General features: G+C 38.8%; 12 protein-coding genes, 2 long non-coding RNA genes and 1 pseudogene across 19 annotated transcripts; 11 read left to right on the plus strand and 4 right to left on the minus strand.

Annotated features, from left to right (window-relative positions):
* Positions 1 to 24,163: 24,163 nt before the first annotated feature.
* On the plus strand, positions 24,164 to 25,975 carry LOC311276191 (uncharacterized protein). The gene is made up of 4 exons (XM_084385734.1): positions 24,164 to 24,245; positions 24,393 to 24,447; positions 24,765 to 24,915; positions 25,010 to 25,975. The coding sequence occupies exons 2-4, from the start codon at positions 24,408 to 24,410 to the stop codon at positions 25,584 to 25,586; spliced, it is 768 nt and encodes a 255-aa protein (XP_084241860.1). The 5' UTR covers positions 24,164 to 24,245; positions 24,393 to 24,407; the 3' UTR covers positions 25,587 to 25,975.
* Positions 25,976 to 30,871: 4,896 nt separating this feature from the next.
* Positions 30,872 to 32,320, plus strand: LOC311276192 (uncharacterized protein). Its single transcript, XM_084385735.1, has 4 exons — positions 30,872 to 30,920; positions 31,027 to 31,082; positions 31,189 to 31,339; positions 31,432 to 32,320. The coding sequence occupies exons 2-4, from the start codon at positions 31,043 to 31,045 to the stop codon at positions 32,006 to 32,008; spliced, it is 768 nt and encodes a 255-aa protein (XP_084241861.1). The 5' UTR covers positions 30,872 to 30,920; positions 31,027 to 31,042; the 3' UTR covers positions 32,009 to 32,320.
* A 4,450-nt stretch (positions 32,321 to 36,770) lies between these two features.
* On the minus strand, positions 36,771 to 37,489 carry LOC311276253. The gene is made up of 3 exons (XR_014625048.1): positions 37,459 to 37,489; positions 37,300 to 37,356; positions 36,771 to 36,904 (listed from the first exon to the last, which is right to left on the minus strand). It is a non-coding gene; the product is annotated as an uncharacterized lncRNA (long non-coding RNA).
* Positions 37,490 to 37,959: 470 nt separating this feature from the next.
* On the minus strand, positions 37,960 to 39,766 carry LOC311275576 (annotated as a pseudogene). Its single transcript, XR_014630332.1, has 4 exons — positions 39,611 to 39,766; positions 39,446 to 39,501; positions 39,188 to 39,338; positions 37,960 to 39,095 (listed from the first exon to the last, which is right to left on the minus strand). The product of XR_014630332.1 is annotated as an uncharacterized misc_RNA (transcript).
* A 1,960-nt stretch (positions 39,767 to 41,726) lies between these two features.
* On the minus strand, positions 41,727 to 43,359 carry LOC311275577 (uncharacterized protein). The gene is made up of 4 exons (XM_084384700.1): positions 43,316 to 43,359; positions 43,152 to 43,207; positions 42,892 to 43,042; positions 41,727 to 42,799 (listed from the first exon to the last, which is right to left on the minus strand). The coding sequence occupies exons 2-4, from the start codon at positions 43,189 to 43,191 to the stop codon at positions 42,223 to 42,225; spliced, it is 768 nt and encodes a 255-aa protein (XP_084240826.1). The 5' UTR covers positions 43,192 to 43,207; positions 43,316 to 43,359; the 3' UTR covers positions 41,727 to 42,222.
* Positions 43,360 to 50,496: 7,137 nt separating this feature from the next.
* Positions 50,497 to 52,092, plus strand: LOC311276530 (uncharacterized protein; the record flags this gene model as incomplete). Of its 2 annotated transcripts, none has more annotated exons than XM_084386231.1 (4): positions 50,497 to 50,628; positions 50,735 to 50,813; positions 50,921 to 51,071; positions 51,181 to 52,092. In XM_084386231.1, 4 exons carry the CDS (start codon positions 50,497 to 50,499, stop codon positions 51,755 to 51,757), a joined length of 939 nt encoding a protein of 312 aa, XP_084242357.1. In that variant the 3' UTR covers positions 51,758 to 52,092. The 2 variants fall into 2 exon arrangements, with proteins under 2 accessions (XP_084242357.1, XP_084242356.1); XM_084386230.1 differs by having other exon boundaries at positions 50,613 to 50,652; positions 50,758 to 50,813.
* A 695-nt stretch (positions 52,093 to 52,787) lies between these two features.
* On the plus strand, positions 52,788 to 54,286 carry LOC311275852 (uncharacterized protein). Its single transcript, XM_084385118.1, has 4 exons — positions 52,788 to 52,818; positions 52,921 to 52,977; positions 53,373 to 53,523; positions 53,624 to 54,286. Exons 2-4 carry the CDS (start codon positions 52,938 to 52,940, stop codon positions 53,988 to 53,990), a joined length of 558 nt encoding a protein of 185 aa, XP_084241244.1. The 5' UTR covers positions 52,788 to 52,818; positions 52,921 to 52,937; the 3' UTR covers positions 53,991 to 54,286.
* Positions 54,287 to 57,509: 3,223 nt separating this feature from the next.
* On the plus strand, positions 57,510 to 58,904 carry LOC311275851 (uncharacterized protein). The gene is made up of 4 exons (XM_084385117.1): positions 57,510 to 57,553; positions 57,664 to 57,719; positions 57,828 to 57,978; positions 58,071 to 58,904. The coding sequence occupies exons 2-4, from the start codon at positions 57,680 to 57,682 to the stop codon at positions 58,645 to 58,647; spliced, it is 768 nt and encodes a 255-aa protein (XP_084241243.1). The 5' UTR covers positions 57,510 to 57,553; positions 57,664 to 57,679; the 3' UTR covers positions 58,648 to 58,904.
* Positions 58,905 to 63,194: 4,290 nt separating this feature from the next.
* LOC311306809 (uncharacterized protein) lies at positions 63,195 to 64,615 on the plus strand. Its single transcript, XM_084435391.1, has 4 exons — positions 63,195 to 63,258; positions 63,369 to 63,424; positions 63,532 to 63,682; positions 63,775 to 64,615. Exons 2-4 carry the CDS (start codon positions 63,385 to 63,387, stop codon positions 64,349 to 64,351), a joined length of 768 nt encoding a protein of 255 aa, XP_084291517.1. The 5' UTR covers positions 63,195 to 63,258; positions 63,369 to 63,384; the 3' UTR covers positions 64,352 to 64,615.
* Positions 64,616 to 70,806: 6,191 nt separating this feature from the next.
* On the plus strand, positions 70,807 to 73,392 carry apoeb (apolipoprotein Eb). Its single transcript, XM_084385119.1, has 5 exons — positions 70,807 to 71,184; positions 71,594 to 71,663; positions 71,889 to 72,042; positions 72,173 to 72,460; positions 72,561 to 73,392. Exons 2-5 carry the CDS (start codon positions 71,621 to 71,623, stop codon positions 72,919 to 72,921), a joined length of 846 nt encoding a protein of 281 aa, XP_084241245.1. The 5' UTR covers positions 70,807 to 71,184; positions 71,594 to 71,620; the 3' UTR covers positions 72,922 to 73,392.
* Positions 73,393 to 78,687: 5,295 nt separating this feature from the next.
* On the plus strand, positions 78,688 to 80,257 carry apoc1 (apolipoprotein C-I). The gene is made up of 4 exons (XM_084385120.1): positions 78,688 to 78,813; positions 79,431 to 79,499; positions 79,640 to 79,778; positions 79,954 to 80,257. Exons 2-4 carry the CDS (start codon positions 79,445 to 79,447, stop codon positions 80,012 to 80,014), a joined length of 255 nt encoding a protein of 84 aa, XP_084241246.1. The 5' UTR covers positions 78,688 to 78,813; positions 79,431 to 79,444; the 3' UTR covers positions 80,015 to 80,257.
* Positions 80,258 to 81,997: 1,740 nt separating this feature from the next.
* Positions 81,998 to 83,404, plus strand: apoc4 (apolipoprotein C-IV). Its single transcript, XM_084385620.1, has 4 exons — positions 81,998 to 82,195; positions 82,316 to 82,358; positions 82,494 to 82,575; positions 82,669 to 83,404. Exons 2-4 carry the CDS (start codon positions 82,316 to 82,318, stop codon positions 82,850 to 82,852), a joined length of 309 nt encoding a protein of 102 aa, XP_084241746.1. The 5' UTR covers positions 81,998 to 82,195; the 3' UTR covers positions 82,853 to 83,404.
* Positions 83,405 to 84,638: 1,234 nt separating this feature from the next.
* On the plus strand, positions 84,639 to 86,402 carry apoa2 (apolipoprotein A-II). 2 transcript variants are annotated; one of them, XM_084385999.1, is made up of 4 exons: positions 84,639 to 84,889; positions 85,190 to 85,226; positions 85,647 to 85,875; positions 85,960 to 86,402. In XM_084385999.1, the coding sequence occupies exons 2-4, from the start codon at positions 85,190 to 85,192 to the stop codon at positions 86,117 to 86,119; spliced, it is 426 nt and encodes a 141-aa protein (XP_084242125.1). In that variant the 5' UTR covers positions 84,639 to 84,889; the 3' UTR covers positions 86,120 to 86,402. The 2 variants fall into 2 exon arrangements, with proteins under 2 accessions (XP_084242125.1, XP_084242126.1); XM_084386000.1 differs by having other exon boundaries at positions 84,825 to 84,894.
* A 5,307-nt stretch (positions 86,403 to 91,709) lies between these two features.
* apoc2 (apolipoprotein C-II) lies at positions 91,710 to 93,208 on the plus strand. 2 transcript variants are annotated; one of them, XM_084435310.1, is made up of 4 exons: positions 91,710 to 91,838; positions 92,227 to 92,289; positions 92,387 to 92,546; positions 92,723 to 93,208. In XM_084435310.1, exons 2-4 carry the CDS (start codon positions 92,241 to 92,243, stop codon positions 92,817 to 92,819), a joined length of 306 nt encoding a protein of 101 aa, XP_084291436.1. In that variant the 5' UTR covers positions 91,710 to 91,838; positions 92,227 to 92,240; the 3' UTR covers positions 92,820 to 93,208. The 2 variants fall into 2 exon arrangements, with proteins under 2 accessions (XP_084291436.1, XP_084291437.1); XM_084435311.1 differs by having other exon boundaries at positions 91,803 to 91,838; positions 92,207 to 92,289.
* Positions 93,209 to 118,062: 24,854 nt separating this feature from the next.
* Positions 118,063 to 122,561, minus strand: LOC311276465. Of its 2 annotated transcripts, XR_014625066.1 has the most exons (5): positions 122,076 to 122,561; positions 121,712 to 121,796; positions 120,632 to 120,699; positions 119,469 to 119,596; positions 118,063 to 118,660 (listed from the first exon to the last, which is right to left on the minus strand). It is a non-coding gene; the product is annotated as an uncharacterized lncRNA (long non-coding RNA). The 2 variants fall into 2 exon arrangements; XR_014625067.1 differs by lacking the exon at positions 122,076 to 122,561 and having other exon boundaries at positions 121,712 to 121,997.
* Between the last annotated feature and the right edge of the window lie 1,578 nt (positions 122,562 to 124,139).

Genomic DNA, 124,139 nt, shown 5'->3' on the forward strand with positions numbered 1-124,139 from the left:
TGCCCTCGAGTCCCGAGTCAAGTCGAGTCAAAGATGAGGCAAGTCCCGAGTCGAGTCAAAAGTCAAAGCCAACAAGTCTCAAGTCGAGTCCAAAGTCCTACCATTTTAGTTTCGAGTCATTTCAAGTCCTCTTACCACAGAAATAAAATTTATACAAATCATGTACGTCTGTAAGATTTGTATTTATTTAAACCTCTTTTTATACTTTGATTTATAATCAAATACAGTAAAAAACAGAAAATTTTATTTTCACAAAAAATGCTTGTATTTCAACAGCATATTGCACTAGAACAATGCACAGCATGCAGCTTCAGTCCTGTATTGTATTAACCCCTTCCCAGTCACCCCCAATTTTGGCAAGTGCTGCATACATGAAATGCCCAAAATAAAAAGGTTACTGCTCATAAGTAATTCTGAACATAACACACATACATTTAGAAAGCCAACACTTGAGAGTTTATAGTTCAAGACTCAAAATTAACCAGACTGTTATTAATATTGAGATATATAAGCTCAAACATATTTTGAACTAAAATAATCTGGGATCACCAGTGATCCCTGACTGGTAACCTCATATTGCAAAACAGTTTAACTTTCAAATAGACATGGGTCGTTTTAGCCTAAACCTTTTTAAACATGTCATCAATAAAATCCTCACTCCTCAAAATTATCACTTCTGAAAAACTGGACCAACCTGATAATATAATTGGAATGTGTGTTGCAGTGCGTATGCGGTGCAAGACCAGCACGCGCAATAGTGCTTTCACATATGCTTCGTTTGCAGTGCGTGATCCGCGGCTGTACCACAAATACATACTCACTATTTGTATTTCAAATCCAGAAGTTATTAGCATCTTTTATTTAATAAAAAAAATTTGTCAGCATTGCGATTCTCTTTGTACACACGTATGCACTCTTTAAAAGACGTATTCACGTTTAAATACAATTTAAACAACGTATTATTTAATGCATTACTCTTATATAATTATATATTAAGTTGCTCAAACAAGTGGTAAAATATTTAACCATGTACTTATATTAAAATCGCATAGCCTACATTTTAAATTAAAACTTAAAATTGACAAAAACAGCAGACTCATACTCTTTCTTTTGCATAATTTAAATCTTTATACAATAAATCTCGCATGTCACAAAGAACTTGTTTTTCCACCTCCACGAATGAGACGAGTGTTATGTTGCCTTGTTGAAATATGTATTTTCCCTTGATTTAGGCTACCCCGGTCTTACTTCTCAGCATTGCGATTCTCTTTGTACACATATACACTCTTTAATAGACGTATGCACGTTTAAACACAATTTAAACAACGTAGGCCTATTATTCAATGCATTACTTCTACTTATATTAAGTTCCTAAAGCAATTGGTCAAATATTTAACCATGTAGCCTAGGCTACTTATATAAAAAAACAGCCGACTCTCATGCCTTTTATTTTATATTTAAATTAATACAATAAATCTTGCATGTCACAAGGAACATGTTTTTCCACCTCCACGAATGAGACGAGATTTGTTCATTATGTCGCCTTGTTGAGGTAAATTGTAGTTCCCTTTCAAGGCGGTAACTTCGACATTACGTCAACTGTGACGTATATGGGAACTCCTCCCTTTTCCATTTTGCTGAAATCTTATGGGCTAACGCCAGCTGGGGACAGCTGGCCAATTGACGCGAAGCATGCAAATACTGACAGGCTGCGGGCAGTATAAATGCATGGGTTCGTGGCAATAACGTCAGAATCTCTCTTTTCACGCTAAGAAATCATTTGTCATCGTGAAGTTGCATTAGAGGACTAATAGTAATTTTTCTTCGACGCATCCGATGGCTACTACATGCCAGTTATGTGCGGGCCCCTTAGACCCGCCCGACACTCACCCGTTCTGTGTCGCTTGCCTGGGCCTCGCCCACGCTGAAGCGGCACTAACGGACGACACGTGCGCCCACTGCGCCGAGCTGCCAGTGCGCGCCCTCAGAGCCAGAAGGGAAGTGGCTCGATCAGCAGCGGGGATGAGGCCCACTGCCGCCAGCGAGCCGCTGGTGGGCCCTCCCCCACCCGACGACGAGGTCTTCGATGCCGTCAGCTTCGCGGACGCGAGCTTTCGCCCCCCCCACGCCGTCGCGAGCTTCGTCTCCTTTGGGGCTGGTGGGGAAGACGACTCCATGTCACTCTCGGCGTCGGAAAAGGATTGGGCGTCTCTATCCGAACGCCCCGACCAAGAGGGCCCTGCAGACCTCCAGGATGAGCTCGTCAGGGTCCTCGGCAAGGCCGTCTCTGAGCTGGACCTCAAGTGGAGTGCTCCGGACGAGCCAGCCAAGAGCAAGTTGGACACTTGGTTTCTCCAGTCGAGCCGTCGTAAGACTGCATCGAGGAGAAGTACCCCGTTCTTCCCAGACGTTCACGAGCACGTGGTGAGGGCGTGGGCTGCACCCCAATCGGCGCGCACCCACTCGAACACGCAGGCCATGTTCGCGCACGTGGACGGGGCGGAAGCCCACGGATATGTGCGCATGCCCCCCGTCGAGGAGACCGTTGCCGCGCACCTGTGCCCGTCTTCATCTGCACTGGGGTCGGACCGCAGCCTGCCATCCAAGCCGTGCAGGTTCACCGCCCACCAGGCGGATAAGGCCTACGCATCTGCGGGGGAAGCAGCTTCAGCTCTACACGCCATGGCGATACTACAGGTGTTCCAGGCGAAGCTACTTCAATCCCTAGACGACGGCTCAGTGGATGCTGACGTCATCAGGGATCTGCGCGCGGCAACGGACCTCGCGCTGATGGCTACCAAGCGATCTGCTCAAGCCATCGGCCGCTCCATGGGATTCATGGTCGTCCTCAACAGGCACCTATGGCTAACCCTAGCTGACCTGAAGGACACTGACCGCAAGACGCTCCTGAACGCTCCAATCACTCCCTCCGGCCTCTTTGGTGACGCCGTGGAGTCAGTCACGGAGCGTTTTTCTGAGACGCAAAAACGCGCGAAGGCGATGAGCCACGTGATGCCCCGTCGCTCACTCCAGCCATCGGCGAGATCCCGCTCGTCTTCGGCTCCTCGCCAGGCTCAAGGACAGGCTAGACAGCCCGCCGTGGTGCCCCGCCCCGAACCGGACGCCCGTTTCGCCCGCGGCCGGAACAGGCAGTGGACGGGACCTGGGAAAAAACGCCAGGGTCAGAGTCAGAGGAGGAGCCCGCGCCGTGAGAGAACCAGCGCGCCATCCCCGGCTACCAAGCCATCCACCTGACAGAGCGGTCAAGAGGAAGAGAGAGCGTGCGGGGGGGCCCTCCCCCAAACGCCGTGTTCTAAAGCACCATGTCCCCCATGTTACCCCGGGCGACAAGTGCATTGTGTGTGCAAATGTTGTTTCTGCTTGTGTGAGTTCCACAATAAAAACATGTACCCCTGCACAAAAAGAGCTTTTTCTTCCTCTTACACCAAACACTGTGTCACTCGCCCTGCCCCAGAGCAGCGCAGAGTCACAGCCCATAACTATAATGGCCTCTCGAGGGCACGAGAGTGTCAACATTACACCAAGCCCATCGCGAGCCGCCCTCCCGCCAGTGTTTTTAGACTCGCGGGGGCGGGGCTCCAGTCAAAACACATCGTCGCTAAAAAAAGCTACGGCGGCAATAAAGCTAACGCGTCCGCTGTGTCACTTCACGGACGCGTGGGAGGCTATTCCGGGCGTTTCACCGTGGGTACTGGGAATAATTCGGCACGGATATTCTCTCCAGTTCAGACGCAGGCCACCCCGCTTCAACGGCGTGGTCCCGTCACTGACCTCGCCCCAAAACGTTCCCGTTCTGAGACAGGAAGTTCTCAGTCTGCTCGAGAAAGGAGCGATAGAGCGGGTCCCTCCGAGCGAGCAAGAGAGCGGGTTCTACAGCCGTTATTTCGTGGTGCCAAAAAAGGATGGAGGACTCCGTCCGATTCTGGACCTGAGACCCATCAACCGAGCACTTCACAAGCGCGCGTTCAGAATGACAACACTGAAACAGATCCTGGCACAAATTCGTCCCGGGGACTGGTTCGCTTCAGTGGACTTAAAGGACGCCTACTTTCATATTCAAATAGCGACGCGCCACAGGCGTTTCCTGAGGTTTGCTTTCGAAGGAACGGCTTATCAGTATTCGGTGCTACCGTTCGGACTAGCCCTGGCTCCCCGAACATTTTCAAAGTGTGTGGACACAGCGCTCTCCCCCCTCAGATCGAGCGGGATGCGTATCCTGAATTATCTGGACGATTGGCTGATATTAGCCCACTCAAGAGATGTGCTAATCAGTCACGTGGAAACGCTGCTTCGCCACCTGGATACGCTGGGACTGCGTGTGAATATGCAGAAAAGCGTGTTTATTCCGAGTCAGACTATAACTTATCTGGGAGTATGTTTGGACTCGGTGGCGATGCGAGCCCACCTCTCTCAAGAGCGCATAGAGACAATCTCTTCGACCCTGCGCCGTTTCAGACCGGGCAGGTCTGTTTCATTAAGAGAATTTCAGAGGCTCCTGGGACTGATGGCGGCGGCTTCTTCAGTGTGCCATCTGGGTCTGCTGCATATGCGGCCGCTGCAGTTCTGGCTGAGAACCCGAGTTCCGCCGAGGGCGTGGTCTTCAGGCCACAAGCGCATTACGGTCACTCACAGTTGTGTCAACACTCTGAGACCGTGGAGCAACCCGGACATATTCAGCCCAGGAGTTCCTTTGGGTATAGTGACACAACGCACCGTGGTCTCGACGGATGCATCAACCTCGGGCTGGGGAGCAGTGTGCTTAGGCGTGCCTGCCTCAGGCCTGTGGTCGGAGTCACAGAGAGAGTGGCACATAAACCGTTTGGAGTTGGAGGCGGTGTCCTTAGCCCTGGAAGCATTTCGGTCAAAATTGGAGCAGCAACATGTACTGATCCGAACCGACAACACGTCCGTGGTCTCGTACATAAATCGTCAGGGCGGCGTGCGCTCCAGAGCTCTGTTCAAACAGGCAGAGAGTCTCCTGTTGTGGGCGGACCGTCACCTTCTCTCCATAAGAGCGGCGCACATCCCCGGTCTCCTGAACCGTGGAGCAGATATGCTGTCGAGGAACGGGATTCCTCAAGGAGAGTGGAGGCTTCACCCTGGGTCAGCCCAAATGATTTGGGATCGATTCGGGAGGGCGGACGTGGATCTGTTTGCCACAAGCGAGAACACGCACTGTCGGACGTTCTTCTCGCTATCTCACTCCCCACTGTTGGGAGATGCTCTGACATCGCGCTGGCCGGAAGCCAGGCTTTACGCGTTTCCTCCAGTGAAGATTCTGCCTATGGTGTTGTGCAAAATCAGAGAGGAGAGAGCGTCAGTGATCCTCGTGGCCCCGAACTGGCCGAATCAGCCCTGGTTTGCGGACCTGAGAGAGTTAATGGTGGCTCCCCCATGGCGAATCCCCCTCAGGAAGGACCTGCTGTCTCAGGCGAATGGCACGATATGGCACCCCAGCCCCGAGCTGTGGAACCTTCATGTGTGGCCGCTGCGGGGACTTTAGTGGAGCGAAACACTCTGCATTCTCGAGTGCTGAGCACACTCGCGGAGGCGCGCGCGCCTTCAACCAGACGCCTCTACGCTCTGAAATGGGGAGTTTTTACTAAGTGGTGCCAGGACATCGAAATTGACCCGGTGACTAGTTCAGTGTCGGATGTTTTGCGCTTTCTGCAGCACAGAATGGATAGCGGCAGTTTGCCATCAACACTGAAGGTGTATGTAGCTGCTATTGCTGCTTTTCGTTCCCCGGTCGACGGGCAATCGATTGGTAAGCACGCTATGGTGACCAGGTTTCTCAGGGGAGCGAGGAGATTGTGTCCATCACAGCCGCCCTCTGTGCCGCCGTGGGACCTAGCTCTAGTTTTGAGAGCCCTATCTCTACCACCGTTCGAGCCCCTAGCTTCGATTGCGGTCAAGGAGCTCTCTTTAAAGACGGCATTACTCCTGGCTCTTGCCTCAGCGAAGCGCATCGGGGACTTGCACGCGTTCTCGGTGAACGACGACTGCATCTGTTTCGGACCGGGCGATTGCAGCGTCACTCTCCGGCCGAGACCGGGATACGTTCCGAAGTCACTCAATACACCGTTCAGGGCACAAGTTGTTTCCCTGCCCGCCTTATCTGCTGAACCGTCAGCCTCGGATGACGCTGACGCCCAGACCGCTGTGTGCCCGGTCAGGGCTTTGCGGATGTATATGGATCGCTCGGCCGCCTTTCGTCAGTCGGACCAGCTATTCGTGTGCTTTGGTGGATGTAATAAGGGACATGCTGTTTCAAAACAGAGGCTTTCTCACTGGATTGTGGACGCAATTGCTTTGGCTTATAAATGCCAGGGGAAGGATTGTCCCCTTAACATCAGAGCTCATTCTACGAGGGCGGTTGCCTCCTCGTGGGCCTGGTCTAAAGGGATGTCTATCCAGGATTTATGTCTTGCTGCTGGCTGGTCTTCTCAGAACACATTCGCCAGGTTTTACAAGCTGGATGTACGGTCCGTAGCGTCTCAAGTGCTTTCGGTAAGTTGAGTTTACTCATGTACCGTGAAACTGTGATCCAGTGCAGTAGCTACCTTTAGCTAACCTGTTATGGTTATTAGGTTCATACAAGTTGTCACCGCGGAGCCGTCGACACTGTGTTTTCTCTCATGCTTTGAGTGCTTAATGTGTTGTGCCTGCCCTGTCACTGTCAGTGCAGACCTCACGTTAAAATTCTTGGGATATGCAAATTTTGATAGGGTTGAAGCTGCCGTCTCATTGGCCTACCTCGGCCTATCAGATGTGTGTATTCCTAAGCGGTGCGGCTATTGGCTAGGAACTGTTGTATACGCTTATGTGACAAGGGGTTCCCCGTCTGGGCTTATCTTCTCTGCTCTCACGGCGTGATTTTATACAGTTCCCATATACGTCACAGTTGACGTAATGTCGAAGTTACCGCCTTGAAAGGGAACGTCTCCGGTTACTATCGTAACCTCGGTTCCCTGAGAGGCGGGAACGAGACATTACGTTAACCGCCGTGTCGCTGTTTGATCAGCTGTGCCAGCGTTCAGTCGTGATTCTGACGTTATTGCCACGAACCCATGCATTTATACTGCCCGCAGCCTGTCAGTATTTGCATGCTTCGCGTCAATTGGCCAGCTGTCCCCAGCTGGCGTTAGCCCATAAGATTTCAGCAAAATGGAAAAGGGAGGAGTTCCCATATACGTCACAGTTGACGTAATGTCTCGTTCCCGCCTCTCAGGGAACCGAGGTTACGATAGTAACCGGAGACGTTTTCCTTGCTTTACCCTGGTCTTAAAGTGAAAATAGTATTTAATTAAATACATTTATGGTGAGATTACTACATTTTATTTAATTAATCGCATTTATGGTGAAATTACTAAATTTTTTGGTCAATCTGCGTTCATGTTGACCACGAAACCGGCGCTGTCACTTTAATTCAGCGCGTGCAGCACATGTGCAGCACAGCAGAAATAGCATAGACAGAGAAATAGACTCGGTGCGGAAACGATCGCGGCACTGATACGCACCGCACCTGGAACGGATCGACGGACTGCAACCGCGTGCAGTGTGAAAGCTCTAACCTGTTAACATGGGTACGGAAAAAAATACGCACCCGCTGGCGCATACGCACTGCAAACGGAGTATGTGTGAATGTGAAACGGGCGTTAGATGCTGTCGAATCAAAACAACGTGGGACTACAGTGATTGGATGTCGTGCAGGCAGCGCGCGCGCTCGCTGCATGCATACAGGTGGTGCACATTTTTTTCACAGATGCAGATAAACTGAGAGCGGCGCGGCCATGTGGACATTTTTTCCCCCAGTTTTCATGGGAAGTAGCAAGTCTTCTCGAGTCAAAAGGCGCAAGTCCAAGTGAAGTCACGAGTCATTGATGTTAAAGTCCAAGTCGAGTTGCAAGTCTTTGTACATTTTGTCGAGTCGAGTCTGAAGTCATCAAATTCATGACTCGAGTCTGACTCGAGTCCAAGTCACATGACTCGAGTCCACACCTCTGGCAAATGTACATAAAATAAATCAATGTTATATAGCTCAACATGATGAAATGTTAGAATATTTGATCAGTATGTTATTCTAATGTTTGGTCTAGCTTACTCCTTGTCTCATATAGCCAACAAATTAACACATAGAATAACATTATAACTTTCAACACTCAAATGCAGTTTAGTATGATAGTGTAGACCAAGTGAAACAGCGCTGCATTACCTCACAAGTTTAATTAATCAAATAAACTGACCTGTGTGAGTAGTAATTCAGCACTTGCGGGTAGTTCAGTAGAATGAAATGTCCTTTGTTGAAATGTTGAAAAAGTCGTGCAGTATAATACGATTTTGCCATTATTTACGAATTATTGAGAGAACTTTCAATACCTCCAATTATAGAAGCAAAATGGGTTGAGAATTCAATTTTATATTGACTTTGAGAAGATTTTTCTCCCAACATGGGTGAACAAAATTAACTTTTAAGTTCTTATTCTGAATCTGAAATGGAAGCATAATTTCAGTGTTTTCACATTAAAGGAGAACTCGGCAACTCTAGCGAACTCTAGTCACTTCTTCGCTGATTTTCCCTTTTGTTGTCGCATGTTTTCCCCACGAGCTCCCCCTACAGCTGTGGGGCGCATATTTCACAACACGGTCGTAAAAAACTCCCTTGCGGCGGCCTCCTCCCCCTCTCTACCGCTGCTCATGTGTGTTTGTTTTGATCGGAGCAAGCCAACTGTATCATGTGGAGCTATGTCTACCGAGATGGGTAATCTGGTAATACATCATACATGCCTGTGTGTTTATGTCGAATTGCCGTAAAGCAATTCGTGTTTCGCGCTCGTTCTCGTTCTTGTTCTCGCTTCTCACGATACTTTCAATTTCTATCTTGCTGGGACGGTAGTCCCCAAGTTGCAAGGTTGGTTTTCTGCTTGGGAATGCTGGGGGGAGCGGGGAAAGTCACCAATATCACCAGAACAGGTTGTTTAACCATCCAAATGATTTCTAGACAGTTTTATTAAGTTAAAAAAGTTACCAAGTTCTGCTTTAACTTACAACAACTCAAATTATTGAGGTTCAACAGTGAGCCACACAGATCCCTATACACAGCAGAATGTGCAATTATGTTGTAATACAGAAATGTTACAAATTTGAACAGGCACATCTTTTAAAATCTTCATCATAACATTTATAGCAGCAACTCGTAATGAAATTATATTGCAAGAACAGCAAAAGTGGTGAATGACGCACGTTGTCACAGTAACCAGGTGAAGGTAATGAGGAAATTAAATTATTATGAGACACAATTGCCCTGCTCCCTCCAAAATGGACAAAAATGCATATTCTAAAAGGGGGTAACCTACACAATCAAAAAAAATCTACTACGATTGTCACTTTTGAAGTGAAATGTGAAAAAATAAATAAAAGTGTTGCGCCATTACAGTAACAGATGCTCACGTGGCATGCAAAATTACTTTTTATTATGTGTTGTTTTTTTGTTTTTTTTTTATGACACAATGAAGCTGATGAATTCAGTATTAAAATTCATCTTTGCAATGCTGAGGAAATACAGCATCTGGAATACAGCATCTGGAATAGCATTGTTTAATGCAGCTCACATGGGGTTAATAATAATAGCTAATTAGTAAAATACGTTAATAATGATTTGTTTTAAACATAAGTCTGAATATTTATTTTTTTAATTATTACAAATTTATTTAAACTATACTAATGTCCACGAGTTTCTGGCCACACCTCAGATCCGAGATGAGAACCTTAATAATTAATTATAATAATAATAATTCGTTACATTTATATAGCGCTTTTTCTGAGACCTCAAAGCGCTTTACATAGATGGGGGAATCTCCTCAACCACCACCAATGTGCAGCATCCACTTGGATGATGCGACGGCAGCCATATTGCGCCAGAACGCCCACCACACACCAGCTTACTGGTGGAGAGGAGACAGTGATGAAGCCAATCAGTATATGGGGATGATTAGGAGGCCATGATGGACAGAGGCCAAGGGGCAAATTAGGCCAGGATGCCGGGGTTACACCCCTACTCTTTTTCGAAGGACATCCTGGGATTTTTAATGACCACAGAGAGTCAGGACCTCGGTTTAACGTCTCATCCGAAGGACCTTCATTACATTGCATCACAACAGGCAAGTAAACCATTGTTACTGTTCTGCAGGTAATTTTAGAGGGTAATGTACATGATGTAAACAAGGGCTTTTGTTTCCTATTTTGTGAAAGGAGGATGTTGGTGTTAATACTAGTATGTGCTGCACAGTTGGACATGACAAATTATTGAGGTAACTTTGATTTAAATATGTCTGTAAAAATAGAGTACAAAATCTTTTATAGTTTTTAGAACATGTAGAAAGACAATAAAGAATGATCTCAAATGAAAAAATGAAAGAAAAAAAAGACTAAATTCAAAAAATTACCACTACTTGTCACACAACAGAAGGGAACAGACAGGTAGTGATGGCAAAATGAGGCTAAAGGTTCATTACTTGAAGCTTCATTCAGCATTGCTCACTAGTGACACCTAGCTACTGTGCAAAGAAATAGCAGACAAATGAATTAATTCTGAACCAGTGTTGAATGGTGAACCAGTGCTGAACCAATTCTGAATTGAATTATTTTGTTTACAATAAAACAAAATATGTTATTAAACACCATACATACATATTTTAAATATATAAAATAAAATGACAAAAACCTTTTTGTTAAATGTCAGTTTTAATAACCAATAATAATACTTATAAAAGTATAAGTAGCCTAAAAGGTATAAGAAGCTATACAATAAGAAATAAAGCTCTCTAGGCTACAACGTTAAAGTTAAATAGCCTAAATATATAAAGTTATGAAACTTCACTTTGCCCTCAGCCAAAAGATTTGCAAGGGAACAAATTATAGATTAAAGAGACCAAAGATCACCTGTTAGATATACACAAGAACGAATTATATCTCGAGACTAGACTACAAGTTATTGAGACGATGGACTAGAGACATCAGAGCCAGCGGCAAACGTCAGAAGGACTAGCCGAGGAAGGGCTGTTCCAGGCGGGGTACATGAGCACTGAGCGCCCGGTGATCACCTGGATCTCACAAAATTAAAAATAGGCGCTATCTTTATAAATAAACCACATATTTGAGCTTTAAATCAACTACATTCCCGCCTGAAAAACTCTTAAAACTACATTTCGTGACACAATAACAGCAGTATTTTTAAATGACGTGGGGTTTCTCCTCTGCTATTGATGCTTGCTGGTTGGTGCGAGATGCATTCTGGGATACCTGGCTGTCTCAAGTCCGCACAAGTCACCTCTCGATGCATCCTTGATAAAAAGGGCGGATCAAGAACACATCCAGTGATTTGAACTGGACTTGGCTAGATGTGAACTTTGAATTGGAACAGTACTTGGGCAGCGACTGATGATGTTTCACAAGTCCACAAGTACAGACAAGAATGCATATTGAGAAACGGCCTAAGTGCTGGTGGGGACCAGGAGGGATGCTGGGAAATGTAGTGCTGACAGGTGCTGAGCTGGTGACTGGTGACACAACTACTAAAATGTAAACAATTTGAACTACTAAATTATTACTATTAAAATTTAAACAATCTGAAGTACTGTTAAATGTAACAAATGGAACGAATAAACAAAAAATGAATAAACTAACTTAACTACACTATTCCATTTTTTTAATTCTTCGTAAACAAAGCTAATATCAAGTACACGTCTATGCTTGATTTCCAGGTTGGTGGGTAGTTATCCCATCCACGCTTTCATGGTACATGGTGGCCGGTACGGTGTACTCATCGATGTCGCTACACAGAAGAGTTAGGGTTCCGTGCTGTTCAGACACTCCAACAACTTCTATCTGTTGAGTCACTACCTCCCTCTCGGCAATCTGGATTTGAACAAAAATACAATATACACTTAGGTTTACATCCCCTAAAAAGCACAGTGAATGTATGAGCTTGTAGATATCTGTGACACTGCACGCTATTAATTACACAAAAAAAATTAATATTGCTATAGCAGAATTATTAATATTATATCAACTTGTGTAACCATATGTGGTTAATGCTACAAATGTAATAATTTGGTGCTTCTAACTACATGTAACTGAATAACCTTCTTACTTATTAGGGGTGTAACGAGTAGGGCTGGGTATCGAGTTCGATACTTTCTAGGTACAGACCGAATTGCCTTGATACTATTGAGTATCTACACAAGTCTTGTCGTTATCAAAATTCGATACCTAAGGGGTTTGTCTCGTCAAAGTCAGCCAATAAACATGCAGCATGATTGGCTGTGGCGGAAAAGCACTAGTTTACGCGGTTGCCCAAAGAGATGTGGCTCGCACATGAGGCTATGTAGTGTGTAAGCGTCCCAAACCACATAGATGCAAAATACATGGTTTAATTATGAACAATTATCTTACAGTATTATACATGTTTGGTATCATTTGAAATGTCTCAGTGTGACTGGTAAAAAGGTCTCATTCCCACAGAAGTAAACCAAAAAAGGTAATAAGGTGTGGACTGTTTGGTAATTGTTCATATTGAACCATATTGATTTTTGGGTGAATTCAGGTAATAATGATAATAATAATTTGTTACATTTATATAGCACTTTTCAGGGTCCTCAATGCGCGTCACATATGGAGGGGGGTGAATGATGCAACAGCAGCCATATTGCGCCAGAACGCCCACCACACACCAACTTACTGGTGGAGGGGAGACATTGATGAAGCGAATCAGTATATGGGGATGATTAGGAGGCCATGATGGACAGGGGCCAATGGCCAAATTTGCACCCCTACGCTTTTCGAAGGACATCCTGGGATTTTTAATGACCACAGAGAGTCAGGACCTCGGTTTAACGTCTCATCCTACACTGGGGCGTTAGGACCCACACAGACCACAGGGTGAGCACCCCCTGCTGGCCTCACTAACACCTCTTCCAGCAGCAACCTGTTTTTTCTCAGGAGGTCTCCCATCCATGTACTAACCAGGCTCAGCCCTGCTTAGCTTCAGTGGGCAACCAGTCTTGGGCTACAGGGTGATATGGTTGCAATGGGTAGGGGTGGGTGAAGGGAATGATGTGTAAATTGGGAGGTGATCAACTCAAGTGTGATCGTGTCTCGATTGGGGATGGTAATATAGCAAGAGAGTTCAAATGTTAATTTCCTTTGTTTTCTCAGAGAGTAGCCCTCTCTTACAGTTCTTACAGTTTCTCCAGTCTTACAACTGATAAAGTATTTAAATTATTGACATCAGCCAGATATAGAAAATTACGCTGATATGCCATGCTGACATGTAGAACAGGTGGCTGCAATAACTCCTGTCTCTACACAGTACGTCATAGTATGATGTGTGCTGAAGAGCGCTTGGTCTGGAAAATATCTGCTGTATAAAAACATCTGGTAAACGTCTAAACTTCATCTGGTAAATGAAAAAGCAATTTTACATGCATGTTGAATCATAAACCTCTGAAAGACATTTTCAAGATGTCTATTTACCACGAGACAGAATGGGCCCTATTTTAACGATCTGAAACGCAAGTATCAAACGCGAAACGCAAGGAACTTTGTGGGCGGATCTCGGGGTAAATCTAAAATGGGTTGATCTGAAGTAGCTACATTACTCATAGGTGTGGTTTGGGTGTAACGTGCAATATACCAATCAGAGCATCATCTCACATTCCCTTTAAAAGCAGGCGCGCTTGTTCCATGGCGGTTTGCTATTATAATGGCGGATTTGCCAGGCGCACGCCAGGAGCGGTTCACAGCCGAGGAGACAGACGTTCTTGCCAGGGCCGTAATAGACACTTTGTCAGGTGTCCTTATATACCTGTGTCTTGCCACTATTGGTCAAACAGGTTTGATCCGTCATTACTACAATTAGCTTGAATAAAATGCAGACAATAGGCGTCTTTGTAATGTACGTGTACCATCAGGGATTTTACTTAATCGTGTGAAGATGGGGCTGCACGATTATGAGAGAAATCATAATTGTCGATTATTCCCTTAAAAATCATAATTGTCGATTTTTCCGTTAAAATTGTAATTGCGATTATTAATTATGATTATCACAATTTACATTGTTTTTGGGCACCATTGACTTCCATAGTAGCCTGGAAGTTTCTAGTTTGCCAAGTAAGAACTTGCTTAGCTGGTTCAGGTGTATTCAATTGGGGTTGGAGCTAAAGTTTGTAGGACAGTGGCCCTCAAGGAGCAGAATTGGACACCACTGGACTAGGTTGTTTTTCAACAAAACTGACTGAATAATTTAATAAAATAATTAGTGAGCTACATGCACTTTTTTTTCTGACACTGGCGTGATTCGGAGGTGCACGACCTGTAATCTGCACGTTTCCACCCACGGCGCCGCCATTTGGTTTCGCAAGCGACAACAGTGTAACCAGTTCTAACGCAATGGCAAAAGTTGGAGCAAAGCATGCAAACTGTTCTGTCGTTGCTGCACAGACGAGCACAGAACACTGTTTGACACTGTTTGACCAAAAATGTCACAGAGCTGTGACATTTTTGGTCAAACAGTGTTCTGTGCTCGTTCCCTGAGGGTTTTATAAGACAGCTCTGTCTTATAAAGACCTCAGGGAACTGTCAACTTGTGTTAACTGATAATGATTTTTATTTATTGTTATGGTTCATGTTATGGTATTATGGTGTTTTTAACTTTTTAACTTATAATACATTTTATGGCATTGTATTTTTAACTTGTAATGAATTTTGATGAATATTAACTGAATTAATTTTATTATTGCACGATGTAATGGTATTATAATATGGTGATTTATAACTTAGGCCTATAATAAAATTTATGACAATATATTTTTTTTACTTTTATTGAATTGTATTATTGTTGTACCTTATTTTTTTAAGTTATTCATTTTATTTATTTCACGTTTTATATTAAATTGAGTTTTTGCTGGTGAATAAATTAATTGTGATTTATTTACTCGTTGTTGTTGTTATTTACTCGTTGTTGTTGCTATAACTTAGGCCTATAATAAAATTTATGACAATATATTTTTTTACTTTTATTGAATTGTATTATTGTTGTACCTTATTTTTTTAAGTTATTCATTTTATTTATTTCACGTTTTATATTAAATTGAGTTTTTGCTGGTGAATAAATTAATTGTGATTTATTTACTCGTTGTTGTTGTTAATTATTTTATTATTGTGGGGGTATTATATTTTAGTAGAGGCAATATAACGGCTGGCCAATGAGAAATTAGAATTATGCATTACTAATAAGCTGTCATTCTGGTGTCTTCCGGTCTGTAGTCGATTGCTTCATATGAGTACGGAAAGATTTCTGAGGTAATTATTCGATTAAATATTATCAAAAATGTGTATGTTAACAGATTTACGCAATTAAACATATTTGTAAGCAATAAGGTACGAGGCACTGCTGTATAGTGAATAAGTCACGGATGAAGGGCGTGTTAGGCACGACGTGAAGCGGAGTAGCCCTTATATTGCCATTAGATGGCGACAAAGACTGTCTTTATGCGGGAGTCTGTCAGTAGAGAAGACTTTTATATCGAAAGGACTGAAACCTGTGAACATGGAGAAGCAAACAACTGACAAATGACTTGAGGGCACAGGAAAACCCCTAAACTATTGAACTGACAAGTGCAGGAGAGATTCAAACGGAACTTCACTTCTTGTCTTTGCAAACTAAGTACACTTGAATTAATGCCAAATTTTAGTCGTCACCAATCTGACGCAAAACTTGCGGTAACATACAAATCCGTTTAATCTACTTGGGAAAACAATTTCAGAGTCAGTCAGAATAAATCAAATGTAACAATTTATTATGTCAGGTAAATGTATCATGCCAATTTCATAATCAGTTCAAAGATAATCTGTTATGTCTAGGTCCAGGTAATCATGAAGACAAGAAAGTTTCTCATTTCTTCAAGGTTTATTCAAACCCCCAAGCAGTATAACAGTGCCAGCCATTTACACAATTAGGCAGCAGGTGCACACACCTCCATTCTTACTCTACACCTTTTATAGGTATCAACATGTGAACTACAGCGCCATCTCCTGACAAGTACATAAACACAACATAATCAATACAATAACATCAAATGCTCAGAGATAAAGAGTAAGAGATGTAGGTTAAACCCGACATTTTGAAAAATACATAATGCTGAAGTCTTTGAGATCCTTCAACATTATGGGCTGATCTGAATTACAGAATCGCCCTGAGCCTTCTTCAGCATCTCCCTAAATACTCAGACCAAGGCAGAAACCTCTTGAGTTCACAAGGGAAATTTGCATCAATCACCGTCCCACACTTACTGGGGACAGGATTTGATTTACATGGGGGCACAACCACAGCAGTTAACAAGATATCTCTAAACTCTCCACACCTTATTACTTTTTTGGTTTACTTCTGTGGGAATGAGAACTTTTTACCAGTCGCACTGAGACATTTCAAATTATACCAAACATGTATAATACTGTATGAGAATTTTTCATATTAAACCATATAGATTTTTTGATCAGTTCAAAAAGTATTCTGTGTGTGCCACACTCTGCAGCTTGCTGTAAGTCATGCTTCCAATGTCACCATCACCCATAGTGTGGAGTACTTGGTACGAGAGACTTATAACTGGTTTTCAGTGCCTCCAAAGCGCATGGAGGCCAACGCTATCGCACGACCAATTCGTACGAATTCGTATGAGTGAGTAAAAGGTGGCTAATTCGTACGAATTCGTACGATTTGTCTAAACCCATGTGATGGGAAGGTTTAGGGGTGGGGTCAGGTGTAGGTCATTCGAGCAAATTCATATGAATTGGGCAACTCGTAAAATATGTACGATTTAGCAAAAAAAAAGGTCTTATGAATTTGTACGAATTAGCCACCTCATAAAGTTTGTACGAATTGCTGTGAGATCGGGTTGGGGAGGCCTACAAGGCCATATATGAGACCATCAACTTAAAAGAGAAACCTTAACAGAAAACCATGGTGTGTGTGTGTGACGGTCACGGATTGACTGCACATTTAAGATGGACTTGAGTTAATAAATGCACTCACACACACACACAGAGACTGTTTACTGACATAAGAGTTTATTATGATTATCGATCGAAATGAGTGAATGAAATACCAGTTGACTTTATGCAGCATTGTTTTTCCCATCATTTTAGAGATCCGACGGGGAAACGGTGGCAGGAATCTTTGGTTCCGCTAAGGATTGGAATCTACCACTTATTAATTGAGCATGGGTGTTTCAGGGACAACGTGGCCAAGTTGCTTCTGTTACTTCCTGTTCAATGTATTGTGAATTATATCAGTTGTTGCATAAGAGAGTAGATTAGCCTATCTATTTTGAACAGTATGACAAAATGTTTCTTCTAGACTCTATATTTATGGTGATAATGTAAAGTGTTGAATGTGAGTTTGTCCATCCCCATGGGGTAATGGTGCTGGCCGTCCAGTATAAGTGTGCTCTGTGTTTAATGGCGTTATTCTGTGTTGGTTGCTGCAGTGGAGAGTGTGGCCTGAGTGCTGCAGGTATTTTGTACTTTGTCCAACGATCATTGGATAATGTTTTGATGAACTTAATACGAATCAAGTTGTAAGTTACTGTACAATCGCTTCAGGCAGAATGCTGTGTAATATGTGCTGCTAAATCTAGGGAATGGATTCTTAATTTGTGGCCACGATATATCCTAGGTCTAGTTCTATATCAAGTGAAGTCAAGTTAATTTTATTCTTATAGCATTCAATTCACATTGTTTCAAAGCAGCTTTACGCAGAAAGACCATAACAAGCAGAGAAAGTTCCTGCGGTGGAAACACAGCTAAAGACTGAAAGCAAGGGTGCATCTTAAATAGCAAACAGTAACAAGATAATTAATCAGACACAGCTGGGACAAACTAACTCATAATGATAGTAACCATGAGACAAAGGAGTGACGGGAAACAGAACAAATGAACACAGGAACTGATCAAAAATGATGTTTTATTAACAAGGTTCGGGAGGAGCACGTTCAGATAATTAACACAGGTGGAGAGCACTCAGCAATCAATGGTAAGAGGTGTATATATACTCAGCAGTCTCACCTCATTTCATTGACAGTTTTTGCAGCATCCCTCCACCACCCCTTCTAGTCCTAAACACTTACATACGGGGGGAGTACTCTGGGTTCGGGCCGAACTCCGAGCTCGGAGCCCTCCCTCCGGACAGCACGCCAAATACGCATTAAACTTTACCCCTTCAAATTATATGTAAGTGTGAACTCGTTAAATACAAACAAAAAGTCCATACACAAACTGAAACGTGACAGCCACAGACGTTTTTTGTGGAGTAAGTGGAATTTTCACACAGTCCCTTGTGTATGGTAGGCATAATGGGACATCTTAGTTTGAGGCATAATTCTGCAGCTACACCAAAAGATGATTGTTTTAGAGAGCAGCCTAAATGTTTCATTCTAGTTGTATAGTTGTATGCGAATGTTGTCTTTGTAAGACTGTAGCTCTAATCTCGTATTACTAAGACTTTATTCTAGTAATTTTAACCTTATTCTCAAAATACTACGACTTTATTCTCGTAATTTTGACTTGATTCTCAAAATATTATGACTTTAATCTCGTATTGCTATGACTTTATTCTCGCAATCTTAGATTTTTTTATTTCTATTTTTTACGCTGTGGTTTAGGGCTTCCATAGTAATTTCCTGAATCCAGATTGAAAAGTTTCATAAATATGATTTGTAATAAGAAAGGCCTGTAATTAAAATAACACCACTTTCTCCAAAATTTTGGACATAAAAGGTAGGTTAGAGATTTGTCTAATATAGGCTAAGATAGATGTATCTGAATTTGGGGTCTTTAATATTGGAGTAATTGTTGAATGTTTAAGGCTATCAGGGACCATTCCAGTACTCAGACTCAAGTTTATAAAAAATAGCACGTCTCGTCTGCACCAACAGTATTTACAACTTGCTTTAAAAAGTGAGCAGGCATGACATCATTAGGACATGCAGTGGTTCTTAAAATTAAATTTTTGCAAGTAGGAGAAGTAATAGCATCAAAGGAGGAACAAGTACCAGAGCTCCATGGTGTCTTTTGGATGTCAGAATCAGAATGGAAATTATGGGGTCTCAGCCTAACCACTTTCTCAACAAAGAATGTTCCAAAAAAAAATTCACATCAGACACATCAGTAAAAACATTAACCACTGGATTTAGAACAGAATCAACAATGTTCTGGGACTTACTATCGATAATCTCTGACAAATATTTAGATTTTGCTGACTTGACCTCATTCTGAAATACTGAGAGAGAGTCCCTCATAAGATCATAGGAAACCTGCAACCTATCCTTAAGCCATTTGCGTTCATATCTCCTACAAGTTTGTCTGATTAAGCGAATTGAGTCATTTAACCATGGTTGAGGTTTTTTCCTCGGCTGCTTGGCCTTCATGAAGCAATGGAATTTAAGATGTTCAGTACTGTTAAAAGAACAGAGGTACTCATCAGCATTTTGTATCCTGGCATCATATAGCTGATGTCTCTCGTTATTGCCATGGCTCTTGCACTTGACGGTGGAAGTTGAGATGCAAAGGCATTTAGCATGGTTTGCCCTTTCAGTGTTCTCTTCACAGCTGGCGCGTCTGGTTTTAGCAGATAGCTGTGGTTGTTCTGCATGTGTCTTTGCATAGTGCTCGTGTTAGCCGAGGTGTACGGCACTGTTTTCTTTCAGTGTTTACATATTGTTTGTGTCTTGTCTGTTACTCTTTCGCCGTTTCTTTTATCTACTGGAAAACCAAACTGTTTCCACACAAATTATTTAAAAGTGGAGGTGGGATCTTCAATACTAATTTTACCCTCACACTCCATCATGCTCATTTCACAAGACAACTTTTCACCACGACGAGAAATCTTGGCACGTTTTAATTTCGCGAGATCTCGTGGCACGAGATCTTGTCACACCCCAAGTAGGTTATTACTTAACGTATAGCAGTCGAGAAAGACAATGCATGTTTATCAGTTATTTGGTTCTGTTTTTTTCTTAAAGTGACAGCCTAACATATACTGTCTTTGTTTTTAATGTTAATCATTGGTAATCAAACGACAAAAGACAAGGAGGAAATCACTGCTCTTGACTGAATAGCTTTATGTAACTTTAATATTGATACATTTTTATTTAATTTATACAGTGAATATTTAATGCAATGTATTCAATTATTTTACATTTGATTACTTTCTTCAAATTCTGGACCTGAATTCTTCTGTTAGATAACCTGAAAAGCACTGTTTATTTTATTTGTATCTTTGCTCTATTGTATTTATTTTCCTAACCCTACACCGTGACCATAAAACCATGATTAAAAACGAACCGTGAGTAATTTGAACCATTACACCCCTAATATTTAGAAAAGTATGAGTTGTCTGGATAGAGATAGTGTATTTATATATGAGTACATGTCCATGGATAGAATGTGAAGACAGACATATATACATAGAAACAAATACAGTACAGCATGACAAAAATCTCCGTATGGAATAGGATCCATGGTGTTTAAAGGGCAGTTTTTAGCTAATTATTATGGTTTTACAGCACCAGGTTTGGTGCTTTCGATAAGTTGCACTTGCCCTTTTAGGGTAGAGCAGGATGAATGAAACTGGGGCAACTCATAAACTCCCTATGTTTCCATTATCCCCTTTCTAACTACTATTGGGTCTTGAAGCAGGGATATTGTTCCCCTTTGGATGGTTGCTCGAATCAAACACAGCGTGGTAACTCAGACTGGACAGCTGGTTGAAGAAAACTCAAGGACGATCTCCGAGCTGCTTGGAAGCACAGACGAAATGCAGGAATGACTCAGCTTGGAATTCAGATACAGGAACTAGGTGAGAGAACAAAACAAGAATGATGAACCGACACCAAGCATATCTCACTCTAGCTAGCTGACTAGCTGCAGCTGAATGACTGATTGAGTGATCAGCTGGTTACTAGGCAACAAACAAGCTACCACACACAAAGACCCAACACCTACAAACACCAGACAGATACGCAAAATGAACACACAGATCTATGAACCGTGACAGGCCTGGGTTTGACAGTACTAATAAGTACAGGAACTTAGCCTGTGGGCATCCCTCCTTGTTATCGATCACCTAATATCATAAAAAAGCGCTAGCTTTAACGGGCCTTATGGTAAGTGCCTTAGTGGCCATATTGGAGTCTTGAAGAAGAACCTAAGATCCCCTGCGGTTCCCTGTGGGTTTTAGAATCTGGTTGATATGAGTAGTGGGCACACTGCATTGTGCCCTGTTCTCATTTCACCTCCTTTTCTGAGTAGAAACAAGGATTTTAGGCTTTCTCTGGATGGGCAGCAATAGTGAAGGTTGTAACCTGAAAGGCTAAATACGGATTTAGCACTTTGCATGCTCCTTTTTTAGCTACTCTGAAGATACCCTTTAGAGTAGAGCAGGGAATTGTGTGACGTACTTTCCCTTACTTTCCCTTAGTTTCGTTTGTCCGCTTCCCAACTATGGTTAGATCTTGAAGTAGGGTTGTATGTGGTTGGGTATTGTGCAAAGCAAGTAGAGGCAGTTTGTCTGGTGGAGTCGCTCCACTAAGGAATGTGCTGCATTTGCGCCCTGGGGATTGACACGCTCTGACTCCAAAGTAATCTGTAGAGTCAATTTATGATTGTCCCACTATGCTTGTGCATACTCACAACTTAGTGATGCAGGCATCCCCTCAGCCTTGTCGACGCAGTGTTGAAGTTCCACTTTGAAAGTTAGCGTCTCAGGTTACGTATGTAACCCTGATTACCTGAGAAGGGGAATGAGACGCTGTGTCTCGTTGCCATGCATCCAGTTTGCCTGCACGTCTCCTTCAGACAAAAGAGTGGATGACATCTAGTCATTTGGCAGTGCAAGACACAGATTATTTAAGTCAAACTGCTTGTGTATTTGACAAATGAATGGTACTCAGATCAGATCTTTGACCTTACCCCCAATATTGTGAGACAAAAACATGTAAAACAGGTAAATATTTCTTTCAATTCCTTGTAATGTGTTCTATTTGCATGCATTTGTGGGTCATACTGTAATAAAGTCTGGTTTAAATTAAGATGTTTTACTTTTTAGTTCTTCGTGGACAATCAAACATAGGCTACATGAAACCTCATGAAAATAGGTTTACACTATGTTTACAAAAAATAGCACACTCTCATAAGAGAGTGACACAGATTGCATTTTTTTTTTCTGTGCTCTGAATTCCCAAGGCTACAGTAAATGTTTTTTTTTTATGTGTGGAGGAAATCAGATATACAGTAAAAGTGTTGTAAGCGGACTCTGCCCCTCCACGCTGGCTGGATGACGAAAGCACTGTGTCTGGTTTGGAGTTTAACAGAACGTGTATAATAATGCTGAATGAGCCACTTAGTGTAAACTCTATAGCTTGATTTATGTGAAAAACAACAACTTTTACATGCAAATCAAAGCTCAACACAAATGATCACATTAAATTATGTACACTGAAAATATACAATCTAAGTGAATGTGAGGAGTTCAAGTCTCTAAAGTACTAATAACAGCATTTAAAGAATCTTTGGAATACAGTTATTAGTGTTATTATATCAAAAAAGCATTTGGTCAAAATCCACATGCAATGTTTTTAACAAAATCTACTCAACAAAAGCACAATTGTCCTTGAGCAGACCTATTGATCACCTATCCATTATACTCATGTCACTTTTGAGTTAATACAAAGTCCACCTGAATCAGAAAAATGGCACATGTAACCCAAAACAAGCATTACCCCATTTGATGCTCCAGTGTTTCCTTTCCTATGTTGCTATTTTTATTTATTTATTCAAAAACACTATTGTCTTAAAGGCATAGTTTACCCCAAAATGGAAATTCTGCCGTAATTTACCCTCTGATCATTCCAAACCTCTACTATAATCAGAATCAGAATAAGATATGACTTTCTTTCGTGTGTGGAACACAAAAATGAGAAATTGTGAATAATGGTCACACTTTTTCATGTAATTTCAATGGATGTGTGCTGAGGCTTTCAAACCTCAAAAATGACAAAATGTAAAAAAAAAAATCAAAATCACAATATTATATAGGCTATATTTTTTTTTTTTTGTGATTGTCACATAAACATCACATGGCTTGAGAAAATGACAACGGAAATGAATAAATCCAAAACTTGGATAAAGACTTTCTTCTAGAGCTGCTGTACAGCCGCATTAATCTTCTATTATCACTGTAAAGCTGCTTTAAAAAAAATCTGTTTTGTAAAAGCGCTATATAAATGAAGGTGACTTGACTTGAGACTTGCAACAGCTTGCATAAGCAGTCTCCATTGATTAGAAACATTTTAAAAGCACTCTTTCAAGTCATACATTTTCTACAGAATGTAAAATGTATTCTTATTCTTCATTTTTATATTTTATATAATCTTAATTTTATAGTCTAGTAAAAGTAAATTGGAATTTTTTTTATATATATATAATTTGATTTTTTTATTTGATTTTTTTTTTTACAAAAAAACATGTTTTATGATATAAAAGACAAAAAACAAACAAACAAAAAGGTGATGAGGCCACATATATAAGACAGCTGCCTCTCAGTTGAAAGTTTACATCCTAATACTGTGGAGGCACAAAGGTCATAACTTTATAGTTCTTAATTAAAAATATGAAATAAAAATTAAGAGAAACGGCATTTTCTACCCATTTGCTTATAAAAGTATGCGTATTTATTTGTGATATTAAACTAAATAAAGGTTAATAAATCATTGATAATCAGTGAATTATAATGACAAATAAACTGTAAATTCAAAAATGTAGATCTCATTATTCAAAGCTTACAACAGAGATCGAGTTAAATATCCACTGAATACACCATGGCTCTGTCTAGAGTCAAGAGAAAGGTAAAAAAAAAACAAAAAAAAAACAAAGGTTGTCTAAGGCGATTCATTTGTAGATTCATTATCAGTAGGTTCAAAGCACAACATCATGTGACAGCAGGCTGTGGGGGGAGTGACACTGACAGCATGGCACTAGATGCTGGACTTTGATTTTTTTCTGTAGATTATTTAACTGTGCACACACACACACACACACACACATATAAAGCCTAAGACTGTCTGGACTCACAGAAGGTTACTGGACTAAGCATTTTGCTGGGGGACTTGAAGGTAATTTAAGATTAACATGTTATAATAAATTACTAAAATACTATTACAAACAGTATTTTTGTGTCAGTAAAATACATTGTGCAAAAAAACATGAAATGTTTTAAACATGCAAATGTAAATAACATTTATTTGTTTACTCCTTTTTAGCAAACAACTGTGAAGATGAAACTGTATCTTATTCTTGCCTTTGTGGCATTCACAGGTAAATCATGTTGTAGTATTTTGTGACCAAGAAGCTGAAACACCTTACCTATTTATCAACACATTTTGTAATATTAGATAAAGCCTTTGTCAAGAATTCAAAACTTCCATTGAATTTTAGTCTTTAATTTCATGTTGAAATACCATACCAAAAAAGCAAAAAAATGTTCCAAATAATGGGGGAAACAATAAAACAGAAATGAATTACACAGACAAATACAGACATGAACAAGTACATATTGCAATATTTAGCTGTTTGAGTAGATTGGAAACTGTCTGGTGGACTTATAATTAATTGTATTTTTTTTTTTTTTTCAGGTTGCCAAGCCAACCTGTTTTATGCTGATGAGCCCAAGCCACAGCTAGAGCAGCTGACTGATGCATTCTGGAGTTATGTTGCCCAGGCCACACGCACCGCAGAGGACACCCTGAAAATGATCAGAGAATCTCAAATGGGTCAGGAAGTCAAGTAAGTAATGTCCATAGGTCTCATTTTATGTTTGAAATACTAAAATCTTGAACTGCATTAACATAAATACACATTTCAACTTTTCACATCTCAGTACTAGACTGACCCAGAGTGCCGATATGGCCAGTGAATATGCCGTCACCCTCAAGAAACAGATGGATCCTCTGGCTGAAGAGCTGATGACCAGAATCACCAAAGAGACTGAAGTGTTGAGGGAGCGTTTGGGCCAGGACCTGATCACTGTGAGAGACCAGCTGGAGCCCTATGCTGACAACCTCAAGAGCCAGATCCAGCAGAGAGTGGAGGAGCTCAGGACAGCCATGACTCCATATGCAGAATCCCTGGATTCTGAGACCCTGAAGGCCACTCTGTTCCAGAAGAGTGAGAAGCTGAGAGGAAAACTGGAGCAGAGCGTGAAGGATCTGCAGGCTCAGCTGGAGCCCTACACTGCTGAAATCAAGGAGAAGGTTGACCAGCGTCTGCAGGAGTTCCAGAAGACCGTGACCCCTCTCGCTGAGGATCTTCAGGCCCAGATTAGAGAGAGAGCCCAGATGGTCCAGCAGAGTCTTACACCCTACGCTGAAGACCTGAAGGAAAAGCTGGACCCCTACGCACAGGACCTGAAGGACCAGCTCACCTCCCTGTACGAATCCTTCGTCAAGAGAAATTAGATGCTTCAAAGACTTCTTCCTTTGTCACCAACAGAACTGTTTTTCCTTCCATGAGAATTGTGACTCCAAAATCCCACATATCTCCCATAACCATGACCTAAATCATACTATTAGGCATCAACAAGATGTCTTACAGTTGATAGGCCAAACATTAATATATAGGATAAGTGATTTTTTTACTAAAATCCTGTTGTTTACATCTTAACCATTCATCTATATAGATCCAGAAATTTTGCTCTCTTTCTGTAAAAACTGCTATGTATTTATTTCAGTTTAGCAACTCTTTAATACCTCTGACAGAAAATGTGTTGCTTCTTGCAAATTTATAAATGCCAAGTGTATCATTTGTCTTATTTATCAACAATAAAACACCTGCCATTTATTAACAATGTTTCTGAATATTATGTCCAGTAACGTAGATCAGCATAGCTGAATTATCATTCAAAATATTACCTTTTTTCATCTAATTAAGTAGCCCTAAGAAAATGCACAAGGCTAATATGACTTTTTTAAAAATAAAAATCACCAGACAAAACAGGAGTTATAAATGGCCATGTTATCATGAGAAGTGTGGCATTTGACACTATATATATACACTCACCTAAAGGATTATTAGGAACACAATACTAATACTGTGTTTGACCCCCTTTCGCCTTCAGAACTGCCTTAATTCTACGTGGCATTGATTCAACAAGGTGCTGAAAGCATTCTTTAGAAATGTTGGCCCATATTGATAGGATAGCATCTTGCAGTTGATGGAGATTTGTGGGATGCACATCCAGGGCACAAAGCTCCCGTTCCACCATATCGCAAAGATGCTCTATTGGGTTGAGATCTGGTGACTGTGGGGGCCATTTTAGTACAGTGAACTCATTGTCATGTTCAAGAAACCAATTTGAAATGATTCGAGCTTTGTGACATGGTGCATTATCCTGCTGGAAGTAGCCATCAGAGGATGGGTACATGGTGGTCATAAAGGGATGGACATGGTCAGAAACAATGCTCAGGTAGGCCGTGGCATTTAAACGATGCCCAATTGGCACTAAGGGGCCTAAAGTATGCCAAGAAAACATCCCCCACACCATTACACCACCACCACCAGCCTGCACAGTGGTAACAAGGCATGATGGATCCATGTTCTCATTCTGTTTACGCCAAATTCTGACTCTACCATCTGAATGTCTCAACAGAAATCGAGACTCATCAGACCAGGCAACATTTTTCCAGTCTTCAACTGTCCAATTTTGGTGAGCTCGTGCAAATTGTAGCCTCTTTTTCCTATTTGTAGTGGAGATGAGTGGTACCCGGTGGGGTCTTCTGCTGTTGTAGCCCATCCACCTCAAGGTTGTGCGTGTTGTGGCTTCACAAATGCTTTGCTGCATACCTCGGTTGTAACGAGTGGTTATTTCAGTCAAAGTTGCTCTTCTATCAGCTTGAATCAGTCGGCCCAATCTCCTCTGACCTCTAGCATCAACAAGGCATTTTCGCCCACAGGACTGCCACATACTGGATGTTTTTCCCTTTTCACACCATTCTTTGTAAACCCTAGAAATGGTTGTGCGTGAAAATCCCAGTAACTGAGCAGATTGTGAAATACTCACAATCTGGCACCAACAACCATGCCACGCTCAAAATTGCTTAAATCACCTTTCTTTCCCATTCTGACATTCAGTTTGGAGTTCAGGAGATTGTCTTGACCAGGACCACACCCCTAAATGCATTGAAGCAACTGCCATGTGATTGGTTGATTAGATAATTGCATTAATGAGAAATTGAACAGGTGTTCCTAATAATCCTTTAGGTGAGTGTGTATATATATATATATATATATATATATATATATATATATATATATATATATATATATATATAATACTCGGACAGATTAATACAAAGTTTCTAAAAGTCTGTAGTGATGAAAGATTATTTAAATAAAGCAGCTCTATAACATATGTGACCCTGGATCACAAAACCTGTCATAAGTCGCACGGGTATATTTGTGGCAATAGCCAACAATACATTGTATGGGTCAAAATTATCGATTTTTCTTTTATGCCAAAAATCATTAGGATATTAAGTAAAGATCATGTTCTATGAAGATATTTTGTAAATTTCCTACTGTAAATATATAAAACGTTTATTTTTGTGAGTGAATGCACAATCGCGAACATAAATGGACAAATTTAAAGGCGATTTTCTCAATGTTTCAATTTTTTTTGCACCCTCAGATTCCAGATTTTCAAATAGTTATATCTTGGTCAAATATTGTCCTAACAAACCATACATCAATGGAAAACTTATTTATTCAGCTTTCAGATGATGTATAGATCTCAATTTCATAAAATGTACCCATGTACTGGTTTTGTGGTCCAGGGTCACATATATGGACATGCAGAAATGATAACGGTCATTAAGATTAGATAAGGTTGAGAACTTTCCAAAAATTGACCTTTTCCAGTCACTTCTAGCTGTAATAATGATAGATCATACATTATGTTAATGTCTTTACTCCATTATCAGTGCTGACGCAGGTGTACGCAGTAACTCTTGGACCTGGTCCTTTCAAAGGATGTCCAGATCTGCACATCTTGTCACACAGAGTGTGTAGTCACAACTTATCTAGATAAAAACATCCACTGGAGATTAAAATACATTCCCAATACTATTTAAATACAGATATGAAACAGTCATCACCACATTTGCTATTCACACTGGACAGTGTAAATTAAATCATACTGACAAAGGTAAGAAGATACATTTACTATATAGCAGTTTAACATTTGTTTTATATAAAATGTTCTACATTATATTATATAGTTTAAATGAAAAATGTGTTGTTATTTTACAGGCCAAGCCCTGTAAACTATGAAGGCTCCTGTAATTCTTGCATTGGCTGTTTTTACAGGTTAGATTTATAAACATTGATATAAAGTACTTAAAGTCCAACTGAAATCAAAATGGACCCTATTTACTTTGTTAGCGCATATTACTAGTTTTGTGGTGAACAATTAATCCGTGCAAGTTAAAACACAGAAAAAAATTTTTGGGCTTCGTAATCTTTAATCAAAATCTGAAAATGCCCCTCCCCTCTGCATTGGAGGACCTTCCCTGATGACGTAGGTTTAACGGCTTGGTTTGGGAAACGCTTAACCACTCCCCTCAAATCGTTAGTCTGTAATGAGCGAGAGATGGAGAGGAGGAGCGCTAGAGTAAAACCCTGCCCTCTGTTCAATATTCCTTTTCACTGGGAAATACGTCACAGCACTGGAGAAAAGTCGTTTGCAACTTCCGGTTCACGCGGACTTTAAAGAAGAAGAAGAAAAAAAAGGTTCCAAATTCCAAACAGGATATTAAATCATGTTCTACCAGTCAAAAGTTTGGATACATAATACATTTGTTTCTTGTGATCTTAAAACACTTTTGATCTAGGCTTGTGAGAAGAAGCTTGACTATAGTTTTGAAGGAACATCCTACTTCTACACTGTTTGAAGAAGCTAAATTATAAGAAAACATATGTTAAAACATGCTATTCCAAACCTGTAAGGCTTTCTCTCCTCTGTGCACAAATTGTAATGTTTTGTTTACCTCCAAAATTACTTTTGAATCATCTGATATTTTCAATTCCCACAACAGGTTGCGAAGCCAACAAATCTAATGAAGAGAAGCCAAATCCACATCTGGAACACTTAATAAATTCATTCTGGAACTATATTGCCCAAGCAGTGCATACTACTGACGAAACTTCACAGATGACCTGAACACCCTGAGAGACAAACTGGAGCCCTATGCTGACAACCTTAAGAGCCAGATCCAGCAGAGAGTGGAGGAGCTCAGGACAGCCATGACTCCATATGCAGAATCCCTGGATCCTGAGACCCTGAAGGCCACTCTGCTCCAGAAGAGTAAGGAGCTGAGAGGAAACCTGGAGCAGAGCATGAAGGAGCTGCAGGCTCAGCTGGAGCCCTACACTGCTGAACTCAAGGAGAATGTGGACCAAAACCTGCAGGAAATGAAAAAATATTTTGCTGCATACTGAAGACCTCCAGTCCCAGATTTAATCTGCAGAGTTATTTTTGAGGTTTCATATTTTTTAAATATATTTCATTTATTATATTGTTTCTAGCATATTTCATTATTATTGCAACAATAAAACATCTGCCATATTGTATTATTTGTCACTGATATGTAGAAGATAAGTAAAAAAATGTGAAAATCTTTCTACAACTGTTTCATTTGAGGTTGACTTTTCACTTCAGGTTTGATTTTTAATAAATGCTGATGTACTCTTAGCACATGATAAATGTTTTGCTCCTTGCAGGAAGTGATGAGATCGTTATTAATGTAAACAATTATAAATAAATAAAAATCTTCATAAAGGGTTAACTAACCCATATAGCTTCACTAGTAGTGGCAGTGCTATCTAGTGGTGAGAAATGCATTATTCCACTCATCTCTCATTCAAATTAGATTATAGGAAGGCCTACTTCTCATCAACTTTAGTGAAAATGAATTATATGGTAAAGTGACAAATTATTTTCCTGTAGTTTAACCAGACAAATATTGTTATTGAATAATTAAACAGCTTTCTGTTCTTTTATCCCTGGAGTTATACAGAATTAGTTTATGTGGAGACTATTTCCTTTGAAACACTCTATGTATTACTTAATAAATGGCAAATCATAAAGTTAACTCCTAGAATTTAAAGCTAAATGAGAAGAGTAAAAATACTTAATACCAGCAGACACAGAATCAAGAGGCTTTGGGTGATGTGTCAGATCTAATCAGGCTGTGCAGAACGTCTTTATCATTTGTTGTTTTATTAGGTCAAATTATCAAATGTGGGGCTCTGTCTGGGTTTAGTATCTAATATGAACCTTACATAATTGGATTTTGCTGGATAATTCAGTTTAGGCTATAAGATTTTAATTAAATGAATGCTTCCATTATGCACACTTTTCTTGTTTGTTTTAGGAAGTAGGGAAATTCTAGTTAAACTTCCCTTTAATGACTTCTGTGTAATGTTAAGTGCTAAGCCATAGAAATATTTTATGTATTTTCATTTTGGCCCAATTAAAACTTCATCAAATGTATTACTGCTTTTAAAGACAAAGTTCCACTGTTACCATTATCTGTGCTGAATCTGAAAGTCTGTGTGGTTGAAGGTACAGTCAGGGCATTATGATGTGGAGTAATGACAGCAAGGCACTACCCACTGGACTTTGGGTTTCCACTATGGCAATCACCTCCCTATGCTATACAAATACAGATGTGAAACAGCAACCTTCACACTTGTTCTTCAGACAGGACAGCGTCAATCAAAACACACTGACACAGGTAAGAACTTTAACACTTTTTAGTAAATTCGAAATAGAGCACTATACATTTATGTAAAAGACAGAGACATTCATTAAAAGTGTTTTTTTTTATTTATTACTTATAGACTAAAACTGAACATCATGAAGGTTCTTGTGGTTCTTGCACTTGCTGTGTTTACAGGTGAGAAATTCGGAAAAAAATACTATATTAAAATGTTTTAAGGCTTGATAAATGACAGAATCTATTAACACTACCATGTGATCAAAATGAAATGCTCCATCAACAGGTTGCCAGGCCAACCTATTCTCTGCTGATGAGCCCAAGCCACAGCTGGAGCAGCTGACTGATGCATTCTGGAGCTATGTTTCAAAGGCAACACAAACCGCAGAGGAAACCGTCAAGATGATCAGGTCTTCCCAACTGGGACAGGACGTCAAGTAAGTCAAGAATATTTACCTCCAGGACACTGTTATTTAGACTATTTCTTATGCCCTGATATGAAACTCAAATGCCCTTCTCCATTTAACAGTGCTAGACTGACCCAGAGCGCCGATATGGCCAGTGAATATGCCGTCACCCTCAAGAAACAGATGGATCCTCTGGCTGAAGAGCTGATGACCAGAATCACCAAAGAGACTGAAGTGTTGAGGGAGCGTTTGGGCCAGGACCTGATCACTGTGAGAGACCAGCTGGAGCCCTATGCTGACAACCTCAAGAGCCAGATCCAGCAGAGAGTGGAGGAGCTCAGGACAGCCATGACTCCATATGCAGAATCCCTGGATTCTGAGACCCTGAAGGCCACTCTGCTCCAGAAGAGTGAGGAGCTGAGAGGAAACCTGGAGCAGAGCGTGAAGGAGCTGCAGGCTCAGCTGGAGCCCTACACTGCTGAACTCAAGGAGAAGGTTGACCAGCGTCTGCAGGAGTTCCAGAAGACCGTGACCCCTCTGGCTGAGGATCTTCAGGCCCAGATTAGAGAGAGAGCCCAGATGGTCCAGCAGAGTCTTACACCCTACGCTGAAGACCTGAAGGAAAAGCTGGACCCCTACGCACAGGACCTGAAGGACCAGCTCACCTCCCTGTACGAATCCTTCATCAAGAGAAATTAGATGCTTCAAAGACTTCTTCCTTTGTCACCAACAGAACTGTTTTTCCTTCCATGAGAATTGTGACTCCAAAATCCCACATTACTCCCATAACCATGACCTAAATCATACTATTAGGCATCAACAAGATATCTTAACCATTAAACATTCATCTATAGATGCAGAAATTTTGCTCTCTTTCTGCAAAAACTATTTTGATTTTATTTCAGTTTAGCAACTCTTTAATTCCTCTGACAGAAAATGTGTCTGGCAAATTTATAAATGCTAAGTGTATCATTTGTCTTATTTATCAACAATAAAACACCTGCCATTTATTAACAATGTTTCTGAATATTATGTCCAGTAACGTAGATTAGAATAGCTGAATTATCATTAAAAATTTTGCATTTTTTCATCTAATTAAGTAGCCCTAAGAAAATGCACAAGGCTAATATGGTGATTTTATAAAAAAAATATGTCATACAAAAAAGGAGTTATAAATGGCCTTGTTATCTACCCATGAGAATAGTGGCAGTTTACACTATATTTGTGGCAATAGCCAACAATACATTGTATGGGTCAAAATTATCGATTTTTCTTTTATGCCAAAAATCATTAGGATATTAAGTAAAGATCATGTTCTATGAAGATATTTTGTAAATTTCCTACCGTAAATAAATAAAACATTTATTTTTGTGAGTGAATGCACAATCGCGAACATAAATGGACAAATTTAAAGGCGATTTTCTCAATAAAACATACAGTTTATGGACATGCAGAAATGATAAAGGTCATCACAACTGATTTCTTTTAACACATAATAAAGATTAAATAAGGTTGAGAACTTTCAAAAAAATTGACCTTTTCCTGATATGTAGAAGACTGCCATGTCCAATAAAAAAAATAAAAAATAAAGAATTCACTGCTTACCCTGTTGATTATGCTAGACTATGTGTTGTGGACCTTAGTGGTCATCTTGCACTGAATGAGCGTGCAAAATTATTTAATAAAATACATTCCTCCGGTTTCACAGACATGGCTTGAGTCTAGTCCCAGACTAAAATGCATGTTTGAGCTATTTTAACTAAAAGCAACTTGCACTGACATATCTGACAATATGTCTGTGCCATAGTTTTGTCTCAAGATGCACATCAGGTATGTTTTTTATAAGGCACGTTTATAAAAGCTACTTAAACATCACATATTTGAAGAGGCTCAGTCTCCCTTGCCTCCATGGACCAGTGGCATTTCTTGTGATCCTTCAATAATTTTGACTATTCAAAATGCAATATTGAAAATATTATATAATTATTTAAATAAATGTGAACATTTTTCTACAACTGTTTCATTTGAGGTTGACTTTTCACTTCAGGCTTGATTTTTAATAAATGCTGATGTACTCTTTGCAGATGATAAATGTTTTGCTCCTTGCAGGAAGTGATGAGATTGTTATTAATGTAAACAATTATATATATAAAAAATAATCTTCATAAAGGGTTAACTAACCCATATAGCTTCACTGTAGTGACAGTGCTATCTAGTGGTGAGAAATGCATTATTCCACTCATCTCTCATTTAAATGAGATTATAGGTAGGCCTACTTCTCATCAACTTTGGTGAAAATGAATTATATGATAAAGTGACAAATTATTTTCCTGTAGTTTAACCAGCCAAATATTGTTATTGAATAATTAAACAGCTTTCTGTTCTTTTATCCCTGGAGTTGGGATTATGACAGTTCCATGGGATACAAGGCAAGGCAAGGCAAGTTTATTTATATAGCACATTTCATACACAATGGTAATTCAAAGTGCTTTACATAGAAGAAATTAAAATAAACAAAAGAAATAAGAATAATTAAAACAGTTTAGAATAAAAAAAAAAAATACAGTACAAATAGTCAGACGAACAGTGGCACAGTGCTCATTCAGTAAATGCATAGCTAAACAGATGTGTTTTGAGTCTGGATTTGAATGTGACTACTGTAGGAGCACATCTGATCTCTTCTGGAAGCTGGTTCCAGCTGGCATAGTAGCTAAAAGCGGACTCACCATGCTTAGAGTGAACCCTTGGCATTTCTAGCTAATGTGATCCTAATGATCTGAGTGATCTGTTGGGTTTATAAAGAGTTTATTAAGTAAAAATACTTAATACCAGCAGACACAGAATCAAGAGGCTTTCGGTGATGTGTCAGATCCTATCAGGGTGTGCAGAACGTCTTTATTATTTGTTGTTTTATTAGTATGTGAAGTTTTAGCTCAAATTACCCTATAGATATTTTTTATATAGCATGTTAAAATTGTCACTTTTTGAGGGTGAGCAAAAACGCACCGTTTTGTGTCTGTTCCTTTAAATGCAAATGAGTTGCTGCTCCTGTCACAGAGGGCGGAGCTTCAAGAGCTCCTGTGTATGTTTTTGTGTTAGCAGCACCAATTACCTCACACAGACACACACTGAAAATTTCTAAAACTTTTAGCCTTTTATGTTCAAACCGGACTCAGACAATGATGGAGAGACTCAAGAAGAAGTGACAACATGTAGATTACAACAGGACATTTCTGAATGGTTAGTTGATGAATTTATGTAGTTTATGTGTAGTATCTTCTAGTCATTGATTAGCATAATTCTGTCATGATAATCTATAATTCGCGTTCCCGGGGGTGGGGTTTATGTAAATTCTAGGGTTGGTGATGTCACTAACCCGGGAGAAATGTTGTGTAGTCTCTTCCAACCGTTTGTTGTAGTCCTTTCTTTAAAGGGGTCATATAATGCCATTTTTGCTAATATGATTCTTTAGGGTCTAAATTAAAAGTTTGTAATATACTTTAATAAAAAATTCTCATTAGTATTGTAAGAAAACACTCATTTTACCTGGTCAAAAACAGCTCTGTTTTCAGCACACCGTTTAAGTGCATGCGTCTTTAAATGATAATGAGCTTTGCTCACCCCGCCTCTCTGTTCTGTGCATACACCGTTTGTAACACAATAACCATAACGCCTTGTTCATTATAAACGTGGGATTATGAATTATATTGAGAACGTTGTACATAGAAAACATGCCGAAATGTACCCTGAGTGTATACAGCCGTATTCATCGTGAAGCATAAGTGATTTGCAAAGATTAATATAAATATTAATATAAAGGTTAATAAAACGCTACACTCACTTCAGTTATTCTGGAGGTGCAGCAGGAACACGAATAGTTGGTAGGCTACCGATCCTTTTATCAGGAGCAGCTTCTTAGCAAAACCAGCTTTATAACGTTACTGACCCTCGTTTGTAAAGCATAATCTAATTTGAATGAGAGATGAGTGGAATAATGCATTTCTCACCACTAGATAGCACTTTCTCTACAGTGAAGCTATATGGGTTAGTTAACCGAAGATTTGTATTTATTTATAATTGTTTACATTAATAACAATCTCATCACTTCCTGCAAGGAGCAAAACATTTATCGTGTGCTAAGAGTACATCAGCATTTATTAAAAATCAAGCCTGAAGTGAAAAGTCAACCTCAAATTAAACAGTTGTAGAAGTTTTTTCACATTTATTTAAAATATTATATCATATTTAAAATATTGCATTTTGAATAGTCAAAATGATTGAAGGATCACAAGAAATCCCAATCATAAAATGCCACTGGTCCAATTAAGGAGGCAAGGGAGGCTGAGCCTCTTCAAATATGTGATATGATAAAATTAACTGTTGTTTTTAACCAGTCACTTATTATACGTATTGTATTATAATACATAATGGTCTGATTTCACAGACAGGGTTTAGACTAAGCCAGGATTAGGCCTCAGTTCATTTGAAGCATTTAAGTAGCTTTTATAAACATGCCTAAAAACATAACTGATGTGCATCTTGAGACAAAACTATGGCACAGACATATTTTCAGATATGTCAGTGCAAGTTGCTTTTAGTTAAAATAGCTCAAACATGCATTTTAGTCTGGGACTAGACTCAAGCCATGTCTGTGAAACCGGGGGAATGTATTTTATTAGAATATTTTTGCACGCTCATTCAGTGCAAGATGACCACTAAGGTCCACAACACATAGTCTAGCATAATCAGAAGTGTAAGCAATGAATTATTAAACGCATGTTTTTTTTTTTTTTTTTTTTTTAATTGGACATGGCAATCTTCTACAAATCAGTGACAAATAATAAAATATGGCAGATTTTTTATTGTTTGCAATAATAATGAAATAAGCTAGAAACAATATAATAAATGAAATAATATTTCAAAAATATGAAACCTCAAAAATAACTCTGCAGATTAAATCTGGGACTGGAGGTCTTCAGTTGATGCAGCAAAAGATTTTTTCATTTCCTGCAGGTTTTGGTCCACATTCTCCTTGAGTTCAGCAGTGTAGGGCTCCAGCTGAGCCTGCAGCTCCTTCATGCTCTGCTCCAGGTTTCCTCTCAGCTCCTCACTCTTCTGGAGCAGAGTGGCCTTCAGGGTCTCAGGATCCAGGAATTTTGCATATGGAGTCATGGCTATCTTGAACTCTTCCACTCTCTGCTGGATCTGGCTCTTAAAGTTGTCAGCATAGGGCTCCAGTTTGTCTCTCAGGGTGTTCAGGTCCTGGCCCAAACGCTCCCTCAACACCTCAGTCTCCTCTGTGATTTTGGTCATCATATCTTCAGATGGAGGAGTCTGTGTTAGTCTAGTGTGGGGATGTGGAGGGGAAATGTGTAATTTATGTCTGGTAACAGAAAATTTTTCTAATTATACTAAAAATAATATTGCTGGTAAATATGACTTACTTGACTTCCTGTCCCAGCTGGGATGTCCTTATCATCTGTGAAGTTTCATCAGTAGTATGCACTGCTTGGGCAATATAGTTCCAGAATGAATTTATTAAGTGTTCCAGATGTGGATTTGGCTTCTCTTCATTAGATTTGTTGGCTTTGCAACCTGTTGTGGGAATTGAAAATATCAGATGATTCAAAAGTAATTTTAGAGGTAAACAAAAATATAAAATTTGTGTACAGAGGAGAGAAAGCCTTACAGGTTTGGAATAGCATATTTTTTAAACATATTTTCTTATAATTTAGCTTCTTCAAACAGTCTAGAAGTAGGATGTTCCTTCAAAACTATAGTCAAGCTTCTACTCACAAGCCTAGATCAAAAGTGTTTTAAGATCACAAGAAACAAATGTATTATGTATCCAAAATTTTGACAGGTAGAACATGATGTATTATGTTTAATCCACTAGGAACATTAATGTAAGTTAAATGTATTTAACATCCTGTTTGGAACCTTTTTTTCTTCTTCTTTAAGTACTTTATATCAAAGGTTATAACTCTAACCTGTAAAAACAGCCAATGCAAGAATCACAAGAGCCTTCATCGTTTTCAGGGCTTAGCCTGTAAAATAACACATTTTCCATTTAAACAATCTAATATAATGTAGAACATTTTTATATAAAACTAGTTTTAAACTGGTATATAGTAAATGTATCTTCTTACCTTTGTCAGTATGATTTAATTTACACTGTCCAGTGTGAATAGCAAATGTGGTGATGACTGTTTTATATCTGTATTTAAATAGTATTGGGAATGTATTTTAATCTCCAGTGGATGTTTTTATCTAGATAAGTTGTGACTACACACTCTGTGTGACAAGATGTGCAGATCTGGACATCCTTTGAAAGGACCAGGTCCAAGAGTTACTGCGTACACCTGCGTCAGCACTGATAATGGAGTAAAGACATTAACATAATGTATGATCTATCATTATTACAGCTAGAAGTGACTGGAAAAGGTCAATTTTTGGAAAGTTCTCAACCTTATCTAATCTTTATTATGTGTTACAAGAAATCAGTTGAGATGACCTTTATCTTTTCTGCATGCCATATATGTTATAGAGTTGCTTTATTTAAATAATCTTTTGTTACTTGTACAGACTTTTAGATTTTTTTTATTAATCTGTCTGTGTATTATATATAGTGTCAAATGCCACACTTCTCATGGGTAGATAACAAGGCCATTTATAACTCCTGTTTTTTTCTGGTGATTTTATTAAAAAGTATGTCATATTAACCTTGTGCATTTTCTGAGGGCTACTTAAGTAGATTATACATTTTTGTATTTTGAATGATAATTCAGCTATGCGTATCTACATTACTGGACATAATATTTAGAAACATTGTTAATAAATGGCTGGTGTTTTATTGTTGATAAATAAGACAAATGATACTTAGCATTTATAAATTTGCCAGAAGCAACACATTTTCTGTCAGAGGTAACAAAGAGATGCTAAACTGAAATAAATACACAATAGTTTTTACAGAAAGAGAGAAATATTTCTGCATCTATGTAGATGAATGGTTAAGATGTAAACAACAGGATTTTAGCAAAAAATCACTTATATATTAGCGTTTGGCCTATCAACTGTAAGATATCTTGTTGATGCCTAATAGTATGATTTAGGTCATGGTTATGGGAGATATGTGGGATTTTGGAGTCACAATTCTCATTGAAGGAAAAACAGTTCTGTTGGTGACAAAGTCAGAAGTCTTTGAAGCATCTAATTTCTCTTGATGAAGGACTCATACAGGGAGGTGAGCTGGTCCTTCAGGTCCTGTGCGTAGGGGTCCAGCTTTTCCTTCAGATCTTCAGAGTAGGGTATGAGACTCTGCTGGACCGTCTGGGCTCTCTCTCTAATCTGGGCCTGAAGATCCTCAGCCAGAGGGGTCACGGTCTTCTGGAACTCCTGCAGACGCTGGTCAACCTTCTCCTTGAGTTCAGCAGTGTAGGGCTCCAGCTGAGCCTGCAGATCCTTCACACTCTGCTCCAGGTTTCCTCTCAGCTCCTCACTCTTCTGGAGCAGAGTGGCCTTCAGGGTCTCAGAATCCAGGGATTCTGCATATGGAGTCATGGCTGTCCTGAGCTCCTCCACTCTCTGCTGGATCTGGCTCTTGAGGTTGTCAGCATAGGGCTCCAGCTGGTCTCTCACAGTGATCAGGTCCTGGCCCAAACGCTCCCTCAACAATTCAGTCTCTTTGGTGATTCTGGTCATCAGCTCTTCAGCCAGAGGATCCATCTGTTTCTTGAGGGTGACGGCATATTCACTGGCCATATCGGCACTCTGGGTCAGTCTATCACTGTTAAATGGAGAAGGACATTTGAGTTTCATATCAGGGCATAAGAAATAGTCTAAATAACAGTGTCCTGCAGGTAAATATTCTTGACTTACTTGACGTCCTGTCCCAGTTGGGAAGACCTGATCATCTTGACGGTTTCCTCTGCAGTTTGTGTTGCCTTTGAAACATAGCTCCAGAATGCATCAGTCAGCTGCTCCAGCTGTGGCTTGGGCTCATCAGCAGAGAATAGGTTGGCCTGGCAACCTGTTGATGGAGCATTTCAGTTTGATCACATGGTATTGTTAATAGATTCTGTAAATTTATCAAGCCTTAAAACATTTTCATATAGTAATTTTCTCCGAATTTCTCACCTGTAAACACAGCAAGTGCAAGAACCACAAGAACCTTCATGATGTTCAGTTTTAGTCTATAAGTAAAAAAACAAAAACAAACACTTTTAATGAATGTCTCTGTCTTTTACATAAATGTAAATAGTGCTCTATTTTGAATTGACTAAAATGTGTAAAAGTTCTTACCTGTTTAAGTGTGTTTTAATTGACGCTGTCCTGTCTGAAGAACAAGTGTGAAGGTTGCTGTTTCACATCTGTATTTATATAGCATAGGGAGGTGATTGCCATAGTGGAAACCCAAAGTCCAGTGGGTAGTGCCTTGCTGTCATTACTCCACATCATAATGCCCTGACTGTACCTTCAACCACACAGACTTTCAGGTTCAGCACAGATAATGGTAACAGTAGAACTTTTTTGATGAAGTTTTAATTGGGCCAAAATGAAAATACATCAAATGTTTATATGGCTTAGCACTTAACATTACACAGAAGTCATTAAAGGGAAGTTTAACTAGAATTCCCCTCCATGTAAGCTTAGCGTTAAGTTCTGCCAGGAAGACTCAATCAGCGCGTTATGAATTAACTCACTTCTAACCAATCATGTGTTAACACTCTCAGTATAAAAGAATGGTACTTACATCCGTCTGAGTTCGCAGATACTGACGGCGCCAATTACCTCCATCCTCCCCAACCACCTCCAAGATGGTCCTTTCCCTCCATCCTCCCCACCACCACCAGGATGGTCCCTTCCTTTACCTCCAGGGGGTCGGCTGCGCCCCTGCCTTCATCTTCAGGCGGGATTTGCAGATTCCGTTACCCTCGCATTGCTTGCTAAGGACGGGGCCTACGCCAAAGACTATGCTTGCTGAGCTATTAATAAATTTACTCTTGTTATATCATTTTATCTCCCGAGTCTTTCTGGTAGAACTAAAAGAAACAAGAAAAGTGTGCATAATGGAAACATGAATTTAATTAAAATCTAAAAGCCTAAACTCAGTTATCCAGAAAAATCCAATTATTTAAGGTCCATATACTAAACCCAGACAGAGCCCCACATTTGAACATTTGACCTAATAAAACAACAAATGATAAAGACGTTCTGCACACCCTGATAAGATCTGACACATCACCCAAAGCCTCTTGATTCTGTGTCTGCTGGTATTAAGTATTTTTACTCTTCTCATTTAGCTTTAAATTCTTAGAGTTGACTTTATTAACAATGATAATGATTTGCTATTTATTAAGTAATACATAGAGTGTTTCAAAGGAAATAGTCTCCACATAAACTGATTCTGTATCCCATGGAACTGTCATGATCCCAACTCCAGGGATAAAAGAACAGAAAGCTGTATAATTATTCAAGAACAATATTTGTCTGGTAAAACTACAGGAAAAAAATTGTCACTATCATATAATTCATTTTCACTAAAGTTGATGAGAAGTAGGCCTATATAATCTAATTTGAATGAGAGATGAGTGGAATAATGCATTTCTCACCACTAGATAGCACTGCCACTACTAAGCTATATGGGTTAGTTAACCCTTTATGAAGAAATGTATTTATTTATAATTGTTTACATTAATAACAATCTCATCACTTCCTGCAAGAAGCAAATCATTTATCATCTGCAAAGAGTACATCAGCATTTATTAAAAATCAAACCTGAAGTGAAAAGTCAACCTCAAATGAAACAGTTGTAGAAGTTTTTTTCACATTTATTTAAAATATTATATCATATTTAAAATATTGCATTTTGAATAGTCAAAATGATTGAAGGATCACAAGAAATCCCGAATCATAAAATGCTACTGGTCCAAGGAGGCAAGGGAGGCTGAGCATCTTCAAATATGTGATATGATAAAATTAACTGTTGTTTTTAACCAGTCACTTATTATACGTATTGTATTACAATACATAATGGTCTGATTTCACAGACAGAGTTTAGACTAAGCCAGGATTAGGCCTCAGCTCATTTGAAGCATTTAAGTAGCTTTTATAAACGTGCCTTATAAAAAACATAACTGATGTGCATCTTGAGACAAAACTATGGCACAGACATATTTTCAGATATGTCAGTGCAAGTTGCTTTTAGTTAAAATAGCTCAAACATGCATTTTAGTCTGGGACTAGACTCAAGCCATGTCTGTGAAACCGGGGGAATGTATTTTATTAGAATAATTTTGCACGCTCATTCAGTGCAAGATGACCACTAAGGTCCACAACACAGTCTAGCATAATCAATAGTGTAAACAGTGAATTATTAAACTCATGTTTTTTTTTTTTTGTTTTTTTTTTTTTTTTTGAATTGGACATGTTAGCCTTGTGCATTTTCTGAGTGCTACTTAATTAGATGAAAAAATAATATTTTGAATGATAATTCAGCTATGCTGATCTACGTTACTGGACATAATATTCTGAAACATTGTTAATAAATGGCAGGCGTTTTATTGTTGATAAATAAGACAAATGATACACTTAGCATTTATAAATTTGCCAGAAGCTACACATTTTCTGTCAGAGGTATTAAAGAGTTGCTAAACTGAAATAAATACACAATAGTTTTTACAGAAAGAGAGCAAAATTTCTGCATCTATAGATGAATGGTTAAGATGTAAACAACAGGATTTCAGTAAAAAAATCACTTATCCTATATATTAGTGTTTGGCCCATCAACTGTAAGACATCTTGTTGATGCCTAATGATTTAGGTCATGGTTATGGGAGATATGTGGGATTTTGGAGTCACAATTCTCATGGCAGGACAGTTCTGTTGGTGACAAAGTCAGAAGTCTTTGAAATCTAATTTCTCTTGATAAAGGACTCATACAGGGAGGTGAGCTGGTCCTTCAGGTCCTGTGCGTAGGGGTCCAGCTTTTCCTTCAGGTCTTCAGAGTAGGGTGTAAGACTCTGCTGGACCATCTGGGCTCTCTCTCTAATCTGGGCCTGAAGATCCTCAGCCAGAGGGGTCACGGTCTTCTGGAACTCCTGCAGACGTTGGTCAACCTTCTCCTTGATTTCAGCAGTGTAGGGCTCCAGCTGAGCCTGCAGATCCTTTACGCTCTGCTCCAGGTTTCCTCTCAGCTCCTCACTCTTCTGGAGCAGAGTGGCCTTCAGGGTCTCAGAATCCAGGGATTCTGCATATGGAGTCATGGCTGTCCTGAGCTCCTCCACTCTCTGCTGGATCTGGCTCTTGAGGTTGTCAGCATAGGGCTCCAGCTGGTCTCTCACAGTGATCAGGTCCTGGCCCAAACGCTCCCTCAACACTTCAGTCTCTTTGGTGATTCTGGTCATCAGCTCTTCAGCCAGAGGATCCATCTGTTTCTTGAGGGTGACGGCATATTCACTGGCCATATCGGCGCTCTGGGTCAGTCTAGCACTGTTAAATGGAGAAGGGCATTTGAGTTTCATATCAGGGCATAAGAAATAGTCTAAATAACAGTGTCCTGCAGGTAAATATTCTTGACTTACTTGACGTCCTGTCCCAGTTGGGAAGACCTGATCATCTTGACGGTTTCCTCTGCGGTTTGTGTTGCCTTTGAAACATAGCTCCAGAATGCATCAGTCAGCTGCTCCAGCTGTGGCTTGGGCTCATCAGCAGAGAATAGGTTGGCCTGGCAACCTGTTGATGGAGCATTTCAGTTTGATCACATGGTATTGTTAGATTCTGTAAATTTATCAAGCCTTAAAACTTAAAATTTTCATATAGTAATTTTCTCTGAATTTCTCACCTGTAAATACAGCAAGTGCAAGAACCACAAGAACCTTCATGATGTTCAGTTTTAGTCTATAAGTAATAAAAAAAAAAAAAAACTTTTATTGAATGCCTCTGTCTTTTACATAAATGTAAATAGTGCTCTATTTTGAATTTACAAAAAAGTGTTAAAGTTCTTACCTGTTTCAGTGTGTTTTAATTGATGCTGTCCTGTCTGAAGAACAAGTGTGAAGGTTGCTGTTTCACATCTGTATTTATATAGCATAGGGAGGTGATTGCCATTGTGGAAACCCAAAGTCCAGTGGGTAGTGCCTTGCTGTCATTACTCCACATCATAATGCCCTGACTGTACCTTCAACCACACAGACTTTCAGATTCAGAACAGATAGGCCTAATGGTAACAGTGGAAATTTGTCTTTAAAAGCAGTAATACATTTTTTGAGGAAGTTTTAATTGGGCCAAAATGAAAATACATAAAATATTTCTATGGCTTAGCACTTAACATTATACAGATGTCATTAAAGAGAAGTTTAACTAGAATTCCCCTACTTCCTAAAACAAACTAGAAAAGTGTACATAATGAAAACATGAATTTAATTAAAATCTTATGGCCTAAACTGAGTTATCCAGAAAAATCCAATTATTTAAAGGGGTGGTTGATTATGATTTCACTTTTCTAACTTTAGTTAGTGTGTATTGTTGCTGTTTGAGCATAAACAACATCTGCAAAGTTACAACGCTCAAAGTTCAAAGCAAAGGAATATATTTGCTTTGTACAATCAACTTGTACATGCACTTTTACAAGTTGATTGTACTGAAATGTGTGCTGGCAGTGCCTGTACACAACCATCATAAAATGATAAAAATCCATCCAGTATTTTTTTTTTAATCTTCTTATATGTTTTCCCCATCTCAAATCAAGCCTTTCGATTTTGTGACGTCACAAAATCTATGCCCCTCCCACGATTGTTGATCATAGTCATAATCATAGTCCGCGCGGACCGGCGCGGTCATTGTTGATACGCTGGAGCACTGTCTATGAGCAGAATGGCGTCTACGCGATTGTGGTATTCTGTTCTTGGGTGTAATAACGAACACAGCAGTCGATGTTCCTAAATCCGAACCGCTTAAGACGCAGTGGCTGAGTTTGTTTTCGAAGGGAATTTTCCCCACGATCAACATCAATGCTTTCATGTTTGCGCGAATCATTTCACACACCACACTGTTAGACTTTGCCGTAATTTTACAGTTACTTACCTCAAAAAAGCCCAGTAAAATACCATTTATATTATCTACAGTTAACTAGAGCTGTAATCGGGCCTTAAAAGTTCGGCCCGAAAAGGCCCGAGCCCGACAGAGTTTGGCCCGAGCCCGACAAGTACATTTTGATTGACAGCTTTTTAAAAGCCCGAACCCGTTTACAGCCCGACTGTCCAAAAGGCCGTCTATCAGCAGTGATAAGAGTGTCGGAGACTAGCGCGGACACGCGCTTCACACCGCGAGCCGGCACACGCACCACTCGGCGGAAAAGGGAGAGAAAGAAAGAAAGAGACGCACGCACACAGCACCTTTGTCTTTCATAAAAAAAGGAGTAATTTATAAAAATTTGAACATCATTTATTCATGACTAACGGAGGCTAGAGGCCACTTGGAAGTTGGAACAAAGAAATAAAATAAGTCCTCCAGAGACCAGCCTCCATTTCACCTCCTCAATATCCATTTTCACGCTAATCTAAACACATCACCTGACCGCTCATTTACCACGCAACCCGAAGCGCGAGCCCGAGCCCGGCCCGAGCCCGTGTAAAATAATAGAAATTAAGTCCGAACCCGACCAAACCCGTCGGGTCCCGACGGGTCCCGTCGGGTTCGGGCAAAGATCTTCAGCTCTACAGTTAACTACTGTAGTATATACACTGCATTGTGGGTATTTTTATGAAATTTACTGTTACTTACTGTATATGGGAATTTGCAGTACTTTACCGTTTACGCGAAAGCAGTAGTGCTACTGTAATTGAAGAAGACAGATTTCTTGAAGTGTGTATATGCATATGTTTTAGGCATATTTAAATATCATATGATAATGTTTTATAGTTTTTTTCCCCCATCTTGTTCTGCAGATGAAAATCATGAATCTACATTCTAATTTTTAAGCTATGCACAGACTGGATGTTTAAAAGTAAAAAAAAAAAAACTTGGATGGAAGGATTTAAAATGAGTTCTTAGTGAGAGACCAGAGTAATTAGCATTTTCTCCAATAACAATGAAAAACAAAATATATATATATATATAAACTTTGCTTACACCTCACAAAATTTAAATTGTTGCTCGCATGCAAAGCCCACGCAACAACCTGGCAGAATGTAAACTGAGGTTTGTGTGACGTCACGTGTTGAGTGCGCGCTCATAACGGACGTCCCTGCTGAGAGAGAGTGGATCGCTGCCAGCTGGGGTTTTTTCTGAGGTAAGTACTTTTTACTGAACAAATTTATTTTATAAGTTACTTTTACAAAGTAAACCATTACCAATATCAATTAAATGTAGCTACATTTATGAAGAAAGTAAATAATGAAATCGAATAGGCTTTTAATAACAGCTAACAGGACAGTCTAAAGGAACTTTACTTAATTTTACTTTAATGAAACTGCCGCTTTCATATCCCATTAAAATGCCATAAAATTGACTGACTGCCTTTTCCAGTAGATGGACCCAATCTAATATTTACACAAACAATGGTTTTCCGTCTTTTTTACAACCAGTTATAGCATATTTTACTCGTCAGTTAATGTGTGCTGTTTTGAAGTAAGTTAGGCCTAGCGCGTTTTCTCAAAGGCACTCTCTCTCTCTGCCCCAGGCTCGGTTCTATGGAGGTGCTATGCACCCTCAAACGCAAGCAAGAGCAGCCTCGATTGATACTGTTAGAATATATTGTCGAAACAGATTTGCCAAACGCTCCAGTGCATATTTGTGCTTATTTGTTTTCGCGCTCTGGAGAACACAGGCGTTTTTATTCAGTGCCGAATTATGCAGGCTCGCGAAAATGACACTCGGTTACTTACATTACCTCGTTCCCTTTATAGAGAGGGAATGAGTGTTGCGTAAGTTTAGCTTACGCTATAGGAAAACTCCTTTTCTCGAGAATACTGAAGCCAGAAAATTATTCTTAATTTTCCAAAATGTAAAACGCATTTGCTGCAGCAGGCAGACCTAGGCGAGGCAGCTCGCGCGCCTATTGGCTGCTCTGCAGCAACTCCTGCAACCTATCAGCGCATCTGGGCATGACGCCAGCGCCAATGGGAAGCCTCCCCGCGCTACGTCATGGCCCGCCAGAATGGGCGTGGCTACAAGCCTATAAATACCCACCGCTGATGTTGCACAATGATTTCAGTCGGGTGAAGCAAAACCATAATGTAGCACAAGCACGGCAGCGTACGCAACACTCATTAGTAACCGAGTGTCGTTCTCTTACGAGAGTACTCTCGTGTTGCGTAAGTTTAGTTTACGCTACGGGAACCCCATGTAAAACGCCGTGTGTGCGAAATTTCCAACACTAATGTCCCAAGGGCAGAGTGCCCGAGGCTCATATCAGTGGTAAACACACAGAGCGGTAGGCGGGGAGGAACGACTCGGTAGATGTGATAGGTGCGCGCGCATATACACAGTTATGGCAGTACCAAAACCTATAACTGCATAAGCCCACAGGACGTTGCAGCACATCAACAGTCTAATCAAACTGAGATGGCCTGGGGTCTGACCTGTAAGGCAGGCACTTCTAGGTTATAAAACCTTATGAATGTAGACAGCGAGGCCCAGTCTGCTGCCATACAAATATCATGAAGTGACACCCCACTTGTCCATGCCCACGACGAGGCCATACCTCTAGTCGAGTGGGCCCTAACCCCCAAGGGACAATCCAGGCCCTTGGAGGCATAGGCTGACGCGATTGCATCCACTATCCATCTGGACAGGGTCTGTTTCGAGATGGCCAGCCCCTTGACGCGGCCACCGAACGAAACGAAAAGCTGCTCTGTTTGCCTATAGGCGGCAGAGCATTGCACTTAAATCCTTAAAGCCCTCACTGAGCAAAGGAGGTTAACCCCAGCCTCACTGTCGGATGCAGGGAGTGCCGAAAGGGAAATAACTTGCGCTCTGAACGGAGTCGTAAGCACCTTCGGGACGTAACCATGCCTTGGTTTGAGGACAACTTTAGAGTGCGTGCAGGTCGCCCACTCGCTTTACTGAGGCAAGCGCCAGCAGAAAAGCGGTTTTGAAGGATAGGTACTTTAGTTCCACCGCATGTAATGGTTCGAATGGTTTGCCTTTCATGGCCTCAAGGACCGTGGAAAGGTCCCACGCTGGAACCAAGGGTGGTCGAGGAGGGTTCAGCCTCCTAGCACCCCTGAGGAAACAGATTATGAGGTCGTTCTTTCCCAGTGACTGGCCGTTCGCGGGCTTCGCGAAAGCCGCTATAGCCGCCACATACACTTTGAGCATGGATGGGGTTCTACCGCTGTCACGCAGCTCTTGCAGGAAAGAAAGTACCACCGCTACCTCACCACTTAGCGGGTTAAAGTCATGAGCTGAACACCATTCAGCGAACACTGACCATTTAGACGCATAGAGCCGTCTCGTAGACGGAGCTCTAGCCTGTGTTATCGTGCTCAGCACTCCCTTTGGAAGGTGAAATGGTGATGGTTGATCGCCCACACATGTAGGGCCCACAGCTCGGGGTACGGGTGCCAAACTGCACCCTGGGCCTGGGGCAGCAGGTCCTTCCTCAGCGGAATCGGCTATGGAGCTGTGTTCCCCAGTTCCATCAGTTCTGGGAACCATACTTGATTCTCCCATAGCGGGGCTATCAGGAGTATTGAGCATCTGGTTTCCCTGATTCGCTTGATTACCTGTGGTAACAAGGCGACCGGGGGAAACGCATAGAGAGGGCGCTTGGGCCAATTTCGGGGCAGCGCGTCCCTTTCTTTTGAAAAGAACATTGGGCAGTGAGCGTTGGTCTGTGACACGAATAGGTCTACCTCTGCTTTGCCGAAAATGTCCCAGATATTTTGCACTGTCTTGGGATGCAGAGCCCATTCTCCTGGGGAGAGCTTGGCCCTGGATAACATATCTGGGCCCACGTTCAGGACGCCCGGCACATGCGCCGCTCTCAACGAGCCCAGGTTGTGCTGGCCCCATATGAGGAGGCGTCTTGCTAGTGCAAGAAGGCCCCGGGACTTGAGGCCGCCCTGGCGATTTATATACGACACCACCGAGGTGTTGTCTGTTCTGACCAGAACGTGGTGGTTCTTTAGCACAGGGAGAAAGAACTGAAGGGACCGCTTTCATCTCCAGACAGTTTATGTGTAGACGCTTTTCCGCATCTGACCACAGGCCCATAGAAGGTCTCCCTTCGTACAGGGCGCCCCAACCCGTGTTGAAGGCGTCTGTCGAGATGACTTTGATTTGAGAGGCGGCGCCCAAGTTCACATCGGTCTGGTACCAGCCGGTTCTCATCCCCGGTTTCAGAGCTGCAACGCATGTCTGATTTGTCGTGAGACGGAGTGAACCTGTCTTCCACGCATTCGCTGGTACGCGCTGTTTCAGCCACAGTTGAAAAGGGCGCATGTGTAGCAGACCCAGCGGAAGCACCTTCGAGGCTGAGGCCATGAGACCCATCATCCTCTGAAACATTCTGAGGGGAAGATTTTTCCCCACAGTGAATGTTGCTGCAAAGCGCTGAATTGCCACCGCGCGCTCCCGCGTCAGGCGCGCTATCATAGACCTGGAGTCCAAATCTATCCCCAGAAAGGATATTTCCTGACTGGGGGATAAAAATCTCTTGGCCCAGTTGACTCTGAGGCCCAGCTGATCCAGATGGGCCAACAGTAATGTCTTGTGTGTCACCAGTTCCTCCTTCGACTGGGTTAATATTAGCCAGTCGTCCAGATAATTCAGGACTCTCACGCCCCATTGGGTGCGCGAGCACCGTGTCCATGCACTTTGTAAATGTACAAGGTGCTAAAGACAGGCAGAAGGGAAGGACGGTGTACTGATAAGCCTGGCCCTCGAAGGCGAATCTCAAGAATGGCCTGTGACGGGCTGCTATTTGGATCTGAAAATAAGCATCTTTCAGATCCACTGATATAAACCAGTCCCCCGGTCGGATTCGAGCGAGGATTTGTCTGGTCGTGATCATTTTGAACGGGCGTATCATCAGCGCTTTGTTCAAGCGTCTGAGATCTAATATAGGGCGGAGTCCGCCGTCTTTCTTTGGTACTAAGAAATAACGGCTGTAAAACCCTGACTCGCTCTGGGCTAAAGGAACGCATTCCCTTTTCTGAGCAAATTCACTATCTCGGCGCGAAGTAGGTGTGCTACTTCTTGATTCACTGACGTTTCGACCCGTGCTGTGAAGCACGGTGGTCTGCGAGCGAATTGCAGCGAGTAGCCCTGTTTCACCGTCTTTAGCACCCATTCTGAAACCCCTGGTATCAATTCCCATGCTTTCGCGTGGATTGACGGGTAGAATGAAGTCTGGGTTCTGGTCGCTTACGTTCGAGGACCCGGGGACCAAACCATGAAGAAACGGTCCGTTCATCATGTTTATTTTGAATGGGACAGACAGTGTTCTGTGTGGTGGCTCTGTAGCTAGCACTCTGGTCGAATGAACGGGGAGATGCTGCATTGCGGCGTTCTTCGAGTGGGCGGTAACTGTAAAATTAAATTGCGGTAAGGGCATCATACTGTAAAATTAAATTACAGTAAGGGCATCTTACTGTAAAATTAAATTGTGGTAAGGGCATCATACTGTAAAATTAAATTGCGGTAGGGCTGCACGATAAATCGCATGAGATTGTTATGCGCATCTCGTCAGTAAAGCCGGTTCCTTGATTAGTAGTAAATCGCCATCACCTGCTTTCAGATGGAGCGGCATTTACTACAAAGAGCCGTAGTTAACTGACAAGCTGAGCCATATCGCATTAATTATCGCTGGCGATACGTCCGCGATATTAATGCGATATGGCTCAGCTTGTCAGTTAACTACGGCTCTTTGTAGTAAATGAAAATAATGGATTTTTCTGGATAACTCAGTTTAGGCTATAAGATTTTAATTAAATTCATGTTTCCATTATGTACACTTTTCTTGTTTGTTTTAGGGAGTAGGGGAATTCTAGTTAAACTTCCCTTTAATGACTTCTGTGTAATGTTAAGTGCTAAGCCATATAAACATTTTATGTATTTTCATTTTAGCCCATTTAAAACTTCATAAAAAAATGTATTACTTCTTTTAAAGACAAAGTTCCACTGTTACCATTATCTGTGCTGAATCTGAAAGTCTGTGTGGTTGAAGGTACAGTCAGGGCATTATGATGTGGAGTAATGACAGCAAGGCACTACCCACTGGACTTTGGGTTTCCACTATGGCAATCACCTCCCTATGCTATATAAATACAGATGTGAAACAGCAACCTTCACACTTGTTCTTCAGACAGGACAGCGTTAATTAAAACACACTGACACAGGTAAGAACTTTAACACTTTTTAGTCAATTCAAAATAGAGCACTATTTACATTTATGCAAAAAACAGAGACATTCATTAAAAGTGTTTGTTTTTGTTTACTTATAGACTAAAACTGAACATCATGAAGGTTCTTGTGGTTCTTGCACTTGCTGTGTTTACAGGTGAGAAATTCAGAGAAAATTACTATATGAAAATGTTTTAAGGCTTGATAAATTGACAGAATCTATCAACAATACCATGTGATCAAACTGAAATGCTCCATCAACAGGTTGCCAGGCCAACCTATTCTCTGCTGATGAGCCCAAGCCACAGCTGGAGCAGCTGACTGATGCATTCTGGAGCTATGTTTCAAAGGCAACACAAACTGCAGAGGAAACCGTCAAGATGATCAGGTCTTCCCAACTGGGACAGGACGTCAAGTAAGTCAAGAATAAGTCAAGAATAAGAATATTTACCTGCAGGACACTGTTATTTAGACTATTTCTTATGCCCTGATTTGAAACTCAAATGTCCTTCTCCATTTAACAGTGCTAGACTGACCCAGAGTGCCGATATGGCCAGTGAATATGCTGTCACCCTCAAGAAACAGATGGATCCTCTGGCTGAAGAGCTGATGACCAGAATCACCAAAGAGACTGAAGTGTTGAGGGAGCGTTTGAGCCAGGACCTGATCACTGTGAGAGACCAGCTGGAGCCCTATGCTGACAACCTCAAGAGCCAGATCCAGCAGAGAGTGGAGGAGCTCAGGACAGCCATGACTCCATATGCAGAATCCCTGGATTCTGAGACCCTGAAGGCCACTCTGCTCCAGAAGAGTGAGGAGCTGAGAGGAAACCTGGAGCAGAGCGTGAAGGAGCTGCAGGCTCAGCTGGAGCCCTACACTGCTGAACTCAAGGAGAAGGTTGACCAGCGTCTGCAGGAGTTCCAGAAGACCGTGACCCCTCTGGCTGAGGATCTTCAAGCCCAGATTAGAGAAAGATCCCAGATGGTCCAGCAGAGTCTCATACCCTACTCTGAAGATCTGAAGGAAAATCTGGACCCCTACGCACAAGACCTGAAGGACCAGCTCACCTCCCTGTATGAGTCCTTCATCAAGAGAAATTAGATGCTTCAAAGACTTCTGACTTTGTCACCAACAGAACTGTTTTTCCTTCAATGAGAATTGTGACTCCAAAATCCCACATATCTCCCATAACCATGACCTAAATCATACTATTAGGCATCAACAAGATATCTTACAGTTGATAGGCCAAACGCTAATATATAAGTGATTTTTTGCTAAAATCCTGTTGTTTACATCTTAACCATTCCTCTACATAGATGCAGAAATATTTCTCTCTTTCTGTAAAAACTATTGTGTATTTATTTCAGTTTAGCATCTCTTTGTTACCTCTGACAGAAAATGTGTTGCTTCTGGCAAATTTATAAATGCTAAGTGTATCATTTGTCTTATTTATCAACAATAAAACACCAGCCATTTATTAACAATGTTTCTAAATATTATGTCCAGTAATGTAGATACGCATAGCTGAATTATCATTCAAAATACAAAAATGTTTAATCTACTTAAGTAGCCCTCAGAAAATACACAAGGCTAATATGACATACTTTTTAATAAAATCATCAGAAAAAACAGGAGTTATAAATGGCCTTGTTATCTACCCATGAGAAGTGTGGCATTTGACACTATATATAATACACAGACAGATTAATAAAACAATTCTAAAAGTCTGTACAAGTGACAAAAGATTATTTAAATAAAGCAACTCTATAACATATATGGCACGCAGAAAAGATAAAGGTCATCTCAACTGATTTCTTGTAACACATAATAAAGATTAGATAAGGTTGAGAACTTTCCAAAAATTGACCTTTTCCAGTCACTTCTAGCTGTAATAATGATAGATCATACATTATGTTAATGTCTTTACTCCATTATCAGTGCTGACGCAGGTGTACGCAGTAACTCTTGGACCTGGTCCTTTCAAAGGATGTCCAGATCTGCACATCTTGTCACACAGAGTGTGTAGTCACAACTTATCTAGATAAAAACATCCACTGGAGATTAAAATACATTCCCAATACTATTTAAATACAGATATAAAACAGTCATCACCACATTTGCTATTCACACTGGACAGTGTAAATTAAATCATACTGACAAAGGTAAGAAGATACATTTACTATATACCAGTTTAAAACTAGTTTTATATAAAAATGTTCTACATTATATTAGATTGTTTAAATGGAAAATGTGTTATTTTACAGGCTAAGCCCTGAAAACGATGAAGGCTCTTGTGATTCTTGCATTGGCTGTTTTTACAGGTTAGAGTTATAACCTTTGATATAAAGTACTTAAAGAAGAAGAAAAAAAGGTTCCAAACAGGATGTTAAATACATTTAACTTACATTAATGTTCCTAGTGGATTAAACATAATACATCATGTTCTACCTGTCAAAATTTTGGATACATAATACATTTGTTTCTTGTGATCTTAAAACACTTTTGATCTAGGCTTGTGAGTAGAAGCTTGACTATAGTTTTGAAGGAACATCCTACTTCTAGACTGTTTGAAGAAGCTAAATTATAAGAAAATATGTTTAAAAAATATGCTATTCCAAACCTGTAAGGCTTTCTCTCCTCTGTACACAAATTTTATATTTTTGTTTACCTCTAAAATTACTTTTGAATCATCTGATATTTTCAATTCCCACAACAGGTTGCAAAGCCAACAAATCTAATGAAGAGAAGCCAAATCCACATCTGGAACACTTAATAAATTCATTCTGGAACTATATTGCCCAAGCAGTGCATACTACTGATGAAACTTCACAGATGATAAGGACATCCCAGCTGGGACAGGAAGTCAAGTAAGTCATATTTACCAGCAATATTATTTTTAGTATAATTAGAATTTTTTTCTGTTACCAGACATAAATTACACATTTCCCCTCCACATCCCCACACTAGACTAACACAGACTCCTCCATCTGAAGATATGATGACCAAAATCACAGAGGAGACTGAGGTGTTGAGGGAGCGTTTGGGCCAGGACCTGAACACCCTGAGAGACAAACTGGAGCCCTATGCTGACAACCTTAAGAGCCAGATCCAGCAGAGAGTGGAAGAGTTCAAGATAGCCATGACTCCATATGCAGAATCCCTGGATTCTGAGACCCTGAAGGCCACTCTGCTCCAGAAGAGTGAGGAGCTGAGAGGAAACCTGGAGCAGAGCATGAAGGAGCTGCAGGCTCAGCTGGAGCCCTACACTGCTGAACTCAAGGAGAATGTGGACCAAAACCTGCAGGAAATGAAAAAATCTTTTGCTGCATACTGAAGACCTTTAGTCCCAGATTTAATCTGCAGAGTTACTTTTGAGTTTTCATATTTTTGAAATATATTTCATTTATTATATAGTTTCTAGCATATTTCATTATTATTGCAAACAATAACAAATCTGCCATATTTTATTATTTGTCACTGATTTGTAGAAGATTGCCATGTCCAAAAAAAAAAAAAAAAAAAAAAAAATTGCTTATTGCTTACACTTCTGATTATGATAGACTATGTGTTGTGGACCTTAGTGGTCATCTTGTACTGAATGAGCGTGCAAAAATATTCGAATAAAATACATTCCCCCGGTTTCACAGACATGGCTTCTAGTCCTAGAATAAAATGCATGTTTGAGCTATTTTAACTAAAAAGAACTTGCACTGACATATCTGAAAATATGTCTGTGCCATAGTTTTACCTCAAGATGCACATCAGTTATGTTTTTTTTTATAAGGCACATTTATAAAAGCTACTTAAATGCTTCAAATGAACTGAGGCCTAATCCTGGTTTAGTCTAAACCCTGTCTGTGAAACCAGAACATTATGTTTTATAATACAATGTGTATAATAAGTGACTGGTTAAAAACAACAGTTAATTTTATCACATCACATTTGAAGAGGCTCAGCCTCCCTTGCCTCCTTGGACCAGTGGCATTTTATGAGTGGGATTTATTGTGATCCTTCAATAATTTTGACTATTAAAAATGCAATATTTTAAATATGATATAATATTTTAAATAAATGTGAAAAAAACTTCTACAACTGTTTCATTTGAGGTTGACTTTTCACTTCAGGTTTGATTTTTAATAAATGCTGATGTACTCTTTGCAGATGATAAATGCTTTGCTCCTTGCAGGAAGTGATGAGATTGTTATTAACCCTCTGGGGTCCTTCGGGTCCAAATGGACCCGAAGCGTTTAAATAAAAAAATGTTAAAAATCATAGCTTCATTGGAATGGTCCGAGATTTGGTGACTTTGTTGGTACTTGGTATATGAACACCCAAAAAAATTGGGGACAGGATTTGAATAGTCTAAGTGGTTGTAAAAAAAATAGTCACACTCAGGACCTTCGGGTCCAAATGGACCCGCCATAGGAAATGAATGGGAAATTGGCAAAAATGTGAAAATGCAGAGTTTTTTTGTGCGTACAATCTACAAATCAGCCACGATCCAGAAAAAAAGCACACAACAGTGAAGGGGTTAATCTATAAAACATCAAGAGTGCAAAACAGACACATCCACACACACACACACACACACACACACACACAAACACACTTTTATACACATACACACTAATAAATTCAGATTACAAAAATCTGTTTTGAATTTTTTAAAATCACAGCTTCATCGGAATTTTCCGAAACTTGGTGACTTTTATGGTATTAGGTATGTGAACACACAAAAAATATTGGGGTCATGATCCAAGCACGTCACACTTCTGCTCTTTGGTCAAAAATTACCCCCATAGGAAATGAATGGGAAATTGTCAAAAATATGAAAACACAGAATTTTTTTGTGCATACAATCTACAAATCAGCCAGGATGCAGAAAAAAAGGACTCAACAGTGAAGGGGTGAATCTCTAAAACATCAAGAGTACAAAAAAAAACACACACACACACACACATTTTTTTAATAAAAAAATAAAATAAAAATAAATATATAAAAAATGTCTATTATATTCAATGGGAAAAAATGGGTCATAATTATTGAATAAATATTAATTAAAATCATAAAATTATCTCAAAACACCAAAAAAAGAAAAGAAAAAATATGATAAAAAACAAGTAAAAAAAAATATATATGATTTTTTATATATATATATTAATCCCGCCCTCCGGGTCCAATTGGACCCGAAGGTCCTGAGTGTGACTGTTAAAGGTATAGCGGAGGATTTTCTTTTTCCGGGTGGGTAGTGTAAACTATTGGTCCACCTAAGTGTCAATCATTCTGGAGATATGTTTACGTAAGGCCGTCGTACGTGCTCGTCCCTTAGTTTTCGCTTTCTGCGCATGCGCACTTTCAGGTGTTTATGTGTGGTGAGCTAGAGCTAAGCCATTCATTGAAGCTCGCCGTTTCACCGGGTCCTTTGAAAATGTCTGAGGGTTGCAAGAGAAAAAGTTTGTACGAACTGTATGAGAAGAAGAGAAAGGCCTCAGAAGAGAGAAACAAGATCAGAGTGTTTTTGGGAGATTGTTTCACACGATGGCGTGCGCTGAAAACACAGGTTGGGCTTCCCACTGATGCCTCAGTCGCGAAGTTTCTACTCGACAGGTAAAGTTTGGCATGCTATTTGGAGAAAAAGTGCAAATCTTCTTTTGGAAAGTAATCTTGTATGAGCGATGCCGACAGCAACTTGTAAACAGAGCGTGCACGAGGAGAACCTCGCACACGTTTAATAGGCGTTCCCTCTCGGGAGCAGGTAGAGTGTTGCGCATGTGCATTTTTTTCAAAAAGTGGAGAGGGCGGTTCTTATCTAAAATTCGGAAAGATCCTCCGCTATACCTTTAAACGAAGGACCCCAGAGGGTTAATGTAAACAATTATAAATAAATAAAAATCTTCATAAAGGGTTAACTAACCCATATAGCTTCACTAGTAGTGGCAGTGCTATCTAGTGGTGAGAAATGCATTAATCCACTCATCTCTCATTCAAATTAGATTATAGGTAGGCCTACTTCTCATCAACTTTAGTGAAAATGAATTATATGATAGTGACAAATTTTTTTCCTGTAGTTTAACCAGACAAATATTGTTATTGAATAATTATACAGCTTTCTGTTCTTTTATCCCTGGAGTTGGGATTATGACAGTTCCATGGGATACAGAATCAGTTTATGTGGAGACTATTTCCTTTGAAACACTCTATGTATTACTTAATAAATAGCAAATCATTATCATTGTTAATAAAGTTAACTCCAAGAATTTAAAGCTAAATGAGAAGAGTAAAAATACTTAATACCAGCAGACACAGAATCAAGAGGCTTTGGGTGATGTGTCAGATCTTATCAGGGTGTGCAGAACGTCTTTATCATTTGTTGTTTTATTAGGTCAAATGTTCAAATGTGGGGCTCTGTCTGGGTTTAGTATCTAATATGGACCTTAAATAATTGGATTTTTCTGGATAACTCAGTTTAGGCTATAAGATTTTAATTAAATTCATGTTTCCATTATGTACACTTTTCTTGTTTGTTTTAAGGAGTAGGGGAATTTTAGTTAAACTTCCCTTTAATGACTTCTGTGTAATGTTAAGTGCTAAGCCATATAAACATTTTATGTATTTTCATTTTGGCCCATTTAAAACTTCATCAAAAAATGTATTACTTATTTTAAAGACAAAGTTCCACTGTAAACCATTATCTGTTCTGAATCTGAAAGTCTGTGTGGTTGAAGGTACAGTCAGGGCATTATGATGTGGAGTAATGACAGCAAGGCACTACCCACTGGACTTTGGGTTTCGACTATGGCAATCACCTCCCTATGCTATATAAATACAGATGTGAAACAGCAACCTTCACACTTGTTCTTCAGACAGGACAGCGTCAATTAAAACACACTGACACAGGTAAGAACTTTTACACATTTTAGTCAATTCAAAATAGAGCACTATTTACATTTATGTAAAAGACAGAGACATTCATTAAAAGTGTTTTTTTTTTTTTTTTTTACTTATAGACTAAAACTGAACATCATGAAGGTTCTTGTGGTTCTTGCACTTGCTGTATTTACAGGTGAGAAATTCAGAGAAAATCACTATTATGAAAATGTGTTAAGGCTTGATAAATTGACAGAATCTATCAACAATACCATGTGATCAAACTGAAATGCTCCATCAACAGGTTGCCAGGCCAACCTATTCTCTGCTGATGAGCCCAAGCCACAGCTGGAGCAGCTGACTGATGCATTCTGGAGCTATGTTTCAAAGGCAACACAAACCGCAGAGGAAACCGTCAAGATGATCAGGTCTTCCCAACTGGGACAGGACGTCAAGTAAGTCAAGAATATTTACCTGCAGGACACTGTTATTTAGACTATTTCTTATGCCCTGATATGAAACTCAAATGTCCTTCTCCATTTAACAGTGCTAGACTGACCCAGAGTGCCGATATGGCCAGTGAATATGCCGTCACCCTCAAGAAACAGATGGATCCTCTGGCTGAAGAGCTGATGACCAGAATCACCAAAGAGACTGAAGTGTTGAGGGAGCGTTTGGGCCAGGACCTGATCACTGTGAGAGACCAGCTGGAGCCCTATGCTGACAACCTCAAGAGCCAGATCCAGCAGAGAGTGGAGGAGCTCAGGACAGCCATGACTCCATATGCAGAATCCCTGGATTCTGAGACCCTGAAGGCCACTCTGCTCCAGAAGAGTGAGAAGCTGAGAGGAAAACTGGAGCAGAGCGTGAAGGATCTGCAGGCTCAGCTGGAGCCCTACACTGCTGAACTCAAGGAGAAGGTTGACCAGCGTCTGCAGGAGTTCCAGAAGACCGTGACCCCTCTGGCTGAGGATCTTCAGGCCCAGATTAGAGAGAGAGCCCAGATGGTCCAGCAGAGTCTCACACCCTACGCTGAAGACCTGAAGGAAAAGCTGGACCCCTACGCACAGGACCTGAAGGACCAGCTCACCTCCCTGTACGAATCCTTCATCAAGAGAAATTAGATGCTTCAAAGACTTCTTACTTTGTTATTAACAGAACTACAGAATTACTCATGAACTTCAAAATTTGACATATTTGACACGTTTTCCTCCATTCATTCAATCTACCATGCCTTACACTAAAGCAAAAAAAAAAAAAAAGTTTGATACAGTCTCATAAATTACACTATGCAACATCCGATGTCCTTCACATTTGCAAATTCTCTCTTTTTTTGTGTAACAGTGGATATTTATTTAGAATAAATGAGAAACTTTTATTATTTCTGAGAACATTTTGTGTGATGTTCCTGTTTCTTGCAAATTTACAAATGCCACATTTTATTTTAGTTATGAATCAGTAAAAAACATTTACAAAATGGTGTTTTTGTTGAAAGGAGTATGTGAGATGCCTATTAGTAAATAAAATAGCAAATCTCTGACAATAAAAAAAAAAAAAAGAATATCAAACAAACAAACAATAAAAATGTAGGAGGCAAACCCAATGGACATTTTTGGAAGGGCAAACAGCCCTAAATTAAACAACAACATTAAATATAGTCCTAGATAAGTGTTAAACAATAATAGTCCTCCTCCAATCTAAACAATAAATTGGCCCTCAAACCTGTACATTCTGCCAAAATACCATAGTTATTGTTGTGACGTGACATCAAAGGCCTTTACTTGTTTTTAAGTGTCCATTGCTTTTAGCTACACCATTTGGCAATCCTTTATGGTTTGCTTTGAACGTGAGGATCTGTTGTGACAAAAAGTCCCAATCAGGAAATTTTGATATGGAGTAATCATGACAGTCAGGCACTACCCACTGGACTTTGGGTTTCTATTGCGACAATCTCTTCTCTCTGGTATATAAATGGAGATATGCAACCACTACCTCCTCAATACCACTTCAGATTGAACAGCATTAATATAAACACACTGACACAGGTAATTAATAAAGGTTCATAATTCAGGGTTCTTGCAGGTTTCAGTAAGTCAAATTTAAGACCTTTTTAAGACATTTTAAGACCATAAAGATTGAAATTTAAGACCTACACGACGCATTACCAAATAAATATTCAAATCAAAGAATTCATTTTATTTCAATGAATTCAGTAATTGAAAAAGCATTAATTTAATTTACAGATAAATCACATTAGTAACCTTCCACACCCAACAACGCGTGTCAGAGAAAAGAACAGAATCAGATATAAATTTTTTATAGAAAATTGCATATTATACTGTAAAAAACACGTAATTAGTTGATTTTAGTTGATCTTAGTTGATCATAACTAGAGATGAAATGGCATGAACATTTAATTTCATTATTATAGTGACAAAAATGATCACGGTTATCACAGAATCATGTTCAAAAAGTATTAATACTATACAATGAAATCAATTCACCTATTATGGCTTATTTAAAGGGACTGTGTGTAAGAATTTCTCCCATCTAGTGGTGAAACTGTATTTTGCATTCAAACAATAATGCTCTCCAGCGCCTCACTTTTTCAAATGCACGTTGCATCTACGGTAGCCATTAGCCGCGTTTCCACTGTCGGGCCAGGGCCGGGCCGTGCTAGTGCGTGCCAGGGCCAGTCGCGTTTCCACTGTCACTTCCGGGGCTTGATCGGGGCTTACTCGGGGCCAACGGCCAGGATTTCTGGCCCGTCGAATACCTTGGGCCAAAGCGGGCCAGCTCGGGCTAGAGGAGTGGTTACCAACAGAGGAAGAGTTTACCGTTGGGAGACGGCAGCGCCGGATGATTCTGTCAGATTAAAGACTTAAAAATAAAATAATTTAAATCGCGTTCATGTTTGAATGCCTTCTGTTTGTGATGCAAAAGACTATGCGCGCTAGCCGTTACCATAGTAAACATAGTAAACGCTTGAAGATACGCATAGTAAAAAATCAGACCAATCTTAAAGGCTATCACAGTCATGTTTTTATTTTATCTGTCATAGCCTACGTCTCGTCTCTTTAAACCGGACTATCTAAAAATAAAGTAACTTTTTTTTTTCGGGAGCTTCCTCTGTTTCTCTGACTGAAAATATCTGTATGGGAGTCGAGAGAGTGCTAAAGCTCCTCAGGTCGTATGGCATATATTTGTAGAAATGATCATTTTTTCTAAATGTGATGTAAATATGTCCTGTAACTAAGTTACCAGATAAAGAAACAGACGCGACTGAAAAAGTAAGTGTGTCCTCTTTCTTTTGTGAAATAGACCTAACAGTAATTTATTTCTGAGTGACTAATGTGCAATTTTTACATAAATTAATTCATTATGATCAATGTATCACTTTTTATTGTAAACCTGTGGTAAAACATCGATGCGTGGGTTTTAAATATTCAAGAAGCTGCTAAACAAACAAACAAACAAAAAAAAAAGCTAGCAAACGGCCGCTTTTATCGTGTTTGTTTTCAACGCTGTTTCCAGTGATTTCTGATTAGTTTTCTTATAAAACTTCCATTTGTTGGTGAAATGATGGGTTAGTGTGACGTTGTCCCAGAGAGGCGTGTTACGGGCGTGTTTTAGTGAAGCGCTGTGGAGCTTCTGGCCCGACAGTGGAAACGCATGCCCGGTGCTATTGGCCCGAGGCTATTAGCCCGGCACGGCCCGTTTAAAGCCCTGGCCCGACAGTGGAAATGCGGCTATTATGTACTAAAAAGCTATGACAGGATGTCTTATAATAGCACTTCCAGTTTTTCTTCGGGTGAACAGGTTTGTTATTTAAAACAAACTGAAACTTGAAACAACGAATAAAAGAATGTTACAGTATAAATTACTGACTGTGAAAAACATTAACTATGGTAATTAGTAGTAATGCCTTCTTTACTCGTTATATTTTTTGAAGTACGTGCATTGTTAGATATCATCATCATCATCAGAGCCTTCTCTAACGTTACTTGCTCTGCTATTCATCAAAGAGCCTGTTTAACTTTTAACTATAAATGTTCTACTGCTATATAATAAAGTACACAACCAAGCAATGAAAAAAAAGCTTGTAACATTGACTTACCTGTCGAGAAGAAAGCAGGCAACTTCAGGGTCTCTTTTGAAAGCTTTCTCCTGCATTAGCTATCCCGACATTAACCCTTAATTGTTTTTGTAATCTCCGGTCACGTTTCCTTTTACGGTCTATTTTGGACTTTTTCGACGACGAGGACTCATCCTGTGACTCAGCATATGTATGAATGAACGGTGTATAAATAACCGTGCAGTGAAACCTTTTAAACTTACCGCGGCAGTGACAAGCGCCTCTCACTGCTCTGCTCCTCCGCTTCTGCTGGCTTCAGTCACGTGACGCTGGCTCTGAACGAAAACACGTTGTGGAAACGCGTTGGCCTAGTACCTTTTGTCCCTCTCTGCTATTATAGTTTTTCAAGATGGCGGAACTGCATGGAAGCCTCCGTGGACCTACCCGTCCCATGTATATAAAGATAATAAATTCTTCGTTTACGAGGATTAGTCTGATCATTGGCATAGGTATTTGTACACCATTGAGGGCATATTTATTAATAAAAATATTGATTTTAGATAATAAAATACCTAAAAAGCTACACATAGTCCCTTTAAGGCCTACTCATAATCACTGTTGTCTTAGTGAAACAGATTTAAGGTCTTTCATTTAGCCAAAGGAAAATGAAACTTCACTAGACAAACCTAACAGTTTATCCCTGAAAGTCTTGAGAGTCAACTTTTAGGAATTCTCTTTAAGTTACTCAAATAACATTGACAAATGTTAACTTGACCCTCTGTAAGCCATTTTGTTTGAGCTCTCTTTTACCTAAAAATTTTTCCCATGTAGTCTGCATTTTTAAAATGTTAGGAAGGTCATACATCCTTGCAGCAGTAGCTTGGTTCTAGGTCAAACAGCCCTTTATCTTTAGGTGTTTAGCAGGCGTGTAACCTGGACAGAGTGTTACGTGTGTAGTCCCTGACTCTGATAATAAGTCCTCCTAAGAATCACTTGAGGTCAGTTTATAGCTCTGGACAGGTTCATTAAAATAAAGTGAACTGAAAGGACTTGCTGCAAACTTTTAAGACATAAGAGTAGGAAGTATCTTCTTAAATTTAATTTATAGAGCTCAACAATTCATCCAGGATCAAAAGCATATCTCTTTGAGTGATGTGTCAAATCTTATCAGGAAGTGAACAAAGTCTGGTATCATTTGTTACTGTTATTAGTTCAAAGGTTCAACATCACCTTCTGTCTGGTTTTATGGCTTAAGTAAATGGCGGTATTCAAAACGTCTTTATATGAAAATGAATTAAATTACAATGAGATTATCTGTGTTGAATCCCCTGTAATTGTTTTTAAAAAAAACACACAACTATGAGTTGATATTTTATGAATAGTCTTATGTGTTCATCTAAAACAATATTTATATTGGCATTTAGTACAATTTACTGTCCAATAGTTATCATAGTCTGTATTGAATTCAGGAATCTTTAGCGATAAGAGGTACAGTCAGGGCATTATGATGTGGAGTAATGACAGCAAGGCACTACCCACTGGACTTTGGGTTTCGACTATGGCAATCACCTCCCTATGCTATATAAATACAGATGTGAAACAGCAACCTTCACACTTGTTCTTCAGACAGGACAGCGTCAATCAGAACACACTGACACAGGTAAGAACTTTCACACTTTTTAGTAAATTAAAAATAAAGCACTATTTACATTGATGTAAAAGACAGAGACATTCATTTTTTTTTTTTTTTTTTTTTTTTTTAACTTATAGATTAAAACTGAACATCATGAAGGTTCTTGTGGTTCTTGCACTTGCTGTGTTTACAGGTGAGAAATTCAGAGAAAATTACTATATGAAAATGTGTTAAGGCTTGATAAATTTACAGAATCTATTAACAATACCATGTGATCAAACTGAAATGCTCCATCAACAGGTTGCCAGGCCAACCTATTCTCTGCTGATGAGCCCAAGCCACAGCTGGAGCAGCTGACTGATGCATTCTGGAGCTATGTTTCAAAGGCAACACAAACTGCAGAGGAAACCGTTAAGATGATCAGGTCTTCCCAACTGGGACAGGACGTCAAGTAAGTCAAGAATATTTACCTGTAGGACACTGTTATTTAGACTATTTCTTATGCCCTGATATGAAACTCAAATGTCCTTCTCCATTTAACAGTGCTAGACTGACCCAGAGTGCCGATATGGCCAGTGAATATGCCGTCACCCTCAAGAAACAGATGGATCCTCTGGCTGAAGAGCTGATGACCAGAATCACCAAAGAGACTGAAGTGTTGAGGGAGCGTTTGGGCCAGGACCTGATCACTGTGAGAGACCAGCTGGAGCCCTATGCTGACAACCTCAAGAGCCAGATCCAGCAGAGAGTGGAGGAGCTCAGGACAGCCATGACTCCATATGCAGAATCCCTGGATTCTGAGACCCTGAAGGCCACTCTGCTCCAGAAGAGTGAGGAGCTGAGAGGAAACCTGGAGCAGAGCGTGAAGGATCTGCAGGCTCAGCTGGAGCCCTACACTGCTGAACTCAAGGAGAAGGTTGACCAGCGTCTGCAGGAGTTCCAGAAGACCGTGACCCCTCTGGCTGAGGATCTTCAGGCCCAGATTAGAGAGAGAGCCCAGATGGTCCAGCAGAGTCTCACACCCTACGCTGAAGACCTGAAGGAAAAGCTGGACCCCTACGCACAGGACCTGAAGGACCAGCTCACCTCCCTGTACGAATCCTTCGTCAAGAGAAGTTAGATTCTACCAATGGACTTTTGCCAATTGCTGCTAATGTAATTAGATCTTAGATACAGTTCAATGTGAAAGTGTGTTCTTCACTTTCTGTAGTTGACATTAACAACTGCTGCTGACATTGTAGTGACCTGATGGAAGTATTTATTCACAGCCATGAAACAACACACAAAGGTCCAATGAAAAACGTGTATCTACATTTGCACAATGATTTGTATGTAATATTTGAAATTAATTAGTTTAAATGAAATAAATATTTTGTTAAAGGACGTATGTCTCAAATGTTTCTTTACTACAGGGTGACAGAATGACAGATGTATGGCAAGTTTTAATACCCAGTTATGTTTACTCTAACATTCTCATTTTCAAATATATGAGGAAAGGTATGATGTCTTATATCATCTATTAACAAAAAACTTTGTTTCAAGCAGGTATGTTTAATCTTTAGGGCCCTATTTTCTTTCAACTTTTGGGGCCCTTAACATGCTCAAAAACTCTTGAGACTTTGCACACACATTGGAATCGTCGGCCATCAGAGCCATGCACAAGTCAAAGTGTGTGAGGGGGGTCATCTGTGGCGCACACTTATTTGGTTGTATTTGAGGGGCTCTAGTGCACCTTTTCACCTAAACTAACCAAACTTCATACACTTAAAGATCTTATCAGGCCAAACAACTTTCGCACTCTTATACACTCTTATATTATAAGTCATGTATGCCAGCCCAACAGGAAGTCGGCTATTATAGGTTGTTTGAAAAACGCATGCTCTTGAATTTGATATACTCCTCCTAGGGGATTCACCAAATTCGGTCAGCATAAAGTCAAGACATTGAGTATGCTAAATTTTGATATCTCAAATGGGTTGGTCATGGTGAGGCAACAAATTTATGGTGAAAATATTTAAACAGGAAGGGTGTTATAAGTTCTGCATATTACATACATTGACTGATTTTGATGAAACCTCAGATATATGTTCATTGTAGGAGGCCGATCACATGGATGTGACTATTGTGAGTCAAAGTCATAGCGCCACCAACTGGCAGCAGGAAGTGTGTCACTTTCAAAATACTTTGAAATCGCCCTCTTTTTTTAGCCGATTTGCTTCAAACTTCGCTAGAATCATGCCAAGACACCACACACGTAGACCTGTGAAAGGATTCTTGATATCTTGAATACTTTAATATTCTTTAATTATCTATAAATATATACTTTAAATATCTATTTATTTTACCTAAATTTCCACACAAAATAACAAAACTCGTGACATCAGTGAATACAGCAGTATTTCATTAGTTAAATATTACCTCTTTACAAACTTCTAAGGTTCTGTTGAGGTTTGGATATATACGCTACCATTCAAATGTTTGGGTTGGTAAAAACTTTTTTTAAGTTTTTGAAGAAGCCTCTTATGCTCACCAAAGATGCATTGATTTGATCAAAATACAGTAAATATTGTCAAATATTAGTGCATTTTAAAAATAACAATTCTCTATTTTAATATATTTTAAAATGTAATTTATTCCTGTCATGGCAAAGCTGAATTTTCAGCAGCCATTACTCTATTTCTTATTATTATCAATGTTGAAAACAGCTGTGCTGCTTAACATCTGTGGAAACTAAGATGCAGGGTTTTCTTTTTTTTTTTCTTTTTTTTTTTTGATGAATAGAATGTTAAAAATATTTTATTCTATTGTCTAGAATAATTTCTAGACTATTCTAATAGATTTTTTCTATTGTCAATGTCTTTACTGTCACTTTTGATCAATTTAATGCAACCTTGTTGAATAAAATAAAAAATGTAAACGGTAGTGTATAGTATACTTGTAATTATTTATAAGTCAGGATATTAAATGATAAACTATAAAATGCCATAAATAAATTAAATGCCATTAATAGTTGTATACAATTAGTAAGGATGGGACAGTATCATTTGTCTTAAAGGGATACTCCACTTTTTTCGGAAATAAGCTCATTTTACATCTCCCCCAGAGTTAAACAGTTGAGTTTTACCGTTTTAGAATCCATTCAGCCGAACTCCGGTTCTGACGGTACCACTTTTAGCATAGCTTAGCACAGATCATTGATTCTGATTAGTCCAGTAGCATTTCTTTCAAAATGACCAAAAAGTTTCAATATTTTTCCTATTTAAAACTTGACTCTTCTGTAGTTAAACCGTGTACTAAGATCGACGGAAAATGAAAAGTTGCGATTTTCTAGGCTGATATGGCTGAGAACTACTCTCATTCCAGCGTAATAATCAAGGAACTGTGTGTCTGTACCATGGGTGCAGCAGGCGTAATGATATGACGCAGCGCCTGAAAATAGTCCCCAGCTCGGTAACTTCTTCCAACGTGACCGGGACTAAGTTTGTCTAACCTATTAGACCTATTTTCAGGCGCTGCGTCATATCACTACGCCTGCTGCACTCATGGTACAGCCGCACAGTTCCTTGATTATTACGCCGGAATGAGAGTAGTTCCTAGTCATATAGGCTTAGAAAATCGCAACTTTTCATTTTCCGTCGATCTTAGTACACGGTTTAACTACAGAAGAGTCAAGTTTTAAATAGGAAAAATATTGAAACTCTTTGGTCATTTTGAAAGAAATGCTACTGGACTAATCAGAATCAATGATCTGTGCTAAGCTATGCTAAAAGTGGTACCGTCAGACCCGGAGTTCGGCTGAATGGATTCTAAAACGGTAAAACTCAACTGTTTAACTCTGGGGGAGATGTAAAATGAGCATATTTCCGAAAAAAGTGGAGTATCCCTTTAACAGTGACATGATTGGATTATACAGTCTTTCAAATCTAGTAAGTGAAAAACAATAGCATTATTCCACAATAAATGTTTTTTGTTTGTTTTTTTTGTTTTTTGTTTTGCCCAAAGGCCTGTTTGACAATGGACCTCTGAAACTATAGGTCATGTGGACAATGGCCTATTTATAAAAATAAGAGCTGCACCAATCACTAAGTTATTATGTGGACAATGGTGCTGCCATGTACTATGTACTAGTTTTGTGCACCACACATGCCACCTAGTGGATGCACACTATCATTTCAAGTCATCACAAAAATAAGATGATTAAAATGTACAGGTCATGCAACGCATTTGTTATTGACTGATTGCCAGTTCCTTTTTAATGGATGCATTTAGACACATGTGCACTGCCAGAAAATTATAAACACCCACATCATGATAAAAATCCCACATAAATGCCAGCGATAACATGTCGGGAGCTGCCCTTGCAGGTTTGTAAAAGTACATGTTCTGCCATTTCCAAGAGTCTCCCACACACTCCCATCAAAACAAAACAAAACAACCTTCATCTTCTACCTCACACAAAGAAGCTAATCCTCACATTTCCAAGAGTTCATTCAAGCATGTCATCATTAGCAAGACACTACCTTCCTGGAAAAACAGCCAGGGAAGGCATAAACAGACTCTTTAAAAGCATCTGCTAAATGTGTAAACTGAAGTGACCTTAAACAGAAAAGGAACCTGATACAATGCACACAAACTCTTGTTTCATTTGCATTACTATTAGTACACTTTAAGTTAACTGAATTTGAATCACAACTCTACTCAAAGTCTAATGGTATGTGGTAGTCTATTTGCTTGTTATATAGTTTTGTTGGTAATTTGTAGACACAGATTAACTCTAGACTAATTTAGCAGATTCTGCACTGATATTGGGAAAACAAACTGATTTGAACATGGTTGGAATTGTTAAACATGACTGAGAGTAGTACTGCATTCTTATTGGTAACTGAAGCATTATCAAATTAGCCAAAACATGCAAGGGGTGGAAGGGGATTTGTAGAAGTTTGTGAATGTTTTCTGCATGTGTGCCTGGTTATTTGTACTTTAGCAGCACAAGATAACTGGTCCCATTTTATATTAAATGTAATGTAATAACATTTAAATGAATAATTTGATTGTGCAGATACATGTTTTTTTTTTTTTAAATACCTGCATGTGATTACAGCTGTAATTAATTTCTGTAATTACATCTATAATTGCACTAGTGACCCTTCTCTTACAAGGGTCATACCTAACTATACAAAAAAAAAACAGTCCCTTACCTATATCCCACCTTAATAGCAGCAAAAGTGTTTTGCAATACAACATGAACACAATCAGTACATTGTACTAAACAACTTTTTAAGTAGTTAAAGACATCTAATATAAAGTGTGACCAAATAACTTTTTGCACAGAGACAAGGGGGTTAAGACAGATTCAAATACAGATGACTGATTTCTCCGACACAAAGCAGCTGAGAGGCCTTTGACCTGGAATGCCTGAATGTTGAAAACAATGACTAATGTAGACAATCTTCCCCAATGACACAAGTGAGGACTTAATCACGAACCACAGAAAGCAAGAAAAGAGAAAAACATTAGAGTCACTGGAGTTCATCCACCGTCATTTTAGAGTGGGCATTTTTGTGCTGTTTGTGTTGCATAAACCCAGTCAGTGTATATCTGCATGAGTCATGGCTGTGATGAAGAATAGATGCTATCAGCACATAGACCCTCTCACACGGTACACTGGACCTAGCAGCCCCATTCTGCTAAATGATGAGTTGGCCGAGGTTACGTGCGTTCATTGCTTACTATTCACCCTTCACACATTTATCCAAAAACCACATGGGACATAAACAACCAAGTCCTTTCATGAGCTTATAATTAAATCATCAAGCTAAATTTATTTTTTGTTTGTTTTGAAAACAGGATAGTCATAATTTTTCAGCCACGTTTTCTCCAATTTCATTCTTCATTAGATGCAACACCAAATAATTAAATACTCACTCTGGGGAAACCACATGTCAAATACTTCATGAGGAAAATTCTGTCCAAAAAAAATAATAATAGTGTGTTCACTCCTCCTAATTGTAAACCCACGGAAAATGTTTTGTCCAACACTTGGCACCGATCTTCCCCTTATGAAAGAACTGTTATCAAAAACAGAAAAAAGAATTACAGAGGGAGCTCTGTTTGCAATGCTTTCATCATCTAACTAATCCATTAAGAGGGTAATACAAAAGCATGAGAAGGGTCTGAAGCAACCATAACAGTCATAAAAATTTCTTAATCTTGCCTTTTTTTTCTTTTGTAGTCAGTTAAAAATGTCTTTCTTGTATACACTGTCAGTCATTATAGTTTGCATGTCTTGCCCTATACTCTCTATTTCGAAAAATGGGAAGTATCTATTTTGATATAATGCATCAGCATTTTGGTGATAAAACAGACATTTGGTCAGTGTCAGTGATCATGTGGCACACTGCAACACAAAATAAACGTCATTGATCAAAACTATCTTACATTTACGGTAGTCCATTTAGCAGATTCTTTTACCGGCAGCATCATATGAAGTGTGACAACCTGATTCATCCTTAGGAGGCATAAACATCCAAGAACATTCAAATTGACCATAAAATAAAATAAAGTAGTTTTATAAGTGAGAGTTTATAAATATTTCAATAAAATAAAATAGAATCTATTCGCAGAAGGATCAGCAGTAGATTGAACGTACAGAGGAGCATAAATAATAGCGGAAGTCTGCATGTGCAGTGATCATACTGGGCCCTCTGTATACTAAAGCCATGTTTGTTTTCATCAGCTGCAGATAGAGCTGAGCCAGAAGAAGAGGACAAGTTGGGACAAGAGGCTAAAGATCACTGAATAGGTGGAATCAAATTGAGGGTGATAAGGCTTTCTTACGTTGTCACGAACAAAAAAAACATAATTACCTAAGGCTTTTTGGCCCGGAAAAAAAGATTAGTTTTACAAAAAAACACGATCATGTTGGGTGGTGTTATGTTCAGAATAGAACCGCTGAAACAAATATAGGGCTGTATACATTATATTAACTCTTTACAGAGAATACTAAGGAATGTCTTATCTTTTAAGATAAACACTATGCCATTCAGACGTGGAAGGGCATTGTGATCAAACGGGCTGCAATCAGCAGTAGTTTGAAATTTATGACATCACTTGCCTACATTACACCATAACATCATAAAATAACTAGCCTATATATTGTAACTAAAATTAAAAGGAAGGCAGATGTTATAAAGAAACATTTGTTTTTCCTTATATAAAATGTAGTCTACTGTTGTTGTTACTACCACCACCATTGCCGTTGCTCATATGAATGCTAATCCGAATGTGTGAAGTGAGCAATAGTATAGCCTATGGCCAATAGGTCTCTATAAAAATGCAAATAGGCTCATCCATGTTGATTTGCAGTAGGCTACGTACGAGCATCAATGTTGGCGCCTGCAAGAAAAGTGTACCTTTAGGCTCAATTGTCTCTTTAATCACGAGGAATGTGTCCATCATGGAATATTTACAGTTGTTTGACTTTATAAACTCCGTTTGAGGACAAAAACTTCGATTTTTATCCACGCAGCAATACTGAAACTAAATAATAAAATATTAATATTATTAAATACCTGTTATTATAAAGATTTTGCATTCAAGGTATGTACTGCCAACGGTATTCTTTTTAAATAGATCTGGATATTTAATAGAGGCTACACTAAATAAGGGACGCAAAGATGGTGTAATAAGCAGACCATACACGAGCAATTCCCGAACAAGATATAAAAAGGAAATGTGCCCTTAAAATTTTCAACAAAAATTGCGCAATATATCTCCACCTGGTTCGAAAAGATGCGGACTTCGACAGTCTGTGACGCGTGGGATGATGCGCGAGCGCCGAACAAAGGCGAAATCACGTGGCAGCGATTGTGAAGGCAGCGGGTGCGTCCCGGGACTGTATAAAAGACCTAACATTCCCACTCCGTCTACACGGAGGAAAATCACACTTCTCAGGTGAGTAGTGCTCGCTCTTCACTAATGAAGTAGGCTCAACAACTTTTTATCTAACCGTTTATATACAGGATAACCAGTTTGTCAGTAAAACTATTGCTTACTAAACTTCCAGTTAACGGTCACTGAGTATTGAACGCGTATCAGTGAAGCAAATCCTGCATGCATACTCGTATCTTCAGATGCGGTTTTGTTTTGTGTGCATTTTTAGAAGGAGCTTTTAAAGAATGCTGTTTGGATTCAAATTATTCAATAGCTTACATGATAATTAATAAGTTTAAAGTTCCAGTTTCCAAAGCTTATACTTTCTGTTGACAATGATCTGATTTGTTTCTCTTTAAAGATCTTTAAAAAAAATTGTGCCAGTGGTTTAAGATATTGATTTTTTTTTTCTGTGTTGATCTTTCCTCAGGAGTAACTTACTTGTCTGTCCATCAAAATGAGGTCTCTGGTGGTTATCTTTGCTCTGGCAGTTTTTACTGGTATGGGAAAATAAAATCTCCATTCACTCATGGTTTAGTTTTTCTATCTGTTTTGAATAGCAGTGCACAATTAAATGTTTTATAGGGCATCTTATCAACTACTACATCACATAATTTATAAATGTCATCTGCTAAGCTTTGTAATTACTGTAAATTATCTAGCTCTGTCATTTGTGAATAACTTAATATGGCATAAAGTTAACAGTCTCTTCACACCCCTTGTAGGCTGCCATGCTCGTAGCCTGTTCCAGGCTGATGCCCCTCAAGCCAGGTGGGAGGAGATGGTGGACCGCTTCTGGCAGCATGTGTCCGAACTCAACACACATGCTAATGGTGTGATGCTGAACCTCAAGGACTCCCAACTCAGTAGAGAGCTTGAGTAAGTTCAGCAGCCATTTTAACATCTATCTACAGCACCATCATACTCATCCTTACATGATCAAATAGCATATGTGCTGCTGAAGCATTGTATGTGACCAGTGTTTTTGGTTTGTTTGTTTGTTTTCCAGTACCCTAATTGTTGACACCATGACTGAGCTAGGCTCATACAGTGAAAATCTTCAAACCCAGCTGGCTCCATACACCTCTGACGCTGCTGGTCAGCTGACCAAAGACCTCCAGCTTCTGGCTGGCAAACTGCAAACTGACATGACCGATGCCAAGGAACGTTCCACTCAGTACATGCAAGAGCTGAAGACCATGGTGGAGCAGAACGCAGATGATGTGAAAGCCCGTGTCAACACATACACACGCAAACTAAAGAAACGCCTGAACAAGGACACAGAGGAGATCCGCACGTAAGTCTGGATGCTCTTTCAGGTGGTCTGAAAGAATTGCAAGTAATGAAAACATGGGTAATTTTTAAAGAGATTAAATCTTCACTTTCATTCCCTACAGCACTGTGGAAACCTACATGGGTGAGCTGCAGTCTCGTGTTTCCCAAAACGCTGATGCCGTGAAGGACCGTTTAGAGCCATACCTCACCCAGGCCCAGGATGGTGCCAGCCAGAAATTGGGTGCCATTAATGAGCTGATGAAGTCCCAGGCGCAGGAGATGAGCGAGCAGTTGGAGGTCCAGGCTGGAGCTCTGAAGGAGAAGCTGGAAAAGACCGCAGAGGAACTGCGCACCTCCCTAGAAGGCCGCATGGATGAGCTGACCAGCCTCCTCGCCCCCTACTCCGAGAAGATCCGTGAGCAGCTGCAGCTTGTCATTGACAAGATCAAGGAGGCCTCAGCAGCTCTTCCCACTCAAGCTTAAGAGCTCCACACTTATCTAGTGTTAACACCTAACAGAAACAAGAAGGGAGGTTTTGTGTTACTGAAATGTACTTTTTTCATTTTGTGAGAAGTTGTTAAGTGGTTAAGAACTGGACTAGACTGGACTAGCACTGTCCATTATTGGACAAAAGAATACCATGTACTCACCATGTTTACTTTCTCAGTATTAACCCACTGTCTGAGGATATACTTTCCATATTGTCTTTACAGTAGAGTCGTTTTAAGATCAATCAACTTGTCATGGAAGTTATCTAAGAGATTTTTTTCTAGTAAGTGGGGCCAACCTGGCACCATTCAAAATAAAATTCAAAAGTGCCTTCATCTGCTGAACTAAATCAGAATATATGCAAAGATAGCATTATTTTGCTCCTTTACTTCATGTTTGTGCACTCCTGTGCTTGAATTTGTTTGCAATAAATGTGTGTCCTACTACACAACTAGTTTCTCATTTGATTCTTGTCAAGTGTATATTTTTGTTCCCAGTTCCCACCAAACTCATTTTAACATCCCATACACTAGAAAACGAAATGAAACGAAAAAACACTTTTAAAGAAATTTTAACTTTTATTCAGCAAGGATGCATTAAATTGACCGAAGTGACAGTAAAGACATTTATAATTGTACAAAAATGTCTATTTCAAATAGATGCTGTTCTTAATGTTCATCAAAGAATCTTGAAAAAATAGATCACTTTTTCCACAAAAAATATTAAGCAACACAACCGTTGTTAACATTGATAATAAGAAGAAATGTTTCTTGAGCACCAAATCAGCATATTAGAATGATTTCTGAAGGATCATGACACTGAAGACTGGAGTAATAATGCTGAAAATTCCATCACAAATATAGATTACATTTTTTAAAATATATTAAAATAGAACCTACATTTATTTCACAATATTGCCGTTTTTACGGCAGCCTTGGTGAACATAAAACTGGAAGCTTGTTTCTGCCACAAAATAAAAAAGGCAATGGTGACTTTTTATCTCACAATTCTGACTTTATAATTCGCAATTCTGATTTTATAATTCGCTATTATTACTTTTTTTTCTCAGAAATTGTGAGATGTAAACTTGCAACTATTAGATAAAAAGTCTCAATTATCTTTTGAACGGTACCCCCCAAAAAAAAAAAAAAAAAGTAGTGCTGGGGGCAAAAGTATTTGTTTTGCAGTATATTTCTGGCCCATAATCTGAATTATCCTCTTAATAACAGGCTAAGAAATCAGTCTGGCTAAAACATGCACTGTCACACACAACTATTAATATAGGCCTAGGCCTGTAATAAAAGTCAGAGAACAACACATACATATATGGCCTTTTAATATAGGCCTAGGCATGTAATAAAAGTCAGAGAACAACACATACATATACTGCAAAAAGCAGTTAGCATTTAGCATGATCTCACATTTCAGTGTTTATATGTTTAGACTTGACTGCTCCACTTTTTAAACTTTGTATTCTATTCACCCCCTTATTCCCTCATTTTTACCTTCAGCTCACTGTCACGCATCTCCCTGCCGCCTCCTGCTTTTTCAATAGGACTTGTGTGGGCAAGATCAATCTACTGGTCACACCTTTCCTTCTCCAGTAATCGGAGATTTAAACCATTCCTCAGGCCTGGAGTTCAAGGAAAGGTCTTTTAATGTTGGATTTTTTAAATACATTTAAATACATTATTATCAATTAGGTCCAAATAAAACATTTTTTTTTCATATTGTGTGTGTGTGTGTGTGTAGACATGGGTTAAATAGTGAACACAACTCATAACACTCTAAAGACAAAGGTAAACTAGAATATATGGAATTTGGCAGGTCTAATCAGAAATTTTTTCGCTGTTGTTTATTTACAAGAAAAACACAACAAAACATTGTTATCGACTGGCCAAAACAGCTTACATGCACATTTTACTTTTCACAACGACTTGCATTGACAGGAACCTTTGTTTTACATTATCCTTTATGAAAAAACAACTTCCTGTCACCTTTTAAAAAGGATCCACCTTTTCTGTCTTTTCTAGTAAACTCTCTCCTCAAACTCTTGATGCACAGAACTTTTTACTCCCAGATCCATGTTTCTCAGCTTTGATTGTCTCATGATCAAAAGGTCTGTTCTCAAACCGCTATCCTGTTTCTCTCTCCTCTCTCTCCCTGTCTCTATCTCTCTCTCCTGCTGCTTTGAATCCCAAGAAAGACATGTTGAGATCTGTTGCCAAATTCCATTTATTTGCCTGCGGGACTGCAGCATAAAGGAACATGCTGTGCCCCTGGTTATGTTCACTGTCCTTGTTTTTCCTTTTTAATCTCTGCTATCTTGTACTCACATCTGGATAAGCAACACACACCACAACAACAAATGCATTGAGACTGCAAACAATGCACTACCAAACAAACAGTTTCATCTGTCTGGACGTACATTTTACCAGAAGATTCCACCTTTCATTTCACTCTCTCTCTCTCTTTTTATTTTATTTTATTATTTATATCATCATAGTTTCAGTCTTTGTAACCTACTTTTGTTATTGCTGTTATTTCTTAATTTGTTCAAGTCCGTGTAGCTAATAAAATACCAAAAAAAAGATAATACTAAGAAAGAAAATATTACATAACCAGGTTATTGAGCATCACTCCTGAAAAGATATGTCGTAATCCTGGTTACTCCCCGTTTTCCAAGGAAAAAGAGTCCCTTTCTTCACTATAGATGGATGGATTTGCTAGTTAGCTTATGGTGAAAGAGAAATACCGCAACATTCCTTTTCAGTAGCTGTCTCGATCTGAAGATTTGAGCTTTTAATCATGCAGCTGGTCCGGCAGAAAAAGAAAAGAAAAGACAAAAAATATGCAAAAGCTTTAGAAGCCCAGCCCAGGCCTGTTCCTGTATATTAGAAACACCTTAATATTTTTTTTTTTTATAAATAACAAAAAACAAAAATCAGGCTTGTACAATGTTTTTGAAGAGCTAACATTTCATGTCATTAGCAAGCAAAATCACATTGCAGTTTTATGCAATCTTTTACAAACAAAGAATTACTAACTCTGAAACACATCTTTTGTCTCAAAGGTCAAACAATGAACCTTAGATGGCACAGCATGTCTCCGACTATAGACACTAGGATGAGTCCTTCTATTCTCACATTAAATGAAAGTCTATGGTCCAACGAATATGTCAAACAAAGAAAAAGAAGTGGCAAATTATGCATGCATGCATGACAAGGAAAGCTGTAAGCAGTTAGCAGGATTGTCTGAATGGCTTTGGTCTAAAAGGTGCAGCAAATATTGCAGATAACTAACAAAAGAACCACTTTAAGTCCCCCTCACCCACCTAGACTATATGACTGATCAGATGTCAGCAGAGGTAACTGCAGATCACTGCTTCTTGGTGTGATCCCGCATAAACATTATGTCCTCATTTTCCACAGAGCTTCACTTCCCCTTTTTTGAGTCTAGACGCTTTCAACACTTTGCATGCTGCACTTGAGCACTTTGAACACTTTTCTCCGTCAGCATTTTCTACCACGATCGAGTCTTTTAATAGATGTACCATAGTACAAGAAAGCACGTTATTTTGCAAAAAAAAGAGAGAAAAAAAAAATTCAATAAAAGGGCAGAGATATTTTCTTGACCAAGAGAATAAAAAATACACAGTTCATTGGTCGTCGCTCATCAAGAACTGCTGAGTTTGTGTGTGTGTGTGTGTGTGTGTACCTGGTATTCCCAACGTTATGGGGACCAAACTTCCCTGTAAGGAAAGTAATACCAGTAAATTTTGACCTTATGGGGACAGTTTTTCAGGACAGATTTAAGATCAGTGGTGCAAGATTCTAACTCTTGGCTTGGGAACTTAAAATGTAAAAAATAATACTATTATAAATAAATGCTAACATATTAAGTGAAATTAATAATTTAAGATATTTTAATGTTTTTGAAAAAAGTCATTTATTTAATCAAAAATACAATAAAAACTGTAATAAAGGGGAAATATTAATACAATTAAATGGTTATATATTTATATAAAAAAAGTTCAATATTAACATACATAAAATATATGTTCTATTGTAATATATTTAACAAAATTATTACACTGCAGCAGTCATTACTCCAGTCTTCAGTGTCACGTGATCTTTCAGAAATGATTCTAATATTCATAAAGCATTTCTTATTATTGTAAATGTTGAAATATGATTTAATATTTTTGGAAACTGCAAACTGATAAATTTTTTTAAGGATTATTTGATTAATATAAAGTAAAAAATAACAGCATTTATGTTTTTTTCCAACCATTTGGACTTAACTGTCACTTTTGACTAATTGAATGCATCCCAAATAAAAGTATTTTCTATCAACAACAAAAAATCATACAAACCTAAATGGTTTTAATTTATGTACATGTGTCTATATTTTACAGTAAGTAAGTAAATAAATACATAAATAGATACATTTCCAGACCTGTAGCTTCATGAAAATTAAGTCAAACTTGGCACATAAGGTGATGTGTTTGGGCATTTAAGCACAGTATATGACATAAATACTCTATAGCATGGAACATGCATTACTTTATTTAATGCAATTAAGAAGGCTAGTGCATGACACTGGGTCAATAAAGTTGACTAGAGATCTAATCATCTTGCTGACCTAAAATCCAAAGGTGGTTTTAAAGTAGGCAATCCTGCATCTTTGTTATGCCATAGGTATGAAGCAAGGTTATGCAACTACACTGAGATAAACCACTTCAATTTACTTTAGTCCAAATTCAGTCTCTCAATCTCATGTTATGATGTGGCTAAATGGTTAAAGAGTTGTGGAGTAAATCAGTGTGTCCTTACATCAAACAACAAAGTTATGCGCCTCCAGATACAAAACACACTGTTAGAAGAAGTATGCTTTTAATTGCTGATAAACAACTAAGGCTAAGATTACAGTATTATCTTTGCTTTACAGTCAGGAAGAATCTCTTTACAGGTATGTTCAGACATCCAGCGTGTCCAGAAAGATACATCATCATATGGACAGTCATATTTTATTACCTTCTTAGGGTGAAAGGCATTGACAGCAAAGTGGATGGTGAAGGTATGCCATCTTAGCATGACGTGACATGCTATCTATTTTCATTTCCCAAATGTTGGCATTTTGCCTGCATAAATCTGCATGAATCTCTGGTTCAAGGCCTCCATATAGACACAAAGAAATGGTGCATTCTCTGTTACGGATATGAGGTTCCTCCAAGCATTAGTTCCAGTTTTAGCCACATACGATAGCATAGAGTGACCATTATTGACAGTACTGAAATCAAAGTAGGCCTAAACAAAACTGCTCTTAGCTACAATGGGAACTAAAGTTTTAGATCCTTTTTTTAAATCTTGTATATTCAATAAATAATGACTTTGCCAATGAAGCACAATACTATTTTAGGTAAATGTTATTTTTTGGCCATAAAAGTTTTGTGCAAAATGGGGCAGTAGACACTGAGGTTTGCTAGAGGAATTTGACTGAGGAAAGATTTATTGAATTTATAGTCCACAGACACTGTTGTTTGGACTTTCAGAAGAGTTTAGAAAGTATGTAAGTGTTGACAAGAGCATGTAAGCAATTGTAAAATCCCTTAACGTTGTACCATACAGTGACTGTGCACCAGAGTATAAAGAAAATGCCTACTGTTTTGTAACAAGATGTTAACTAAAGCCATTTAAGCCATGGCAAAACAGAAAGAAGAACAACAGAGATGTAGGCCTATGGGAAGAGTGAATGACCGCAGGAGGTCTTGATAGGTCAGAGGTGGCGTTATCACACTACGTCAGCTCAGTCCAGCTATAAAGGACCAAGCCATCGGTGGGTCATCACAATTTCAACCCCATTCTCTTGAGGACTACAAGCAAGGTATGACCATTTACATTAAATTTATTCTCGGGATAACTTTCCAAACTTTTAAACAGAGTTTCAGTGGAGCAATAGAACATACGTTCTTTTCTTACCTTAAGTAAATAGTATATTGGCGACATCTAGGCGTCATTGCTTGTCAGCATCTGTACATTCAGCAGCTACAGCTGAACAATTACAATGCTTTGAAAATATGAAAAAAACAAGCATTAGAATAAGCGCAAGAAGCATATTTTTTTTAATTATTTATTTAGTATTGTTTTGTATCTTCATTTGCATTGGTTTCCAAAAGCGAACGTCTTCGTGTAGGCTGTTCAGCACATACATTATCTTAACGGTTATTTGAACTCTTCTCGTTGAAGCAGATGGTTCTTTAAAATTGTAATATATAATTTTATAAAATATATTTCGCTTAAAACAGTTACGAAGTAGGCCTACCTAATAACAAACGAAAAAAAAAAAAAAAAAAACGTCTACGCACTGTTTGTGACAGTATAGGTTTACGTTCATTTGTGACGTATCCTATTAATCAAATATTTTTTTCTTAAATCGGTCGAGATGACCACTGTCCGTAATCGTTGGCTTTCTAAACTCGTTATATTTTCTGTGTGTTACAGAAAAGACTGAAAAGATGAAACTGTACCTGGCTGCAGCCGTGCTGATGCTTGTACTTGCTGTACACACAGGTAATTGTCCATCTGATTTTTAAGATAAAATATTCTCAAGACATATTAAACATCAGTTCTTAGTATATATATATAATGCTATTTCACATCAGTTCAAATGAGATTTATGCATTGACAACGTTTACCTGAAATTCAAACAGAGGCCCAGGATGAGCCCACACTGGAGCAGCGTTTCGCCACTTTCCAGACCCAGGTGAAGGAGATTGCAGAGGACCTGACAGAGAAGACCAAGACCACCTTTCAACAGTTGGATCAGAGCGAGTTTGCTACTAAAACCAAGTAAGATCATTATAATTCATAACTTTTTTCTTTTTTTTTCAACTTTACATGTTATATTTGTTTATAAAAAGCATTATTAAAATGGTCATGTTGTAGGCCTATTTGTACTGGTATAGAAGCTGCTTCACATTTCTGTGGCTTTTTCTAACATGAATTTGTGTTTTTGTCTTGGCAGGAGCTGGTTTAGTGAGCAGTTTGAGAAGATGAAGCAGAAGATGTCTGAAACCTTCCAATAAAATAAAAATCTCTGGAACCCTGCAATGACTTTGTCATATGTGATATCACCCCCACCCTGTTGTGCCAACTGGTGCATTTGTTATAGTTTAAAACGACTTCAAACTGTGATGATCTGCTTGTCATTTGTGTAATCTGTAAAGTGTCTTACAATTTTGTGGGATGCTGTTAAATATTACGGAAAAATTTGAAATATAAAAATTCATTCTGAATTTTTTTCAAAACAATAAACAGTGAAAAAAGAACCAGTTTGTGTTTGTTTCATTTGAAATGTGCTCATATTAACAATGACATTTAATTATTTTGAATACATATATTTTTTATATATTTGTATCAACCTACATAACAGGAATATGCTACATTATTTTATAAATCAGTTTTAGTAGTTTAGTCAGTTATTTTGTAAAAGCAGATAAACTGATAAAGAGCAATATAAAGGCACACACTAACTATAAATGATGCCATAGCATCAATATAACACCAATCAATAAAGGGCCAATCAATACTATATAAACCAGTATGCAAAGTTGCAAATCATAGGTCAAGGGGCTTCTAGCATCAGACCACATCAGGTTAAAGTCACTGTTTGTCCTCAGTTAATGATCATTACATTCCCATGATTAGTATCAACCCATGCAGTTCACCAGTCAAGAGGACTGACTAACTGACCGCTTTTCTTTGAATTACATCCCACTATTGAATTTCTCTGGCCTAAATGCAACAAATGTAAACTTGTTTTTCTGTTCAGTACCTCAAAGGATCAAGGTTGAAACATCCTCCATATGTGCTAACAGTCATTGAAAAACTGTCAGCTGGTACAGGAATCATGCTTATCATGGTTCGAATTACGTGGGAGCCAGTGGGAGCTGAGCTCCCATAGAGAGAGGTTGAGCTCCCATGAAAGCAGTAAAATTATACAGCTGTGGGGGTCTCTAAAAATCATCAGCAACATTATTTTAAATTACAAATAAAGCAATTTTTCCTTCAGACTACCGTAGAAATTTATGGTGAAATTACAAAACAAAATGCACACAAACGTGTCCTTGCCTGATAAACAACCACTGATAAACATAATCGGTTTTGATAAAAATAAAATAAAAAAAAACCTATACAAGTGCGGATTAGAACCCAGAACCTCTGATACGCTTGGCAAAAGTTCTGCCACTAGACCACTTAACCACACACTTAGAATTGTCAGATCTACTCATTTATTCACGTGAAAATTCTCACCACTAACAACATATGTTAGACCTCATTAAACAACAAATTAAACCAAATGTACTATTTAAACTGAATTGTGTTAGCAACGCTTTTTTATTAAACATTTTTTTTATTATTTACATTAGTAAGCTACACTGCGCCTGCTCATAGGTTACTTTTTTTTTTCTTTTTTTTTAAAGAGACCCCCACAAAGATGAAATCATAATTCGAACCCTGATGCTTATATAATAATCTAATATTTATAGACCTTTTGTGGAAGGTTTGCTGTGCATCTACACTCAACAGGAATATATACCAAAAAGCTACCAATATACTATTGTTTAAATATAAATTATTGTAACAATATACAGTATATATGTAGTTGTTACCAGATGAGTTGAAGGTTGAAGGTTGAACAGCATGAAGGTTGCTGTATGCGTTGCTAAACCAAAAAACGTCATGCTGTTGAACTGATCTGATACTGCATATTATTCTCCATATCTTTCTTGCATTTCCTTTGGCCAAAACCAGTTAAAATATCGTAAGATTAATGGAGAAAGTCAAATGGCTCAGGGCCATATGGACCCCGACCCCACCTTCAAGTGAACACCCCACAAATGAAACACGGGAAATATGTAACATATAATTGTGATTTTTATTTATTTACTTACATTTATATATTATTTGTATATATATATATATATATAAGTTTATAAATATACAATTGTACCCCAAACTCCACAAAGGCTTGTTTTTGCTAAGTAAACAGCAGACAGTGCCTACTCAGAACTGGTGTGATCTGTTTATCTGAATTGATACAAATACAGCATTGCTGGAGCAAGTTAGCACTCTCCAAAGAAAACACTGAACCAAAGACAACCTCATCGCAAAACCCTCAGAAAAACAACAGTGCGTCTGGCAAACAGTTCTTCTGAAGAAAAAAATATTACATCTACTTCTCCAGTTCTACATTAACTCTAAAGGTACATATGTACTATATATGTTTAAGTTTTACTTGTTACCACCATACTGTAATAATGTATATGTAAGCTATTCCAAATCTATTATTACCAATTGATGAACTCAACTGATTGATCTGCCAGATGTCCAGATTGGTGCTCTTTATTCTGGTGGTGATGTTGCAAGGTCTGTCTATGCATGTATATATTTTATTTATCGCTGCTTTTGATATAAAAGAGTAAAGATATATAGATTTAAAAATCAATGGAAATATCTATCATGCAACTTATTTTTTCATCTGTAAATCTATGGCCCCCCTAGTGTGTTTGACATTGTCCAACCCGTTGCCTTCTGCTGCTCCAGACAATGCTGGACTTCTTGGAAGAGCACAGCAGGTGTACAGGTACAGCTAATACAAATGATTTATTCACTGCTAAAATTTAGTATGGACATGTTGTTTTACTTCTGTGTTTGTTTGTGTGTCTGACTGATACAGGGACACAAAGACTAAAGTTCTAAATGTTGGCAGCACAGTTTCTGCTTTCGCTGGCATGTTCTATGAGGACCATCTCAAATCTGCAGCTGACTCTTACATGGAGTGGGCTAAAGATGGTGCAAGTTCCTTTTGGGAGAGACTGAAAATAAAAATCCCCACCTTCAGATCAACCCAAGATAAATAAGCAGAACAGACCTTTAGGGAACAAAAAGACTCCCGATCAAACCTTAAGCTTTAAGTATACTGATATTGTGGAATTAATGCACTGAATCATGCCACCAATGTAGTCATTCCATTGCAATAATGCAAACATGACGTAATGTAAAAAGTGCAACTAAACTGTAAGAATGTTTCCTTTTAACACCTAATTAATAAAAGTGCTGGATAATATCACAGAACAAAGATATTGTGGAATCTTTGAATGAGAAACAGTGGATGGAGTAGGAAATAGGAAAAGAATTAAAGAAGAAAATGAGAGACAAAAATGCTACATGAATAGAATATGAATAATGATATTTAATCTAATTAAAAAAATGTAAAAGAAGGAGAAAAAAGGTCCACGGGTTTTAGATTAGACACGTTATGTTCCAAAGTGGAAAGTTCACTGGGTCTGATTTTGTCAATTTGGCATGTTGAAAGCTTTTCACAACCTTTGGACAGCCTTTGCTCAACCCTTAGTTTATGTACATTAAAGTCAAGAATATTGATTCTGGCACTCATGCAAAAAAAAAAGAAATCGCTGTCCAAGCACAATCAGTAAATTTAGTTCTGAATAGGTTAAGAAAATGTGTAAGAAAATGAGAAATGTTTATTTGAATGTCTAAAAACTAAAAATGTAGAAATATTTAGCCTTTCAGATTGCCTACAGACTTCTGTGTTGAGAAGTATATTCACATATTTAATATATTAATATGTATTTCTTTTTATTAAAAAAAAGCCATGTGCAATTTATGATTGCAACTGTTACAAAAATGTCTCTTTTGTCTCTTATTTGTGTTCATGCAACTCAACAGAGCATGGTGCTAGCAACGGCAAGATTTTGGGTTTAAACCCCGGGGAAATACGAACTAATAAAATGTGTACTTTACAGGCAGGACTTTTTGAAACTGGGATAGGGTCACCTAAGAGGGGGTCAATGGAAAACCAGTGAAATATTTTAGGACTCCTAAAACAACAGTATTGAGAAAAGCGCTATACAAATACATTTAAATTGAACTGAAATGTTTCTATAGGTTTATACATCTCACAACATCTAATAATGGGTTGAAATATAATGGGTAGAGATATTTACCAACAAATGATAAAAAAAAATATCTGGAAAATTTGTTGGGATATATACCAACAAATGATCAAAAATGATCTGGAAAATATTTACTTTTTTTTTTTATTAACCATATTTCAACCTTTCTTTTCTTTTAGAGCTTTTCTTTTCTTTCTTTTCTTTTCTTTTTGCATTGCTTTTCTTTTCTTCTTCTTTTGAAGCTGCTTGTATAAAAGTGCCTGCTAAGTGTATACATTTATCCTTAATGTATCTTTAAACACTCACATCAACGTTTATAAGAGGTCGCTATAGGTCGTTATAAAGAGGTTTCTAGCGGGTCAATGGAAAACCAGTGTAATATTTTAGGTCTCCCAAAACTATAATAACAGTATTGTGAAAGGCGCCATGCAAATAAATTTGAATTGAACTGAAATGTTTCTCTCTAGGTTCATACATCTAACATCACTCTAATAATGGAAGGATATCGTTAATTAAAAAAAGTATATATATATATATATATATATATAAAGCTTTGCTTTTCTTTCTTTTTTTTTTTTTTTTGCATTGCTTTGCTTTCGAAGCTGCTTTGTATAAAATTACCTGTGTATGAATATATCCTTAAGAAACACTCAGAGCACATAAATGTCTTTAATTAGTGATTTCATAAGTATAGTCTCATGCCTTATTAATACACATACAGGGAACAGTGGACTTTGAGTGGACAAACCATGGTGTACATGTTTGCCCGAACAGTAAGTCCACCCGCGTGGGTGTGTATACATGCAGCATGAGTGTGTGATTGATTGTGAGTTATTCAGTGTGTGTGTGTGTGATGACGTTTGTTTGGTCAAGCGGTCAGGCAGATATAGGGATGGACGGCAGACAATATAACTGCAGACTCAGCTGGTGCAGTTGACTCCAGTCCTTTATTTCTCTCTACAGGAATCTAACTAGCACAAGGTAAAGTGAGTCTTCACTATGATGCTCTTATTTATACATGCATTCATGCATTAACATGGGGATAAACTAATTACAATGCCTCATTATTTTTAAAAGAATTTAAATGCATCTCTCTTTTTTGCTGCAAATGCAAAACAATGCATATTGCATTATAAACATATTTTCTTGACTGTTTATACGTTTGAATTTTTGGTTTGTGCATGTTTTAAATACATGTAAGAGTTAAACTTTAAGAGAAAACTGGTGATATTCAAATATATTCCAAGCATATCTTGTCTAAATTTCTGTCTCCTCTCCTAGATGAAGCTGACATTTGCTCTCATCCTTGCACTCCAAGGTAAAAACTAGTTCTTAAAAATTGGATCTCTTTGTTAACTGGTGCACAACTGTACAAAAGAAAGATACTTTAGAACAGAGGGCCTGTTCATTTCGATTTGCCCATCCAAATTATGACCCTAATGGAAGTTTTAAGCAGATTTAATTCAAACAAGAAGTAAAATAAGTCACAAGTCTATTTACATTTAGTATTGTATAAATACATGTTACCTGTAAGTGGCATCTCAGCATGTAGACATGTTTCGATGAACAGCAGTTTACCAGGTGCACATAATCGTTACATTATCATCACATTATCTGGTCCAAATTCTGTTTTCACACATAATAACCAGAAATGATTCAATGAATGTGGGTAAGCATGCTGTTTTAGGTGCACAGTGCTCTTTTATATTATTCTCAAGGTCTTTTCTTCCTCTTGTAGTGTCGGTGTGTGTCTGGGCACAGGAATGGCCCGAGCCTGACAAGGAGTTAGTTGAGAAATATGAGGGACTGAAGGCAGTTTTCTTTAAGAGGCTTGTCACTGCTTGGGAAAAGGTTAAACACTCAGCTCAGCCAATGCTAGAGAGCTCACCAACAGGAGGAAGAGCCCAGGAGATTTATGATGAACTTAAGAAAAGCCCAAGAGTGGAAAGCGCCGTCAAAATTGTCAGGTGAGGGCTGCCTCAAACTTGTCAAATGGCTCTTACAGCATCATGTGACGAAACTGTGAGTAAATCCATGTGTGCTTCTTCCAGCGGTCTGGCCGGTGAGCTGGAGCCTGTGGTGGACAAAGCTCGCTTGGCTCTTCTCGGTGCTTATGGCCATTACCTCCGTCCCTACATTGGCGAACACCTGGACAAAGCAATCACCAGCATCAAGCCAGTGCTGGATACCGTCCTGCCTCAAGAGGCTTAGAGTCCACTGCTCATCAAACACTGACTTCAACCAAGCAAACATGCATTTTCACTGCTTTAATAATAGATCCAAATCTGAAACGATCTGACAGCTGTGTGTCCAGCACAGTCAACATGTCAGTACAGTTTATTTGCATCTATATACTGTATCTGTGTATTTGATACTGTTCTGTTTAGTGCAGAGAAAAAAATAACATCCGGTCATGTGATTTTGTATGCCTCATAAAGAAACAAGATTTGAAATTCATTTGAAATAAATAAAAAAAAACTCTGGAAAATGCAAACCCTGGTTTTGGATGTGATTAACTACTGTAGCACAAAACTAAAACATAGGTATATTAATGTAAACATGATGTATTTATTTTAAAACCTGAAAGGTCAATTTTCACACATGCACTGCACACTTGTGTAATGACCACTGATAAGGTCCACAGTCCCACTCTGACATGAACATAAGAATCAGACTCTAGAAGAAATGTGTTATTTGACAGAATAGAAATTAGCAACTACTGTATACTCGACTCATTCTGTCCATCACTGATAAAAAGCTATTTTCATACAATTTTCACCTTTAGCTTTTGGATTATAGAAATTTAGTGTCAACTAATAAAAATAATAATAATAATACAATCATGCTCAAAAGTTTACATACATCTAGCAGAATCTGCAAAATGTTAATTTTAACAAAATAAGGGGGATCATACAAAATGCATGTTACTGTCCTGATCAAGATATTTTACATACAATGACAAGACATAAAATAGATGAATTTATATAAATGACTCCGATTCTTAATAGTGTATTATTACCTGGATGATCCATGACTGTTTTTTGTTTGTTTTGTGATGGTTGTTCTTGAGTCCCTTGTTTGTCCTGAGCAGTTAAACTGCCCAATGCTCTTCAGAAAAATCCTTCAGGTCCTGCAAATTCTTCAGTTTTCCAGGAAATTTTGCACATTTAATATCTTCCCACACTGAGGACAATTGAGGGACTCAAACACAACTATTTAAAAAGGTTAATTCACTGATGCTCCAGAAGGAAACACAATGCATTAAGAGATTTTGAAAATCAAGGTAAATTGTACTGTTGCTTTTACTGTTGTACTGTTGCTTCCGAAGGGCAGTACTAAAAAAAAAAAAAAAAAAAAATATTTGGGACATCTTCATCCTGCTTTGCTCGATCACAAGTTCAGTATGGAGTACCACAAGACTCAGTACTAGGACCGTTGCTGTTCACTCTGTACATGCTACCCTTGGGAGATATCATTAGGAAGCATGGGATTAGTTTTCACTGTTATGCCGATGATATATCAATGACAACATTCAGCTCTATATCTCTTCGCAGCCAAGAAATTAACGGAATGCATAGCTGATATAAAAATTTGGAAGACTAGTAATTTCCTTTTACTTAATTCTAAAAAAAAAAAAAAAAAAATGATTGGACAAAAAACCTCTGCATGTACTAACCTAGAATACTGTCTAACAATTGATGGCTGCTCTGTCAAGTCTTTGTCGTCGGTTAGGAACCGGGTGTGCTCTTTGATACCAATCTTTAGTTTGAAAGCCATGTTTCTAGCATCTGTAAAACCACATTCTTCCATCTTAAAAAAATATCTAGATTATGACATATGCTTTCAATGAAAAATGCGGAACAGCTAGTTTGTGCGTTCATGACCTCAAGGCTAGATTATTGTAATGCTCTTATGGGTGGTTGCCCTGCCCGCATAATAAACAAACTACAGCTGGTCCAAAACGCAGCAGCTAGAGTTCTTACTAGAACCAGGAAGTATGACCATTTTAGCCCGGTTTTATCAACACTGCATTGGCTCCCTATTAAACATCGTATAAATTTGAAAATATTGCGGATTACTTACAAAGTACTAAATAGTTTAGCTCCCCAGTACTTGAGCGAGCTCTTAACGCATTATAGTCCTGCACGTCTATTGGGATATCAAAACTCCAGCCAGTTGATAATACCTAGAATATCAAAATTGACTGCTGGCGGTAGATCCTTTTCCTATTTAGCACCTAAACTCTGGAACAGTCTTCCTAACATTGTCCAGGAAGCAGACACACTCTGACAGTTTAAATCTAGACTAAAAACACACCTTTTTAACCTGGAATACACATAGAAAATTATACATTCCTATTATTCAAATCAGTTAAATGATTAAGAGACTTTTTCCACCTTTGGCTTGGCTTGCTTAGTTGGGGAAATTCAATTTAACATTTAATTTAATATTCAACAATAAAATCAATTTGCCTGCATTGACACTATTATACAAGAACTGAGCTGGACGAGGACATCAGGGTTTACTCCAGAGTGGCTATATATATATATATAAATGTTCTAAATGAATAACTTTTTAAAACAAAAATGAAACACCACTGAACTTACTTAAGCTGGACTGTGACGCTATTTTCTTCTGGAAACAAACTTTTTTGCGTTATTTTCCTGTTATCTCTGTTAAGCTGCTTTGAAACAATCTGTATTGTAAAAAGCGCTATATAAATAAATGTGACTTGACTTGACTAGACTTTGCTGAAAAACTAAAGAATTTGCAGGACCAGAAGCATTTTTCTGATGAACATTGGGCATTAACTGCTCAGGACAAACAAGGGACTCAAGAACAACCATCAAAAAAAAAAAAAAAAAAAAAACACATACAAAAAAAAAAAAAAAAAAAACCAGTCGGACAATCCAGGTAATGACACACAGGATTGCAACAGTATTAAGAATCAAGGGTATGTAAACTTTTGAATGGGGTCATTTGTATAAATTCAGCTTTTTTTTTTTTTTTTGTGGACTATAAGTAAACATTTTTAATGTACAATATCGTATTCAGGACAGTACTAAAACAAATCACATGCATTTTGTATGATCCATCTTATTGTTTTTTGAATAATTAACATTTTGCAGATATGTAAAAGTTTAAGCATGACTGCATTACTGACTTGCATTACTATTATATTTGCTCATACTTTGTGTAGAAACCCTTAATGATGACCAATAAACCTGGAAGCATAACTTGTCCTGTGTTTGTACTACCAACATAAACAATGTGCTCTATAGAAATGCGCCTGATAAATGTTTATCTTCATTGGATACAGTCTTTCATAGTGCACTAAGATTTGTGACTGGATGTAAAGCATCAACACATCATTGTACTTTGTATAAAATGACAAAATGGCCTTCATTATCAATGAGGAGGCACATTCATTGGCTTATGTTTATTTATAAGTCTATGTTGGATATGCTCCCTTCTTATCTTTGCACTTATATGTCTCGTAGCAACTGTTCCTACAATTTGCGTTCTGGTAATTTGTATTTGTTGTCTGTACCTATGGTCCGTACAGAGTTTGGTAAGAAGGCCTTTAGTTATGCAGCCCCTTCCACATGGAACACATTGCAGATTGATTTGAAGTTGCAAAATTTGATTTCTTTTGGTCAATTTAAACATTACATGAAATCTTTGGAAATAGATGCTATAAATTGCTGTCACTGCTTTTAACATGTATTTTATTGTCTTGTATTGTCTTTTATTGTCTTTATTGTCTTGTAACCTATGATTGAATATGCTATACAGGACTCCCTTGTAAAAGAGACTGTGTCTCAATGGGACTTTTCCTGTTTAAATAAAGGTTATATATATATATATATATTTTTAAGTAGTCTTATGCTGATTGTTTATGTATGTGTGTTTGTTGTTTATATTTGTTACTGTGCGCTGTCAATACACTGTCATCTTGGCCAGGTCTCTCTTGGAAAAGAGGTTTTAAATCTCAATGAGATAACCTGGTTAAATAAAGGTTAAATAAAAAAAATAAAAAAATAAATGTCTGAAATTGTGCAACTTATTGAGGAGAGGTGTGATATTGTGATGGGACAGGATTTTCACCTGATGATAAAATAGAAGAAAAAATATTTAGGATCAGAGACTAAAAGACAGTCTAAAATGTCAGAGACTTAAGACAGTCAGCAACCACCCAGAAAACTCATGCAACCGTCAAACAATGTCTTAGCAACCATACAGAACACCTAGCAGTCTAGTGTGTCAATGTTAACCCCTTTAACCCCAATGTGGAATATGATTTTTATTTTTATTTTTTTTACTATAGTTTTTAGTACACAAATTAATCTTTGGATATGTGTTAAGACTGTGAAAACACAGATTTATCTTTTTCAGTGTATTTTTTTTTTTTTTTTGTAATTTAACCATTTCAACTAAATTATTACACCTTTTGCGTCCGGGTCAATTTTGACCCAGAAGTAAACTGGGGCTTTACACATGAAATTATGCTGTTTTTTTTTTTTTTTTTTTTTTTTTTTACATCTATTAGTTAGATTAGACTACACACACACACACACACACACACACACACACACACACACACACACACACACACAATTCCAGAATTAAAATAAAATGACTTAAATTAATGTCTGTAGATCAAAATTTCATGGATCAAATAATCTAAATTTGAAAAAGCTCTGCTGCCACCTATTGATGAAAATTAATTTTTCATCTTAAAGTTTATGCAAGTAAGATTAATGTATTTTGCTTGAAAACATTTCAGAGTAATATTGATGCTGTTTTGTTTTGATTTGTTAGAAAAAGAACATGTAGTTTTCTTGCATTACACTGGCTTTTTCTGTAGTTCTTGTAAAATTGTACATTTCAAAGATTTAAAAAAATTTGTAATCAATAATGAGAGTGTAAATGTAGTAATAGCATGGTAAAAACATGGCAACATTCAAAACTTAAAACATTGGTTTTAGTTGAAAAATATTACATTTTTATATAAGCTTACTTTTTTGGGAATGCAACAGGTGTATACAGCATTAAATGCATTACAAGGGTTAAGGTGGCTATCTGACCAACTGAAGCTTTGCCTTTCTTTAATGTAATAATGCCCCCAAGTGTGCAACAAGAGTGTTTTTTCGGTGTCAGTCAAAACTGAAGCTCCCAATGGTAACCACCTGCTGAGGTTCATGACTTGGCATATTGCATAACACATGCATTCATCCCCCCTAAAAGTTCATAGAAACCTCACTGTGATTTCTCACTTTTCATATCTTTCCATGTTGCTCAAGAATATCATAACATTTCCACAGCATGATATTATACAACCATGTTTGGGAGGAAATTGATTTCACAAACTCGAAAACATCCCACCTTGATTCCAAATACAAACACACTTTTACACAAATAACCTGAAGTAGCCTTAACAGGCTGACGTGTCTATGGTGAAACAGACTTAGGACTTAGACTGGAAACGTGTTGAAGTTCAATTACGCAAGACAAGAGCCTGTGAGCATTTATCTGTCTGCTGGTGGATGGGACACATTATAAAAGATGCTATCGTAGCGTATTATCATAATAAAAGAGTTTAGGTATGAGCTTTCCTTATTCTTAAATGTCAGACTGTTGATCAAAGCCAGCACGTTATAATGTGATCAGTCAGTTTGTCTCTTTATGTGAAGAGCCATATCTTTTTAACAAAGTAATCTCATTTTAGTCTATCTTATCTAACAACAAACCCCAGCAAAAAGCACAGCTCTACATAAACACACATACACACTCACAAAGCATTTATCTGAGACGGTTGCACTTTGGCACCTGGGTTATCAGGTCAATAAATCTGCAACCATATATATAAGATAGGCCAAAGAGTGTTTGCCTCTAACCCATCTGACACACTTTCCGCAGAAGAGAAACTGTGAGTACAGCCATATTTTCCCTCTTGTATTAATTAAAGGGCATTATAAAAATGTTCAGATAATAGGACAGATTTTTGCACATTTTATGATGCTTGACTCTTTAGCACCTATGAATAGCACCCATAGCACCTTGCAAAAAAAAAATTTGAAGTAAGAGTAAAGTAAAATAAATGAAAATGAATTGTTTATATCCTACTAAAACTGCCTTGTAATGTTCAGCAACACAAGACACAATCTAGTGTAACAGAATATATATGCTTTTTATAGCTTATTGATGACTTAATTGAGTTTGTCACAAGGGATAAAATACTGCCCTCTTGTGGTCATATTTATATTTTCATTCTTGTGCTGTCATTATCTGAACCAGTGCTTTACTGAATCCCTCAGACATACCTGGCATTATGAACAAGCTTCTGGCGATCACAGTGCTCATTGCTTTCCTTGCTCTGGGTGCGTACACACACAGTTAGATTATTATTATGTCCCCATTGCTGATAATAGTGTAAAATGACAATGAAACATTGGGCAAACTTCCCTCCCCCTGCAGGAGCGGAGAGCTTCCGTGTGCCCAGGCAGGCAGAGGAGGAGGAGAAGGGAACCATTGCCACTGTGGTGGACAGCCTGAAGTCATACTACGACCAGGGCGTTGGCACTGCCAGCGGCTATTTAGAGAGCATCAAGGGCTACAAGCTGGAAGAGAAAGCCAAGTAAGTCCAATTTTATATGTTACCCTAGTCCGTACTCACAAAGGTTCCCTTTATCAACTCCTCCGGGCTTTTAGACAGTTACATGGTCAATAAAGAGTTTTTAATGTTCACAACACCCTGATCATGATGACTCATTATCCATTTTGTTCTGACATTTTCTTTCCTCCCTCATCAAGAAACCTGTATGACGAGACAGTTCGTGCCGTCAGCACCTACGCCGGCATCTTCAACGACCAGGTGTACCACATTTTGTACCCTCAAGACGGCTCTTAAGTTACATAGTATCAGACCTCAACACCGCTCCATCTGTTTCTGGTCCTGAGTCTGTCACTACGCTGGAATCACAATTACATGCATCCCGCAAGAAGAAGACGGCACAGTCTGGGGTGAAAACATGACTTTTGAACTCTTATCTCCCAATGGCCAGTTACCTCTGTCCTGTCAATATACTGCAAAAGCACCCTGACACACATCAGTGGAAGAGTATGATGTGAAGTAAAATCAGGTATAATGCTCAACCACATGCTGTTTTTGGATGAAGATCAGAGATTCTACGCTACTGACTGTTACCTGGTCACCTCTAACATGCTTCTAGGTTAAAACAATCATCGACTGTTTCATTGTACTCTTTATAGATTAAATAAATCCTTGTATGATATCAACTTTTAGTGGTTCTGTGTCCATGAGCATTAACACATTGCAATAAAACTCCACAATTGTAGAAAAACAAGCCATTCTCTTTGCCTGTGGGCCTTTGCGTAAGTAATACCAAACAGATCGAAAATATGAACACTCTAATTACCAATCATTTAGAAGCATAAGTGCAACAAAATTAGCAAGTTTGCACACTGCAATGAAGAATTACTGTAATTGGATTAGTTTCCATGGCATCTGCAAAGTCTTTTTAGAGGGATCAAAGGATGCAACTGTTTACATTAGGCCTTATGACGGAATGCAAACTCTCTCACTGGAGACTGGTTGATCAGTTAAGCAAAATTTGTCATGACTGACTAGAATCAAGGAATTTTAATATAATGAGCTTTATAAATCAAATAACCTTTTAGCAGCATAAGATGATCCCCTTCGTTTAATAATTAAAAGATGTAAATATTACACAAAATAAGTCTATCCATCAGACATTGCTGAAACTGATACGCTATAACATATAATTATCATGCAGCATTAGATGATTTTTTTCAGCCATTAATGCTGGCAATGAAACAACAAAACCTTCCTCGAGTAGCCATATCTGTGAAAAAAAAAAGGTTCCAAGACTGAGAATTATTTTTATTTATTTACTTTACAGACTGTTTTATCACATTTAACAAGATATTCACGTCTATATAAGCACGTCTATACAATACCGTTCAAAAGTTTGGGGCTAGATTGTTTAATATATGTTTTTGAGACTTTTGAAATGTATTTGATCCACATCAAGGCTGCATTTGTTTGATCAACAATACTGTAAACCAGTAATAATGTGAAATATTATCACTATTTTATTTTTAAAATGTAATTTATTCCTGTGATGACAAAGCTGAATTTTAACATCATTACTCCATGATCCTTCAGAAACCATTCTAATATGCTGATTGTTGAATACAATTGTGCTACTTTAATATTTTTGTCGATAATCATTTCTACTTATCAGCATCATTACAATCGTTTGGACTGACTGAAAGATGTAATACCTGCATAACACTACAGTTACATATCTGACCACACACCGGTTGTGGTTTCAGGCAGAAGATTATCAGGGAATAACAACTTAAATTTCAGTCTGCTCTTAGAAGAGTTGGAATGTAGTGATTGAGTTCAATAATTTAGTCCTTTTTGGAGATTGACGTGGTCATTATGATCACTGTATGGTTCAAGAGCTGTTTGGAAAAAGAAAAAAAGAAAGAACAACATGAGGAAGAGTAAGTAATATTTCTTTATGTTTCACCCCAAATGAACACTATAACCCTAGTCATGCTCTCTATACAGACTGATTTTAGGTTTAAATATTTATAAATCAGCAGGTTTGCACAAACAGAGCTAGTGGCAGAGAGAAAAGGGTCGGCCGTGGCACACAGCAGGCTGTACTTTGCTCCAGGGCAACAGCTGAATTCAGACGAAAAGCTTTCTGAAAAGAATTCAAAACAACAACCTTGTTTAACCACCTGCCACATCGAAAATTCAATAAACTGTCATCTATACTTTCTGCTGAGAATTGATTGATTTCAGATCTCCATTCACAATTATAATGTCAAAATACAAGCATGTTATTGATCTAATTCTGTTGATGATATTCCTAAATCTGTTTAAATAATATTGTAAACTGTTTATAGACATGTGAGTTTTACACGTAATGTGAAATTCATTGACTAAGCCTGATAAGAAAAACAAATGTGAATGTACTCTGATAATATTGTGCAACAGTGACAATCAATTATTAACTGATGTTACTTACCATCTTGTTGGCAAAACTATCGCCTGGCCTTCACATAGCCTAAAAAAGGGTGAAAAAGTTAACGATCATGTCGATTTGCACTATTTAATCATCTCTTTTGACATGTTATTTATTTATTCATTCATTATTTATATTGATATTAAGATAATAAATATATTGTACTGGGACTTCCCAATTAAAAAATATATCTGGCACATTAACTTTTAAAATAGATTTATTTTTCTTGCCATTCACAATTAGATATAGTAATATGGCAAATACAAGTAGTAAACACACACCCATTGGGTTTTAATGTTTTATGTTTTGGGTTTACACATTTTGACCCTTTAAAGTAGGATTTACCAGGACAGACAGACAGACAGAGACACACACACACACACACACACACACACATTCTTACATCTATCTTTATGAGGACATTCATTGACACAATGCAATCTCTAGCCACTTACCCTAACCTTACCCATCACAACTAAGTGCCTAACCCGAACCCTTACCCTATACCCTTAACCTAATTATAACCTTATCCCTAAAACCAAGTCTTGACCCTCAAACAGGCCTTTAAAGGGGTCTCAGAAAGTGAGGGCCGGCCAAAATGTCCTCACTTTACTCTCTTTGTCCTCACTCCAATGGTCTAAAACTCAAACTGGTCCTCACAAAGATAGTTGTACAAGTACACACACACACACCCACACACACACACACACACAGAAACTATTTGGAAACAGCCATGTAACATTTATTACTCACCTAACCTCACATTCTGTCCAGATGGTGAAACTCTTTAATGACTGCTCTGGATTCTAGACCTCGGGTCACAGTGATGAATTAGGAAAGACTGATTCGATCATCACGACCCTTAAGGTTCCCCTCAGGGTTCACACAGGTGCTCAAGTACAATTAAGACTCAGTTTTGACAACCACAGAGTGTCCAATTATTTACTCTTAATTTTGAACTGCATATTAAAAAGGGCATTTTCACGACACATTAACTTACATGACAACAGTGTTTTGTGGGCTAGAAAACACAAACCTTTGAAAACGGGTTTTAAAGTACACGTTTTTGAAAATTATCCCGTTATTGTCTCCGCGTAAACCACAAAAACACAAATTTGTGAAAACGGTAACGTCATGCACATACGTATTACGTGTTCAGTCAACAGACCCTAGATGAATATAAATATCTTACTAAGATGTGATTATAGTTTATACTTTTTATTATATACAGAAATGGACAATGTTGAACATATTTAGACAGTTTATGAGCCCTGTTTTGATTTCAGACAGTTTAATATAACTTTCAAAAAACAAACGTACAAATGTTACTGTCACATCAACAGCAGCTGTCACAGATGCTAGGCGACAAGAGCAGTCCTCCGTAAGGCTGTGGACCGTCCCATTTAACAACTCTCAGTCCGACCTTCGAAGGATGCAGCCTTTGAATCGGTACATAGCCAAAGTGATCAAAGGTAACTGTTGGGTAACAGATATAAAAAAAAAAATATACAAAAAACGCCCACTACTGGCTCACTCCCTTCATAACAAGTATTTATAGTCGTTTTTGGAAAAAAATAATCAGTCTTTAACTTTTACCTTTTCCATCTCCATGATGAAAACAGCTTATAAATCATACTAAATATTTTTTTTCCTGAAAACGTAAAAATGCAGAAAGTTCTGTGAGGGTTGTGTTTAACGGTATGGATATTATGGGATAGAATATATACAGTTTGTACAGAATGAAACCATTATGTATAAGTCCCCATAAAACATCGAAACCCAACACTGTCAGATGTGGAAGCTGTATGTGTCCTGTGAGAGTACAGATAATACATCAGTGTGTATGTTTATGTCTGACAGACTTTAACAAAAACACATGCTAAAGTCAATATAAACATACTGTGCTTTAGCAAATTAAGTCTTATATTTATATTTAGTTACACTCATTTTTTATATTTCCAATTCCAATACATTTCAGATGGGTGTTGCCTTGTGAGAACTGAATCTTACAGATCTCCTCTCTTCCTGCCTTCTCTGTCTTTACCAATCTCTCCATCACTCTCTTTCTCTGAGAACCTGAGATTCTCTGTGGCTCTATGTGATCGCATAAATAAACATGTTCTCCTTGCAGACAGCACCTGAAAAATATCAAAAAAATAACCTGAAAAATCAAACAATAATGTTATGCTAATGTGTCCTTTCTTTAATGGGTTCTTTATCTGGAGGAGTGTCTCCAGGCTAATTTTCTGCTCTCAGGTGTTGAGCGAGTGTTTTACATTTCTCTGTTTTTCCATTGATGTGCAGTCCACTGGGATACCTCAGGTTTTCTATTCTTCATGCCTAATTCACTTTGATAAAAGCCATTAATGCTGCATGAGGCGCACACACACACAGAGAGAGAGAGAGAGAGAGAGAGAGAGAGGTCTTGATATTGAATTAATCTTTGGTTTTAATGAGTTCACAAAAAATTTTGGCCAGTGTTATTTTTAATTACATAACCAATGCATGTTAAATCTGTGCTGTTTCCTTTATTAGCACTAGATGGCAGAAGATGTATATTATTATTGTATGACTCAATGGCCTCCCATTATCTTTTTTAGGTCTAGTTCACATTTCAAATGTTCTAGTTTTCCAAGACTGGGAACACTGGTTCTTCAAAGAAAAAGAAAAAAGGAAAGAAAAAAAATGCTGTTGAGGGGTGCATTATAATAAGAAATATTTTCCATTTAAGCTGTTTTACCTCGTTTTAAAACTTGTTTTGTCTTCTTTTAAATCCTTTTAGGTCATCTTGAGGTCTCCTTTGATGTTTGCGAGGGCCCTATGGGCCCCGACACCCTTGTTGAGAAGCACTGGTCTATAATAGCCTACCTCTGTCAGCATTCATGTTCATAATAAATTAATAATATTTCATAAATGTAGCAAATAACAAAACAAATGTTTATTTTTATTAAAATAATTAAACAAAATGGTCACTGGTTAAACATCTATAATATAATGAAATACACTATATATTTTGCTTGAAATAAATATATATATATATATATATATATATATATATATATATATATATATATATATATATATATATATATATATATATTTAGTCAGAGCATTTGGCTGCTACTGAATGGCAGTCAGTGGAGAAAGAGGCTTTTTGCATCCACATGATGACTCAAAACTTGAAAACGGATTCATCAAACAGTGGGAGAGAAAAAGAGAATGAAAATCAAATGTTTCAAATTCTTATTTTAGGAGAGTTATAGTAATATTCATGCACGTCTCCCTTGCGCTCGCTCTCTCTCTCTTTCTCTCTCTCGCTCTCTCACTCTCACACACACACACACGCACACACACACACACACACACAGAGAGAGAGAGAGAGAGAGAGAGAGAGAGAGAGAGAGAGAGAGAGAGAAGTGACAGCTGTGTCCATTAATACTTCTACCAAAACTGAAGTCACTCCACCATCTGTCTTTCCTCCACTGTCATCTATCTCTCTTGTTTTCTTTCTCTCGCTACCTCATTCTTCTCCACCCATCACCCATCCCAACAGATCCCTCTTGGCCTACTCCATCCTTTCGCCTTATCTGTCTTATCTGTCTTATCTGTTTCAGCAGTCAAATACACTGCAAATAACTAGTGTCTTTTATTTCTTGTGTTCAGGTAAAAAACAACAACAATAAGCTTTAAAATACCCTTAGTATTTTTTTTTTATAAATTAAGTTTTCTTTCTTTCTTAGATTTAAAAAAAAAAAAATATATATATATATATATATATATATATATATATATAAATATATATAAAAAGGTGTAACGAAAATTTGTTCAGTAATACTTCAAATAAACCCCAAAAATTGTCACTGGGGTATAAGAAAAAATTACTTTTTGTTTTTGTCTTTGTTTCTGTTGTTGCTGTTTATTTTTGTAAAACCATCTTACCCCTTTCTTTCTTTCCATTGTTGTAATCCCCCTGCATAACATCTGTCATTTATTCTCATTTACACAGACCAGTGCACTTGTTTTTTAAACACTCCAGTTATTGAACAATCTCTCACACATTAAATGAAATTCCTCTCTGTTTATCTGAATTTCAAGCTACAATAGAGATGGAAAGCAGACTTATTATTGTACCAGGACGCACATTCCCCTGCAAGTGATGGACATCATTCAACAGACCCCACACACACTGCATGCTTTCTACTTTTCCTTTTCCATTTATCTCTCTCATGTGTCTGGTCTTTAACAATAAACTGAAGCACATTAGCAACATATTTCTAGAGAGAACATACTTTTCATGAAGAGCAAATGCTTCTGCAGTATGAATGGTCTTTTCTTTCTATTTGTCTTTGCCATCTCAAACTAAAGGAGTGTGTAAATACTCTCCATAAAACATTCTTCTGTATCTCAGTAAGTGCTTTTTCATCTCACTTTATCTTCTCTCCCCATCTCTTCTCATTTTCCCTAAAGCTACATCAGCTACATCAGCTACAACATTGTATTTGGATTCCATTTCTGTCTAATTACATGTGCCTCATTCAGCACGTTAAACAGTTGCAAAAGACTCTGTCGCCCTCTTTTGCATAGCAGATAGATAGACTGTCCACCCACCTCTGTTTATGTGGCTGTGTAAACTCTCTGTGGTCATTTGCTCCATGCCACCCCTCCTTCCTCCATTGTTTCCCCAGGCCGCTAAGTGAGTGCTGATTCTCTGTTCTAATGGTTTCATTGAAGGGCTTTTAATACAGACTGAGTGATCTAGAGTCTTCAACAGCCACCATATTGATCTCAAGTGTGTTGAGATAAAGGGACACCTGTGTTTCATAATAACAACATTCATTCAAGCTCAAGGTTTACCAACATAATAATGTTTGGTGATAAGTGGATAATGCATCATGGTCGTTTGTTTGTTATGCTAATAATAATCCACACACTGAAATGGCTTTTTGTTTTTGCTAAAAGTTAATTGGCTAAATAAAACTCTTGTCTACCTTTATGAATATTTCAGAATATACAGCACCATTTGCGAGTGAGATATTTTAATACAACGTTTAAAGTAAAAGTAATTAAGATTACACACTTCAGACAGAACTTGGTGGCCAGATAGTTTGTTATTTCTTCTTTGCTAACAAAAATAGTTATTGATCACTCGGCTGTATTCCATTCCGGATTTTTCTGGAGATCATATGGCCACGCCCTAACTGTTAAAATCGTTTTTGTTAATTGAAATAAAACATTATTAAATCAATATTAAATCAATTAGAACATAAATAATTTAAATAAAATAAAACTTGCAACTAAGTGAAATAATGTAAGCCTTCTAAAGTACTAAAATGAGCTAAAACTGAAAGCAAAATATATATATATATATTTTTTTTTTTTAAATTACAAAAACACATACAAATTACCCAGAACACAATTACCCAGACTCCCAGAACACAATTAGCAGACAAGACTGCATTTTTTTCAGTGACTTTAAAAAGATTATTATTAATAATAATAATAATAATAAAAACAGTTATACATAGCCTATTAAAACCACTTAATTGGTCAAATTAATCCAAAAAATTATCAAAATATATTTTTGATAACTTAATATGTATATATGGCCTAATAATGATTATTTTTGTCAGACATAAAACATTAACAATATCACAAAACTGCATGAGCAATCTAATGGAAAATGGAGGTTCACCTCTGGATTGAGTGGAATTTTAAACTACTCAGTCTTGCTGTTTTTGCATTCAATTGGCTTTTTTGCTGGTATAGAGGATCCAGAGAGATCAAACGGTTTTACAATAAATGTAGCTGAAGAGGACCTGTAATGAAAACAGCGGCCTCACATCTCAAATCGACCACTGTGATAGTAGCACTGTATTTCCTGCTGCCACACATATTTATCTACCACCTATAAACACCATTTTATCCCATGCCAATAGCAGTAGACACATTTTGTCTACAAGGCAAATTTTGAATACAAATAAAACTCTCCTTCTTTCTTGTTTTAAACTGTTTTCTTTTTCAATTGATTTGAACCACTGCCAGGGAACGTACTCCTAACGTAACCTCGGTTCTCTCTAGAAGAGGGAACGAGTATTGCGTAAGTTGCTTACGCTACGGGTAAAGTAATCTTTTCTCGAGATATGAAGCCAAAAATTATCCTTAATTTTGTATTTATTGTCAACGCAGTGCAGCAGCTAGCAGACCTAGAGCAAGCTATCTAGCGCGCTCATAGGCTGCCCTGCGGCAACTGCAGCAGCCTACCACTGAGCCCTGCGTGACGTCACGCCCACAGCCCGCCAGAATGGGGGTGGCTTAGCGTATAAAAGGACGGGCTCGGGGGCTGCTTACCTGGTTTTCATCGACTGAAGCGAGATCAGCTCGTGGCGCGAGCACGGCAGGTTACGCAATACTCGTTCCCTCTTCTAGAGAGAACCGAGGTTACGTTAGGTAACCGAGTACGTTCTCTTACGAGAGGTTCTCTCGTATTGCGTAAGTTGCTTACGCTATGGGAACCCCTTGTCAACGCCGTGCGTGCCAAGCATCCACCACATAAGTCCCAGGGGAGGCCCGGGGGACACAGATAAGTGGGAATATTAAATTAAAATAACAGTATTATTTTAATTTAATACTGTGAAACTGCTTTGATACAATCTGTATTGTGAAAAGCGCTATACAAATATACTTGACTTGACTTGACTTGACTTGACTTGACTTGAATAAGGCGGCCAACAGAGTGGGCCAGCACATGTACATAATCACACAGTAGGGGATATACAGAGCGGCGCAGCCGGTCCGTACTGAAAGAATATCAACCCTCATAGTGCAGCTCGACCAGGAGAGCTAAATCAAGTGAAAGTAGCCTGCACACGAACAATCTGGGCAGAACATACACATGACTTAGACTGACAAAAGTCTAGCCTGCAAGGCGGGAACTTCCACGTTATAAAACCTAACAAATGTAGAGGGGAAGGCCCAGCCTGCCGCCATACAAATGTCATGAATAGAAATCCCGCTGGACCAAGCCCACGATGAGGCCATGCCTCTGGTGGAATGGGCCCTGACGCCCAGAGGGCACTGCAGGTCTTTAGACGCATAAGCTGCCGCAATAGCGTCCACTATCCATCTGGACAGATTGTGTTTCGAGGCGGCGAGACCCTTGGTGCGCCCACCAAACGAAACAAAACTGCACCGAGCTCCTGAAGGCGGCAGAGCGCGTGATGTAAACTCTCAACGCCCTGACAGGGCGGTTACCGTCGACCTCGCTACCGGATGCCGGTAAAGCCGATAGAGAAATGACCTGTGCTCTGAAGGGAGTGCCAATCACCTTGGGGACATAACCATGTCTCGGTTTGAGAATGACTTTAGAGTCATTAGGTCCGAAGTCGAGACACGCGGCGTTAACAGATAACGCGTGTATGTCACCCACGCGTTTGACTGATGACAGGGCTATCAGAAACACGGTTTTGAGCGAAACGTATTTCAGATCCACGGTCTTTAAAGGTTCAAAGGGATGTGCTTTCAGGGCCTCCAGGACCAAAGAAAGATCCCAAATAGGAACCGACGGGGGCCGTGGGGGATTCATCCTCCTGGCTCCTCTAAGGAAGCGGATGATGAGCTCATTCCTTCCTATTGACTGGCCGCACATCGACTCTGCGAACGCTGCAATAGCCGCAACATACACTTTGAGCATGGAGGGGGACCTGATATCCAGCAGCTCTTGAAGGAAGCAAAGCACCCACGAGACCCCACAAGTTTGTGGGTCTAGATCTTTGTCGGCGCACCATTTGGTGAACACAGACCATTTAGACACGTAGAGCCTTCTAGTAAAGGGGGCTCTAGACTGCGTGATCGTGTTCACAACCCCTTCTGGCAAGGCAACGGGTATCCGTTGATTATCCATACATGCAGAGACCAGCGCTCTGGATGAGGATGCCAAATCGAACCACCGGCTTGAGAAAGGAGATCTCTTCTCACCGGAAGAGGCGCCACAGCAACTGGACTGCCTGAGGATGCAGGGACCATTCTCCCGGGGGAACTTTGTCCCTGGACAGTCTGTCTGGGCCGTCGTTCAGGTGGCCAGGCACATGCGCGGCTCTCAGCGAGCGCAGCGAGTGCTGAGCCCAAACGAGGAGGCGTTCCGTCAGATCGCAGAGATTCCTGGATTCTGGATTCCCAGAAAAGAGACTACTGTCTGGGCAGTAATGAACTCTTGGTCCAATTGACCGTGAGACCCAGGTTTTCCAGATGGCTGAGAAGCACTGTTCTGTGAGATATAAGTTCTATCTCCGACTGTGCTAGAATCAGCCAATCGTCCAAATAGTTCAAAATTCACATACCCTGATTTCTCAGGGGAGGGAGAGCCACATCCATGCACTTCGTGAATGGAAGGTACCGGTACCAGAGAAGGCCCCTTTGTACAGCAGCTTTGCTATTTCTGCGCGAAGTAGGTGTGCTACTTCCATATTCACGAACTGTAGCGAATAGCCCTGCTTTACTGTATTCAGCACCCACTCTGACACACCTGGAATAGCTTCCCATGCTTCTGCATGCATAGCTAGGGGTAGAATGGCCTCTGGGTTCCGATCGCCGCACTGCGTGGGGTTGAGAACCTGAATCAGAGGTATCGGCGCAGTGAGCGCGCTCTCGATGCTTGAATACGGCGGCTTGCTGACAGCGATGGCTGGCCGGTTTACGCTCCATGTCTCGGTCACTTTGGACGGAGAACTTTTCGTGGCGAGAAAACTGGGACGCGTGAGCGGCGCCGGGGGTAAAGTGTTTATCAGTAAGTGTGAGCGCTCGTGAGCGGGCAGGGGACTTACATTCACAACATGACTGGTATGCGGCAGCTTTAAGGGTTCTGTCCCGTGGGAAAACCGTGTAACAGAGCGGGCAGTGGATAGGTGTGGGCACTGTATCGTGGGCACATTTCCTACATGTAACACTCGAGCGGCATGCGCCAGCTTTATGAGAGTGGGCTCTGTGGGAGTGAGAGACACAGGGGGAACCGTGCTTGTGTGTAGGGGTGAACACTGGGACGTGGGCACATTATCTACACTCAAAACACCATCGGCGTGAGCCGGATAACCAGACATTATACTCTTTTTGAGATTTCTCTGGGTCGCCGTAAAAATGGCGTTTGTGTGCAGGCGAGCGGGTTGTACAACCGGCTCGTTGGCTGCAGTATACACTTCTGTAGTAGCCTTTTTTAAGGGGACTGACAGAGCGGAGCGTTTTGATGGCGGTCCGGCCGCTGCGGGACTCAACCATCTTTTCCTCTTTGCGGCTGCTAGGAGGACTTCGCGGGGTCAGGTTTCAACGCGATCTTAGGCCGGGGTCCCCGCGAGGGAGGCGGCCTGTGACGGCTGGAAGAGCACGATCTAGGGCGGCCGCCCTGTCATCGCTGCGAAGACGGAGGCTAGGATGGACGCTGGGTAGAGCTTCGTGCAGGAGGCTGAGCTTGAGAGCGACCTGCAGCTGAGCTCGAGCGTCGAGGTAGGAAGAGGTTCATGGCCTGTGTAGCTTTCTGCACCTCCGAAAAACGGTCGACAATCCCGCTTACCGCTGGGCCGAAGAGACGGGTGGGGGAGACCGGGGCGTTGAGATCGCTCAGCTTCCCTCATGTCGGCAAGCGTTAGCCATAGGTGCCTCTCCGTGACGGTGAGCGAGGCCATGCATCTTCCAATAACCTGGGCCGCGGACTTAGTAGCACGAAGGGAAAGGTCCGTCGTGCTCCGTAAATCCGTAACGACAGTCTGGTCCGGGCCTTTCTCGTCCATTTCACGGAGGAGATCGGCCTGGAGGATTTGAAGGACTGCCATAGAGTGCAGGGCGGAAGCAGCCTGTCCAGCGGCGGTGAAAGCACGGCCGACAAGAGCTGATGTGGCCCGGCAGGCTTTGGATGGGAGGGCAGCCTTTGAACGCCATCCTGCAGAGGGCGGACAAAGGTGCGCTGCTACCGCCTCCTCCACTGGGGGGATCAAGTTGTACCCTCTCTCGGCGGCTCCGTCTACCTGGCAAAGCGTCGAGGAGACAGGGGAGCGGAGTCTCGCGGAGAATGGAGCGTTCCACAATTTAGAGAGCTCAGCGTGGAGCTCTGGCAGGAAGGGTGCTGACCTAGAGGCGGGCGCTTGGTGGCGGCTAGGCAGAAAACACCCGTCGAGCTTATTGGGCACGGGCTCCATAGGCAGTGACCATTCGAGGCCGAGTTGGTCGACGGCCTTGGTGAGGATGCGAAGAAGTTCCGTGTCAACGCCGGCCCGAATCCGACTGGACTCCTGGATCGAAGAGGAGGTTGAACGGAGAGATCCGGACCACTCTTCACTATCCGAAGCCAGGAGGGAACAGCTGTTACCGATGGCGTCTCTGTCCGCTTCATCCCCTGAGGCGGCGGCAGTCCGGGCGGCGGCCGGCAGCCGGCAGCTGCGCGTCCGGGAGGGGAGGCGGAGAAGGAGATAGCGAGGCTCGAGGGAAAGGTTCCGGCGAGCACTTGAAGGCCACATCGGACTCCGGTGGTCTCTGGGAGCGGCTCTTCTTCTTGCGCGGCCCAGCAGAGACAGGTGGAGTGATAGCTTCGGCGTTGAACAAGTCAAGTCGAGCCCGCAGGGTCGACATTGTCAGTTCTTCGCAATGGGCGCAGCCTCCCGAAGACAGAGCGAGGGCTGCGTGTTCCCAACCCAGGCAGAGAGCGCAGATCACGTGGTGGTCTCTATCGCTGAGCAAGGCTCTGCAAGAGCCACAGGAATTGTGAGGCATGTTTAGAAAAACGCCTCGCACTCTTTTAGACAGAGAGTGTGTGTCGCGGCTGCGAACACACACAGCAGAAGCAAAAGGATACTGTTGCCGGATAGCACAGCAGGCACGGATGGCTGAAGGCGGCGAAGACGACCGGCTTCCTCAGACCGCTGTCCTCTGCTTGCTAGTCGCTTGCTTCGACAGCGGAGGCTTCTCTCAGGATCCAGCGATGCGAAGAGCTTCGCTGAAGAGATGAAAATCAGGTAAGCAGCCCCCGAGCCCGTCCTTTTATACGCTAAGCCACCCCCATTCTGGCGGGCTGTGACGCGTGAGGGAGCAGGGCAGCCAATGAGCGTGCTAGATAGCTTGCTCTAGGTCTGCTAGCTTCTGCACTGCGTTGACAATAAATACAAAATTAAGGATCATTTTTGGCTTCATATCTCGAGAAAAGATGACTACCCGTAGTGTAAGCAACTTACGCAATACGAGAGAACCTCTCGTAAGAGAACCATATTTTGCCACTGTGGTTTAAATAGCATGTTTACTTAAGCTGAGGCAACTTCTGATGAGACAAAATGTCTGTCATAGTATAGAACAAGCTGCATAGTGTGTGTGTGTGTGTGTGTGTGTGTGTGTGTGTGTGTGTGTGTGTGTGTGTGTGTGTGTGTGTGTGTGTGTGTGTGTGTGTGTGTGTGTGTGTGTGTGTGTGTGTGTGTGTGTCAATCTGAGAAATGAGAATACATTGCTAAAAGGCATGACTGCGTGCATGCTATAGAAACGGACGTGTGCACACACATCCAGTGAGTTCAAAAGACCCAGAATTTCCTTTTTACAGCACTTGTGTGTTTCTCTAGTACACACCATAAAAGAATGCTGAAGGGAACTTGTAGTCTGAGGACAATCAAAACTGTCACACACTTTTAAATGCCAACATAAAATACCAAGAATATTTTCAAGAGTCTTAACATAACAAAACATATGTTCGAGAAAAAGGCAGGAGCGATTACATACTGTATACTCCACTGGTTACACACGTGCGCACAAACAGTACATGAAAATGTGAAAAGAACTGACAATACCTGTCATCAGCTTTTTATAATGCCACTTACAGGAATTCACATCTTAAAAGCACTTTTCATGGCATTGCAAACAGAACCCTGAGGCAGAACACAGCCTACAGTGACAGAGACCAGGCTTTACTTTTCATGAACAAAGTTATTTAGATGTCTTTACAGTGTCTTTTATTCGCTTTGGTACTATTTTCACAAGTAAGGTGTGCATTTTCAAAACTCTTATAATATCACAACAGATTATCAAAAGTTTTTCCAACATTTCAGTATGTTTTCAATTGTGTTACACTATAAATACTATTACAAACATTATGGAGTTTATGTTATAAGTTAGGTTATATGAGTGTATTATCTAATGTGGAATCTGTAGCTGGTGTTACAGTAATTATTTCAGCAACAAGGGTGATTTGAAACACGTATGGTATCTTGCATTCTTTGCTATTAAATTAATTGCCTGTTAAAAGTACTGAATTGAAAGAAGATCTTACTGTTGTGTTTGGGTGATTAAACCAAATGTTCTCATTACATATTATAATAATCTTGTGTTTGAAAATCATTATGTGGACTGAAATGTGTACAACTGTAATGAAAGCATGGGATCAGGTTTTGAAAGAATGACTAGCTGTGTTACAAGTGTGATCAGTTTGGATTTTTGTACTAAGATTTTTTATTCTTTGCGAGTGGCCCCTGGAAACACATTTGAGAAGCATTTTAATACCATGAACAGTGGGATGGATGTTAATTACAATGGTTGGTTGACCTGAGACTGATGAGATACCATTATTAGGCTCTAAAGTAAACCACTTAACCACAGGTTACTCCAGAGGGATTGTCTTTGCAATGCACAATGTAAACCCACAAGACAAAAAGAATGTAGACATTGCTATCCTGTTCCTTGTTTTAGTATAACTATTCACAGACACTATTCAAAGGTTTACCATTACTCTCCATGAGTGAGGAGAAGAAACTAACCAGAGCTGTAACCAGGCACTATCAGTGTGTGCAAACTAAACAAGGTGATATAGAAAATCACTCACAGATTAATTCATTCACACTCCCATTGTATAAAAATGATCTCATATGTGCATAAAAGTATCCTACACATTCTTTTAGGAAGTAAAGATATCCTAAAACAAATCTCTCTTTAATGTACTTGTCTTTCAGGAAGAAATATGGAAGGAAGACATTCACATACACTCTTGAAAGCTAGACAGGTCATCAAGAGTACTTGGCGGTGGACTAAAGCCTGAGTTGTACTGATAAACAGAAAGGGCTCAGTTATGTGAGTAATGTCAAGGCTTTTCTGCTATCTCTCCTTTAAAGCATGAGAAATTCCCTCCCAAATACTGACAACCATAATACACCCACATTTCGCCTGCTGGTTCGCGTGTCACTGAAATATCTTCTATCAGTCACAGAATCTAATTAAAAAAGAATAAACTCATCACAAAAGCAGCTAATTAAAAAAATGTCTCACTTGAAGTGGCAAAGCGAGATAATTTTGCTAATCTTCAAGGCTGGTTTGATAACATTCTGCTCTGAACCCGAACACAGCAGGGGATGTAATGGAGGGCCGAGGATAGCAGCAAATGGAGGAGGTCTCGCTCACTGCGTCATTAAAGAGCAAATTAAGTGTACGTGCAACAACATATAATATGAGCACACGCACTGATGTACAATTAACAGTTTAGGAGAAATCACAATGAAATCAAGCCACAAAACTCTCTTCGATGACAGAAAGGGATTATGGGTAAGAAAATATGAGTCAGTGGAAAGAGTATGAAAGCTCCTTGTAACACAGCCCTCAGTTTGCGGGAAGAACTGTAAAGACATAACAGTAATTTAGTCATATCTTGATATTTGCATATTGATGTTCTTTGCCTAAAAGGACTGAATGTTTACAGAATATTACCTTATCCAAAAATGCAAATGTGCAAGCAGTTTTTTTTTTCTCTGTCATACCAAGCACTATTTTACAAGTGAGACAGAACTCAAGACACTTGTGCTGATTGATATAACAGCAGTACAACAGACTGACAGCATGTCCAGGCAGATCACACAGCTGGCCTCAGTTCAGCAGAAACACTTTAACATTTTTTAGGGGTAATTCACACAGAACATGTTTTGCAGTTAACACGCAAGTCAGTGAAAAAAACAAAAACAAAAAAAAACACAAGGTCTTTTTATTTATTTAACTTCTTTTAACTTGAGAGCTGCATGTTTAGAACGTTGTGTAATGCACAAGATGCTGCAAAGGATACTAGACACGAATGCAACGGTCAAACGTGTCCGTCTTGTGCATGTTTACATAGAAAAACAATGGAAAAGCAGTGCAGTGGAATGCAGTTTCAAGTAACAGGACTGTTAATCAGAATAAAGTCAGTAGTATTCAGCTGGTCATGTGATCTAATCATCAACTATTTTTATCATAAGTACTCATCATCATAAGGATTCATTTTTTAATGAGGTAAAAATTACTAAGTGCCTGAAACTGAATTATGCCACTTAAAGGTACAGTGTTGTTATAGTTAGCTAAAACTAAAACTATTAAAACGTTTTTGGTATTGAATTAAAACTGATATAAAAAAATATGTATATTACAAGAAAAACTTAAATTATTGTCTCGTTATGTTGTCTCGGCAACTAATTAAAACATATAAGTTGAAGTTGAAGTACTAAAATTACATTTATCATTTACATTTAATCATTTAGCAGACACTTTTATCCAAACCAACTTACAAATGATGAAAACAATAGAAGCAATCAGATAAAATATGTAAGTGCTGTGACAAGTCCCAGTTAGTCTAGCACAGTACACGTAGCAAGGTTTTTTGTTAAATAAAAAATAAACAGATGGAATAGAAATAAAAAATAATATAATATTAAGTGTTAGTATTAATGGGTCATGTGTTGACGAAAAATATGTGTCTTTAGCCATTTCTTGAATGGGTCATTCCACCAGCTTGGAACAGTCAAGGTACAGTTCTATGAAAGTGATTTGTGCCTCTTTGGGATGGCAGCACAAGGCGCTATTCATTTGCAGAATGCAAGCTATAGTAAGTTTAGGTATAGAGGTGCAGAGCCAGTGGTTGTTCTGTAGGCAAACATCAGTGCCATGTATTTGAAGTGAACGGCTATTGGCAACCAGTGCAAATTGATGAAGAGAGGTGTGGAAAGGGTGTTAAAGACCACTTTCGCTGTTGTATTCTAGATCAGTTAAAGAGGTTTGACAGTACTGGAAGGTCCGCCAAAAGAACATTACAATAGTCCAGTCTGGATAGAACAAGTGCTTGGACAAGGAGTTGTGTTGCATGCTCTGATAGGAATGGCCTAATCTTCCTAATGTTGTATAAGGCAAATCTGCGGGACGGGGCATTTCTTGCAATGTGGTCTGTGAAGTGTAATTGATCATCAATCACAACTCCAAGGTTACTGGCTGTCCCTGTGGAGTTATGGTTGACAAACCTAGCTAAATGGAGAAGTTGTTATAAAGTGTTGGGTTTGCCGAGACCACAAGCAGTTCTGTCTTTGTAAGGTTGAGTTGAATGTGGTGGTCCTTCATCCAGCCAGAAATGGCAGGCTGAGATGCAAGCAGCTACCCTTGGATCATCTGGCTGGATTGAGAGGTAGAGTTGCGCATCATTAGCATAGCATTGATAGGAAAAGCCATGTTTTTGAATGACAGACCCTAGTGATGACATGTATGGAGAAGAGAAGTGGTCCAAGCACTGAGCCCTGAGGCACCCCAGTAGCTAGATATTGTGACTTGGACACCTCACCCCTTCATGACACCCTGAAGGACCTACCTGAGAGGTACGACTTGAACCACTGGAGTGCGGTTCCTGTGATGCCCTTTGTCATGAGGGTTGGCAGGACGATCTGGTGGTTAACTTCAAAGCATCATACAGATCCAGCAAGATGAGTACTGATGATTTGGAAGTTGATCTTTCCAGTCTCATAACTTCGATAACTGAGGGCAGGGCAAGTGAGGATGAGACCATAAAGGATAGGTGGGAGGCAGGTGGGAGGCTGAGAATGATCCCAGGTTACGCCAAAGGGTGACCTGTTGAGGAGTGTGTGTTGTGTCAGTAGCCAGGTTGAGGTTAAGAGTGAGGAGGCAGTGATCTGAAGTGTGCAGTGGAATAACCAGCATATGATCAATGGAGCAGTAGCGTGAGTAAATAAGGTCCAGATAGTTACCTGATTTGTGAGTAGCCACAGTAGACACTCGGTTGTGGTCAAACGAGGCAAGTAGAATGTGGATGTCAGCAGCCTGAGGTTTTTCTAGGTGGATGTTGAAGTTTCCAAGTACTACCAAAGAAGTGCCAACCTTAGGGAAGGATGAGAGTAACACACAACTCCTCCAAGAAGTTACCTAGTTGACCTAAACAACTACAAAATGCATTTTAATGGGGTGGGTGGTAGTAATTGCTTGCAATTCAAAGGAGCTATTGTCACACAAAGATGGTAAAGGATTACATTTCCAGTCACTGGAGATGAGCAGACCAGTACCCCCACCCCTCCTAGTCAGGTGAAGAGTGTGGGAAAAAGTGAGACAAGATACAAATACATTTACACACCGCTGATGACTTCTACTGCTTGACTAAAACTAAAATAAAAATTAAAGCTAAATAGATACACTTACAAAGAAACTAATAAAAATGACAAAAGCACATAAGACATTTCTAAACTTAAAATAAAAAACTGAAAATATTGTTACGTCCCGTGACATAGTTTGTACTGTTCTGGGGGCAGTCATGTGTTTTAGTTTATTTTTCCTTTTTTTTTTCTCTTCTGTGCTGCTGCTCTAACAGGAGCTGAATGCCTGATTGCTAGCACCTGCTACCCATTTGCTGATAGCCAACTAGCACTTCACTCGGTTTCTCAATTCCAAGAACGCAGAGCATGGACTTGTGTTCTCGTGGAGACCGGTCTTGCCAAGCTTCCTTGGAAGAACGAACTCGGAACCGGCCGCAATGACTTCTGGGACACCAGGCGAGTACTAGCTCAAGTCTGCATTCGATGCATCCTCGGTATCAAGAACACATCCGGGTTCTTTCATGCGTCCTCTGTACTTGCGTTCTTGAGAATTGGGTCTGAACTTCGACGGTTAATGATGACGTAAAACGAGAACACAAGGACGCAAGATCGCTGAAGAACGCATATTGAGAAACACCCATTGACTCCTCCAGGAAGGAAACCAAAGCCATTAGATGACAAGCCTGCAACCTTTAGCCAAAAAAAAGCGTAATGTTTAACATAGTAAAATCTTAGCGTAAATGTTTAGCGTAAAAAATGTTGAAGATTAGCGAACAGGCTATCATTTACTTAAACAATACTTTTGTTGGGAACTATATGTAGATTTTACTATGTTAAAAAGGTTATTTTATAAGGGAAGGCAGAGAAGGTAATGTCACGACAGGCAGGACTCATTTACAGTATTACGATAGTATTTAATAGTAATATTAAGTGATATGGTCTAAAGAAAGTTAAAGTTTTCTTTCTTTGGCTTTCAGGTTTTACCAGTTATTATAAGACTTCAATTGCAATGACTATTATAACTGCATGTATGCATTTAATATGACGCTAATATTATGCACTTTAATGAATAAAGACAAAATTTTATTATATTGTATGTTGTTTAATTAAAATTAAACATGAAGTGTTGTGTTAACTTCTCTGTGCCTATATGATGACTTTTTAATGAATGATGGTAAAAAAAAAAAAAAAACATAATTTTAGTGAATTAAATATGTATTAAATTACAATTAAGTTCTTAGTGTAATGGTAAATGTAGTTTTTTTTTTGCACCCTGCAGTGACTAGTACTTTGCAGCTAATAGACATATTCACGCTTTTTCCGCAGTAAAGCACATTCCACAAACAATGCAGTCCTACTGTACCTTTACTAGCGATATAACACCAAATATTGAACATTTATTCACAAGACAAACACGCTAATAATCCACCTGAAACTGATTAAAACTGACTGTCATAAAATTTTGAACCGCATGCACTGACATCACTGCCATTACACGATAGGCTGAGGTGCCTCGATTATGGGATCCAAGTTAACCGTTTCGCTTTCTCCAATGGTAAGAGATACAGACCCTCTCATATATTAGACCATCTCTGAGGAAACCTGCTATAAAAGCCATCAAGAAGGCACAGAGGAAGAGAGAGAGACAGAGAAATTTATTTCGCCACATGGACCTTCTCTGCAGCCCCAGACTATTGTTGCTAGTTTTGGTGTTAACTAACTGATACTTAGTGTTAACTGGTGAAACATGTGATAGTGTTCCAGTCAGTTTTGTTGTTTTGCTCCTGCCTGAGTGTTAATCCCCAACTCTCAATATTGTTGAGCTACTTGATCGTTTTTCTTATTCTTTTGTTAAACTGAAGATTTAATTTGTAACTCATAGGGAGTAGGGTGCCATTTTCTTTTGCTAATCCTTTTTCTCCTGGTTTTGGGAAAGTCAAGGAAGTGCTAATGGTTTTTTGTTTTCTTTTGTGACAGGTAATTTAGATCTAAAATTGACTACATTTTGCTTGTTATTTTGGCCATGCCCCCTTCCAAAGTCTTTTTGTGTTCCTGTTACAATTCCGTTTCATAATAAGTTAAAGTTGCAGTTGATTTTGGTGGTTGGCAGTGTTTTTTAGTGCTGGGGCTGGGAACGAGAAGCTCCATGTGGCCTTTCCTTTCATCTTGTTACAATCCCTTAAACTAACTTTGAAACAGGGATCGTTACAAAATAAATATAAAAGCTAATTAAAAAGAAATATTATAATGTTACAAAAATTATACTGGTTTTAGGCAGGGGTTTTGGACCAATAAAACAACAAAAAAGGGGCTTTTTTTACTCAGTCTTTAGTACTTTTTAGTCAGTACATCATCAATCATTCTTGCAAAACGTGGTATTGTCTTACCCTGATTTGCTTTATTAAAGGAATACTCCACCGTTTTTTCATATTAAACTATGTTATTCCCTTAAATAAGACGAGTTGATACATACCTCTCTCGTCTCAGTGCGTGCACTAAATCGCTCTGTCTTGCGGCGAAACTTTGTTACCATAACAAGTGCTTGGAAGCACTTCGACTTCGGCGCAGTAATATCTTCACTAGAGGGAGCGGGGGCCGGTGAGAGGATTTTTCACGAGTGAAGATATTACTGCGCCGAAGTCGAAGTGCTTCCAAGCACTTGCTATGGCATTCCGCCATACAATATAGTTATCCATTTTACACGCTTAGAAAAGCGAAACGTTTTGTTTTGTGTCACCGTCCTAGGTCGAGTTACACTACGCGAGTAACTGTACTTAAATACGGAAAACGTGGAGGTGTTTGGTAGCTTCTCTGCTTGGCCCATATTGAATGAACTGGGCTAAGCTAAGTGCTAACAAAGTTTCGCTGCAAGACAGAGCGATTTAGTGCACACACTGAGACGAGAGAGGTATGTATCAACTCGTCTTAGTTAAGGGAATAACATAGTTTAATATGAAAAAACGGTGGAGTATCCCTTTAAGCATATTATAAGTGTTTATATTTTAGACCTGACGGGATAGTTTTCTGGGGAAATTCCCTACTTGTGTCATTCCTCCATGCGTGTCTCATTATATCTGTAAATAGAGAAGAGTTGCTCCGGCTACTTTGATGCACGTTATCACAACGTTGTCACAACGAGCAAAAAAAGGTTGCCATAGAGCACACTAAATCTGGAACCTCTGGGAAATCACCCTTTTTTTTTTTAAATGCCCAACAGAGGAGAGTCAGTTGGCAAAAAGAGAACATGACAGAGCTCATAAAAAAAACGAGAATCCCCTTGTAGCGCTGTGCTGGAATTTATTTCCAAGGAGGTACAGTATCAATTAATGAGTACAGCTATAGTAATAGGGGTGGGACGATACAGGTACCTCACGATTCAATTCTGTGGCGATATGTGGTCCACGATATGATAATATCACGATTCGCGATATCTACGATATTCAATATATTGGAAGAAATTTCATCAACGATATATCACGATATATGTGACTGAAAAGAAAAAGAAGGAATAAGGAAATAAGGAAATTTTATGCATTTATTAATGCCAACATTTCCAACATTGTGCAAAGAAATATGCATTTGCATAATAACTCACTGCCTCCTGGTCTTAAATGTAAACACTGTACATCTAGACAGATAAAAGTGCATGAACATTACAAAACAACATGAACATTAACATGTGTAAACCATAATACTGAAACGTCAGTAGTAAGTTACTGTAAACAGTGGACACATCAAGGCATATTCTTCTTGAGGAACACTAACTGATCAGCATGCTCAGATGTAAGAGCACACCTCTGAGCAGAGATTATGTCACCGGTGGTAGAAATTAAAGCCACTCTTATACACAACTAAATAATTTAGAGTTATGACTTGAAATGTTTGCTGTATACTACAATCAAAAACAGCTTATACAAAAAAAGAGAATGAACATCTGCAGAGAGCACAGTCAAAATGTAACTTTTTGTGACTGAAATTGCACATATTGCAGTATAACGTAACATATCGGTTTACACAGTGTACTGATGTGAAAACTAAACAATACAGAAAGCAGCTCTCATACAAAAATACTAAATAGGTAACAATGAAATTGCCAATTTTACATACGGTAGCTTTTAATGAAGAAGGTGCCGTTCGAATTTGGCGCTCAGCCATCATGCGTCTGTTATGTATGTGCGCGACTCTGTTATGTGCGCGTCTCTGTTGCACGCCACAGACTGTCCGCACACTGCACGTCCGCTTATAGTTCCGCCTTTTGCGTTCCGTCAATATTACGTTATTAGAATATATATATATATATTTTTTTTATTATTTTTTTTAGAAAATCGATTTTTTTACTTTTGTGAATCGATTCAGAATCGTCCACGTCCGCATCGCGATGCATCGAAGAATCGATTTTTTCCCCCACCCCTATATAGTAACGTCTTAAACAGCTTTAGATCCTTTCAATCTAAACTGATTATATCTCTTAAGCTTAGTAGAGAATTCTTTTTTTATGAGCAGTAGGTTTTTTTAATTATGAGAAAGAACCCTAACTATCCGCACAGTCACACAGAGTCAAAGCACAACCAAAACAATGTTCTTCCACAAAATACATGGTTTAGTTTTTTTAACCGCAAGAGGGCAGAAAGTTTCATAGTGCACCTTTAACTACTCACTCACATACTACCAAGCAGTACAGAGTGGATTGGTATTGACAGAAGATGGAGAGGCACTTGCTTTGATGAGGGAGAATCATCCTTAAATCAATGGAATAGATTCAGACATCAGTGTCTCCATTCACTAAATGAAATGCACAGCAATGTGCTTGAGAGCATCTGATATAGCTGACTCACTCACATCCTCTCTCTCTTTTATGATTCACATAATTCTCCAAGCATCCTTCCTAATTCTATCCATTAGAATATCTACCGATCTAAAATGACTGGAGAAGCTTTTTCAACTGCAGCCTGTTGGAACATGTCTTTTCCTTTTATATGAAACATTATTTCTTATCTGCAGACAATTATAAATTTAATTTCCATTTTCCATCTCAATATCAAACTGCATTAACATGCATTTGTTTATGCTGATGGATTGGCGGGTGAATGAGCTGTCAGAATCAATGATGAGGGATTTAAGAGGGATCCGTAGATGCTTCGTATATCTGTCTCATTCCCCAAACTCAAGTGGACAGCACAGGCAAATAAAGTTAATCACACCTAAGGGTCTGGCTGTCTAGTATGTATGACTACTATTTATAAATGATCCCCTTACATGCAAATTTCAACACAGGAGGAATTTCAGTACCTTGCCAAGACAAGGATGAACAAGGCTGTAGGTGAAGGTTTGACACATATTGGCTGTGTCAGCTGTCCATACTCTGTCTAGTATAGGAAGCTCACTATTTTAAAACATAACTATCTTGAGGGTGTGTATTTACAATTCATCTCGTACATCATCAAGGAACTTTTAGTGCACTACACCTGTCTTTTTCAGTGTGAATAAACTACTCACACTTCTACAAAATGGCATAGTATATTGCATAATATGCAAAATGGGACAAACATTGTAAAATAAAGACATGAGACCACCACCATTCTGGCAGCTAAAGTAAAGGTGCTGTCACATTTACCATTGTTCTGTACATTTCCGTGGGCAAAATCAAGTAATTTCAAAAGGAATCCTCTTTATTGTGAATTTTGCATGAGTTCAACATATTTCCCAACACAGATTTCACAATGGGTTCAACAAGTTGGTCACACGTTGACCATCAAATTGCTGCTTAGTTTGACACCGAATTCTGTGAGCAGCACTTAATATCACTACACTATTAACAACAGGAAATTGACTTTTTTTTTTTTTTTTCTGCAAAATTTCATTAATGTGATCATATCTTAAGTGATAATACAGTCAGCCAGTCATTACTGCTCAATATTTTTCTATAGGCTAATGACTGTCTCGCACTGTACATTATCAAACATATTTCATGGCGGCTTACAAAAGGAATGATTAAATAAAACATTATCTTGAGTTTGAATTATTTAATGTAGCTTAATAAATAAATAAAAAATGTTTGGGCCTTTCCAAACTCTGTGTTCTCTCGGGAGTTTAGTTTAGGTTTTTGGTTTACAATAATCTCTGTGGTGGACATTTCTGCAATTTGAGATTATCATGATTTGTTCTACAACTTGAATTTCATATTCTCAAATCAAAGACAATTCAAGATAAAATCTGTTTTAGCACTATAAACGAAGCAAGGATTAGCAGCATTCTAATCATGTCACTCCACAATCAATTGCAAGTGAACACAATCCTCAGCAAGGTTCCTATAGCTGCATATCAATAAATACGACAGTTTATTCTCACAAAGATGAAATAACCAAACCCCACGCCTATCAGATTACATAATGTAATGATCGTAGTTAAATGTCATTCAATTACGGAAGCGTGTATCTTTACATGGGTGTCTTTACATGTACACTCTAAAAAATGCTGGGTTAAAAACAACCCAATTTGGGTTATTTGACAACCCAGCGCTGGGTAAATATTGGACAGAACACATGCTGGGTTATTTTGACCCAGCAGGTTGGGTTTTTATACATTAACCCATCCGCTGGGTTGTTTTTAATCAGTGCTGGGTCAAACAACCCCCATGCTACAGGTTATTCATTTTAGATAATAATAATAAAAAAATGATTAAAAAAAATTATAATAATTAATAACAATAATAACACTACTGTTTATTGATTCAATTAAAGTGTTTATTCCAGGAAATTAATATAATCAAATACATTCATGTTAAAAAAACAGTTAGACATCTGCAACATAAACGGAGGCCCACAAAAATCATTTGTGCTAAAATGTTGGTATGTTAAAAGATTATAAAATGGTAAGATTCTCAAAATTCAAAACTCATAAACTGTAAAATAGCCTATAGCTAAAGATTCTCTTCACAAAGAATACAATAAAAAACACATAAGTACATACATTGCAATTCACTTAAATAAGCAATCATTTAGTCCTGTGCAGCAAAAATGGGAGGCACATAAAAACTCTGCGTATAAACAGTAAGTACAGTACATACATTACAATTCATTTTAAATAAGCAATCATTTAGTCATGTGTAGCAAAATAAAAACATGAAACTCTATACCTATAAACTGTAAAATAGCCTAGCTAAAAATTATCTTCACAAAAAGATAAAAAAATAAAAAAACTGAGTCAACTGTTTCAGAGTTTCCCCATTCACCAAAAAACTGTCCAGCCATTCCAAGCTCCAAGACAAAGGGGAAGGGCTTTGCTTCTCTCTGCCTTTCCAGGTAAAGCACCATGTTGGTTCCAGACTAAATGAGGAAAAGACAATATCAGACACAGATAATTATTTAAAAGTGTGTCTTAGGTTTTCATAAGATCAGTCTTAAATTAGTTAAATACCGTCTTAAATTAAGAATTAGTTCACCCCAAAATATAAATTTCCTCATCATTTACTCACCCCAATGCCATCCAAGATATCCATGTCTTTCTTTCTTCAGTGGAAAATAAATTAAGTTTTTTTGAGGAAAACATTTTATTTCAATTCTACACAGAATGGACTTAAATGGTAGAGACTCTGAAGCTGCATTGAGACGGACATTTGAACCTTCTTTGAATGTTGGGATAGTTGGTTGTCATTAAAGTCCATTCTGTGTAGAATAATCCTCAAATGTTTTCCTCAAAAACCGTAATTTCTCTTCCACTGAAGAAAGAAAGACATGGATATCTTGGAAGACATTGGGGTGAGTAAATTATTAGGAAATTTTCATTTTGGGGTGAACTAATCCTTTAAAGCAGTGGTTCTCAACTCCAGTCCTCGGGACCCGCTGCTCTGCACATTTTGTATGTCTCTCTTATCTGACACACTCAAATCAGTTCAGTCTCTCCTGACGAGCTGATTCAGGTGTGTTAAATAAGGGAGACATACAAAATGTGCAGAGCAGTGGGTCACGAGGACTGGAGTTGAGAACCACTGCTTTAAAGAGTTGTGAGAAAATGAAATGCGTGTCAGATCCAAGCAGCAATAACCATAAACGATTAAAACGATTTATCATGCAGCCCTACAAACAGGTGTAAAGAAATGAGCCTGCTCTTTTTGTCCCCTATTGTTTTACTTACCGGTTGTACATCAATGAATGAGGTTCTTGCCTCTTGAATAGTTGGCCGAAAGGTTTTGTGGCCAATCTTGTACACAGGCGGGGGAAGAATGACAGGCAGGATTGTAAGTGCTAGTATGCCTTTGGAATCTAAGAATAGAAAAATGGCAAATTAGAATTTGTTCGGTCATCAGCTTTTAAATTAAGCAAAGTGCATTTCTAACTAAGGTCAACTTAGAATGAGTGAAATTAGCTTAAATATATAACAGTTAAATACGTACTCTGGTAATCTGAAAACATTTAGTGTTATTAAAGGTATAGTTCACCTTAAAATGCAAATTTACTCACCCTCATGTCAAATTTTCTCGCCTCATTTACTCACCCTTACGTTGTTCCAAACCTGTACAAGTTTCTTTCTTCTGCTGAACACAAAAAGATTTTTTAAAGAATGTCAGTAACAAGATAGTTGACGGTAGCCACTGATTTCCATAATAGGAAAAAAGTACTATAAAAGTCAATGGCTACTGTTAACTGTTTTGTTACCAACATTTTTTCAAATATCTTCTTTTGTGTTCAGGAGAAGAAAGTCATTCATGTTTGTAATAACATGAGGGTGAGTAAATGACGACAGAATTTTCCTTTTCAGGTGAACTATCCCTTAAAGCAGTGCTTCTCAAACCCGTCCTGGGGACCCCATACCACTGCATATTTTGTATCTCTCCCTCATTTAACACACCTGATTCAGCTCATTAGTACAGACTGCAAAATTTAAATTGGGTGTGTCTGATGAGGGAGACATCCAAAATTATGGGGGGTCCCAGGACATTTGAGAACCACTGCCTTAAACCAAGAAAGGGGCAAACAAGCAAGGCTATCTATGAAATTACACTGACAACGACTAAGCACAGAAGTGGTACCCTATGCCAGCCCTACAATATAACTGGTTTAAATTCACCCTACATGGTTTGACATTGATAAGAATTGTACTGAGCTAAGTCTTGTCATGTGCTTGTACTTTGGTACTTGTACATGTAAATTGGCCATTCATGTTTTTGAGCTTATTTATTGTGAATGGTGTAGCAAACTCTGTTAAGGGTTAGGGTTGGCACTGGATGCAACTGTGAAAAAAAGATTACCTACAAAGAAAGAGAATTTGAAATGCAAAATTGTTCATCACATATTTACCAGCAATTTTTCAATGAGGCACTCAAGATTCCAGTTGAGGAGTTTTTGTTGAACAAAAATGTCCATTGCTGTAAAAGAAAAGAAGGAAACATCTGATTAGTAATATCTTTACAAAGTTAGCATGTCTTATACAATGCTTTTAAAATTAATTTTTATGCTGGCTCCAGTTAATTAAAAAAAAAATATATAAATCATTTTATTGAATCATTACTTAAAAAATAATTTTTAACAGCTTAATTAACTATTGTTAATTCACAAGACTGTAAACAGAAGAAATGTTAATTTTGTGGATAATTAAAAAAATATTTTATAAAATCACCTGTAGATATTTCATAGAATATTTTTTATTCATTCCAATGTATTAGTCTATCGGTATAACAATCGCCTGAGGGCATTGCGCCCATTGACTTATTTGATTGCAGTTTCAAGATAAGTAAAAATAATAAATAAATGTTGTTAATGTTTATTCTTCCTGACAGTTTTTTTTTTTTATTCATTCACGATTCAATGATCATCATAGTTAGTTATTTTAATGATTGTGAACCAAATTGCATGACAAACCAAAATAATAAATTGTATTAGGCTATTTAATACATAAGCTTGGTTCCTCCTAAGGTTTTTTTTCCTCTCCATTCTGTCACCTGATGGAGTGTGGGTTCCTTGCCACTGTTGTCTCTGGCTTGCTTAGTTAAGGGCACTTAGTTTTCAACAATATTATTGATTTAATTGCACTGACAATATCAGAAGATAACTGAACTGAACTGAATGACTTTTTTTCAGAGCCGGTTTAAGACCAAATTGTACTTCAGTAACTACTTTGATTATCTTCACATAGTTTCTGAACGTAACTGAAGCAACACTGAACTGACTTCAAATGAACAAAGACAGTTTTTGATAAGAATTGTACTGAGCTGGACGATGACATCACTGTTTTCTGCAGAAATGCTTAGCCAAATTGAACTAAGGCGCACGCACCCAAACACAGAGAACATACTGCAGCATAAGAAAATATTTTATGTAAAGCTACCTTTCGAAAATGACTAACAAAAACAGTTAAATAATAGGTAACGTTAGACTTACAGCTTCTTTAGCATATCCAGCCACTAGCCAGTGACGTTACACTGCATCCATCCAACACCGCCGAGTCAAGTAACCCGCAACATTTCTGGAGATAAAACGGACACCAACAACTGTACTCAGACATTGTGACCGTGTTATAATTGGAATAATTGATGACAGACCGTGTAAAAATAATGAATGTTATGTGTAACGTAACGTTAGCATAACGGTCGCTAGTTCGACAGACGCAAAATCTAGACTAGAGCATTTGGTCCGTCGTCAAAAATTCATAGTTCATTTCAACATAACTTCTGGTTGACTTTCTGACTTCTTTGACTAACGTTACTTAACGTTAGGATAGTTTTAATAAAACAGGGTTGCTCACCTTTATGCTCGCTCCTGCTTGAATCTCTCGTCCTCCTGTTGACGTAGTGAATAGTGATTTGAACAGTGTGGACAAAAGCGGCGCGCGCGACTCGCGAGGAGGTAAGCGCTGGGTCAAAATTTCCAAAACAAACCCAAATGCTGGGTCATTGTCAGCTGATTCCTGAGAAAATAACCCAGCAACATAGTCAAAATGCTCAACCCAGCATTTGGGTTTAAAAAATAACCCAGCATTTTTTAGAGTGTAGAAATCTCTTGAGGGGGTTAATTTAATGATTAACAAGATCATGCATGATATACTTACCTGACTGCAAAGATAAAAGCCTGTTAAATATGAACTGTCATTACAGGTAAAGAACAAAAACTGAAACTCCAAAGGGAAACTCGAGATGAATGTTAAGGTGAGAAACAACGTTTAACATTCTCAATTGATTCAGCCATTTAAAGGGATACTCCACTTTGCTTTAAAATGAAAATTCTGTCATCATATACTCACCCTCATGTTGTTTCAAACCTGTATGAATTTCTTTCTTCTGCTGAACAGAAAGGAAGATATTTAGAAGAATATCAGTAACCAGACAGTTTCTGGTCTCATTGACTTCCATAGTATATTTTTTTCCTACTATGGAAGTCAATGAGACCAGAAACTGTCTGGTTACTGACATTCTTCTAAATATCTTCCTTTCTGTTCAGCAGAACAAAGAAATTCATACAGGTTTGAAACAACATGAGGGTGAGTATATGATGACAGAATTTTCATTTTAAAGTGGAGTATCCCTTTAAAGTGTTACTTCAAGGTTACAGCAATTTTAGAACTTTTTGGACACAAAACATGAGACAGTTTGGGATTTGTTGTTGTTTTTTTGGCAGTATAAACTCTACACAGTTCCAATCAGAAGAAGACAAGCTACAAAGTTCACAAATGCGTACCACAAAATATACAGTAGACCTGGAGGGCATAAGCATACATACAGACATCCATAAAGTAGGACACCTTTTTCAAAACAGCGATCTTCTTTCTTGCAATACCAGCTAAATTTGCAAAAACATTCAGTAGTTAAGACATGTAGCCTATATCCTCTTTAAGAAAAACGTATTTTTCCTTTTACAATATAAAAAAAAAAATTGGTGTTCAAATATCTTGGTATGCAAATATTGACCATAACTCTAAATCACACATCGCACTGACAGAACATATGAGTACATTTTGCAAAATTGATATCAATAAATGTGAAAAATAGCATTAAGATAAAAAGTACAATAAATTCCATGAGGAGTCTGAGACAGAGGCCTTTACAAATTGCGCATCATACTTTTTCCAGTGTTTGAGATGTTCAGAGGTGTATTAGCTCATGTTCCATGTGTCTAGTGGAAAATTAAAGCATACCAATTCATTTACACTCAACTACATACAACGACTCAGTAGGTAAAGAAAAATAATGTTATATCCAAACAAAACCCTTTCCCACCCTCTACCAATCTAATTTCTCCTCAGTCCCCTCTTTAACCTCATTTAATTGTACTTAACCTGCTGCATAGACAATCTAGAATCACTGTTTTGTTGGTACAGAAAAGCACTGCATGTATGTGCATATGTGTCTATAGGCCTTATTGAGAAATTGCGTAGTGTTTGAAAAACTGTCTCTGGGTGTTGCTCAGACATGCAGAAGACCCGACTCAAAGAACAGCAGATTGTGAATCTGTTATTTGAAGCAAATAACAAGGCTCATGGCTTTGTTAAACATTAGGGCCTGGGAAAAAAAATGACAGGGTGTTCCAACAACATAGTGATTCTAGAATGTTCCAGCTGTGCCATCTGAACAACAGTGTGCTATTATTACTGAGAAAGATACAAAATACATATATATGCAAAACACAAAACCCTGGAACATCACATACGAGCTTAAAGAAATCGCTTTTTATGTTCATATTTTGGTTTAAAAACAAAAACAAAATGAAAGCTGCAATGAATATCAATATTGATAAATAAAAAAAAGATTATTACTCTGTAGCAACAGTGGAAAAATTATCTGTCCCTCAACTGTTCCTTACTCTCAGAATTGAA

The sequence above is a fragment of the Rutilus rutilus genome, assembly GCF_951802725.1.
Source record: "Rutilus rutilus genome assembly, chromosome: 17".
Lineage (NCBI taxonomy): Eukaryota > Metazoa > Chordata > Actinopteri > Cypriniformes > Leuciscidae > Rutilus > Rutilus rutilus.

What these genes read in the sequence shown, in the direction of transcription:
- LOC311276191 (XM_084385734.1), top strand. Translation starts at nt 24,408, where the DNA reads ATGAAACTGTATCTTATTCTTGCCTTTGTGGCATTCACAG. An exon ending in TGCCTTTGTGGCATTCACAG is followed by an intron (nt 24,448 to 24,764) that starts GTAAATCATGTT and finishes TTTTTTTTTCAG; the next exon opens with GTTGCCAAGCCAACCTGTTT. An exon ending in CAAATGGGTCAGGAAGTCAA is followed by an intron (nt 24,916 to 25,009) that starts GTAAGTAATGTC and finishes TTCACATCTCAG; the next exon opens with TACTAGACTGACCCAGAGTG.
- LOC311276192 (XM_084385735.1), top strand. Translation starts at nt 31,043, where the DNA reads ATGAAGGTTCTTGTGGTTCTTGCACTTGCTGTGTTTACAG. An exon ending in TGCACTTGCTGTGTTTACAG is followed by an intron (nt 31,083 to 31,188) that starts GTGAGAAATTCG and finishes CTCCATCAACAG; the next exon opens with GTTGCCAGGCCAACCTATTC. An exon ending in CAACTGGGACAGGACGTCAA is followed by an intron (nt 31,340 to 31,431) that starts GTAAGTCAAGAA and finishes TCCATTTAACAG; the next exon opens with TGCTAGACTGACCCAGAGCG.
- LOC311275577 (XM_084384700.1), bottom strand. Translation starts at nt 43,191, where the DNA reads ATGAAGGTTCTTGTGGTTCTTGCACTTGCTGTATTTACAG. An exon ending in TGCACTTGCTGTATTTACAG is followed by an intron (nt 43,043 to 43,151) that starts GTGAGAAATTCA and finishes CTCCATCAACAG; the next exon opens with GTTGCCAGGCCAACCTATTC. An exon ending in CAACTGGGACAGGACGTCAA is followed by an intron (nt 42,800 to 42,891) that starts GTAAGTCAAGAA and finishes TCCATTTAACAG; the next exon opens with TGCTAGACTGACCCAGAGCG.
- LOC311275852 (XM_084385118.1), top strand. Translation starts at nt 52,938, where the DNA reads ATGAAGGCTCTTGTGATTCTTGCATTGGCTGTTTTTACAG. An exon ending in TGCATTGGCTGTTTTTACAG is followed by an intron (nt 52,978 to 53,372) that starts GTTAGAGTTATA and finishes TTCCCACAACAG; the next exon opens with GTTGCAAAGCCAACAAATCT. An exon ending in CAGCTGGGACAGGAAGTCAA is followed by an intron (nt 53,524 to 53,623) that starts GTAAGTCATATT and finishes TCCCCACACTAG; the next exon opens with ACTAACACAGACTCCTCCAT.
- LOC311275851 (XM_084385117.1), top strand. Translation starts at nt 57,680, where the DNA reads ATGAAGGTTCTTGTGGTTCTTGCACTTGCTGTATTTACAG. An exon ending in TGCACTTGCTGTATTTACAG is followed by an intron (nt 57,720 to 57,827) that starts GTGAGAAATTCA and finishes CTCCATCAACAG; the next exon opens with GTTGCCAGGCCAACCTATTC. An exon ending in CAACTGGGACAGGACGTCAA is followed by an intron (nt 57,979 to 58,070) that starts GTAAGTCAAGAA and finishes TCCATTTAACAG; the next exon opens with TGCTAGACTGACCCAGAGTG.
- LOC311306809 (XM_084435391.1), top strand. Translation starts at nt 63,385, where the DNA reads ATGAAGGTTCTTGTGGTTCTTGCACTTGCTGTGTTTACAG. An exon ending in TGCACTTGCTGTGTTTACAG is followed by an intron (nt 63,425 to 63,531) that starts GTGAGAAATTCA and finishes CTCCATCAACAG; the next exon opens with GTTGCCAGGCCAACCTATTC. An exon ending in CAACTGGGACAGGACGTCAA is followed by an intron (nt 63,683 to 63,774) that starts GTAAGTCAAGAA and finishes TCCATTTAACAG; the next exon opens with TGCTAGACTGACCCAGAGTG.
- apoeb (XM_084385119.1), top strand. Translation starts at nt 71,621, where the DNA reads ATGAGGTCTCTGGTGGTTATCTTTGCTCTGGCAGTTTTTACTG. An exon ending in CAACTCAGTAGAGAGCTTGA is followed by an intron (nt 72,043 to 72,172) that starts GTAAGTTCAGCA and finishes TTTGTTTTCCAG; the next exon opens with TACCCTAATTGTTGACACCA. An exon ending in GACACAGAGGAGATCCGCAC is followed by an intron (nt 72,461 to 72,560) that starts GTAAGTCTGGAT and finishes CATTCCCTACAG; the next exon opens with CACTGTGGAAACCTACATGG.
- apoc1 (XM_084385120.1), top strand. Translation starts at nt 79,445, where the DNA reads ATGAAACTGTACCTGGCTGCAGCCGTGCTGATGCTTGTACTTGCTGTA. An exon ending in TGTACTTGCTGTACACACAG is followed by an intron (nt 79,500 to 79,639) that starts GTAATTGTCCAT and finishes AAATTCAAACAG; the next exon opens with AGGCCCAGGATGAGCCCACA. An exon ending in GAGTTTGCTACTAAAACCAA is followed by an intron (nt 79,779 to 79,953) that starts GTAAGATCATTA and finishes TTGTCTTGGCAG; the next exon opens with GAGCTGGTTTAGTGAGCAGT.
- apoc4 (XM_084385620.1), top strand. Translation starts at nt 82,316, where the DNA reads ATGTCCAGATTGGTGCTCTTTATTCTGGTGGTGATGTTGCAAG. An exon ending in TCTGGTGGTGATGTTGCAAG is followed by an intron (nt 82,359 to 82,493) that starts GTCTGTCTATGC and finishes TGGCCCCCCTAG; the next exon opens with TGTGTTTGACATTGTCCAAC. An exon ending in AGAGCACAGCAGGTGTACAG is followed by an intron (nt 82,576 to 82,668) that starts GTACAGCTAATA and finishes TGACTGATACAG; the next exon opens with GGACACAAAGACTAAAGTTC.
- apoa2 (XM_084385999.1), top strand. Translation starts at nt 85,190, where the DNA reads ATGAAGCTGACATTTGCTCTCATCCTTGCACTCCAAG. An exon ending in TCTCATCCTTGCACTCCAAG is followed by an intron (nt 85,227 to 85,646) that starts GTAAAAACTAGT and finishes TTCCTCTTGTAG; the next exon opens with TGTCGGTGTGTGTCTGGGCA. An exon ending in AGCGCCGTCAAAATTGTCAG is followed by an intron (nt 85,876 to 85,959) that starts GTGAGGGCTGCC and finishes TGCTTCTTCCAG; the next exon opens with CGGTCTGGCCGGTGAGCTGG.
- apoc2 (XM_084435310.1), top strand. Translation starts at nt 92,241, where the DNA reads ATGAACAAGCTTCTGGCGATCACAGTGCTCATTGCTTTCCTTGCTCTG. An exon ending in CATTGCTTTCCTTGCTCTGG is followed by an intron (nt 92,290 to 92,386) that starts GTGCGTACACAC and finishes CTCCCCCTGCAG; the next exon opens with GAGCGGAGAGCTTCCGTGTG. An exon ending in AAGCTGGAAGAGAAAGCCAA is followed by an intron (nt 92,547 to 92,722) that starts GTAAGTCCAATT and finishes TCCCTCATCAAG; the next exon opens with AAACCTGTATGACGAGACAG.